This window comes from Dysidea avara, chromosome 3, assembly GCF_963678975.1.
Source record: "Dysidea avara chromosome 3, odDysAvar1.4, whole genome shotgun sequence".
NCBI classification, from domain to species: domain Eukaryota; kingdom Metazoa; phylum Porifera; class Demospongiae; order Dictyoceratida; family Dysideidae; genus Dysidea; species Dysidea avara.
Window position 1 is genome coordinate 32304290 of NC_089274.1, and position 144179 is coordinate 32448468.

At 38.1% G+C, this 144179-nt stretch overlaps 5 protein-coding genes and 1 long non-coding RNA gene across 16 annotated transcripts; 3 read left to right on the plus strand and 3 right to left on the minus strand.

Moving 5' to 3' along the window:
• Positions 1-1088: 1088 nt before the first annotated feature.
• Positions 1089-9462, minus strand: LOC136250728 (uncharacterized). The gene is made up of 3 exons (XM_066042956.1): positions 8721-9462; positions 1862-2338; positions 1089-1525 (listed from the first exon to the last, which is right to left on the minus strand). The coding sequence occupies exons 1-3, from the start codon at positions 9270-9272 to the stop codon at positions 1280-1282; spliced, it is 1275 nt and encodes a 424-aa protein (XP_065899028.1). The 5' UTR covers positions 9273-9462; the 3' UTR covers positions 1089-1279.
• A 28-nt stretch (positions 9463-9490) lies between these two features.
• Positions 9491-69082, plus strand: LOC136250729 (nucleolar pre-ribosomal-associated protein 1-like). 3 transcript variants are annotated; one of them, XM_066042957.1, is made up of 38 exons: positions 9491-9589; positions 9645-9772; positions 20694-20993; positions 22136-22232; positions 22285-22367; positions 22677-22794; positions 22883-22988; positions 23079-23274; positions 23702-23839; positions 26293-26401; positions 26449-26589; positions 35443-35645; positions 35748-35834; positions 36717-36945; positions 37082-37136; positions 37190-37254; positions 37340-37469; positions 46680-46761; positions 46806-47031; positions 51238-51512; positions 51564-51972; positions 58743-59342; positions 60414-60490; positions 60753-60801; positions 60855-60918; positions 60968-61136; positions 61906-61979; positions 62915-63105; positions 65001-65105; positions 65207-65270; positions 65322-65484; positions 65540-65627; positions 65683-65843; positions 66126-66237; positions 66288-66394; positions 66444-66587; positions 68603-68715; positions 68825-69082. In XM_066042957.1, the coding sequence occupies exons 1-38, from the start codon at positions 9511-9513 to the stop codon at positions 69030-69032; spliced, it is 5745 nt and encodes a 1914-aa protein (XP_065899029.1). In that variant the 5' UTR covers positions 9491-9510; the 3' UTR covers positions 69033-69082. The 3 variants fall into 3 exon arrangements, with proteins under 3 accessions (XP_065899029.1, XP_065899030.1, XP_065899031.1); XM_066042958.1 differs by having other exon boundaries at positions 68609-68715; XM_066042959.1 differs by having other exon boundaries at positions 51262-51512.
• Positions 69083-70932: 1850 nt separating this feature from the next.
• On the minus strand, positions 70933-79374 carry LOC136250731 (uncharacterized). Of its 2 annotated transcripts, none has more exons than XR_010698686.1 (3): positions 79256-79374; positions 78527-78788; positions 70933-74425 (listed from the first exon to the last, which is right to left on the minus strand). It is a non-coding gene; the product is annotated as an uncharacterized lncRNA (long non-coding RNA). The 2 variants fall into 2 exon arrangements; XR_010698687.1 differs by having other exon boundaries at positions 78527-78809; positions 79256-79321.
• Positions 79375-79380: 6 nt separating this feature from the next.
• Positions 79381-98145, plus strand: LOC136250730 (tetratricopeptide repeat protein 38-like). The gene is made up of 11 exons (XM_066042960.1): positions 79381-79654; positions 81963-82005; positions 89088-89240; positions 89926-90061; positions 90178-90410; positions 91037-91152; positions 91343-91516; positions 92561-92608; positions 93107-93163; positions 95436-95585; positions 97933-98145. Exons 1-11 carry the CDS (start codon positions 79442-79444, stop codon positions 97999-98001), a joined length of 1392 nt encoding a protein of 463 aa, XP_065899032.1. The 5' UTR covers positions 79381-79441; the 3' UTR covers positions 98002-98145.
• Positions 98146-106115: 7970 nt separating this feature from the next.
• LOC136250732 (protein kinase C beta type-like) lies at positions 106116-115012 on the plus strand. 7 transcript variants are annotated; one of them, XR_010698690.1, is made up of 16 exons: positions 106116-106367; positions 108049-108083; positions 108138-108214; positions 108325-108430; positions 110180-110323; positions 110369-110525; positions 110572-110785; positions 110834-111001; positions 112069-112242; positions 112292-112383; positions 112438-112500; positions 112561-112699; positions 112749-112829; positions 113168-113446; positions 113502-113615; positions 114411-114548. XR_010698690.1 is itself a non-coding variant. In XM_066042961.1 (16 exons), exons 1-16 carry the CDS (start codon positions 106234-106236, stop codon positions 114922-114924), a joined length of 1998 nt encoding a protein of 665 aa, XP_065899033.1. In that variant the 5' UTR covers positions 106116-106233; the 3' UTR covers positions 114925-115012. The 7 variants fall into 7 exon arrangements, 3 of the variants coding, with proteins under 3 accessions (XP_065899033.1, XP_065899034.1, XP_065899035.1); XR_010698692.1 differs by having other exon boundaries at positions 114424-114521; XM_066042961.1 differs by lacking the exons at positions 113168-113446; positions 113502-113615 and adding exons at positions 114575-114718; positions 114766-115012 and having other exon boundaries at positions 114411-114521.
• A 5904-nt stretch (positions 115013-120916) lies between these two features.
• On the minus strand, positions 120917-134419 carry LOC136251906 (tetratricopeptide repeat protein 38-like). Of its 2 annotated transcripts, none has more exons than XM_066044300.1 (11): positions 134184-134419; positions 131437-131479; positions 131233-131385; positions 130202-130337; positions 126448-126680; positions 125843-125958; positions 124814-124987; positions 124013-124069; positions 123709-123765; positions 123375-123524; positions 120917-121104 (listed from the first exon to the last, which is right to left on the minus strand). In XM_066044300.1, exons 1-11 carry the CDS (start codon positions 134394-134396, stop codon positions 121033-121035), a joined length of 1404 nt encoding a protein of 467 aa, XP_065900372.1. In that variant the 5' UTR covers positions 134397-134419; the 3' UTR covers positions 120917-121032. The 2 variants fall into 2 exon arrangements, with proteins under 2 accessions (XP_065900372.1, XP_065900373.1); XM_066044301.1 differs by lacking the exon at positions 120917-121104 and adding an exon at positions 122626-122805.
• Positions 134420-144179: the final 9760 nt, after the last annotated feature.

Below are 144179 nucleotides of genomic sequence, written 5' to 3' on the forward strand. Positions count from 1 at the left end.
TTTGGGTTGCATATGGGCCAACCAAGGTGGGCAATATGCGCACTTTGGCAAGTATATTTTTTGGGATAAAACATTAGGTATCATGGAATCATACATCAGCATTTTCAGCATACACACCAGTGATGGATCTAACACATCAACACACACACATGCCAGAAAGAACTCATCGACACACACACACGTGTTGTAAAGGACGCATCAGCACACACGTGCTGGATGGAGTTTACCTTGTATTTTTATTGTTGACATTTTCTTTGCAAGCTTCAGCACCCATCCTTTCAGGGGTAGGGTGGGGTAAGATAATTGTTTTTGGAGTGTTCTAATCGCTGCATGTTAACTTTAATGTATAATGTATTGTAAATAATACATTTATGACTATAATATAACTGCCTGGTTATTACTATATTGCACTAGTGATAATAGTTCTAGTACATTACAGGACATTATACTTGAGTTTAATAGGGAATGCAAAATGCTAGGTTTTTAATAAGTGCATATGCAATTATACACATTTCATGTCAGGCCATGCATGTACGGCAATGGCGGTCATATAGTCATGCACACACTGTACATCTAATGTGGTATTTAAATCAGAGAAAATCTGCTTTCATATGATACTCAACTTTGCATGCTGTCATGCCAAACTAAGGGGGCCTGGGGCTATATTGTGATGACTGTTCTATTAGGGTAACTCAATCTTTTTACAAATTTAAGTAGCTGAAAGTAGTCTGGCCAATGCTGGACCAGCCGGACTGTGGGCTCCAGCCCTGTTATTAACTAAAGATGTGATTTTCCACTGGATGACTACTAGCTATACTCTGGCAATTAATCACACTTTCAGTGCTTCAGAAGGAAACAGACATAACAGTTATTTACTTACACACAGAAGTCAATCTTGGGCTTGATCATGTTACACTTAGTGAGTGTATAACTGCTTAATTCAGATATATATACCAACAGCAAAAAGGGTGCAGCATTGGTGACAAAAATTGTGAAATCAAAGGCAGTGGCCAAGAAATGGCTGCAATGCTAATTTTTTCAAGCAGGCTTTTGAAGGTCACACCCTTTTTAAAGCTTTGATGTTTTTGTAATAATTTTACTTCTTTATTTTAACATACATATTATAATATAATGTGTGACTGGGAAAAACGTACATAAAACACTGTATGCAAGAAAATATTATTTTGCATATGTGTATAAAGATTTAATATCATACAACAACAATTATTTGTATGCACAATCAGTTACTATACATGCAAACACTATACTATAAGCACTATTAGAAATATCTCTTGATAGCATCAACTACACTATAAATTGCACGTAACTTTTTAATGTTAGTCGGTATGATTTTGTTATTGTCAATAAACTCAATCCAATCAAGCAAAGATTTCCTCACATCCCTGGACATGTAGTTAGTGCCAAAAAAGCTCAGTAACTTGACCAAGCCATCTCGGATACTTATTGGTGTATAAGATTCACCCCAATTCAACATTAGTGGGATTAGGGCATCCTCACAGTAGCCCTAAAGAAAATATAACAACTTAATGACTAATATCTACATAAATATGGTGTATATACATATGTAACTGGATTAATGTAAATGTTTTCTGTGTACAAGAAGAGATTGTGTGATTTGTTTTCAGGGATTAGAGTTCAGATGCTGACACATGTGGTATGCTCATTCACGCCAAGCTATTGAATCTGACCTTTTCAACAAAGCACCTGATGGGTATTTTGACATATATACCTGAGTGACAAATGTAGACTCCAAAAAGGATGGAGCACCACTGTTACAGTGTACATGCATATAGTATTAATACAATAGTGACCCTCTACACATACTTCACCATATACATACCAATTCTTTCCAAGTATCGATAACATCACTGTTGAAACTTTTTACAACCTTGTTTACTTCTCTCTCAATCACCTCAGTACATAAATCACTACTACCGGCAGCACAATTAGCTAACATATGCAGCACTTCACGTTGGTCAGTAATTGCTTGTTTAGTAATGTAATGTTCCCACTCTGTCCACCCCTTCCCTTTTTTCTTTATCTTCTCTTCTTCTTTCTGCTTCATATGGTCTAAAATATCATCATCAGTAAATGTCACTAGTGGTACATTATGGGAGTCAAAGTAAAGCAGTGATATTTTAGCCTTCTCAGTGCTCCCACTTGTAGCATCTTTAGTTATCAGAGCCGATGCCCAATGGTTGGTTACTCCTAGTATAAAGACTAGGTGAGATGGACCAGGAGTAGTTTGAAATGCTTTAATAGCTTTATGTAATTGCTTGACGTGTGTAGCAGAATCTTGTATAAATCCAAAAGCATACTAATAAAGTAAATAAAATATTAGTTATTTTAGAACGCATATACCAACCATACTTATCCATACAGAAACCTGGAAATTTATTATTTACAAGTAATTTGGCCACAGCAGTCCAGGCATTTAAATGAGTCAAGTTGGCCCTGCCATTTATTTCTTACTAGTAAATATATAATACTACATTCATATGTACAGCTGCATCACATTATCTGTGAAGCTTCAAGTAGGATACTAAAATTCTATTAAATGACAATAATTATGTGTTATAGCTAAACTTCATGTGTTTCATTTGCAAGTAAAGCTGTAAGTGCTTTCACCACCACCGTAACCCTCTTGCATGTGGTATGCGCTACATTAAAACATTAAAAATGAAGTAGGGATCCAAGCGATAAAAAGCAGTGAAACAAGAGATGAATGATGGCATTACATCCTATAGTTTTATGGAAAAATCCCTACTTTGGCATTGAACAAAACATCAATGTTGGGATTTTCCTACAGAGATATGTTGCAATACAGTAGACTCTCATTTATCTGTACCCTTGTTTATCTGAAATGGATATGACTTTTCTATTAGAGTATTTTGAATACAAGTGTATGTCCTATTAGAGTATTTCAACAGAGCTCTGTATATAAAAGTATGGGCTTCAGTTATCCGAACAATTCACTTATCTGAACACTTTTATCACTGAGACACTTAGGGTTCAGATAACTGACGGTCCACTGTACCATACTCATCTCTGGTTTCACTACTTTTATTATTATTAATTATCTAGGACCGCGTCATATACAACCAAGTACATACACCAATGTGACAGCCCCCTGGTGACGCTATTAGGTGGTGAAGGCACAATCCCCAAATCATCTCAATATGTCACAGTAGTGACAGATATAACACAATAGTGGCATCATAACTAAAGGCCACCAGTAGCTCAGCGCCAGTACATCATTGGTGTGGTAATGGCATAGTGATGTGTACAAAGTATATGTATACAAAACATACAGGAGAGAACTATACATTAGTGCAGTATTGTATGCAGCAATACATTAGTTATAGGCAACATCACCAGATAAAAATTATTAGCCAATATAGAGCACAGTATATCAACATCAACTAGAGCTACATAGGGTTCATCAGTGGTGTAGCAATGGCACAGTGATGGGTGACACACTATAATTATGCATACACAACTTGCAGGAGATAGCTACACAATACTGTAGGAGTATGCAAGCCATGCAGATGAACCAGATAAAGGAAGACAGCCAAGCCAGCCAGAACCTAGTAGCTATGCCAGGTGAAGGCAAAAAAGATTAAGCACCTATTGAGTATTGAATTGCCTGACACCAACACAAAGGAAGTTCGCCATGCCAGCTGCACAAGACAAAATTGTATACTTGTATTTTATATGTAACTGTATTGTAAAGAGCATGGTATATGTTTTAATGTTTTCTTGTATTGTTTATTTATGTGAATGAATCCACTGGTAGCTAGCATGGAGACTTGAGATGTTACAAACATAAAAACTTACTTGTTATCTTCTTGTTTACATGTATAAAGTGGCCTGTGGCTCTCCTGCACGGGCATCGCTAACAGAGATGCCAACCTGTGAATAATTTTAGGAGTGAGACCTCAAACACTACCAGCAATGTGGACCAGACTCAAGTGCAGCTCTAGGATTTTTGGTAGTGAAGACCAAAAAAATTATACGTTTGTGCCTTTATCCCCGGTTAGTTCATGTCTCTAGACCTCGTAGTTTTCGAGAACATTATTTATTTATTAATTATTATTTATTTATGACGTAATTTTAACCGCATTTTGTATTATCTTTAGTACTTGGTTGTATAATAATAATTAATAATTATACAACCAAGTATTAAAGATAATACAAAATGCAGTCAAAATTACATCATAAATAATGAATGAATTAATGTACATGAAAACTACAAGGCGTACAGACATGCATTAACCGGCGATAGAATCACCATTGAACAAAGGCACAAATGCATACTCATTTTTGTGCTGGTGACTAAAAGGCCATATAATGCACACTACAAAACAGTTCAGTAATTAAGGCAGCCACGCCCAACACAATACAAAGGAAGTTTTCCCAGCCAGCTGCACAAGACAAGACTGAATAGGAAGAAGATTAATAGCAGTATGTTTCTTTGTATTGTTTATTTGTATTTTATATTCTCCCATGCTTACTAGGCTCTGGCTGGCTTGCTTTATCTGGCTCACCTGGCTAATCCATACTCTTAACTACTACAGTATTGTGTATCTCCAAGTTATGTATGCATATAGTATGCACCCATCACTGTGCTATTGCCACACCACTGATGAACTCCATTTAGCTACTAGTGACCTCTAGTTGATACTGTGCTGTATATTGGCTACATAGCTGATCTTCCATCTTTGGTGATATTGACAATAAAGTATTTGCTGCATACAATACTACAATGATGTATGTAACACTTTCACACCTCAGATCAAAGGAATTCCAGATGATACATTTGCCATGTATACCTCAACACAGGAAGACATCTAAATGTACACCAGTGTACATTGAAATGTATCCGGGAATGTGGTTGCACTTCTAAAAGAGCAAGCCACTTTCATCAAAGCAAGTATGGTCTTGATGTGGATGAGGTAGTGGTATCACCCTCTGTTTGTTTTATACAAGCTCAGACCGAAATCGATTGTGGAAATAAATCAATGCTCACGTGATGATTACCACAAATTGAAGCGTTGCCAGAAGCAGCAGTCAAATGAAGGCATTTTGGTATCTTTGCCGTTCTACAAGTTGGAAAATGTTACTTAAAGGTGAGAACTAGTCTTACAGTGCATTCCCAAGTGTTTCGGCACGTATTTAAATGTGGACACGCCCACATTACGGACGACACAAGTTAACCACTACATAACGAAGCTTAACCCTTTAGTATACATTGTGATTAGTCTTTAAACAACGTGAAAGCATTAAAACACTTGTAATTTCCCCGAAATTTTCCCTACTCGACTTTCCGCGATATCCGTAGGACTCATCTGTTTATTATAACAATTGTAGCTACAACGTTACTTGCTGCCTAATCATAATCGAATCTTTCAGGCATGCATATATAACGAATCCAGTGATTCCACTCGTATTGGCATTAAGGCTATCAGCCTTAATGGAAGTGTTACATATTAGCTGTAACATGGGCACTCGTGATTTGCCAGAAATGTATGCCCGCAGTCCTCGGGCAAATCACTCGTGCCCATGTTACAACTATAAAATAGCTCTCTCCTGCATGTTTTGTATGCGGCATATACTGTGTACACATCACTGCCCATTGCCACACCAATAATATACCAGCACTTAGCTACTGGTGGCCTCTAGTTACGATGCCACTATTGTGTTATACGTCACTACTGTGCCACAAGTTGATTTGGGATCATGATTATTTTGATAATGCCTTCACCACCTAGTCACTTGCATAGCCTCACCAGGGGGTTATCATGTTGGTGCATGTACTTGGTTGTATGTTACCCAGTCCTAGTAATAATAATTACTTGGATATTTAAATTAATAATTCATTAATGTACTAGTTTGTTTGTGGTTTTTGTTTTTGTTAGGGCTATGATATCTAGATGTGACTGTTTTTACTAGAATATAGAATACAGGGTTTCATTGAGGGGGGGCACTCACCCTTTTGGCAAATGCTCACCCCCCTTAAATTTAAGCAATAGTGTAGATGAAAGTGTCTCAGGATGAATCAGAAGCAAACTACGAGAAAGGAGTCTCAGGTACCTGAGAATGCACCAGAAGCAATTTACATGAACGAGTCTAAAACACAAAATTTTTCTGAAGCAGCATGTTATTCTCAGGTACCTGAGAATGCACCAAAAGTAATCTACAAGAGTCCAAATTGTAAAATTTTCCTTGAGTGGTTAGAATCCAACCAGAAGCAATCCAAGAGAGTTAAAAATACAAAAATTTCTGGAGTGACATGTCACATATTCAGTACCTGATAATGCACCAAAAGTGATAGTCTAAAATGCAAAAATTTTCTGGAGTGGCATGTTATTCTCAGGGACTGTACCTGATAATGCACCAGAAGCAACCTGACTGTCTAGTGGGCATGGCCCCTAGACGCTGTGCACATAAAAGTATGTTTACACCATTGCTCCCCCCTCTCTCCTCCACTCTGATAAAACTGTATTTCCCCCCTTGAGTCATTTCCTAGATGAAGGACTGACACGGATGTTATATTAGGGTGACTGCTTTATTAGAGTATCTCAAGCCAACTGGACTAAGTCTATTCACAATATTTAAGGGCCATGGTCATGACACTAAAAGTGCATATTTAATGGTCACTATAAGTATCCCGTTACGAGGGTGATATCATTGTTATTACACAAGTCCTCGGCTCCGCCTTGGACTCGTATAATAACAATGATATCGTCCGATTATACAGGATCTGGTTTGAGTTTTGTCACTGTACTCAAGATTTCATCCGAATTGTGTGGAGATTCAACTTCGTAGCTACAAGAGAGACCCTGCATACTGCCTCTATAAACTGCATGTAGCAAAGAGCAATGTTACGAAGCAGCAGTTCCAGGTACGATAGAAAAAAATACCAACAAGTGGATACCATAGTCCAAGATAGAATGATGAAGCTAGAGATTATCGAAAGAAGTTAGTTCTTCACCATAGTGACCGTTGGGACTGATTGCTGGAGCAAAAATCGGCACAGACTGTTATTGACATTTGTTAAACTATTGTATTGATTAACTGTTTTCTTGTAAGATTTAGCAGGTTTAAGTGCTATACTGGTGTGTTTTGTATTAATATTTCCTTATTTGGCTCTTTGTTCCATTGGTAAAAAATACAATTTGCTGTTATTATGATGTCACGAACAAGACTGAGTGGCTCCACAACAGGGTGATAACTAATACATCATACAGTAGCAGTGCCGCTCTGTCTAGCCATATGGTAGTTATAACCCAGTGTGGCACTTCGACACTCCCACGCACTGGGATTTAAGATCACTAAGAGGTGTGTCCCTCAATCATCATTGGTCCAGCTGTACTAGATCATAAAGGGACATGTTGCTCGACTGCTATTGGTCCAGCTAGTTCATAAAAAGTCCTATTGCGCAGGTAGTGTCTACCAACTGTCTACAGGTAGTGAGCACTTTATTTAGTGCATGCCACTGGTGAGTTTATTCTGGCAAGAGTTTATTCTGGGAGTTTGTAAAAGACGGAATAAGGAATAGCGGAATAACGGAATAACTCGCATCACGACGAACGGGCATTTATATGGCTTATGCAATGTTAGGGTGATTGTACTGTTACAGCTGTGAACTCATCCCTCGTAGATATCCTTACAATGTAGGGTGATTGTAATTGATTGCGTGTACTGTTACAGCTGTGAACTACACTGCTTCGTCACTCATAGATGTCCTAGCGAAATGATTACTATACGCTCTTACTACTACTGTATGTAGCTAAGCTAGAATATACAGTAGTTAGCTATTAGTTTCGTTTTCGAGTCTTCATGCTTCCAGTGGAGGGATGAGCGAAACGGCTGTCACACCCCCTTTTGCTCGCGACATTGGTACCGTACTTTACATACAGTAGTAGCTAGTAAGAGCTATAATCAAATGTAATTTTGCACTTTGTAAGCGGGTACTGTATGTTAAGTATGGTACCAACGTCATGAGCAAAGGGGGCGTCGCAGTCGTTTCGTTTCATCCCTCCACTGGAAGGATGAAGACTCGAAAACGAAACTAATAGCTAACTACTGTATATTCTAGCTTAGCTACATACAGTAGTAGTAAGAGCGTATAGTAATCATTTCGCTAGGACATCTATGAGTGACGAAGCAGTGTAGTTCACAGCTGTAACAGTACACGCAATCACCCAACATTGTAAAGATATCTACGAGGGATGAGTTCACAGCTGTAACAGTACAATCACCCTAACCGATTGCATAAGCCATATAAATGCCCGTTCGTTGTGATGCGAGTTATTCCGTTATTCCTTATTCCGTCTTTTACAAACTCCCATTTATTTTGGCAAAAGAATGGTGGTCATACAATGTGTTGATTAACCTCTAGCCTTGTGATGGTGGTCAGTGGCAGACCAAAAATAAGGTTTGGGTGATTTTTCAATATTAGGGCTTATATGTTTTTTGTGTGGGTTTAACGCTATATTCGATATACCAAGACTCTTCCGTAAAAGTACCTTTTGTCCCTTAAGATGTGTCTAGGGTGGTTTTTAGAGGTGGCATTTTGGCAGGACTGAGGAGCTGTTCAATATTAAGGCAATCCCTACTTAAATAGTATGGTATTCATACATTAGGATTAGACTAATACATCAACTCTTTATATTTATAATTCCATCATGCCATACCTGCATTACAAAAATAGGTGGATCAACTTTGCTGGATGGACGATGATGGTTGTCTAATAAATAATGTAAAAATGATCGCTCCATGTCACCAGTTATTATATGATCCTCAGTCCATGGCCACCAAGTATCATAGGTAACACGACCTAAAAGTTGCTTCAGAGAACACCAGTAACGCCACCAGTAAGCTGAACTACTAGACATTATCTGAATAAGTCCGTGTACTTCCTCAGTTTCATCAGCATGGCACATTTGCCTAGCCAGTAGCGCATTATGTAGAGCATAATGACCACAGTATCCAGACTTGTGCTGTTTTGCTACTGTAAACTGGATGACTTCAAACTGAGCCTGGCGATGGGAGAAACCTGTTAGAACTACGTCATGGCTACTGTCCCGAATTACATCTAGCAGTCCAATTTTTTTCCTCTTTGCTACAAAACCACTCGGCACCTTGTGAATAGTAGCACACTTTTCTACATGAGAAAACACATCAGTCAGTAAATCAGTGAGAATGTCAGTAACTACGCTTAAAGCTTCTGTCTTGTCGCTTGCCATCTTCGTGCCAGTCTAGTTAGTGGCCTCAGAACATATATATCACAGAGTAAAATAACTCGCAACTTTTGTACCTTTACCAACTATGCCTGGTCATCTATAAGCTTAGTCATCTTCTCCCCCGCTAACACAACAGCTACTTCATGGTAGCTGACAAAGTGCTGAGTCATATATGCATGTCGTACGAATAAAATAAGGCCCATCGACTTATTTCGGTAACTGTGGATCACGTGGGAGCCACATGGCGACTGAAGGTCTGGAGTTGTGTAAAAAGTTCTTGGAGCTTTCTTCATCCAAAGAACCAAAAAACGTGGTCGCTGGTTTGTAGCCGTGCGCAAACCGTAGTGTCTTTTTATCACTTTCTCCCGTCTACAGGTTTAAATTTGTTTTTGAAAGAAGTAGATTCACCAGATTTTCTAGCACATTATGTGAAACTGTCAAAGGACTGTGGAGAGCTTTGTGCTGCCTTGGAATGGGATAAGCAGCAACGAACCCATAATGTGGTGAGGATCTGTATTGAACTTGTGTTCTTTGCACATACATGCACACAAGAAGTGCTGAGGTGTATGTACAATAGGAATGACCATACCGCTATCTTGAACGATGAGACATCTAGCTCACTTAGCATTGATGAATTGACTTGGTTTTATGCTATGGCTTTGTGTCAATTTTTCTTTGCATTTTTTTGCTGTAAATGGCAGCAGAACGTTTAAACAGTGAACTGGACTGGTGTTTTTTTAATTATAAAAACTTATCCGTCAGGATTTTTTTGTGCAATTCGTACAGCTTTAGTTTAAAGGTTCATGATTTATAGCCTTCTCACACGTCCCTAGTGGGATAGTATTTACAGTCAGACAATGGCATGCAGCGTTTCCTTTGATGTGTGGAGGTCTCTTATTTACGAAGTAACCTGGTATCAAGTGTCTTATTGGTGAGACACCTGACTCAATAGGACAGTTGTTTACAACCACAATGTGGCCCACATGTAATGCAATTAGGCTTTTGTGGTAATTAACACATCAGTATAATGGAAACTATATAGCCAAATAATTATTAATCATACAGTAAAGTAGACCAGCTACAGTCAAGTAAATTTTTAAAGTCATTCAGTGAGGGAGCATTAACTACGTGATGAGGTAGGTTATTCCAATCATTAATAGCTCTCACAGTAAAAAATGAAGATCTCACTCTAGTAGATGATTGTGGCTTAAATAGTTTGTAATTATGACCCCTAGTTATTGATAAACTATTGATGGTTAGTGATTCACGTTAAGATTATTATGTAGAAGTTGATAAATCATTATCATATCACCACGATGCCTCCGGTATTTTAGTAATGGCAAGTTTAATTCAATAAGACAGTCATCATATGCATAATCTTGAAGGTTGTGGATTAACTTCGTTGCTCTTCTCTGCGCTTTCTCTATGTTTGCTGATCAAGGATATACTGGGGTCCCCAGACAATATTACCATACTCCAACACACTTGCTGAAGCTGATGGAAATCATCATTTGTCTTAATAGTTCTGAACATTTTAAGGTCGTCAGTAGAATGAACAATACAGCTGTTAACAATTAATGTACCACTCTGCGTGGGCAGTTCAAAGGCACCGCCAGTGCCATAATTTGTATATTGCACTGCTGCAGACCGCAGCGAGTGCATTATAACTTATAACGCACTGGTTGCGGTTTTGTAGACCACAACGAGTGCATTATAAGTTATAATGCACCGACCGCAGTGCAATATACAGATATTGCACTGGCTGCGGTTTTGTGCAGCATAGCACAAGTGCCGGTGGTGAAGACCACTACGACACCTCACCTAATAGGTGGAAAGACACTTCACAGATCACTCGAATTCTTTTATAGCCTGACATGTAAAGATCGATTGTGGGCCATAACGTCACCAATACGTATAATGTTTACGAGCAGCCAATGGCGATCGAAAAAGCCAACGCGGGTGGCCACAACTCTAGTCTACATATATATATATAAACGTACTTATATAGCTTACTAGTCTGGTGCCATCTTAGCCCAGATTAAACTGTAGTCCACTTCGACAATGACTCAATAAAACAAATATATTCTAAATAATACTAACCTTTAAGTTCGATTGTGGGAACAAGTTTTGTCATGCCACCAGATTCGAGTTTAGCCAGTGTGAATATAGTAAGAATTAGACTAGTATCGTTTAGTAGTTAGGTTTTGTTTACTTAAACCGTCTATTTAGCTGCTTTTTTTCACTCGAGAGAATCACTGGTGATTAGTCTGGTGCTTAGTCTATATGGCACACTGGCATGCTGAGCACTACATGATGAGAGTCAAACAGCGAATGCAGGTTAGTGATATAACCCATAGCGTACTAGCTTTCAATATCTCAGGTGGCTGCAGTACTGCAGGGGGAACGTCATCGCAACGTCTGGCTTGGTTACCCACAATCAATGTTAGAAACCTGGCCTTTATAAGTGCTACAGCTGTCTTGTGAGACTCTCCCCACCTATTAGGTGAGTGGTACATAACAGTTATACAACGTGCACTCGTGCTCTGCCTGTATAAACGCACTTGCCTTCGGGCCGTCTTTATATAATATTACACTTAGTTGATGCAATATTACTTAGTTGATGTAAAATTAATAAAGTAGTGGGCGAATGTTTCTAAAACATGCTGTAATATTGTACTTCTACCGCTATGAAGGGATAGTGAGATACAGCTGCATTTAATAAACGCTACCAAGAGTTCATAATATATATACTAAGGAGAGTATCCTACTCTCATATACCCCTGTAGAAAGGCGTATCGTGAAGTTATGACATAACACTTCTGAGTTCGCCCGTTTTTCTTTGTATAATTAATGATGTCATTAGTTGAACATGGTATCGATTGAACGCGTGCCTACCAACATCGCTAGCAACCAAATTAACTCCAGCTCTAAGCGTTTCTCACCCAACTACAATCGTTCCTTCATGGGTTAAGACCGCTTCGTAGGCGTTTCTTACTAGGCCATTCGCAAATACGGCTATCCTGAGCGTCGCAAGTGTGAAACGGCGCTAACGATTCTTGCATTTTTACGGCTTCCTATACGTCACAAACCACAACATCTTGTCGTTACGTCATAACTTCACGATACGCCTTTCTACAGGGGTATATGAGAGTAGGATACTCTCCTTAGTATATACACCCTGTATATTATGAACTCTTGACGCTACACAACAACTTGAGCTATGTATTACAACCAGGTGGATGGTTGGGGAGTGACCATAGTGGTTTACAAAGCTATGTGTATGTTAGATACCCACTGGAGGTTTTTTAGTAGGGTTGACAACCCGAAGGCGCGGTTTGGTCACCGAGGAATGGCATTAATTAGTGACTGAGGTGCAGCCGAGGTCACTAATTAATGCCCGCCGAGGTGTCAAACCAAGCACGAGGGTTACAACCCTACTAAAAAACGACAGTGGGCATCTAACCTATTTAGAATGCAGCTCGTTACCAGCACTGACAAAAGAAGCACATAGTCACGCTAGGTAAGGTCCTTTACAGCATGTTTGCTTGTGCCGCCAACTTAGTGGCCAGGCTAGTGTTGTTTTAGTAGCTGTTATTTAGGTCCAAGGCTTGTTTACTAGCTAATACAAGCTGGCCACGAGGAGACAAGCTTTATTATAACTGACCACGAAGCGACAAGCTTTGTTACAACTGGCTATGAAGTGACAAGCTTTATAGCAACTGGCCACGAAGCTTTATTACAACGCGACAAGCTAATAACAACTGGCCACAAGCTAATAACAACTGGCCACGAAGTGACGAGCTTTATAACAGCTGGCCACGAAGCTACAGGCTTTATAACTGGCCAAAGAGTGACAAATGTTACAAACAGCTGCAATAGCATAGCTGAAGTGTGTTGATGGTCTAATGGCGACAGTGCTATTATTATTTATTGATAATCAGCAGGACCCTCCAGGGGTATAATGCTGATGTGCAATTACATGTGTACAATTTCAATTAGTTACTTAACTATATAAGTATGTACAATTACGACAAGTTACTTAATTATATACGTATGTACAATTACAATAATAAACTATAAAAATATATACAATTACGATAAGTTACTTAACCATATACATAAAAGGGGCTAATTTTTGCTTAAATTCTTCAACACAGTCAGTCTCAATAATCTCAGCATCTAATCTATTCCATTCTGGTACAGTTCTTGGGAGGAAGGAATATTTATATACACATGCTGACAAGCAGACGAATGCAAATGTGCTTGCTGTAAACTCGCAACTCCAGTAGTTTCACTGATGGCTAGCTAGTTGTGAATGTGAACATTGTTGGGGTAACTGTGATATGTATCGAGCAGCTGGCTCTTTCGGTTGATGGCTAGATTGGTCAAGTGCTGGTATGGCTGATGAAGGTAAAAACCCAAATCTCACTAACCATACAACCACTAATTAAATCAGTGACATAGAAAACTCTTGAATTTACCATAACAGTCTCACATGACAAGAGGTCTCTAAATGAAACTTAGAGCCCTCACCTCAGGTCTCTAAGTGGTATTAATAACTTCATTAACTGTGTCAACATCAAAGAGAATTATTCGTGCTGCTTTCTAAGTAATTATTTATTTCACAGGATGTGAAATAATGCATGGTTGAATGGCTTCGATACCGATGGAGTGTCCCTTTAACTGTGTAGCTCAGTGGGGATTTGGTTAATCAAAAAAAGTCATAATTCAGTTTGTGCATGGCCTTCGCCATATCAAAGCTCACTCTGTAGACCTAGACAGCCGTGCTGGCAATGGCTATTCACATTTGTTGCCATTCACGCATATCTATAATGCCTCAAATATATTATCAACTTAACAAACCTTTATTCACGCTCCATGGCTTTCGCGACCTCACATCTTTTGCTTGCTGAAATACCCTCAGTGTTTACAATGGGAACTCCAGAGCTCAATATAACAAATTTTTTTGATCTGTCAAATTGTCAGGTCAAAATGAGTTTTGACAGGACATTGGTTAAACTGGGATCCCGGTTAAACTTGACGGGCCATAAAACTAATAGTGCAAAGAGTACTATATAGTGTGTGGAGCACACTCTGAAATGCATAGGATAAGCTGCCTTCTAGGGAGTCTGGGATAGAGGAAATTTTTGAAATCTAGGTATCAAAACATGTTATATTTGTACTGTACAGCTAAGTACACTTGCAAAATTACTGCAGAAACTGCACCACTGAGTGAAGTATTATACACTAACAGTATTTTTACACAATAAATTTCAAGCAACACATTTTTGGTGTACGCATAATGCACTTTGCTTTGAGAAACACTTTATGAATAAATGTTTATGTAGTTACTAGTAATGTGCAGACTAATCATTATCATTTACTTCAGATGAAGAGTCATCACTTGAAAATAGCCACTGGTCCCACTCATCAAGGGTAAACGTGTCATTGTCATCCTCATCAGATTCAATATCAACATTTGAGGATGATCCAGCCATCTGCCCTCTTGGCTTATAATGCTTCCTGGCACTCTGTTGAGGCCTCCGTGTGCTTTCGTTCAGTCACATTTTGATTACCGTCAGCAGAAAACTCCTTCAATGTGGACTCTTCAATATGTATTTCCAAAAGGTCATTCATCGTTGACATTTGAAGAATATTTCTTCTGGCACCTTTTAGGTACTTCAAACTCGAAAAAATCTGTTCAACTCGTGAATTGGAGAATGGTAAGCTAAAAATCATTGCAAAACACTTGCCCACCCTGCTGCATCTGGACAAACAAACAGATTATACCAAACCTTACGATTGTCAGTAGTTTCTATTCCTAGATAAGACCTAGCATACACTACAGTATCTTCTATTTCATCTTGCATGGATGGAATGCTGACACCTGTTGCTGTCAAGGGATCTCTGAAATTTGTGCATAACAACTCAATGGCATCTTTAACCTCTTTCAGTGAACCATCCTCTGTATCATCATCAGAATCTACACCAGGCCTTCTCACCCAGCTCTGTGTATCTAAAAAAGCTATCTTAGCCCTCAATTCACTGGTGTCTGACCATTCCAGTCTTTCTTGCATAGTTTTGTACAGCCTGTCAAGGTCACCTATGGCTTGTTTCTTACAATACTCGAACGTAGCATCATTATAGTTCTTTATAGCTGTTCCTTGATAGCTGGCAGAACTACCTTCTGTGACAACCCTATCTTGAACCAGTTTGACAGTGGACCACTCCGATGGATCTTTCCTTCTTAGTGACTTCAATGTGTTGACTGTTTTAAGAAGCTGTTTAAAGCCATATACTATATCACAATCTAATTTCTGCAAGCATAAGCTAAGAATTGCAGGCCCCTTCAAAACCTCAATAAACATTGCACATCCATCTAAAAACTTTGCATGTGACCACTTCAACAAGTATCCCTTTAAACAAGCCCTGTCTTCTGATTTAATGGATGTGTCTTCACATAGTGCAACCAGGTGAGAAAGTTAAGCACCAAATTGATCAATAACCCTTTGTAATGCTTTTCGTTTATGATTTAGCCACTGTGAGCCTTGTGCACGTACAGGTAGACAACCGTGCCCTTTAAATTCAAATACCTTTTGAAGGTCTTCAGTAATACATTTTAATTCTCGTACCTTTTTAGGGGATTTTTCATACAAATAGTATACAGTAGCCTTTAATAACAAATCAATACTTTAAACAATGAGCTCACCAAACCGATGTGCAAAACACCAGCTACAGTAAATCCAAGGTATGTTGCGACATAAATTGGTTCTGATACTTGAATGCTTAACTGATGCCCCATCTGTTCCCCCTCCTTTTAAGTTGGGCATGGTAGCCAAGATACTTGACTGATCATTCTCAATCCCCAAAATGGAAAGTACCTCTCCTAGGCATTTTAACAGGCCATCAGCATCAGCTTTGCTTACAGTACCAACTGACAAAGATCTAGCACACGACTTGATCTCTTTAAGGTGATCATATTTATCACAATACAGTAGTACTACAGCTTCATTTTCAACTTTTGCAGCATCGGTAGTTCCAGCCATAAGAAAGCTAAAAAACTGACCTCTCTCATTAAGAAATCAATAAAAGGATCGCTGTGATTCAGCAATGAAATGGGTGAAGCTTTTGCAGAAAACATTATTATAAACAGTGCCCAGGTCAACTCCATGCCTGCTTTCCAGTTTGTAGGTTGTAAATGGGATTCCTTTTTTGGCCATAGTAAAACACACATCAAATTTTCGTTTAAGAGGCTCACGCGACGAAATCTAACTTCATCAGAGAACGCAGGATGGGTGCAACAGACGTCAGTGGCTCATGACTGTCCTTAGCTTGGTTGATCTTCAAGTAATTCATGGTTGCAGAATGCTGACAACTTATTGTGTGATCGACCGCGTTGCTGGTTCGATGGTTTGTAGACCCATCTGTCCACACACGAGAAAAGTTTCTTTGGCTCGTAATTTTGCTTTCGTATTGGCGACACATTTCACACCAAATCACTGCTACAGTAGATTGATCATTCTTCTCTGTGTTGCAATGAAGCCAGGTAAGCATCTGATGATCCGTGTTGTACTGCCTTAGCCATTTTTCGAATGTTCTGTAAGTTATTTGGTGCTTCTTTTCTTCTCCTTCACTAAATCCAACCCTGTGGTAGCATGTTTTTAAGCGGCCATTATTGACCGGAAGAATTCAATTATGAGCGGTCATGTGATCTATATGTCCGGATATTGACCAGTGACTGGCCGTTATATTGAGCTCTGAACTCTCTACACTAACTCACTGATTCTATGCCATTGTCTAAAACACTTAGACACTCATAATATACGCCTCAGTAATTATTTGCATCACCTCAGGTTTTTAAATCCTCGAAGACACCTATTACGAGTGTCTAACTATTGCGTAGATGGTATTCATGCAAATTCTTAGAAGTGCTTACTATAACATACAGTATTATGGCTGTATAAAAGGAAGAATGGCAGTTTAACACTGCGTTCACACTAGCACGATAGCACGGTTCGGTACAGCATGGTTCGGTACGGTCCAATTGTAGTGCCTGTTCACACTGTAAAATCTCACACACTTCGTGGCCTGGTTGCGATAAGCGCGTAAGTAATATTATTGTAATTATTATCAGTGCGCTTACTGAAAATGGAAGTTGCTATTGTCTTTCAAGTTTATTCACTGTTTTTTCTCTGGAAGTCGATCATCTCTAAAAGAGCAGCAATGGAAAGACAACGTCGCAGATTTCAGAAAGCACAACGACGAATTGTAACTATGAAACAGCATTTGGCAAGGAAACGGCGAATTTTAACTATGGCTATTGCCATTCAAGTGGCCTCCTTTCCAGTAGAATAGTGTTTTTGGGTTTCTTCCTCAAGGTATTTTTCTGACACTTTGTAGTTGTTATCGCCATTTTTATTTATTAATTTGCTACAACACAAATAATACTGACTAGCTACCATCAGTGTATATTAGCTATGTACATAAAATTGCTGGTCACTGTGTAGCATCTTGATATGGTCTTTTACAGGTCCGATGTGTGGTGGAATAATGTTGTTCTGAGAACATTCACCCAGCAAGATTGGCTAGATAACTTTCGGATGTCCAAAGAAACGTTCTTGTATATTTGTAGCAAATTGCCTGTAGCAAATTGCCTCCAGCTTTGGCAAGAACTGATACTCTGATGAGAAAGTGTTTGTCCATAGAACGCAGAGTGGCTGTTACTATTTGGAGTCTGGCAACCCCAATTGAATACCGTACAATCGCCCACCTGTTTCGTATTGCACGGTCAACTGTGTGCAAAATAGTACATGAAACATGTCGCTGCATAGTGGATGTATTGTTAAAGGAGTATATTAAATTCCCCACTAATAATCACCTATCTACTGTTGTTGAAGAGTTCAAAACCAAATGGGGTGTCCCTCCGTGTTTTGGAGCTATTGATGGCTGTCATATACCAATTTCTGCCCCAAATCTCATGCATACTGACTATTATAATAGAAAGGGTTGGTATTCAATGTTAATTCAAGGAGTCGTTGATGCCAATTACCGCTTCCTAGATGTGTGTGTAGGATGGCCAGGAAGCGTCCATGACGCAAGAGTGTTTGCTCAATCTACCCTCTATGACAACATTGAACACCACCATATCTTGCCTAGCAACACAATTACTGTATCAGGAGTTCGTATTCCACTATACTTGATAGGTGACTCAGCCTATCCATTGAAATTATGGTTGATGAAGCCCTTTGCACACAATACAGACTTGACCAGTGATCAGAGAAATTACAATTATCAAATGTGCAGGGCACGGATCACTGTTGAAATAACATTTGGTCGTCTCAAGGGTAGATGGTGCCGTTTGATGAAGAGAAATGACATGAATGTTGATAACATCCCACATGTCATCACTGCTGCCTGCATCCTTCACAATATATGTGAAGTCCATGGCGAACATTTTAATGATACTTGGGTACAGAACGTGGATAGTGATTATGATCAACCAGTAACTGTTGCCAGAGATACAGCCACTGGACCACCACAAAATGTGAGAAATGCTTTAATAGAATACTTTCAACACAACTAGTAAACAATGTATTATGAATGACTGATATACATGCTATCACAGTTTGAGTAAAATATTGTACCTATACATACAGCAACTACAATACATAGGTTTATAATCCTTCTTGTATTGCATCCGGATCATAATCTGGACCAAAGCTGCTAAAAGGTGAGTAATGTGGTGGTGGGGGTCCGTGGTGAGGTACGCTAAAACGTGTAAACATTTGCATCATCTGGAATTGGAATTCCCTTTCTTCTCGGCGCATCTGGGCATCACATTCCATTTGCCTCTCCTCAATTCTCGTTCGTTTCTCTTCAAGGTCTACCATTAGCCTGTCACTCTTTGCCTGCAACTCGATCATTTTATCAAACAATTCATTGGTGGTTTCTCTTTTGCCAAGCTTACGTTTCTTGCCTTTACCACCGGAAGTCTGTGTATCACCATCCATAGCAGCATTATCAGTACCTGATGATGATGAATTACTACTTGATGAGTGACCTGATGCATGACTTGTTGCAGGGCTTGTGGACCCTTCACTATAGTTAGCTGCTCCCTCAGACATGTCCTGGGTATCATCATGCCCTAGGCTGTCCACAGCCTGTGAGTCAGAAAAGCTCTCCACAACGACAGGTGGTTTCTGTTGAATGCTTAGCTGCCATTACTTCATTCATAGTGTCAAAATACTCCCATTCGTGGTACCTTCCTTGTCCAGTAGTATCTCGCTTATCACGAATCTTTTTGTACTCTGCTTTGAGCTTTTTAATCTTGTCCCTGCATTGCTCCAGGGTACGTGTGAAACCGCCCTTGCTTAATCCATCTGCAATTTTGCGAAACACAGTACTATTTCTACGGCAACCTTTTAATTGTTGCTGAATAACATCCTCACTCCGTAAGCTGATAAGCTTGAAAGTCTCTTCGCGACTCCAGTTTACAGCAGCCATTACAGTCGGTGCACGCGACCTATAAAATAAATATATTTATGCGCTTATATTGAATGTTATCGTACCGTACCGTGCTGGCCTTGTAGTTTGAAGTGTGCCAGCTCGGTTCGATTGGGCACAGTTCGGTCACAGTTCACACAGCACTTTTTACCGAACTGTGTTATCGTGCTAGTGTGAACGCAGTGTAAGCCTAGGCCAGCTGCCTTCTCAGCCTATTGTTAAGGCTGGCTCTGGCTGCTAGTGCTTTCCTTACAAGTCATGAAGGTCGCACACGCACTAAATTAAACCTTAAGGCAGTATTAAAGCTATAGTTTTGTAGAGTAGCATGACTATTCCTACACTTACACGGTCCATATTTGTTATAGTGAATGAACACCTGCAGATTGGTATAAACTTTTCCAGATCAGTCTGCGAGTCCTGTCCACAAGTCCATTCTGTGAAATACATTATGCCAGCAATACCTGCTTCATAGTTAAATATTTTATTATGTACATACTAGTAAATATTCTGTTCTATCCCAAAATTCAAGGCAGATATTCTGGATTAACTGCTGGATTTGCACAAAATATACTTTTTTAGGATTTTGGGGCTAGCTGCATGTAAGAAAGTTCTGGTATGCATTATGCACATGTATGGTGATACTAAGGATAAGCACAGTAGTTATGCAACACACGGTACATAGTAATACTGTATAATAGGGTACTTTAGTAGAGATGGCATCAAGTAGGCATTTCTAAGAGATACTGTAGTATCCAGTCCAAATGTATAAATAGACCATTTTCTCAGAAAACTCCTCCATACAATTTTTTTGGGACATGTCACACTCACATTCAAGTATTTGAGGGTTACCAATTAATGTAAAATTTAATGGTTTTTTAACCCCTGCACTTGTATATATGATTTTTGTTGTACTTTTCACAGGTGCTGTTGTGTTTTCAGTGTATAGAACAAGTGTACTTGAAAGCAGCTGCTACAGAATCATCTGATGAATTGAGATCAGCAGGACACAACCTGGCTATTAACATGATCAACAATCACATCAAGATATTTTATACCGTCTTGTCCCCTTCATCAACCAACATGTTGACTGCTGTAGGACTGAGACTATTAGCTGTAATGGTTACCCAGGGGCCATCAGTAGCTAGAGAATTATTACACAACTTTAATTTCTCCTACAAGTCATTTGAGGCTCTACCTTCAAAAGCTGGACATATAAACAAGGTGACTTGTGTGTTTGTTGCAGTGGGGTACGTAGGACATGATGTCACGATAATTGCATGTTGTGTACATACTATACATTTGTCCATAGAAATTAGTTTTAAACCAATGAGTTTATCATCTAGCTACTAGAGCTGAGCGATAATATCGATAGTTTGATACTCGCGATCAAAAAATCGTTATCACAATACGATAATTACAGCTTACTATCGTGATACTGCTGTAAGATTACTAGAAACATTGTTACCAAGTTTATTTAACTGTTTTGTAACTCTTTAGGCTTGTTTATTGGCGAAATGTTTTGGTTACAAAGCTAATAAGCTGTGTAGATTTATTGGCCGCCCATGCAATTAGTCAATTGCTTTGCAAAATGGTCTAGAATTCCACTAAAAAGGCTGCTTGAGAAGCTGGTTTAGCTGTTTTATAACTACTTGGCTTTCTTTATCGTGGAAAAGTTTGGCTGCAAGGCTGTAACAAAACTAATTGTAGAAATATCGGCCACCCACACACAATTAATTACCTAATTATTGCACTTACAAGAAAACAGTGATCTATGATGGTGTTAATTATGCATAGTATGTTTATTTATGCATTGAATGCTTGGAATTTTACTGAAGACCATTCAAAGTGTAATTATCGTGATATTATCGTATCGTGAATAATACTTCAATATCTATCGTGATCGTAAATTTTCTACTATCGCCCAGTACTACTGTACTATACTCTATCATGCCCCAGCAATATCACAGTGAATTTTGCCTTATTTAGAATTAGTACTGAACTACAGTTGTTAGTAGTACAATCGACTTCGATATCTACGGTGATGTGATATGAGTTTGGTACATTAGGTTTGTGTATATTGTAATACATCATTGGTAAAGTAATTATGCAAAATTGTTTGTGGTATGAAAGCTCCTTATAGGCTGTATATTGATATGGTTTCAACAATTACTATGAGGCCATCAATGGAGCAAATTCAATCGATAGGCGTGAATTGTGATGGGTTGCATGCTGGCCTGTATGTAGAAATGTGGAAGTATGGTCAAACTTTTGGATGTATTTCTAAAGAATGCAATTGCTATTTACACACCTATATATATATATATATATATATATATATATACACCCCTGTATTGTTTCTGTAGAAAGTTGGGTCCATCCGACTGTGTTTTATTCATTTTGCTGTTTCATTTTTGATAATTGGAACTAACAACATCATTCAAGAAGTATTGTCATTGAAAGGTGAAGAGGATTGTATTATATATGTACCTTTATGTACTTGTTTCTTTAACAGGATTTCTTAGTAGAATATTTTCATTGCTTACTAATGACACTGCAGAAGTGGTCTATTTGGTACTGAACACTATAACAGAGAAGGTATGTGTACCAGATGCTGTGCATAGCAAATTATTGTAGGGAGGAACATACTGATGTTTTTATGAGCTTCAGTTTACTTGTACTGCAGAGACATGCATTATGTAGGACCTGGCCATTGAATCTTTGTTAACTAAATGAAAGAAGAAGTGATTGTTCTATTAGTAATGAAGCCTAAATGAAAATCTGAATACTTTTGTGATTGAACTGGTATATACACTGGTATTTGTATAATGGGAAAGGGTGACAAATGCTATTGTTTTATTTTACATGTATATAAAATGTAAAGTGACATTTTGTTATGGATTATAGGTAGTACAGAATTTAGCCATTCCTAAACGAACCAAGTCAGCTTTTTTCACGCCTGCTTTGTTGACAAAGCTGACTTTACTGTTATCAAGAAAAGAAGAGATTCAATGTGTTGAAAGAGGTGAGTTATTTATGAAGGGATATTCACAGTTTGCGTTGTACATAGTTGTTACAAAGTTAATCATGTGGAGATGTGTGTTCTTTTTTAGTGATTTTATTGTCTGACTACTGTCGAGATTTTATTGTTAAATTATCCACTGACTTTCAGTGTGGGATTTGTTACAAGAGTAAAGGAATTCCATCAGCCTGGGGAAGGTAATTTGTTACCTGTCATGGTGTAGAATGTATTGCAGCCCATAATATGCTCTATTGTAGTAAGTGTATTGATTGTTCTTTTTTTAATAGATCAAATAATCCAACGTTGCTGCAATTCTTATTTTCCTTGAAAGAAGCTAACCAAGATTCTTGTCAACAACAGATTGTGATAGCAATCCTGAAGACTTGTCCGGACCTGCTAATACCATATCTTAATAACTTGTCATATTCGTTTGAACACAAATCATCTCCCAAGTGGATGTCCAATATGGAGTTTATCTTTAAGGTACATGTGTAAAGCAGGAGTTGTAGAGTGGTGTTAGTGGTATTTGAATGTTCTATTGGTGTTGCCTGTGATGATGTAATGACAAGCATATGTCTGACTTCTTATGATGTCACCATATTATACATCTGAGGCGGTGAAGTGCTATGACATTTACGTTTTCTGGCACTTTAACCAAGGCTTTTAAGTCTATGAACATGCTTTGCTGTGCTACTGATAGTATGTAGAACTGTACTCCTCTAGCTAATGATCTGCTAGTACTTGGTGTGTGTAAACAATTCTCTGATAAATGCATTGAGTTAATAAATGTATTTGGAGATAAAATTTGAAAAAAATTTCCTTATGAAAATAACTCTACTATATAGTACAATGTAGCAGAAATGTTTGGTTGTAACATTGTACTAATAGTTTGTTGGTACATTTCTACTAGGTCTACTCATCAATAGTAGAGATACCACACATACTAGAAGGATTGGACTATCAGCAGTGTCTATCATGTGTTGATACTGCAGTACATTTTACCGTACCTTCATGTGTCAGTAGAATTGTGTTGAGCCAGGGAGTACAGGTAATTCATGGTATAATATAATAATGGGTGCACTGAACTTTCATCATACCTACATACTGAAGTTATTATCTCCCAAAACTTCATGTGTATTTGGTACCCCTGCTGTAGTCCTTTTTTTTTTTTTTTGAATTACAAAATCAGATTCCAGTATTACTCACCTTGTACATGTATTGTTGCCTGTGATGATGTAATGACAAGCATATGTCTGATACCATGTGATGTCATCTTTTATTACACGTCTGAGGCTGTTTGTGGTCCTATAAGATATTTATACTGTTATGGTTCTATCAGTTATAGTTAAAGCACCACCATGCGTGTGTACGGAAAATAAAGCACAGGGGGCATGTCAAGATGCTAGTGCAGAACAAGGCAAAGCTGAGTGCTGTATTTGCTTTGAGGCATCACCCGAATGCTGTATTTTTTGTACACATAACCATAAGCATAGGCAGTGCTTAAGTGCTATCTTGTGTGCCCGAACCATGTCAATTTTTGGTGATCAGACTAGCAGTAAGCTATTTTTAGTCATAGAAAAAAAGGTAGGATAGTCTGGCTAGATTTAGCTGTCATGAGTGGCTGGATTGATTGCAGAGGTGTTTCTTTCTGCTGTTCTTCGTTTGTAGTACTGTGTAATGGGCTGAACATAGCTGAAAGCGAAGCAACCACTTTACTTTCAACTCAATAATTGATAGCTGCGGTGCACGTTCAAATGAATGCATTAACTCTGGCGCCATATTTTGTTTTGATGCAGTATGTGCGGGTTCACCGGTCATAATAATGTTACAAAAAAGTAAACAAACAAGTATAAGGAAATGTTAGGAATTTTAAATTCAGTTAGGGATCATGGAAAGAAGTAGGGAAACAAGGGAGAGTCGCCTACACCTGCAGATATACTAGTGAACAATTAATCCCTAATTCAGTCATGGGTATAGACTGTAGTAGGGATTAAATGTTCACTAGTACAGGTATATCTGCAGGTGTAGGTGACCTCCCTTGTTTCCCTACTTTTTTTTCTATGATCCCTAATTAAACTTAAAATTCCTAATTTTTCTTGTACTTGTTAAATTATATGCAACGATCTATTCAATTACTCTGATCATACAGTACGATAGTGCTGTATAGTGCTATAGTAGTATAGTGTTGCATAGTGCTGTATAAGGACCACAAAGGAGTAGATGTGGCCCATGAAAAACACCCGAAAACCAGCCTCACTTTTCCCAGACCATATTGGTTAGGCAAAACTAAGTCCAAACAAGCCTTCAGATCAACTAAGTTTCTCAAAAAATTATTTAACAGAATTTTCTACTGACTGACTGATACTTTCAGACAAGCATAACTTGACAGGCTATGGGTTTGATTTTTTCACTGTTTGATGTCACTTCGGCCCGAGTGGTTCCTTTTGGCATACTGCAGTATGCACAATGCATTCTTCATGGACTTACCAGTGTCCTCCTTTGTGTCTCATTCATCTTTGCCGACAGCAAAAAGCGTCAATTTGCACAGTAGCACATGATTCCCTTCGTAATGGAAATCGTCCGTATTTTTCATAGTGGCTACTTTGATTGCAGAGGTGCTTTTTGAACAGTTCTTGATTCGTAATACTGTGTAACAAGTTGAACATAGCGACAACAAAGCATAATGGATACTTCACTTTTCACATGATAATTGATATAACTGGGGCACGCAGCACCAATTTACAAAAAAAAAGTTAACAAACAATTACATAAAAATTGGAAGTTTTGGGGACCATATCACATTGATGAAAAGTACTGAAACAAGCTGGAGTAGTGCATGATATTAAACCAATAAGAGGGTTTATTATCGATGTGCTGTGGTCCCTACTCTAGTTGAAAATTCCAAAAAAATTTTGTACTTGTAGAATATACTGTACACTTGTTAACCAAGTAGTCTAATTAAACAGTCTTGTCTTGCATTTCAGTAGTTAGTAATCAAATTAGGGCAATGATCATGGTTTTTTAGTATTCGGGTACTCTCTAGAGTTTATGATTGAGTACTCACAAATACTAACTACTTGTAGTCATACCCATTTGACATGTATTATACTGACTTTAAGCAGTTCACAGCTTTTTCAAGTAACAGCAATGATACACACACTGTATTAAAGTACTGATGTTAGTGTTCCTGACAAGAAATTATGCCAATCAAACCCTATAGCCTTCATTGTGTTACTCCCTGATAGCAAATGCATCGTGTGAGCTGGGCATGTCATCTTAACAGGTACTCGAGTACCAATTTTACTCTCCGAGTACCAAAATCTTTAACGAGTACTCAAGTATTTGTAGTATTTGTTTCAGCCCTAAGTCATTAAATCTAATTTTGAATAATGAAGTAGTGTTAGACAATATTACATGTGTAATCTCCAATACAACAACTGGAGTATATGTGTTTTGAAATGTGCTCATTACTACAGTATGTCCTCTTATATTATACATTAGAATGCTGATATTACAGTGAAGTATACTACATTAAATTTGATGATTGTCATATTGAGGAGATCTGGTGATGTGATAGACTGGTATTCTGATAGTTTCACAGACACTACAGGTACATCCAATGTATACACACCACAGTATTATTGTATAGTTTATTAGGGGAGGACTTCTTATTGAGTTATTGTGATGGTGTCCTGAAATGTCTACCTGATGTTAAGACAATCATTTCCTTGAGGCAACTACTACACAGCAAGGACAATAGTTTGTTAATAAAAGATGACCACGGCAGTGAAAAAATTGGTAAATAATTAAGTGCAATATCACCCTCACCGTACTCACACATTATCACACTGATGCAGCTACAGGTATACAGACATACCTATATACGTGTAGTGCTTTATAGTTAGTCAACTACACTTACAAAGCTCAGTTGTGACAAGTATGAATGATGAACCTAGGCAAGAATTGGGTGCCTTTGTTGTATTTAGTGCCCACTGTTGTCAAGTGAGTTAAAAAGTGAGACAGGGTCTATTGCCTATCTGAAATAAAGTGTCACTAAATAGTGTGTATGTGTGTGGGGGGGGAGGAGGGGGGGAGCATTTGTGTAAAAAATAAAAATAAAAAAAATCAAAGGACAATATGTGTGCAGTTAGCAGTTTGTTTGAGCAGATGGATTTTCACACGTGGACTGGACTGACATTTTTACACATGCCATATACGTATGATTGTATTTACTGAAACTTGCTACTCATCCAGCTAAGGGCCTTCAGGGTATCTGCAACCTGCTACTAAATGTGAGTACAAGCAGTGGAATAAGCAAAATAAAAAATTTCTTTTTAAGGGTTTCGCTACTATTTACAGGTTATTTCCTTTGGCCTCTATTGCTCGCCTCTGGTTACCAGAGCTTCTCGAGGAGGAAGGAGCTCTCAGCATCCTGAGTAGGACAGGGTACCATGCCGGGGCTCTCCATACTGGAGCCACCAGCACAATGTTCATCTGTCGAGTCTCCACCTTGCTCAGTACCCTCCCCACTAGGCACCATGGGAGACTGGCATATCCCCTCAGATGAGTCCAGTCCTGTTGAAAAGCATCCACTGCTGCTGCTTGAGAGTCTGGTCTCCAACTGAAAAAATGTGGTAACTGACAAGTTAGTCGTGATGCGAATAGGTCGACCTCTAGGGAACCCAGAATCACCCAATCTGGTTGATCTTCTGGAATACTTGAGGAGCCGGCTTGCAGTCTGACCTGTCCCTGTCCACTCTGGATTCAAGGTCTGCCACAGAGTTGGATATCTCTGGAATGTGTTGAGTAATCGGGATGTCTCTCCCCAGGGCCCAAAGCCACATCGATGTAGGAAAGATTGTTCTCTCCCCCCCTCCTTCCCCAGGTTGTTTATATAAGCTGCAGTTGTTGAGTTGTCCAGCTGTAGCAGGACTACTTCAGTGCCAAATCTGCTACCATTAGTTCTAAGCATTTGATGTGCAGTGATTGTTCCTGCGGAGTCCATGAGCCTCCAGTACTCACTCCGTTGCACACTACTCCCTAACCTGAAAGGGAAGTGTCTGATTGGATCGCCATTTCAACTGGTCTCCAAAGTGTGGTTATTCCATTCCACTGTGTTACATGGTGTTGCCGTCAACTTAATTCCTCCCAGGCATCCAGATCTAGAGAAAGCATTTGATTGTAATCCTGGTTCCCCCTTGCCAGAGCTCCCTGTAAGCTGCCCTGTAGGGCACGGTAGAAAAGGGGGGCTACCTGAATAGCTTGCGAAGCTGCATTCATTCAACTTCCGTATGTACTAGGAATAGTTGGTGAGCAGATACAGCCTCGCACGTCAGGAGATGGGCTGCCTCCCTGCAAATTTCTCACCAGAGAGTTTTGTGATATCGTAGACCTTGCGGGACCGTTACGGATTACAATTGGAATCACTGTTCATTCAATATAATAGTACAACGGCATGGCATGGCAATGAAACATAAAGTATGCATGCGTGCACGTGATTAGTCCATTACATGGTACAACACTACACTCCTCCCTTACTAAGAAAAGAGTTACATTCACACAAATCAAGAAATTACAATCATAAATTTAGTACAGTTATATCTATAGTCTGTAGTCAAGAGGGTGAAGGGTTAGAGAGTTTAAGGGCCATAACGTTCAGGGGGTCTCCGCTCTCTCTGAGGGTATCTACTATCGGGTAGCGCTGCCTCAGTAGTGGACTCTGTGGTTGCTGAGTCATGAGGATGTACCTGTTCAAGTGAGACCCCTTCCTCTTCCACTTCAGGGTCATAGTCATCTGCCACAGCAGTGGTACCATGACTGTGAGTGGGTGGAGGCACGTCACCAAGGGTTCTAAGCTGATCAATGTGACGTCTCCACGACCGGTTCTCACCCAGGTAAGTCAGCGGTCCTAGCCGTTCAGTGATAATGCCAGGAAGCCAAGTAGGCCCTTGTCTAAAATTATGAGCCATGACTCATTGCCCAATGTAGAGCTCTCTATTTGAACAATGTTGATCATGGGCACCCTTCTGCTGTGCTTGTTGTCTGGGAGCACCTTCACCAATTGCTGGACGTAACAAATCGAGCCTTGTTCTCAGTTTCCGCCCCATCAGTAGTTCAGATGGGGTTTGGTTGGTTTGTAGCATGAGGCGTATTCCTGTATGACAACAGAAACTCTGCTAGCCTATGCGAAATTACTTTGAAATCATTGATATTAGCCTTCATGGCTTTCTTGAAAGTCTGAACAAAGCGTTCCGCAAGTCTGTTCGAAGACGGATGGTAAGGGGCACATTGAATATGCTTAACCTCATTAGACTTCATAAACATCTCAAATTCTGCCGCCACAAACTGGGGACCATTATCGCTAACCAACTGCTCAGGTAGCCCATATGTTGCAAAAACTCCTCAACTCAATTTGCTGTGCTGATGTTGACACCATGGGGACCACTTCAGGCCACTTGGAGTGAGCATCCACAATAATTAGGAATTTATGTCCTTGGAATGGCCCAGCAAAATCCACATGAATGCGCTGCCAGGGTTTGGCAGGCCACACCCATGGATGCAGTGGTGCTACTGCTGGGGCATTCTGTACCGATTGGCAAGCAATACAGTTGCGAGCACACTCCTCCAAAGCCTTGTTGAGGTCAGGCCACCACAAGTAACTACACGCTAACGCCTTCATGTGGGTGATGCCTGGGTGATTACGGTGCAGCTCCTCTAACACTATATCCCTTAGTTTCTGTGGAATAACCACTCGACTTCCCCACATCAAACAATTTCCTTCAATGGTCAGCTCCTGGTAGCGATTACGATACGGTTTGAAGTCATCAACAGTGTTTGTTGGCCATCCCTTCTGCACGTAGTGGATTACTTTAGCAATGGCTGGGTCTTGCCGACTTGCTCTCACCAGTGATTCAGAAGTAACTGGTAAGGCCTGTATCTGTCCAATTGTATACATGTAGGTGAACTCCGGGTTAGCTGGCGGTTGAATAGAGAGTGGAAGCCGGGATAACCCATCTGCATTACTGTGCTCCTGTGTTCTTCTAAATTCAATATTGTACGAGTAAGCAGTCAACAATAAGGCCCACCTCTGCATTCGGGCAGCTGCTAAAGCTGGCACACCTCGCTTAGGATTGAGCAAAGTGGTCAATGGTTTATGGTCTGTTACCAATGTGAACTTACGGCCATATAAAAACTGATGGAATTTAGTGATACCAAAAATCAATGACAGGGTCTCTTTCTCTATCTGGGGATAATTCTTTTCGGCCGCAGACAGGGTTCATGATGCAAATGCCACTGGACGTTCAGAGCCATCGGGGTAAGTATGTGATATAACAGCCCCTATTCCGTAGGCCGAGGCATCCCCTGCTAACCAAATTGGTAGTTGGGGATCATAATGAGCTAACACTGGGGCGGAGCTTGAGGCTTTCTTAGCAGCATCCATCGACTGTTGACACTGACGTGTCCATTCCCAACTCTCCCCATTCTTCAGTAAGTGATTTAGTGGTGTCAATATTGAAGAAAGATTTGGAATAAACTTCCCATAGTAATGTAACAGGCCTAAAAACGATCTTAGCTCAGCTACATTTTGAGGTTCCGGGGCCCCTGTGATTGCTTCTACCTTCTTGTCAGTGGTGTGAAGCCCTTGCGCATCTATTCTATGACCTAGATACACTACCGAATTCTCAAGAAAGGCACACTTGATTCTCTTAGCTCGGATACCATACTTCAGAAGTCGCTGCAAAACCTGCTCTAAATTGTTCAGGTGCTCAACTTCTGTTGGGCCTGTTATTAATATATCATCCAAATAGCAAACTACATTCTCAAGTCCTTGAAGTATGGTATCCATTACCTTTTGAAAAATGGCTGGCGCTGAAGCCACCCCAAAAGGCAATCTATTATAGCAGTATAAGCCCTTATGGGTGTTTATAACTGCCAGATCTCTACATTCCTCTGCTAGATTCATCTGCTGGTATGCATGAGCTAAGTCAATCTTACTGAACTTCTGCCCCCCAGCCAAGGAAGCAAACAGATCATCCGGCTTGGGAAGTGGATATTTGTCTACCTCTAGCACAGGGTTTAAGGTAACCTTGTAATCTCCACAGAGCCGTAAGGTCCCTCCCTCCTTGGGGACAGCCACCACTGGACTGGCCCACTCACTATGGGTCACCTTCTCAATAATGCCCCCTCCTCAATCCTCTCAAGTTCTCTCTCAACAGCTGGCTTCAAAGCAAATGGTACTGTTCTAGCTTTAACAAATTTAGGCTGGCTATTGGGTTTCAGGTGCAACTTGGTATTGAATGTATTCATATGGCCTAACCCAACTGCTAAAACAGCAGAATAACGATCAAGGAGCTCGTTTAATTTGGCATTTTGGTTGCAGCTATGGGAAGAGACCATTCCAATCTGCTTCCAGTATAAGGGGGACATTGGAAACAGTGGAAATTGAGAACTGAAAACTGAAACTGAAAAACTGAAACGGAAAAACTGAAACTGAAAAACTAAAATTGGTCAAAACTTCATATTAACAGCTACCTCTTAACAAAGACCACCTCTGTAATAAGACCACCTGTATAATAAGACTGCCTCTAATAAGACCACCTCATTATAGTAGTCATGTCAAGTAGGTCCAACAAAAAGGCCATTAGGTGTACTCATAATGTAATAAAGTATCAATCAATCAGACAGTACTTTAAAGTTAAAACGACAGCTGCAGGGTTGTACATAAGGATATACTATCTTACCATACCAAAACCTAAAGTCCATGGTCATGTCACAATGAAAAAGGGGTAATTGCATGCACAATTACTCTGCTGATACTGGATTTGATAATGGATTTCTCATGAATTGTGCATGATTTAAGAGTTGCATAGTTAAATTAATGATCTTGGACTTTGTGTCTTGGTAATAGTTAGACAATCGTGATAGGTGTCTTTGAGGATTTAAAAACCTGTCAATAATTACCTACGCCTCGGTAATTACTGATGTCACCTCAGGTTTTTAAATCTTTGAGGATGCTTATTACGTGTGCCTAACAATTATTAAGACACAAAGTCAAGAATCATTAATGTTGATTTTGTAACTATGTAACTCCTAAATCATGCACAATAATATTCATGAGAAATCCATTATCAAATTCAATTATGCATGCAATTGCTCCATTTTCATTTGTGACATGACCATGGACTTTAGGTCTTGGCATGATAAGATAGTATATCCTTTTTGTACAACCCTGCAGCTGTCATTTCAACTTTTAAGTACTGTCTGATTGATTGCTTATTTTAGAGGTGGTCTTATTATAGAGGTGGTCTTTGTTAAGAGGTACCTGTTAATATGAAGTTTTGACCAATCTTAGTTTTTCAGTTTCAGTTTTTCCGTTTCAGTTTTTCCGTTTCAGTTTTTCAGTTTCAGTTTTCAATTTCCACTGTTTCCAATGTCCCAGTATAAGGTGATCTCTCTCAGCCAGTCCCTGCCCAATAAACAAGGCCCTTCCCTCTTGACCACATATAAAAACATTTTTTTGGTCTGGTAATTACAACAAACATTTACAGCTATCTTACTAATGACTGGTATTTCCTCCCCTGTATAGGTGGTCAAGATAGTGCTGGACTTCTCTACAGGAAGTGTTCGTAAGTATTTGGTAAATACTGACTCCGGGACTAGAGATACAGCAGCTCCTGTATCAACTCAAACTTGTAGTGTTGGTACAACACTACAAGTTTGAGTTGAATACTCTGAGAATCACGCCCAGAAATTCTAACTCTTGGACTGGAGTTAGGACAGATTTCTCCTGGTTAATGATGAACCCCAGGGCTTCTAGGAGAAAGTGTCAATACTTCCAGATGTTGGACAGCTTCCTCCTTGCAGTCTGCCAGGATCAACATGTCATTGATGTAGACGATTATTCTGATGCCCCAAGACCTTAACAGGGTCATCAGTGGCTTCATTACGTGAAGGTCTATGGGACGCAGGATAGGCTGAATGGACTGGTAGCATATTCCAATCCTGTTTTACCATGAATCTCTAATACTGCTGATTTTGATAGATCTGAATGGTGATCAAAGTAAGCATCATTCAGGCCCACCTTCGCCATCCAGTCCCCTTGGCAAAGTAAGTCCCAAAGAGTGGGAATTCCCTCCATTTGGGATTGGAGACCCACTGGTTCTACTGTTTCAGGTTGATCACAAGCCTTATCTGACCATTCTTCTTCGGTACAAGGAACAGGGTGGAGGTAAAGCCGACTGTGTTGTTGGATTGTGAAGGAGCTACAGCTGTAGTTCCTTTATCTCCTTCAGCAAGAGAACTTTCTCCTTAGAGAATACTCCTTCCTGGGGTCTTTGAGATTGGGTTGGAATTCTAACAAAGGGTGTTTGATATCCTTTTATAGCATTCAATACTTCCAGGTGTCTATGAAGGAAGCCAGTCTCGCTGCCACCACAAGAGCTCCTTTACCTTTGGTGGAACCACAAACCCCATCCCCTTTGTTTTCAGCAATGTAGGGCTCACAACTGATTTTTGAAAATGACATGCAGTTGTACTCTTGTATGACAAACAGGTACATTTACTGTGCTGTTTGTCAGTAACTGTCATTTCTGTGGTTTCTTCTAGGGGTTGCTCTGTGGTTGTACCGAGGGTAGTAGGATGCCGGATGCTGCTTTTGATGGTATCGGTATCCTAATTTGGCAAGTGGCCTGTAGGAGGAGGCATTCTGAAAACCCAATGAAGAAGGGTTGGTTGCAGCCTTGGCTCTCTGCAACGAAGCAGGTATTCAGTGACTTCCTTGGGAAAGTCCTGCCCAAACAACATTGGAGTGGCCTTGATAAATTTGTCCTCCCTTTTCTGAGCCCATAGAACAAGGTCTCGGTTGTACACTTGCAGCACACGAGTTTGTCTCAACACTGGCATCTGAGAGCAGGCATTAACTAGTAAGGTAATAACAATCCTGTCAGAAGAATTTTGCATTTGGACGTGTGTCCCATCCATTAATTACTGAAAACTCAAATGGCCTTTACACTATGTCCAGCCTATTACACACAGCCCATTACACAGCATTACAAATGAAGAACAGTACAAGAAGCATCTCTGCAATAAACAAGGCCAGAGGAGACGGTCCAGTTGGTCAGGCCTGAGCTGGACCAATAATCTGGAGTTGAACCAACTAGCTGACCAGCTCGAACTACATTACTCTCATGCAATCTTTGGACGATCACATCTACATGTAGCTACGTACATTTTACAGATGTTATTGAAAATGCATGACACGAGTAGTTACCTAGTTTCTCAGCCTAACTAAAGCACAGAACTACACGTATAGTACCTCCAATTACCTTACAGTACAGCATAGCATTTGTATCGTTTTGTACAGAAATGATTGTGGATTCTACATACAGTATCACATGTGCTGACAATTGGTATTTATCACGTGTAAGGCAGGTGCCTTCTTTGATTCTAAACCAGCACACTTATATCACAATTCAATCTTCATAAAATAATCATTAGCATTTCTAGGATTGTCTCTCTTGGCTTCTTTTACTGGGCGAAGGGCTGGCAGTGACAAACCAGATGACTCATTCCACGGCAAGAAGCTGTACACCCATACATTACATGGTGGTCATCTGGATGAGATGTTGAGTAGAAATCACTCCTCTTCAACTACCCACTCGTCCTGTCGAGATACTGAGCAAACTCAGTCTTGCCCACATCATGCCATTTTCGAATACTGATTGGTCTCGTGACTGTCCACCAGTATATTTACGTGATGATCCATTCACTTCATACAAACCAGTATAGTAGTATACTGTATTTTTGTAGCTGTGTAGCTTTTTATTGTAGCTGTGTGAATTCACTGTATAGTAATTATATCCTAGCTAAAGGGGGCCATGCTGCATGGGTTCCCTGTGAAATTTGGGGGGAAAGTTGCAAGTTGCTAGCTAGTTTTACTTTAAAATTTAGCATCAATTTTAAGGCATTTTCAAGCCTTTAAATTGCAAAAATTCTGCAGTTCCTGGGGGTTGCACCCCCAGACCCCCCTTGAACATCTAATTGCTAGCTATAACTAAATGAACCATACAGCAAGTTTCATGCTGTGTCCCCTGTATGTCAAGTCTACAATTATACATAGTATAGAAAGTCTGAAGAACAACAGATATAGGCTTGAGCATATTTATATAGCTAGCTAGCAGTGAAATATCACTAAAATTGCTTATCTAAGTGTCTAATTTTCAAAACTTTCCTGTGGGGGTATGCCCCCAGACCCCCCTAGAATGCTCGTGCTTCGCACTTTGCACACTGTGCAACAGCTCCTCTCTCATTGGCATGTATATAGTAGCAATTTCAACATTATAGTCAATGGCCTGCCTGACCAACTCAATTTTCCCTCTTCCGGCCCTGATAAATCCAGTCACTGTGAAATACACTGTATATGGACACTTTCTGTTATAACCACAATGGTCAGCAGAGGTAAGTGCTACATACAAGCTATACAAATTGACAAAGGTAAGTCCATGATGCATGCGTTGTACAGTATATACTGCAGTATGCCAAGAGGCACGTGGGCATTCTGAGGTAACATCTAACAGTGAAAATCAAGCTCATAGCCTGTATTTTATTTTCTGTCTAATTTGTAAACTCAAATACATCCATTTTGTCTTTTAGAGTCATCCAATGTGTTAAGACAGACTATGGAGGTGTTATGTGGTTACCAGAGGTTATCTCATGATATCCTATCTGCTAGTGGGTTTGATCTGACCAGATTATTAACACCTGTTAAAACATCTGATGATTTACCTGACAATCTTGTAGAGATTTTGACATTACTACTGGGTGCTCCTGCTGGCAGTTTGAAATGGCATCAACCGGTACGTGTGTGAGTCGTATATGAGTGTGTATGGAAAGTTTGTTAAAAATCAACTGCTGTTTTGCAGTATCTATCTCTTACACCTATACATTTTCACTTATAGAAGAACACATTGTTATCATCACTGATCTACATAATGGCTAAAGCAAGTGGAGTAGCTACCAATATTGCATCAAGAATTCTTAAAAGGGTAAGAAGGTCATCATACAGTATGGTAGTCTGTATATTAGGGATCATGAAGGTTTGCACTTTCTTACAAAAAAAATATTGACCAGAAACCAGCCTCATAATACTTTCATGGCACCTTGTAAGTATTGGTTAGGTATACTGAAGTCCAAAAGCGCCTTCAGTTTTCAATAAATCTCTACAAAGTTTTAATATTTTTTTTGTTTAGAGGAAGTTTCTACTGCCTGCCTGATTGACTGACTGACTGACTGATTTACTTACTTACTAGTGCCTTCAGACAAGTATAACTCGATAACAACTAAGGCTACATACAGGCTTGATTTTTTTACTATTGGACTTTGCTTCAGCCCAACAGCAATGTATGCATCATGGACTTACCTTTGTGTCTCATTTCTCTTCTCAAGGTGTCGATTTGCAGTGCATGTTATAGCTTCCCTGCAATGGGAGTCGTCTATATTTTCCATAGTGACTGGAGAGACAGTTATTGTACTGTTCTTCATTTGTAATGCCATGAAGCTTATATATAGCTGAAAACAGAGCATATATTGACCACTTGGCCCTTTACAGTATCTGATACTGTATGTTCAGACAAAAACATCAAATTCTGGCACCATTCTTTCTTTTGATGCAGTATTCTTGGGTTCACCTGTCATAATTATGTTACAAATAAAGTAAACAAAAGTGCAAGAAAAAAATTGGAATTTTAAGAATTATAGAAATAAAAGTAGTGAAACAAGTGAGGTTACCTATACCTGAAGATAATCCACTAGTATATCCTCAGGCTCCCTTGATTCACCACTTTTTGTTTCTATGATCCCTAATGAAATTCCTTGCACTTGTTGTACATACATACATTACGTAATGTTATCTTCGTATTCTACTACAGTTGATCACAGAATTACCAACAAGTCATGGTTATGAAGTTGATATTATAGTGGATAGCTTACTATCACACTTACAGTGTAGACTATATTCTAATCACCAGTTATCATCACTGGTTGATACTTTGGTGGACTGTTTCAAGCTGTTGGCTAGTAATCCTACTAGTGTTATGGATACTGAAGATGTAGTGAAGGGTGATATCATCCAGGATGTTTCGCTAGAATCAATATTAGGTTAGCACCTATTGTGTGTGATTAAATTATAGTAGGGATCTGGTGTTATGTTTAAAGTCAGTGTGTACATGTATGTATTTTCAAGCTATGTCCTCCATGTTTGCAGTTATATTTTGTGGTCCTTTTTATTGTGTAGCTTGTGATATAGAACTACCTGATCTGTTAAATGACACTCCTAGGCCACACACCAAGTATGTTGTTGTTTTTATTATCTTATCAATTACTGTATGTTTTGTTAACACAGCTTATCATCAGGATATGTCACCAGTCCAGTATGGTTAAAGTTAGTAAAGAGGTGTCCCAGTGAAGGTGTGTTGTGTGTGTATGTATGTATGTACATGTATGCTTGCGTATTAGCTGGACATTTTTAGCCATTGTTTACTTGTTCCTACAGTGCTACTGTTACCACTGGTTACTGAAGTGTCCCTTAAACTATTAATAACAAGTGATCATCCTACTGGTATAGCTGACACAATACTGTACTACTTATTTGGAAATGAAACAGTTCAGCAATTCACTACATGGTAAACACTTTATCACATACAGTATACACCATCTACATGTGTAAAACTGGAAGCTGTCTGTCTGTCTGCATTGTGCATCATTACGCCACTAACTCAACAATCAAAGCATATATGAAACTTAAACAAAATTAAGTGTTCATTACCTAAGTTTGTGTTGTAAATTGCTATGCAGTTCTCTGCAATGCTTTGGTGCAGACGAAAACTTGAGCTCACGTATATTCCTGTCAAAGCCTTTGATGATCAGTCCTAGCATTAATGCATAGCACTGTTAACGGTCCAGGTTTCAGTTCTTGCCCGTGACAATTTTTCAGACAGACAATTTTTTCCTCAATGCCACCTTTTCGTGACATACTTTTCACTTGTCAGATATTGACATCACTTACTAACAATTCTGTACATGCATCAACACATTTCATGTTCAAAATGAAATGCTCATCATCTGGCTACCTCTTTTTTGTGTGTGTGTGTGTGTATATCATTTTAGCGTGGGCATTCAAAGCACCACTCATTGCCCGATAGGTTTTCTCATTGCTTTGATATCAATCCCAACAAAAAAAAATTAGATCCCACAATTCCATTTTTTTCGGGCATAATAATGTTCTGAAGGCTATTGTTTACTGATGTATAAAGAAACAGGGTGAGTGCTCTGTAGTTCTTTCACCTATCAGATGAATGTGCCTAGAGTGATATCACTTATACCATGATTGTGTTGGGACTTGGGATTTGCTGATATACCGTACACTGTATATCAATTATATTTGGTGGTGAATTAAATTTGGCGATTTGTCACTAAACTGCCAAATTTAAGTTTTGTCATTATTTCATACCTTGTGTTCAAACTTTTGAAACATACATGAATATTCATGTACAGCCATTGATAAATGGGTGAGGCTCTACGTATGCCCTACCGACAGCAACGATCCTGATAAGTGGGTGTGGCTCACAAAATAAATTGGGCTGCAGCAGGATCTGGTAAAGCGGCTCAGATCCAGACCCAGTTAGCGACTAGGCCAGCCGTAGACTGATGCATGCAGTGATTGAATCCACAACATTTCAGCACAAAAAGGATTGTATGCCACAGCATGCACACTTCGTCCTTGCACCACTCGCGTGCACCACCAATTGTTTCTTGAGAGCATTTCGCCAAATTAAATTTTTACCAACTGCAATATTATAGCAAATCGCCGAATATTAGTTTCGCCAATATTTTGCTATACACTCTTTGCCCTCTGGCTTTGTGCGTATATATCAGCAAAATCCCTCACAGCCATGTTACATATACCTTTTTGGTGCACACTTTTTCAAACTTACTGTAACATTTTTTGCTCATAGTAATATTGGTATTGATTCATAAAATTGCCAAATGGCTCAGATCACAAAGTGATTTCATACTATTTGGGATTATATGAAGAAGGCAAAGTCGAGCATATCAATGGTGTTTGACCTAGTTTCCTATAATTACCAGCTATTAATACATGGGCATGTGTTCCACGTGCTACTGCACACATGCGCATGGACGAGTCTTATAAGTACCCACCACGCTTCACACCTACGACCTTTGGATTAGCGAACTCATTTGGCTGGGCTAGGGTGAGACCATTGATATGCTCGACTTTGCCTTCTTCATATAATCCCAAATAGCACCCAATCACTTCGTGATCTGAGCTATTTGACAATTATATTTCAGAAGGCTCAGTCTCACATATCAATGGTGTTGTAACTTGTAGCTTCAGCAAGGTGAAGTCGAGCCCATCTCATTCCCAAATAAGACAGTTAATGTACTGTACTACAAGGTTAGGTCTCACCGGGAGATGAAGTACAGTAGATAGTACTGCTCTACCAAAAGAAACATCATGAGACGGATGATAATAGTGTCTCCTGAAAACCGATTCAGTGCTCCAGTCTGCAGCTTTCATAATATCGGTAGTAGTAATACCAGCTCCTGTAGCTGCTGATGTAGATGCTCCTCTAGTTGAGTGGCCTGCAAAAATTGATACATCAATACCTGCCAGCTTCAATGTTTGTCGTAGCCAATGAGCAATAGTACATGAAGCGACAGACTTTTGGGGCTTGACAATAGCCACAAGCAACTTGCTAGTATCCTTAGTCCTTAGAGGAGCTGTGGCTTGTTCATAATGACGAAAAGTCTGTACTGGACATAGAGTACTGTTGTGGGGGAAAGACGGAAAAAAGAACTCCCGCCATACTCTGCCTTGCGATGACTGTTTGGCCAATGCCGACGGTAAGAAAACAACTCCTTTGGGTTTATACTGGCATCTGTCCAACTCGAGGGAAGCTAAATCTGCAGAGCGTGATGGTCTGGTTAAAACACAAGTGACCCGTGGAAACTTGACTCATTTCAGCAAGAATATAGAAGTGAATGGCAACATTGTAAGTTGCGGATCTCTTGCAAGTAGAGTATAACATGATAAAATCACTGAAAAGCAGTAAAATTTGACTCAAGCGATGCACAACAGAGACCGGCTTGTTGAATAAAAATGCAATAAGATTTGTAGGCACAATATTATTTAGACTGTTTCACTACCTTTTTTTAATGCTCCATTATTTTATTATGCCATGCTTTACGTGTAATACCTATAGACTTTAGCCACTGTATATATGCATCATTAGATTTTATTATCTTATATTGTCCTAACATATGTTCGTATGACAGACCACGTTCATCCAAACGCTTAGCCATACACTTGGTTGCAGCTTGCTTAAACAACAGTAGTAGTTTAGACACTCTCTTGAATGTTTGGACTTGGATTGTCCAGGTCTTAGCCAGCATTTCCACTCCCCTAATGGTTAGTTCTGATAACACAGTAGCTAAGCTACTAGAGGTAAAAATCTGCTCCTCCAGTGCCCTATGAGCATTGTATGTGCTACCTGGAAAGAGCTTACCATACAAGTTGGTTATGCCTAAACGCTTCCGTTCACGAGGTTTCCAATTTGTAAAATTTGCAAAATTATTTTTTACTAACCTCTTACACTCAAAATACATATCGGCAAAATGCAAGTTTATACTGTGCAGACGATTAAATAAGACATCTCTTCTATGCAGCTCTGCCAACAAAATGGGAAAATCAAAAGTGAACCCATTGTGAGCCACCAACACAGGGTAATGTACTAAATTATAATATGTATTTACTTCTTCTACTACATTACTTATCCACTGCAGAAACATTTCTAATACTGCAGGAAATGAAGGCTGGCCATATAACATTTGTGCAGTAATGCCACATTTGTCTTGGACAGCCTTAATTATCCTGCGTGACGTATTCGACAACGAACTAAAATCACGACATGCAATATTTACTGTATTAGGTACACCTATTACTTTCGCTGCAACTTCAATGATATTATCATCGTAAATGCTACCACCAGTAGCCTCACAATCATAGAAGATGAGCAACAGATGCATATCATCATAAGGAAGCTCTTCATCAGATGGCAAAAATGAATCCTCAGATGGTAAAAGCTCACCTTCACCACACACTACACCACCAACACTTTGATCCCCCTCTTCATCACGTTCTTCTTCAATATCTGATCCATCTTCCTCCTCTACTTGTTCTTCTTCATTGTCATCACCTAAGCCAGTTCCCACATACTCCGCAGTACTATACCCTGCAGCTTTAAGAGTGGTCATATAACTTTTTTCATCTTCATGCCTTTGTACTGCCATCCTCTTAGTTAGACTTCTATAGTGATGATGCAAATCACTATTCCTACGCTTACGTTGACTAGTCCATAAATTTTGCTCACCTGAAATATATTGCACAGCATTCTCTGGCACATCTATACCCATTTCACACATGCATATTATTTTCCAAATGGGACCTACTGTAGGTTTTTATGACATATGGCCATGTTTGTTTTGCAACAATAATGTACAGTATTTAAATCTACCTTCTTATTACGATATTTTAATGCAAGACCATGGAATCCCTCTAATGAATTAGTAGTTAGCTTACTTTTACTCGTCACATACTCCTGTGGCCTGTCTGACATATTTTGCAACAACTCATAAAAAGCTTGGGATTGCTCAGTACATACAAGTTTTATGTTTTGTGCTATACGGGGTGCCGTCATCATTCATTTCAACGTGATATTTACACCACACAGAATCGTGCTTGTCTTTGCAATAATGGTTATAAAAGTTCATAACACCTTCAGAAAAGGCAGCAAGAGGATTGTCACTGTCCAAGACCTCTGAACAGGACATCAGGCACTTTAAAGAATACTTGACCCTATCTACAAATACCTTACTCATACGCTTACATTGCAAGCCATTCTGTTTGCATTTGCACTTTACACTCCTAATTTTACTTAAATCGCTATGAAATGTTTTTGCTGTATGGTTACCACAATAAGTAATATGCGTATCAGGGAACTGGCTACATACAATGGCATTTGCAGAAGTATCATGATCCATGATAATTTGATCTATAGTAAAGCCACTACCTTTTACTTCGCCTAAAATACTTAAAAGCATGTCTCCTTCAGCACCAGATGATGTGCCCTCCCAGTTAGCACCTTTACCTTTCTTGGTGCGATGGGCAAACCATGCAATTGAATCAGTTTGCACATCATGCAAAGTGGCAGAGGCATTGTTTGAATGATGGCCACGTGTAAGATAAAAGCCATCATAACTTGCTTGCCATTGGTGTTGGTCACCACGTGCAATAATTTTAGCCCTTACCTGATCACATGACCACAGTGCAAGTTTCTCAACATGCTTACCTACCCATTCTACCACACCTTCCCAGGCCGTATGGTGCATTACCAGCAAACCCATTGTACCAAAAACATTGTTGTACTCACTATAGTACCCACCATTCAGCATGAATGCTAGTGCAGGATAATTTACATTCCAGCACCTTGGCCTGGTACCCGTGTTGAGAATTCTGGGATTACCAGTGGTCTGCAAAGTTACCTCTGAGCTACATTTTAGATGTAGTTGCTCACTTACAGTGAGTTCCCTCCCCACCTCTTCTAAGGCCTTTGCTATCTTCTCCAGCAAAGACAATCCTGTTGTAGACGTTGTCTCTGTCTCCATTGGTACATCAACTTCTTCTAAAACAGATTAAAAGAATTCATAAACTTTCATGGTACACAGATAATACTTATAAGCTAATTCACAAGATGCAGGAACAATAATTAAGTTTCCCGTATAAAATACGCATTGGCGGGTAATTATGCTTAAAGCTTTTACAAAACGTTAAAAGAATAAATAGACTACCACTTAATATGCGTACATTGTTACGTACAATTGAGCAGACGGGCAAGAATTCACAGTGTACATTTCGTACATACTGTATGCTTACCTTGCAAAGCACTTCCATCGCCTCCGTTACTAGAAACGTTGCTCACTGAGCCGTTCGTAGTTAAAACTACGCGTTTCTTCGTCGCTTTACGAATCGTAGATAGATGCGCTGCACACTTCGACTGTCTAGGCATCTTACTTCTTGTTTCGTCGTATACGAGAATACTATGCGTACAACGGTTCCGTTTTACAAGCTATTACGTAGTAGCCGCATAGAGCACCTCGTGTGTTTGCGATAAATTCTTGCATGGCTTCAAATATCAGCGAGCACCCTTAAAAGCATGGCATACATGTGCATTTACTGTACTGTTTGCATGACATACAGGTACATTCATTGCATTGTTTGTCAGTGATTGTCATTTCGGTGGCTTCTTCTGCTGGTGGCTGCCTTGCTGACGTACTTGAGGGTAGTAGTGTGCCGGTATGCTGATCTGTTGGGTGGCTGGTGGGAGTAAGCCTTCCGAAAACCCGATGATGATGGTGGGTTGGCTGCTGCTGCCTTGGCTTTCTTCAGGGAAGCCACCTGGTTCAGGTACTCTGTGACATCTTTGGGAAAACTCTGCCCAAACAGTACTGGAGCAACCTCAATGAACTTATCCTCCCATCGCTGGGCCCACACCACCAGGCAGTAAAGTAATAGCAGACTCCACTTAGAACTGAGCGATAGTTGCGATCTATTGATTATCGTGATAGTGAGTAACAATGATAGTATGCAATCATACTATCGCAATATATCAAAACATCTCTCACAAACATGAATAACAGCAGCAAACATGATAGTGTTGAAGTTGAGGAAACTGTGAAAGTCCAGTTGAGCATGCACAACAAAGATTACAACTGTAATACATAACAATTTACCAATATAGCGTTAGAAAACCAGATGGTGTGTAATTGGATTATTTGTGTGTCATTTATGTGAAGTTGAGTGTCTTTGATAACTAGTAGTACTATCGTGATACTATCGCTATCGTGATATAAATGTTACTATCAAATCGTGATAGTGATAGTTGCACTATCGCTCAGCTCTAACTCCACTGCCTTGGCAATATGTTCAGAGGAAATTTCCTCTGCCTGGGAGTGGAAGAGTTTCATTATCTCCGTCAAAGGTGCCACCGCATCCAGCATGAGGGCCTGAATGCAGGATAGGTTCCAATCATTTGACTTTGTCGACTTGGAGCATTGGGAGCCCATTACTGAGTCGAGAGAAGGCATTTTCGTAACTGCTACCTTTGGTAGTACGAAGTCGTTCCTGACCTGGAGCCTCTTCGGGTTCTTCATGGACACGAAACTTCGCTTCAGGAGTTCCTCAGTAGCTTGGCTAACTTCGACAACACATGCCCCTTTGGAGCACATCACATCATGTCAGCTTCTGGAGAGTTGTCGTCGTCCAGTGGCTGAATCAGATCCATCTCCTCGGGCCACATTGTGCCCGGTATCCGTAGTGAAGGAAGATAATGTGGAGTTCCAGACTGGTCTTCGCCTTGGGTTGGAGTTGTTTCCGGCGATGAAGACGGTTGAGTTCTTTGATGGATGCGATTTTCTACTCGCATCGCGGTCATCTGTTCTTGGAGTTCCTGTAGAGAGCGTCCAAGCAGGGCAGCGTCGGTCAGCATATTTAAATTCATATTTGCCAGCCCCAAGGGAAGACGTCGAGAAGTGAACAACCAATAGCGGTGAGGTCGACGGTGTGAAGCATGGTGGGTACTTATAAGACTTGTTCATGCGCGTGCGTGGAGTAGCACGTGGAACGCATACCCATGTATTAGTAACTACTAACAGCTGGTAATTATAGGAAAGTAGGTCAAACACCATTGATATGTGAGACTGAGCCTTCTGAAATATAACATGAATAAACTATTGAAGTATAAAGTGTATTTGTATGTTTGATGGAATTTATTGTCAGTGTTTGTTCTGTGTGTACTATTAGAGTAAGCGCCTGCTGTTTTGTAATATGACGATAACGTTATAGGCTGGATACCAGGAAGTGTGCACCTGTGCATTAGTTAAGGTTAAGTTTGCTCAAATCTTTGCTTGCGTTATACAGTAGCTAGCTATTGTGAATAACATTGCCTTAAATACCTTTGTGCAAATTCATTGCTTTTTTGTTAGTCATGTGATATGTGCCTGCATGATAGGGCAAGTACTACTATCACCACATAGTCTGTACATTGATAATTGATTAACATCTGTGCTACGTCAATAGCTCCATCAGCAGACAATGAGCAGGAAGACTTCAACATTGTGAGTAATGTTGAATCACCGGGAAAGCACAGGATTTTACTAAGCGCATTAGAGCAGTGACAAAATGAAGCAGTTGACTTGCTGGCAGCTGGGACTCTCATGGGGGCCATGGCATGCAGACAATGGTGTAACACCTCAGTAGGGCTAAGTAGAATTCTAGGAAAATGGGAATGAGAACGACCAACGGAAAATGCCTAATAAAGGTCGTCATGCCAAGTTGAATTTTGCACTACAATGCTTCTTTGCAGCATTGTTAAATTATTTGTCTAAAACAATCGAAACACTCTAATAGAGCAGTCACCTACAGTTTAAAATACTATGGAGTTGCTAAGTCACCAACACTGAAAACTAGCTGCTCCCCTTAAACCATAGATATTTTAAAAGATTCAACCTTTAGATATGAGAGGTTTACAAAGCAGTCTAATGAACTGACAGTGCTTGCATATGGAAACAGGAAGTTGTACCTGCAATCTCAGAAGGAGACTAAGGACAATATAGCTTGACTGAGTGTTTTAATGCAGACGATTGTTCTCTATCATACAGTACGATAATAGGGACCACAAAGGTGTGGGCATGGCCCATGAAAAAACATCACCCAAAAACCAGCCTCACTTTCCCAGGTGACGAGGCAGTATTGGACTCAGACATGGGGCCAAGTACATTTAAAAGTACTTAAGTAAAGTACTTTTGAATTTTCCAAGTACAAGTACTCCTGCAGCAATCAAGAGAGTATTTAAGTAAAGTACAAGTACATGCTGGAAGTACTTAAGTACAGTACAAGTACATTTTGCTGTAGTAAAATATACACTGTATTCAGTGTATTGTAGTATGTAAGTGTGCCTAGGGGGGGTTGATACTTTCAAGTTTTTGTCAACCATTCTCTCTCTTAAACTCTTTGAATGCACTGACTTGAACAGCAGCATTGTTTTTGTTTGCCAGAATGCTATGACATCATTAATTGTGGCAACGTGATACATAGTAAGGTTGGGGAAGGCAGTAGAAGAATCGCAAGAAGTTGTAAACTGCACCTTCATACAATTTGTTATTCTCATTGTACACCCACCCACTGTGTACAAACTACGTACAGTGTTTGCAGTACTTACAAGTACTTTAAGTACTCAAGTACATACAAGTACTTAGTGAAGTACTTGAGTATAAGTACAAGTACATTGGGGAAATTAAGAAAGTATTTAAGTAAAGTACAAGTACTTTCAAATCTGTACTTAAGTATAAGTACTCATGTACTTGGCCCCATGTCTGGTATTGGTTAGTCAAAACTAAGCCCAAACTGCTTTCAACAAGTTGCTATGGAATTTTCTAGTGACTGTGATTTAGAATTCTACTCCCCCCCCCCCCCCCCCCCCCCCCCTAATTAGTACATTCCAGTTAGGTTGGGCTTGTTTGCTTTCATATGTAAATTTGTGATTTATTTAACTTACATGCCATTCTGCTGTTTAGTTAAACTGTATGTTGGCTTCATTGTACTATTACTTGCATGATAGTGTATGATTCATGTATAGAGATTTAAAAGCAACCTACATACCATGTATGCTAAACTGGATTTGATCTATTCTCAGTGTATTGATTTATGGTCCTGCATGTAGGGCACTTGCATACCAATGCATGTTTGTATTGTACAGCTCACTGAAGTGGCTATATCATGATCTAATAGTCAGTGTGTTACCATGGAGATCTGGAAGTACAGATAATGCTTTTCTCAGTGTAAGAGATTTAATTTCTTTACTATTAGCTACTCTTATTAGCAGTTATTTAATGAAGATGATAAACCAGTGAGGACTATCAAGAGGATCTTACAAAGTGGTGATGATGGTATAGAGGCTCAATTGTTTGAGTACTTGTCATCTATTCCTACTACACAATTATCTATTATGTTTTCGGATGTGTGGAAATTGTGTAGTAAAGAAATGAGTGATGGTCATGGTAGAGTTCTTCTACAGCAGTACTTGAGTATTAGACCAATGTCCGTTGAAGGTATGGTATGGAAATTGTATCCACTACTTCAGTACATGTACTGTATCTGTGTGTGTGTCTGTCTGTCCATCTGTCCTCATGCATATTAGCAAAACTTTAATTGTACTGTATAAGAAAATTGTATGTAACATGGCTAGCTTAAAGTTAAGGATGGACTGAAAACTAGTAAAGATAGGATGTTTGGTTGCTACCGCATGCTATTTGACACTAGCCCAGCTGTTTTTTTTATTTACAGTCATGGTGTGTCAACAGGAGTATGTATGGTGTACTCTATAATTACTATATAGTATATAAATATCCAAAATACAGAGGTAGTTTTACTTATTCCATTTTTCTGCTATTCCTTTTTCCATACTTTACAAACTACCTGAAAACTAGAGGAGAATGGCTTAACAAACAAGTACTGTGATACCTCGAATTACAGCTAGTCTTGTATAAATGCCCAGCCCGTTTAGTCACCAGAGGTATAGAACATCATAATAGAAATAATCACCTGATTTTGAATAAATGCCAGGTCTCGAATGAACACCCAGTGCAATCACAATTTCTAATAACTCCATGCAATGTCTTGAACAATGAAGTGAAGAATTTTCACAAACATCACTTCCTTTAAAGCTTGAATCTTCAAAAAAAAAAAAAAACTGAGGGAAATATCAGGATTCAACACTGAGGCATGAAGAAATATGTGAATGCTAAACCATATAAATGCTGGCCTCCTACAGTTGCCGGTCTATTTAGGGGCTGGGGTGAAAAGCTGTTTACAACATCCAGGCCATAATTTGAGGCAATGTGGTATGTGTTTATAGGAGACAACATAGAAGTTGTCATGTCAATAATGCATCCTGTATAGGTACAGTACCATTCACCAGCTTACTATATATCTATACTACCTGAAAACATTGTAAGATGGTATGGTAATAAATTAAATTGAAACCCACAATCACTTGTTGCATGTATGTCTATATAACAGTTGTGTAAGGATCACTGTTAAACGGTTCAACTTGGACCACGCGTAGGTACATTTTTTTGGAAGGTCCTGGAGAGTTGATACTTTATAGACTCTACCAGGACCAGACTACCATATAGTTAAAGCATTGCCTAAGCTTGTGTGTATGGAAAATATAGCATGAGGGGGCATGTAGAGAGGACAATACAGCACAAGGGGAAGCCAAGTGCTGTATTTGCCTCAAGACACCCCCGAGTGCTGTATTTTTCATACACACAAGCTCAGGCGGTGCTTTAAGTGTTATATTGTACTTCCTGGTCGTCTGGCTCGGAGCGATTTTCAGTGATCAGGATATCAGTAAGTATAGTAGGGGCCATTAAAAAGTTTACACTTTGTTTGGTTTTAACAGTAGTTAAACCATTTGAATGGTTATAAAAGAACAATTAGTTTAATGGAACTATCTTTTTAACAAAGCCACAGATATGCAGTAAATAACACATCACGAATTGTTAAAATTATTATTTTAACAATATGATTTGTTAAAATGATTGGTTTAACAATACAGATTGTTAAAAATATTGTTTTAACTAATTGTTTTAACAATAGGATTTGTTAAAATTATTGTTTTAACAATACAAATTGTTAAAACTATTGTTTTAACAGTTGTAAGAATTAAATAGTTCAAATCATTATTAGCAAATACAGACTGTTATGGTAAATTACGTAAGTGTTTTGTTAAAATCGACAATGTTTCACTATTGTTTTAACTATTGTTAAAATCAAACAGAGTGTAAACTTTTTAGTCGTAGAACGAAATAATAGGATTAGTTAGGCTAGTTTTAGTGATTTACAATATTATGCACATAATCAATCGTGCTGTCTAAGTGAAGTTGCTTCATGATCAGACGATCATTAAGTGTTTATACAATCTATTTCAGCCGTAGAACAAACTGGTAGGATTAGTTTGGCTGGTTTTAGCGATTTACAGTGTGTTGTTTTTGTAACATTCCTTAAATAAATTCTCCACATAACTGTACTCTGTGCTGTATTTTCCCTATTAAGCGCATAGCTGTACTGTATTTGCTCAATTAGCTGCATAACTGTTCTGTATCACTCATACAGTACAGTAATGCAGCTGATAAGTACTGTATTGACAATATGATACGTAGCATCGCTTTGATACTCCCATGCAAAGTACAATATAACGTTAATTTTGAAGGGGAAATTTTCGAAGAGTAGCTGTTTAAACAAATTTTGAAACTATAATTTTCGAATGCTCTATTGTTATGCTTAGCGCCACTAAAATTATTGTTGTAAGTGCACATTAAATTAAGTGAAGACGGTGACCATGCGTAGCAGTACAATCGAAATTGAGACATACATTAGATGTTATTGTATTGGGACTGCTCCACTATAGATAGGAAAAGATCTTTTGTAAATACCGGTTATTTTTGAAGGAGTTTAATTTTCGAATTATTCGAAGAACACAGCCTCTACGAAAATTTAACTCTTCGGATATAAAGCTGCCTTGTGCCAGGTCGACCGAATTCTGTCCACTATTAAACAGAACTCCACATCTTATCATCCTGGGTAGAAGAAATACAGAATGAATACATGATATCTATTTCCGTACCTAGCAAGCCAAAACCTTTGGTTTTATTGATGCTGCAATGGCCACGCCCACAGTAAATCGATGGTGAAAATTACCCGTTTCCCATTGGCAAAACCACAGAAGTTAGCTAACTGGTATTCTTTAATACAAGTTTTGCATCATTATCACGTAAATATTTTGTACCTCATGTAAAGATACTGAGGGGATTTCTTATACCATCAGATTGGCTACATTTATCTACTTGAAAATATTGTCCAATATTAGTTATCAGAATCAGGAGCTCATAAGTGCCACAAGGTGCCCTTGGCGCTTATAAGGTATCTAGTAGTGGTGCAACCTCAAACAATACCATGGTACCAAAGTGTTATTGTTAATTATGGTATTTCTATGGTACAAATTGAGTACGTACGATATATTAGAATGGCTACATTATGTGGTTGTACGTAGTAAAAAGCATCAAATATGAAGCAACTAGATTAAGCCGGACAAGCCATAAACTAGTGATGCCCAATATCGTGTTGTTGTCATTCATCACGATATTTACTTCTTCTGTCGTCTTAAATAGCATTTTTCATTTAATATCGTAATCGTATTTAAGTAACTCTTTTTATTTACTATTTGTGAATTGAGGATAATTCTTGTATGAAATGCTAGGAAAATTACAAGGGTATACTGTACATCCCTAACTGCTCTCTAGTAATACGTTTCTTTTAAAGGTGCTTTATTTTGACTGTACCAACTCTAACTTTAGGAATTACTAATATAAACATCATTATCCACCAGCTGATGGTTGATACCACCATCTGATTCTCAACTCTACTCCGGGATGGCAGTAATACCAAATGATTGCATGATACCTTATTGCCCTTATACCATAATACCAAAGTATTGGGCATTTCAGTATCGGTATCAATATTTTATTATTTTTATCACATGTAAAGTTTAATTATGTGTTACTCAACATTGTACTTATGGTTGACATACAGCTCTCATTACAGTTAGCTATGCACATGCTGAAGTTCTAAGGTTCCTGGCATGAAAATTTATGGCTGGTATTAAACAACAAAAGCTGAAGCTAGCTATTGTAGCGCTTAACAAGTTATCCTACCTATGTTGTACCTACACACACACACACCTTTTCTCGATAAACAATCTCTGTTATTATAAACACTGTAAACATACACAAATCTTCACGGCACCTACTGAGATGATGAGTGGGTATGATACACATTTCTCACTATGCAGCACTCCAAGTCTTAACGGTCCTGGTACTTGAGCTTCCTTTGTGAAAATTGTCATTTGTTTGAGCATTTGTTTCTTTGTACGTGAATGTGATAGAATATGTTTTAATTGCATTGCCTTCCAGAACAAACCAAACTTGCATTTCTGATGATGTCATAGTCCCTTGGTATCCTTGGTACAAATAATAAATGATCCACTGTTACATGTAATCATTGTACACCATCTCTGTCAAATAAGTGGGATACTTTAGCACTGACACTTCGTTTGTGGCCATTTGTGTACATGAAAATTGATGGGAGTGAGTTTTGATAAATTTGTTATGCTCATTTGTTGTGATTTTTGTCAAGCATGTAACACACGCTTAGACTAGCTGCAATGTAATTGTACATTTTATTACTCTCTGTAGGAGATTACTCTTTATCTCTTGCAGCAATGATGTTGCAAACTCTTCCAAAGGTGCAACAAGATGATGAAATGAACTTAGCAGAACCACCAGCTAAGAAGCAGCGGACATCATTACCATCTAGTAGTTATACAAACTCATTCTACATGGCTAAATCAATAGCAAGTCACTTTGATGTTATATCAGAAACTATTATCAAGTCATCTTGTAAAGAATTATTTATGATAGCCAAGTCACTTGTTAGAATTGTGTCATTTCTGAGCTGTGAGGATGTTAAAGTATGTTAACTATTATTGATTGGTCGTGTTATTAAGTCATGTGTGTTATAGGGTAAATCATTTGAGATATTACATGTTCATTTTCAACTGTTTGCTGTTTTAACAAACATCATCAGTCATATTATTAGTAATGAAGGATTGTTGTTTACTAACAAGTCAGTGCTGAAATGTGGCAATGAAGAATGTTGTTGTTTATTGACTATGGAAACTATCTTTTCAAATCCAGTAATGCAAAATAACTTTTTATCTACACCACCTGCATATGTTGAAAGCAAAGTAAGCTTTCCAAAGAAACAAAAGAAGACAGTTTCATTGGACTATAGCACATTGATATGTGGCCTGATTACTACAGTGCTGAAGATGAATCCACAATTAGTTGATATGCCTTGTATAAAATTATATTTTGATAAAACCACAACAGTCTTGACAGCACCAGACATTTCATCATCATCGTTATCAGGTACAATGTCGTATACAGCAGTGATTATATATTAAACCCACAATCATATATGTTAGGTGTGTATATATAAGGAGAATAGTTTCTAAGTCAGTTCACCAGAATGATGAAGTCTTGTATTTTGCCGGACACTGTGTCAGTGGTGGATGATGGCAAAAATAGTCATAGTTACTCTGACTGGTGAATATTTGGAAAACAGATGCTCATCATACAGTGTGGTAGTATTATCCGTTATATTTCAGAAGGCTCAGTCTCACATATCAATGGTGTTTGACCTAGTTTCCTATTATTACCAGCTGTTAGTAGTTACTAATACATGGGCATGCGTGCCACGTGCTACTCTACGCATGCGCATGAAAAACTCTTATAAATACCCACCACACCTCACACCTTCGACCTTTTTCTTAGCTCACCGCTGTTGGTTGAACACGTGTTTCTTCGCGACTTGTTTCTTCTACTGATACCAGCTATGAGTTTGAATTTGCTGAGCGACGCTGCCCTACTTGGACGCACCCTGCAGGATCTCCAGGACCAGATGACCGCGATGCGAGGGGAGATCGCAGCCCTCAGGGGAGCCTCGCAATCGTCCTCTTCGGCAGCAACAGCAATCACCCCAGCTCATGACGGGAGCCAGCCTGGAACATCGGGGTATTTGTCGTCATCGCGAATATCTGGCACCTCCTGGGCGGAAGAAATGGACATCATCCAGCCACTGGACAACGATGATGCTCCTGACGCCGACGTTTCCTGCTCCGAAGGGGCACGTGTCGTTGAGGTTAGCGAAGCTACCCAAAAGCTGCTGAAGCGAAGCTTCGAATCAATGAAAAATTCCCAACGGCTCCAAACAAGAAACGACTTCTCGCTACCAAAGGTAGCAATTACGAAGACGCCTTCGCTGGATCAAATGATGACATCCCAGTGTTCCAAGTCGACGAAGTCGAACGACTGGAGCCTATCCCGCATCCAGGCGCTCATGCTGGACGCGGTGGCGCCTCTAACTGAGGTGATGGAGCTTTTTCACTCAGAGGCAGACGAAGTCTCCTCAGAGCAAATAGCCAAGGCAGTGGAAGCCGCCATTACTTTGCTGGGCAATGCCTCTTGCCAGATGTCAGCCCTGCGGCGGACTCGTGTGCTCCAGGAGTACAACCGGGACCTGGTGGAGTGGGCCCAGAACCGGGAGGAGAAGTTCAATGAAGAGGCTCCAGCATTGTTTGGGCAGAGCTTCCCCAAAGATGTGTCCGAGTATCTGGACCAGGTGGCTTCTCTGAAGAAAGCCAAAGCAACTGCCAACCCTTCCTCCTCATCGGGTTTTCGGAAGGCTTACTCATACCGACCAGCCAACAAACAGGGATACCGGTACGCCCAAAAGCACCGTCCAGCACCATACCCACAAGTCCGCCAGCCAGGGAGTCGCCCAAAGAAGCCACAGAAATGACAGTTACTGGCAATAAATGCACCTGTATGTACAGCAGATGCACATGTATGCCATGTTTTGACAAAGTCATCAACATCTGCAAACCCTACATTACTGAAAGCAATGGGGATGGGGTTAGTGGTTCCACCAAAGGCAAAGAAGCCTTTAATGGTGGCAGGGAGACTGGCTTCCTTCGTAGACACCTGGAAGGTGTTGACAAAGGACACTTGGGTATTGAATACCATAGAAGGGTATCAAATACCCCTTGTGGGGACTCCCACCCAACTTCAAATACCCCAAGAAGGGGTGTTCTCCCAAGAACACAAAGCTCTATTATTAGAGGAGATACAGGAACTCCTCCAAAAAGGAGCAATTATCCCACAATCCGGAAATGCAACCGGTTTTGTCTCCATCCTCTTCCTAGTACCAAAGAAGAACGGTCAGATGAGGCCAGTGATCAACCTGAAACGGTTGAATCACTGGGTGGAGACCCCCCACTTCAAGATGGAGGAAATTCCTACCCTTCGGGATCTCCTCCGCCAAGGAGACTGGATGGTGAAAGTGGATTTGAAGGATGCCTATTTCACCATCCCCATCCACCAGGATCATCAGAAATATCTGAGGTTCATGGTGGACGGGAACTGCTACCAGTTCACCTGCCTGCCATTCGGCCTGTCTTGCGCCCCATGGACTTTCACCAAGGTAATGAAACCATTAATGACTCTGCTGAGGTCATGGGGTATCAGGATAATTATTTATATCGACGACATGTTGATACTGGCCAACTCCAGGGAGGAGGCCACACAACACCTGGAAGTACTTGTACTCCTCCTGGAATCCCTGGGCTTCATCATCAATCAGGAGAAATCACTCCTATCCCCAGCCCAGGAAATAGAATTTCTGGGACTGATTGTGGACTCGCTGGGCACCCAGCTCAAGCTTCCTGGCGAGAAGCTGCGGCAAATTCGCAAGGAAGCAACCCACCTGCTGACCTGCCAAGTTGTATCTGCTCATCAACTCTCCCAGTTCATAGGGAAGTTGAATGCAACCGCACAAGCCATTCAAGTGGCACCTTTGTTCTACCGTGCTCTACAGGCCAACTTACAAGAAGCCCTGGCAGTGGGGAACCAGAACTACAATCAGATGCTGCCTCTTGGGACAGAAGCCCAAGAGGAATTGAGGTGGTGGCAGCATCACCTGACCCAATGGAATGGGAAAACTACCATTCAGAAATCAGTGCAGATAGTGATCCAGTCCGATGCTTCCCTCTCAGGATGGGGAGCAGTGTGCAACGGGGTGAGCACGGGAGGCTCATGGACCCCACAAGAACAACTACTCCACATCAACTGCCTAGAATTGTTGGCAGCAGACTTGGCCTTGAAATCATTTCTAAAGGATCAGCAGCGAGCGGCAGTTCTGCTACAGTTGGACAACTCCACAGCTGTGGCATACATCAACAACCTGGGGGGAACCATTTCCCCAGCACTCACAGCTCTGGCGAGAACACTGTGGTTGTGGGCCCTGGAGAGGGACATCACAATCACAGCCCAACACATCCCAGGTGTGTCCAACACTGTAGCAGACTGCGAGTCCAGGATGGAGAGGGACAGGTCAGATTGGATGTTGGCTCCTCAAGTGTTCCACAAGATCAACGAAGCCCTGGGACCTCTAGAGATCAACTTATTCGCTTCACGGCTGACTTACCAGCTGCCACGGTTTTTCAGCTGGAGGCCAGACCCCCAAGCAGCAGCAGTGGATGCCTTTCAACAGGACTGGAGTCAGTTGAGAGGGTATGCCAACCCCCCATGGTGCTTGGTGGGACGAGTACTGAGCAAGGTGGAATCCCAACAGGCTCAGGTAATTCTGGTAGCCCCAGTGTGGAGAGCCCAGACATGGTATCCTGTCCTACTCAGGATGTTGAGAGATTACCCTCGCCTTCTCTCTCCTCAGGAGGCTCAAATGCAGAGGGGGGAACAACTGAGGCAGTTGGAGGTCACCCCACAACTAGCCGTCTGGCCTGTCTCCGGGCGAAGTTCCGAGACAGCTGCCTTTCTTCAGAGGCTTCAAACCTCATGTTGGCCTCCTGGAGGTCAAAGTCCTCACAAACATATGACTCCTTGTTTAACAAGTGGATACGCTGGTGTGGTGAACGCCATAGAGATCCCGTTTCTGGCCCTATAGCAGATGTGGCTAATTTCCTGGCCCATTTGTTTGAGGAGGGCTACCAATCACGATCACTGAATTCCTTCAGATCGGCCATTTCATCAGTTCATGATCCAGTGGACGGGGTAGAGGTGGGTAAACACCCCACAATCAGCAGACTTTTGAAGGGAGCCTTTCACTCTAGGCCACCTCTCCCTAGGTACACCTCTACATGGAATGTACAGGTGGTATTACAGTACTTAGAGGGTTTGGGCCCTTCGAATACCTTACCCCTTAAGCAGTTGACATTTAAACTTACAATGTTAATGTGTCTTACCAGACCATCACGCTCCGCAGACTTAGCCTCCCTTCAGCTGGACAGACGTCAGTATAAACCTGAAGGAGTTGTTTTCTTACCCTCAGCACTGGCCAAGCAGTCATCACAGGGTAGAGAATTGCGGGAGTTCTTTTTTCCGTCTTTTCCTCACAATAATACTCTGTGTCCAGTGGAGACTCTTCGTTGTTATGAACGAGCCACGGCTTCTCTACGGCCTGAGGATACTAGCAAATTGTTTGTGGCTATTGTTAAGCCTCATAAGCCTGTCGCTTCATGCACTATTGCTCGATGGTTACGGGAAACATTAAAGCTAGCAGGTATTGATGTATCGATTTTTGCAGGCCATTCAACTAGAGGAGCTTCCACATCAGCAGCCGCAGGAGCTGGTGTTACAACTGCTGATATTATGAAAGCTGCAGACTGGAGCACAGAGTCAGTTTTCAGGAGACATTATTATCGTCCATCCCATGATGCTTCCTTTGGTAGAGCAGTGTTATCTACATCATCTCCCGGTGAGACCTAACCTTATAGTATTCATGGTAGCTGTCTTATTTGGGATTGAGATGGGCTCGACTTCACCTTGTTGGAACTACAAACAACACCATTGATATGTGAGACTGAGCCTTCTGAAATATAATTTCCAAATGGCTCAGATCACGAAGTGATTGCATGCTATTTGGGATTATATGAAGAAGGCGAAGTCGAGCATATCAATGGTCCCACCCACCCTTCCCTGACCAAACCAAATTGGTTCGCTAATTCAAAGGTCGAAGGTGTGAGGTGTGGTGGGTATTTATAAGAGTTTTTCATGCGCATGCGTAGAGTAGCACGTGGCACGCATGCCCATGTATTAGTAACTACTAACAGCTGGTAATAATAGGAAACTAGGTCAAACACCATTGATATGCTCGACTTCGCCTTCTTCATATAATCCCAAATAGCATGCAATCACTTCGTGATCTGAGCCATTTGGAAATTAATAATGGAGAAAAGTTACTGTATAGTAGAGATCATTACGTGACACCTTTCCTTCATAGCTACTTGGCTATATGTGACCTGCTGAGCGAAAACCGGCTGTCTTTGTAACATTCTATTTTGTCATAAAACTGTATTGAAATACACTGGGTAAAAACATGTGTGCTACATGAAAAATTTACGCATGCTTTAATCGTGTTTGTACGCACTGAAATTAAATTCAAATCAATAAAACTATGCTCCACTGGACTTGCCTGTTTATGGAGAGTAAGAAAATCTTTGTTTCATGTTCACACAGCAAAGGATACGTGAGTTATGGGCATTTATTTATGATGCAGTAAACACAATGTTCACCGTCATCATTTCTTAGTTGGAATGGCCTTCTTCTTTGTTAACACAGAGGAGTACAGGGAAAGCACTATACCTTGACTGATTTTCCAGTTCGTGGTGCACAGATTGAGCCAAATCCCATCTTTGTAGCTTTCAGTTGTGAGTTATGATAGATTATCTGAGCACCTGTAAATTATTTTGCATATTGTTGCTGTACAAATCAAGTTTATCAATGTTCCAACTGTCAAGCGTTATAACTCCAAGACCATTCATCATAAAAAAGGATGAAACTTTGGCTGTCCACTCTTTTGTTACTATAGATTACACAGATGCAGTAGACTGGAATTCGAGGAATGTGTGAATACAGCCGGTTTTTGCTCAGCCGGTCACATATTAGTTCGGTATAATCAAACTCACCAAACTTATTCCTCAACTGATAAATTACGTCAAAAGGATTTTTTTATTCAACTGAATTTTTTACTAACTAACTCCTTCAATCATTCGGGAATTAGTAAAACGCAGAATACGGAATTGCGGAATAACGAAATAAGCAAAACTTATCTTTTGCAGATTGTACAAATAGTTATATGCTCTATAGTAATTATACTTTATTTACCTTGTAACAGCTCTACATGGCGCACCACGGCAATGGATAGAACAGCAGCTGGCGAGCATTAAATGGGACGAGCACACAACCAATCACCCTAGAACGATCTACCTTTGCTAACTTCACTTACCTACACTCTTGATTCAAACCTGAAGAGTTTTGAAATTCATTTAAAGACACACAACCACTGGACTTCCCTACTGAACTCTAGCGTGACTCTAATAAATTCAGTTGTATGCACATGAAGGGCAGTTAGTTTAACCTAAGAATAGAACTAGGTCTTGGAGTTTTGTAGCTATATCAACTAAGGAGTACAGATAAGTAAGTTTAGCGAAGGTAGATCATTCTAGGGTGATTGGTTGTGTGCTCACTAGTTCCATTTAATGCTCGCCCAGCTGCTGTTTAGCTATCCATTGCTGTGGTGTGCCATGCAGAGCTGTTGCAAGGTATAAATAAAGTATGATTGCTATAGAGCATGTAACTATTTGTACAATCTGCAAAAGATAAGTTTTGCTTATTTCGTTATTCCGCAATTCTGTTATTCCGTATTCTGCGTTTTACTAATCCCTCAATCATTCATATCTTGACTGTCTACAGTATATACATCATGGACTTAACACCTTTGTGTTCCATTCTTTCTCCATTACCACATCAGGTGTTGACTATTGCATCATGGCTTCTTGTTCTGGCTATCACAAGAAGTATCTGTAATTTGTGTAGAATGGATTAGTTGCAGAGGTGTTTGTGTTTCTCATTTGAAGTGCTGTCAGAACATAGCTGAAAACAAAAAGAAAATGGTCACATTGTTTTTTGGTAATTGGGCTCATGTTCACTTGTACATTTAATTTGTGATGTGGTATTATTTGATCAGTTTTCCTAAATTATGTTACAAAATAGTAATAAACCTGTATAAGATGTATTGCTTGATAGGATATCAAATTAAATTTATGTGGGATATTGTCATGTAGCGCTGAAGGACCTTGCACCATACATGAAGCCAGATGCAGTCTCTGCTATCATGGATAATATACTGTCTAGTGTACTAGTAACAGATGAGTGTAGTCCAGTGAAGATGATGGTTGTGGTGGAGCTGCTTCACATATTACAACTGGGAGAGCTCAATACTCAACCTGTATTATCACATGATGGATTTGTGAAATTGTTAAATATTTGTAACAGCTATCATTCCGATGTCATAGATGATCTATTACTAAATGTTTTACAAGCTCATATCAACACAATGACAAGATCAGAGAATAGACAGTGTTTGGCTAGTATTGCTGAAGTGTTGTGTAGTATTGATCCATCATTGACTAAACTATGTAGTGAACAAATACTGGAAGGTCATGATCTATCAATAATAGATACTGGTACTATTGCTAACTGGATATCACATCCTAGTAGTGCTAGGGTCAGGCTAACTGAGTTAGTAATCAGTAATTGTAAAAAACACATGAAATATTTCACTACAATGGGTATAGATCTTTTATCAGAAACTATTTCAGATAATTCAGAGAATATTCTCTTGTTTTTACCACTGATAAAGTCTTATTTACAACTGAAGGAAGGTTAGTTTGTAATGATGGTTGCTATATGTACCTGTGTGGTAATTGGGTAGATTGGTTGTTCAATGGGTCAAAAAGGTATATGTTATGAAATAAATTTATGCTGTATCAGAGACTTTTGTACTACATGAAGTGGGCCCCCCTTCCCTTGATAACCAGTGATTTTTAACAGTGTTAGTGTTCTATGTATTGTCGTCATAACTAGCACTGCAGAAATACCCAAAACTCACACTAAGCTTGGAGAAAGTGACTCTACTGCTAAAACACCTACCTGCAGTGTGTTGTTATACAAGCATGAGCTATATATGATCAGCATTAAAAATTTTGGCCTGTTATTGTAGAAAAAAACCTGCTGAGCAGGTATAGTGGTTGAACACAGAAGTTGCATAAACAATGCTGAGTTTCTATTCTACAAAAGCTTGTACTGAGGGGTTGTTACAATGTATTCTGTACATGTGAAACAACAAGGATTAACAACACTGTCATGACTACTCTAGATTGAGGCACACCCGCATAGCACAGCTGCATATCTGTGTGTTATTATTGTATAGCAACTGGCTTCATAAGTTATAAGGTTTTTAGTAGTGAAGACGCCAGTTGTATTCTCTTGACCACCACTGTGATCTTCATTTATTTTGTAAATGTTGTATATGTACAGTGGGACCTCCATTATCCGAACACCTGTGTGCCAGTTCAATATGTTCTATTAGAGTATTTGAACACAGCTCTGTCCATAAATAAAAGGCTTCATTTATCCAAACTAATTCACTTATCTGAACACTTGTGATTTTGACAAAATACTCTAATAGAACACTCACCTCTACTGTTCAAATAATCAAAGGTTCGGATAATTGAAGTTTAGATAATCATGGTCCTACTGTAATTGCAGTGGCCAGCAGTGTTTGATCTTGTGTATGTTTCAGTTGTTCTAATCCTTATTTCTCTCCCAATTAAATATAAATTTTGCTAGATGCTGAATTACTGGTTATCATTGCTTGACAACTAACATAAATTTTGTTACAACTGGCTAGAACATCACTTGCAATACAGTTACATGTACTTTTTTGCATTTAGTTCAAATGTCCAAGTCATTTCTCAAAGTGTTATGGAAATATTGTAGCCGACAACTCATCTCTTCATCAGCTGATCAGGTAAAATGTTACCAAATAATTGTACAGATTGTAGTAGTTCTAATACCCCTTGTCATATGACCACTACTACACTGCAGAATGATGAAACACATTTAGCGATATAAACTGACCACACTCCACACTCATGGGTGTACCTATTGTGGATGTGTGAACTAGTGATGTGTTAACTGACAAGATCTGACTGCAGTGGAATACCTATATTGTTATGATGATGTACATCACTGTGTTAGTCTATAAAATAGTCTTGATTTTTTTCTTATAGGAACTGTGTAGTGAGGTCTTGATATTTCTTATTGACAGACATATGACAGGTACACACAGTTATAGCAATATTCAACTTGAAATGATAACAATTCTGTTATAGGCAACAAGAAATTGAAGAAGTTATTTACAAATCTCCAAACAGTAGATCACCTGCAATGGAACAAGTAATATATAACTTAATCGTATTGGAATTATACTGTATGTCACACATAGCTACCAGTTACCTGTGGTTAGCAGACTGGTTTCACTACTGAATGATGATGTAGCAGTAACCATGTTCTTAGTACACTGCTTGAAAATGTTAAATACTTTATTTTCTGGTAGTAGTGTGGAGTGTTGTGATGAAGATTTGATATTTACTGTTATACTTGATGTAATTAAGGTATGTTTTAAGTATTGTACTAAAGTATGTGAGCAGATCAAATACCCTGCAGTGTCTTTTTAGTGATAATTTACAGTAGTTGTAGTAGGAATATCAGATCCCATAGAGAGGTTGCATACAAAATGCAAGTGGCAAAATGGTAACACTTGAAAAGGGGAGTAATTATTAAAAGCGAACCTTACAGGACACCTCTGAACTGATTCAATAAGGGATGTATCTTTATCTGTATGTGGTGCCCAAACGACACAACTGTTGCTAGCCAGCCATGCTTGAGGGTAGAGGATGAAGGCTACAATCATTCTCAATGGTTAAACGGAAAATTGGATAAGTTCTCTAGGTAAAACTAGGATAGCCATGGTCAACAGTTTATAAAGCATTGATCACACCAAATTGGCTTCCATTGACCCTGGGACAATACATTAGCATGGGTATTGAACATTGACAATTGGCTAAGTTTCATAACTTCCATAGTGACACAAATGAGCATCTTTGATTTATACACCAAAAAATGCTCCCATTTGGTCTGTATCTGATTTGTGAAACACTACTGACAAACGCTACCGATGCTTCTGTAATGCTGACTGAATTCTCTGTGTAGGTATAGTAACTTGTATTAATTGCTTAATTCACGTTCACCAGGCTTGAGCATGGCTATAAGTGCTCTTTCTCTCATTCTTTGCCATGAATCTTATTGACACATTTAACTATTGATTGGAGCTGTTTCTTGTACATTTTAGTATTTTGTGTTAGTAGTGTTGTTTTATGACAGAAATATCAACCCTGTGGTGGTTTTGATGATATTCTGCTCACACAATGGAATAGTTTTGTCAAGTTAACTTTGAAGTAAGTTGCATTTCCTTCAAATTATTATGTAATAGTATTAGGATCAAAAAGCCACACAAATATTACCTTTTGTGTTATTAGTTACCATGCAAACCAGCCAAGCGTGTAAAGGGTGTGGCCTTCAAAAGCCTGTTTGAAAAAGGTTGTGAAATAAATAAAAGTGAGAGTTAATTTGAAAACCACTTTTTTTCCAGCTTGGCTGTTTTGCATGGCTTTTGTGTTGTAGATACTGTATAGGTGGAAATTTTCAAGGGACAAATGTTTTCGCATATTTCACAACTAGTGACAGTTTCATTAAAACATAATCATAGGTTACATGTGTCACCATTGATGTTTCTGGATAAAAATGTAAAGATTGCCTATTTCTGCAAAAAAAAATCTGCCTATGAAGGGTACCCTATAGCCACAAAAACTCGCTTTGTGCTTTTTAAAGTCTAATTTCTTATCTATAACAAGAAAACAGAAATTATATAGCAGATTTTATTTGACTGATTATTTATAAAGTACAGTAGAATCAAGTGAGCTGATCAGCTGACAACAGCGGTTCAGTAGTGAAGGGTTTTAGGAGTTAGGTTGGTTCAAAACCTGGAAAGCTTTTTCAACATGTTTTGTGCACTTTATAGAATTCTCAGTGACTGTTCTATTAGAGTATTGTGACCCTGTAATTTTATGACAGGTTGGTTTTCTCTTGTGATTTCTTTTATGCCACAACAGGCTTGAGCTATGAAAGGGGTTTTTTAAAGGTGTTTTTTAGCTATGACCACTTTTCCTTTTCCCCCTGTGAGCAATAAATTGATCTTTTAAATGCAAATTATCATCCATAACTCTGAACATACATTTCTTTCAAGAAGGGGTTTTCTTTTTGCCTGTCAATTTATTGTGTTTTGATATCATAAACTTTGTGTAATTGTGGAGATGTTTGATTAATTCTCTAGGTATAGGCTTCACTCACCTGCTGCACTAGATGTTCTCAACCATTTTATCATACAACTTTATCATGATGAGAACAATGTGGAGAAGTTAATTCAAATTGGTGACATTTTTGAAATGATTTGGAATCATTCTCAATTTCTGGAGATCATGTTAGCTACTACTGAAGTTAACCAGTCAAAGGATGACATGAAAGGTGTGCATGCGTGCGTGTTACACCCAAATGCTGAGGGCTGCAGGTGTATGTCAGCAAAATCCCAAGCAGCCGTGGTATAAGTGATATATATCACTTGGGGCGTACACACCTAATAGATGCAAGAACTAACAAGAACTCATCCTGTTTGTTTTATACAGTAGCATCTGAAGATTGATCGTGGTTTTAATAGCGTGGCTAATAGCCATCAAAACGTTGTCCATATGTTAAAACGTCATTAATACGTTACTATGCTTCAACACGCAATGTTAGAAAACTTTCGATTGTGGGATGGAATTTATATTGTTATCATTTTTGTACTAAGTTAAGCCAACTAACTTCGCTATTGGGACAGTAAGTAAGTTATTACATGAAGTTAAGTACTTAGGACTGTAAGTTACTAACCTATTTCAACGTAGTAGTAGCTTTGCTGTTCCATGGTCTGTTCAAAGGCTGATACGCGGTGGGTAGAAATACACATCCACGATCGCCCAAACAATTATTTTGTGCCTTCATTATCCTTTAGTAACACCAACTAGCCTATCTTAGCAAATGTATTAAGCTTAGCAACCACTACAAAAATGAGTCCCACAATACAAAGCTCTATGTCGCTCAATATAACAAGTCAAAGTGCATCGATTCTTTGAACTGGCTGGGTATCAAAGTCATTGGCAAACCGCTTTCCCATGGCAATATCTTGATATTGCCCGGGCAATATGCGAGTTGAACACCAAGCAGCGCCTTTGAATGCCCACGCTAAAGTGGTATATATTATATAGTTATACAACGGCCACGAATGCTCTGCCTGATATAAACGCACGAGCCTGAGGGCCGTCAGGCCCGAAGGCAAGTGCGTTTATACAGGTAGAGCACGAGTGCACGTTGTATAACTGTTATGTACCACTCACCTAATAGGTGGGGAGAGTCTCACAAGACAGCTGTAACACTTATAAAGGCCAGGTTTCTAACATCGATTGTGGGTAACCAAGCCAGACGTTGCGATGACGTTCCCCCTGCAGTACTGCAGCCACCTGAGATATTGAAAGCTAGTACGCTATGGGTTATATCACTAACCTGCATTCGCTGTTCGACTCTCATCATGTAGTGCTCAGCATGCCAGTGTGCCATATAGACTAAGCACCAGATTAATCACCATAGTGATTCTCTAGAGCGAAAAAAAGCAGCTAAATAGACGGTTTAAGTAAACAAAATCTAACTACTAAACGATACTAGTCTATTTCTTACTATTCACACTGGCTAAACTCGAATCTGGTGGCATGACAAAACTGGTTCCCACAATCGAACGTAAAGGTTAGTATTATTTAGAATATATTTGTTTTATTGAGTCATTGTCGAAGTGGACTACAGTTTACTCTGGGCTAAGATGGCACCAGACTAGTAAGGTGTATAAGTACGTTTATATATATGTAGACTAGAGTTGTGGCCACCCGCGTTGGCTTTTTCGATCGCCATTGGCTGCTTGTAAACATTATACGTATTGGTGACGTTATGGCCCACAATCGACCTTTACATGTCGGGCTATAAAAGAATTCGAGTGATCTGTGAAGTGTCTTTCCACCTATTAGGTGAGGTGTCGTAGTGGTCTTCGCCACCGGCACTTGTGCTATGCTGCACAAAACCGCAGCCAGTGCAATATCTGTATATTGCACTGCGGTCGGTGCATTATAACTTATAATGCACTCGTTGTGGTCTACAAAACCGCAACCAGTGCGTTATAAGTTATAATGCACTCGCTGCGGTCTGCAGCAGTGCAATATACAAATTATGGCACTGGCGGTGCCTTTGAACTGCCCACGCAGAGTGGTACATACATATATGTGTGTGCGTTGAAGTATTATTTGGCCTGTATTTTTGAAATAAATTTTTCTCATGCACAGAAAACTTGATGAGACTGTTACTGACCACATTTGATCCTGGTCGTTCTACTAAATATCATTTTGCTGTATTGTTAGCTGCTTATCAGCCAAACTTGGCATTGACCAGTAAGTCAATTAACAACACTGCCATGTACTTTGTACACAATCACTTTATCATCAACATATTCAACTAGGCAATAGTTTAAAAATTGTGTTTCATTATTCAGATCAACACATCCTGTGTTTGATGCAAAAATATGAAATACATGAGACTGATACAGCTGAATTTAGGTGGTCATATATGTAATTTGCATTCAACTTACCAATCATCCTTTTCTACAGCCCATACTTGTGGGGCAAGACAGCAGTAAGCCAGTTTAGAGAGAGACAAAAGAAAGGATGGGTGCTGTGTATGCAGCCAGGGATGTCTGAAGTACTGGATATGTTGGACAAGAACGTGTTGAAGCAGTCAATTCTAGAGTTCCCAATTGATCTGTCATTAGAAGTATGACTTCATGAATTATTGTATGAACACTAATAGCTGCTTCTTTTTTACGTAGCCTTCAAGCAATTGTAATCAAGCACATGATAAAAAAAAATTTGATCCAAGATTCTTGTTACCATTGTTCAGTCATTTGTTAGACACTGGTACGGTGATGATGATAATTATGTTGATAAATTTTATATTATTCCACTGTTGCAGGTAATCTGGTAGATTGCAGGAAGTTTGTTAGTCATGGTTGTGTTGGGTACCTACTAGCAGCGATATCATCACATGATCGTGATGTTAGAGCTGCTGCTTATCACTGTCTGGCAAGGTATTACACACATCTGGAAGGATCTAGATTCAGAGAAAAAGATCAGGTTAATATTTATTGTAACTTGTTAGAAAAGAGACTATGTGCGAGTGATCAATTGTAATTCATCTAGCTGATTTTATCTGTTTGTAATTTGTCACTGTTTTGTGCTGTGGATGTTAACTGTGACACTGCCATATGATGAACATTAACAGTCTGAACATTTTGTGATGTTTAAAATATAACACTCTAATTTTTTACTGATGGCATTGTTTACATGTAAGTATGTTAAATGTGAAGATATGACCATACATATAATATTATTGCAACACCGTTGTGTAATGTATAGATCATTCTCCTATTGGATGTATTACAAAATTCAGTTGAAGTAGATAACACCAGAATATCCTGTGTTCACTCACTCTTCCTGTATAGATGTATGGAAATATTCTTAACTCCAGGTAACACTGTTGTAAAGTATAGCACCTTTTGATGCCTTGTTACGTTATAGAACATGACTTGTACCCAGTACTGGCTAATTTCATCGTGTACAAGCCTGTCTTGGATCTTCAGGAAGTTCCCATGTTTTATCTGTTAGTTCATAGCTCCAGCAATCAGGTTAGGATTGTACAGAGGCTAAACTGTGATGTTTATATTAATCTACTAGCACAAGTTGGAGAGACAGTGGATCATGTCCTTGTTGAAAGAAGGATTACGTAGTGACCAGGATTATCCTGTATATAGAAGGAGAAATGTTATTCCTATTCTAATGACTCATTACAGCTCGGTGTTAACTGATTCTTCAATGAAGGTAATATCGCTATAGAGCTACATACTACATGTATCAAGCGCTCCAGTCCCGGCACTACTGTAAGAGGTATACTAGCTGTACTTTTAAAATTTTTAAATGAAGTAGAGATCTATGCAATAAAAGTAGTGAAACAAGAGATGAATGATGGTATTACAGCATAGCTCAGTGGGATTCCTACTTCATTTTTAATTAAGTCAACAATTTTTAAGTATTATATATGCATGCCTAAAATTTTTGATTAAGTTGCAGTAGTACATTAGTACGTTCTGGTTATGTTTGGTTACAATATACGGATATACCCTAGAGAAATCACAGAGAATTTCAGTTACGCGAGTTTAATGTTTTAGTCATTTATGGAATAATTATGGAGTTTACTATATAAGGCCTAAGCTTGCTTGTAGAGTGATTACTTCATGCAGAGTGGTAAATGATGGGGTGTGGTCCGTATTTAAAAATGTGCAGAAACATTTGGTGAATAAGCTATAGCACTAGTTCTCACCTTAGCCCAAAAATTTTCAACTTGTAGGATAGTGAGGATAACAAAACAATCTCCATCTGAGTGGTTTTCATGGCAAAATCTAAGTCATGCATACTAATCTCATGTGAGGTACTAATCTCATGTGAGGCCACAATTGACATTAAGGCCACATGGCCTTAATGTCTATATAATCACTGCCCAGATGTAGCCCGGTCTACATTTTGTGTGTAGCCTGGGCGGCTCCTATTTCTGTTGATGTACTTTTTGTAACACAATTGTGACTCCTGCCCATACTGTATCAAGGCATAAAATGGTACCTGGCTAACATATCATATTTACATCTGAATACATGCTCTGACTGCGAAGTGGCCATTCTGCTTTATTTTCTGCTTGTTCTGCCCTGCACACAACACCACAGATGAAGGAAATCCCTTTGCTGCAATCAATCCAGTCACTATGAAAATTACGGGCATTTTTCGTTATAAACGTGATAGTCAGTACAAGGAAACTGCCACAAATCAACATCTAGATATATGTGGTAGTGGATATACGTGGTAGTGGAGAAGGAGATGGGACTCGAAGGAGGACACAGGTAAGTCCATGATGCATCTCTTATAGCTGCTGGAGTTGGCAAAAGGGCATATCTTTGGCTTAAGTGATGGCAAACAATGAAGAAATCAAACTATTATAACAGGTGGTAGGATAGGTGAAATGCTTACAGAAAATGAATGGATGGAAGTTATAGTAGCTGGCCAAGTAATGATCCTTATCCGTTTATAGCACTTGTGATAATTTCAGAAAACATATATTGCTAAGGTTGTACTAGTTAAGGGTGTTAGGGTAGTAGAGTGGTACAAGACCCAGCAACTATTTTCTTAGATTGCATTTTCAAATGTGGTTTTGAAATTGATTGTAAAATGGGACTAAAAGTCTTTGAAATGTACCTACCATTTGACATATTCACAATTCCACACTAACTACATTTTCACCTATCAATTAAAAGCCAAAGGGTACAGGCCACATGTTTGTTACCCTTCTTTATGATAATCTTGCTACTAACCAATTTTATGTTGCTAAAGGTGAATACATCAGGCAAGTCAGGATTATCTCTTACGCTGTGGTGGGGTGTACATTATTGTTTTAGGTATGCTATCCCATAAAGTAGGAACCTGTTAACAGCTAGTTTGGAAGAAAGACTGTGACACATTGGCATGATTGTGTTCTAGAGACAGCTAATGGCTTATACCAACCATTCATATCCTTTCTGAAATGTTGTCAATACCACATAAGTATAATCCTGTAGTCATCCTGTTATGAAGTGTTGAAATGTTCCATTTGTTATTTAGTCATTTAAGCTTTATTTTGATGTAATACCTAGTGAAATAGTAAATATATAAGAACTGAACTTGTACTGGCATGGCAAATTTGTAATGGCTGGCCCAGTTTGGTCCGGTTCAAGTTGATGGGTGTACACTGTAGTGATAACTGAGAGATGTTATTGAGCCACAGTGTAGTTGTTACAGTTTGTTTTCTCTAGTTACAGATATTGCTGCTCATAAAGCAGGCAAGTCATTTAGTTGCTGTCACAACTGATCTGATATGGAACAGAGGACTACTTGCTTGGTTACAATCTATTGTTGACTCTACCAGGTCAGTAGTGATTATGTGTTGGAAAATGGCTCAGCAGCAGTCTTAATTATTGTAATTTAGGTAATATTTTTCAAGTAGCAAATGTCATTTCTGTATTTTTGTATAATAGTGACTCTAACAAGATATCCATGGTCTGCAACATAGTGAAGAACCTGTGGAGTACTGTTGGGAGTGCTGCATCATCTTTTTCTAGTTTTGCAGAGAATGAAACTGCCGACACCATTGATGACCCATCAACTTCTAGACCATGTGTTCATATTCCTCACATTGAACGAGAAATGTCATTATTATTGTCACGCTTGTTACTAAAAATGTAGTTAATTGAGATGTGTCACTGAACTGTAATCCTCTATGATATAATAATGAACTATGTTTGTGGGAAGGCCGAGGGTGAAAGGCATTGGCATTGAGTCCTCAATACTTGTATGATTATTAGGAGGGATGACATACCAATGTGTCGACACTGATTACACAATTATAGGATGTTTTAATTCATTGTTCTGAATTCAACCATTTGTTCAGGACACATATTGAAGAGGTTAATGGCATACTGAATGAGTAAATTGTTTTCACACTTCACCTGGTATTACAAGGCCATGTCACAGGGTGGCATTCTGTGCTGATATCACTCCAATGCTGTTATAACGCTGTATTTTTGTGTAGGACTTTGCCTGATATGACTGTCCAAGGGTCGCAGGACAGAGGGAATACATATCAGGCAAAGCCTGAATGCCCCGTGTTACAGCTAATATGCAAACTTATAGGCTGATAGCCTGTACAGGGCGATCAAGCCAATACGAGTGGATTATATAAAATTTTTGATTATGGGTTAGCAGCTGGTTACGATGAATGGACACATTAATCATGCGAGTATTAATCGATCCCCACAATTGATTTTGGCCATAACGCCTGTATACTGTTGTTTGAATCCTGGGGTTGGGAGGATTTTTTTCCTCTGCAGTTCGAATCCTGGTGTTGGGGGGGATTTTTTTCCTTACTTTGGCCCCTTTTCTGTTACACCTTATCAGTCAGTAAGTCAAGTCATTAGGTCTAAGTCCCTGAAATTAGGTTAGGTAATCCTAAGGCTGCAGCACATGTTGCTGTCAGACCTTCACTGTAAAGTGCTAGTAATAATAATAATCACTGCCCAGATGTAGCCCAGACAGCTCCTTTGATCTGAGGTGTGAAAGTATTACATAATATTATATGCCTGGCACTTAAATAGTTCATGATCAAGTGGGAAGACCTACTAGTGACGTTTGTAACAAAACAAGGACAAATTGACCATGGCCCTCACCATCCAATAATCAACAAGTAAGCCCAACTGCTGCAGCACATTGGTGTGTACAAAGAGAGGAAGTTGATTAGGCTGGTACCATCAGCAAAAAATCTAACTTGACTTATTAGCAACAATGTCATTACTTCAAAAAGTAACTGGCCCATAACCAAGCCTTGGGATACTCATGATTTACATGAATGACTGTTCTATCAGAGTATCTCAATCTTTCACAAAAAAAAAAAATGTGTTAAGAATTTCATATAATTTTTGCCAGTGAAAGAAAAACTAATTACGGTAGTCTATTACTGTAGATACAATAGTTCTTGCTGAATCACTCTCAAATCCCAACTAAGGAGAGTTTAACTTTCTTGGCTTGTAGATTGGCATGCTTCACATGCTAGCTACTGCATATCTTATGTACATAGTTTAGTTACAATGCTCCTAGCATCACTGGACTGGAAAACAGTCTTCAAAATTCAACATTTTTTTTTTTTTTTACTGTAACAAATACAGTGCACATAACATAATTATGATGGCTGAGTACAAAAAAAAAATAATTAAATGTCTTTGAAATTGGTGTCGAAGCACTGCATGATGATATTGTGAGGCTAGTTTCTGGTCAATGTGTGTTTTTGTGTGCAAACCTTCATGATCCGGCCGTATATACAGTACTACTGCATGATACAGTTCAAGTTAAGTATAGCTTTACCTTCATGCAGTGGAATTAAATAAATTCAAACCCAAAATCCCTGTAGTTGTACCTGCAACTCACTCAACACATTGTTAGCAAAGCACTGTGGTTTGCTAAAATCAGATTCTACAAGTAGATATAACCCTTTAAAGGTCATGTACTGTTCCAATTTTTAATATGCAATACTCAACTACATTATAATAATACACTGTATGCAGGTTGACCCACATTCCCGGAAGTAGTGCTGTTCACTTTTCACTGAATAACCAATTAATTGATCAAAGATTTTCAAAACTTCAATAACTGTTGATAAATATTAAATAATTGATAATTAGCTCCCAATTATTTCACTCAAATACACACACATTTGAGTGCTGAACATATACCATTCACTGTAATTCGGTGACTGGGTCTTGGTATAAAGCATTTTGTTATGTATGAATAGTCACCCACTAAGTCAGTAAGAATATATAATGTCAATCACACAAGCACATGTACTCCATAAAGAGATATTTACTGTTATCTAAACAGTGGAATATAATTATACCAATTAATCGATTGTCATCAATTATTGGTGACCAACGTACTGGTGTTAAAATTTTGTAGGTGCACATGCACAGCTCTAGTGAGGTGCCCCATATTGTAGGAATACAGCTGCCAATTTCTATGAAAACTGTCTGGATCAAAATGGTATTACTTATACATGTACTTTGGTTTTGGATGAGGTATTACAGTAAGTAAAAAGGTTGAGCATAACTCTCACAATAAACAAATCTGGAACACTAATTTTCTATGTGAAAATCTACGAAACTTGTCTCCCATACATTTTCTAGGAAAGAACTTACATTGGAGCTTAAGCATATGCCTATCTGCTGTGGTCACAAAAAAAAACTCACCAAAAGAGCACCACCTTTGTCAGGTCAACACTATGCACAGTATAATTCATACACAAATACTGACTGTATTTATTCCGTCTATGTTATGGTGTTGGAACTAATAGTCCAAATATTCTACCTAGGCTCAAACAAAAATAGACCACAGCCCCAAATAGTGAACATTAGAGTCATTTATAGATTTGAGGTTCGTTTTGTCTCGTTATAGGGAGTGTTTAAAAATAGTTGTTCCAATACTGAATAAAGACGGAGTTAGAATATGTAGTATTGGAACACTATTTTTGCTGTGATGGAACTAATGAATCTACCACTAGAACCATCTACAGAATGTACAGCTCATTGTGCCACATTTTATAAGCAATTTACGTCCATAATTTTTGTGGGATTTTAACCTCACAGAATTGGGGTGCAGGGGTGGGAGGAAAGTACAGTACAGAATAATTTTACACCTAAACTGAGGGTCGGGACTGAGGGATTTTGGGATTAAAATGTACAAATTATAGCATAAATGAGGTACGATATTTCTTACAAGGTAGAAAACTAAAGGATTACTGATAGGCAATTTGGAAATGTACAGCATAGCATACAATTTAGAGCTAAGGACCACTAGTGACAGTCTATAATTATTATTCGGTTTTGTATGACATCCTCTGCTTTCCCTATTCTTCAAAATTTCACTTGTAGAAATTTAAATCTCTCTTTATCAGCTTCAAGGTAATCAGGAAGTCGAAGCAGTTTTAATGTATTGTGGTAAAGAGCTTGAATGATATATTATTGTGTAGCTTCTGCACTTATCTTGTTGTCCCACAGCAACAGCTTGACCAAAGATGTGGTCTCCTTCAGTGCAAATGCTATGATATCACAAGCTCCATCAGTAATATCATTGCAGCTAATACCAAGTTCCTGCAGTTTGTTACCTTTTATTAGTTCGTTGAATAGTGCAATGGCTGCAGTAGTTGACAAATTGGTCTCCCACATATAAAGTTGCAACAGTCTAGAAGAAGAATGAGACAGAATATTGTAGAGAGCATGGTCCTCTCCAATCTGAACATTACCACCAATCCCTAACTTTTCTACTCTGCAGTGCATGGTAAGGTTACTGATCAACAAGGATGATGATCACGTAAGGCCATTGAACTGCAAATCTAGCCTTTTGGAAGTGATGTTATTACGTAGTAGGCCATTGGCCAATACACGAAGGCCATGATCTTGGATATGGCAAGCCAACATGTCAAGTTTCTTCCATTCCTTGTGAGGTGAACAGGTAAGAAAGAGCACAACACACTACATCATAAGGAGATAGTCTAGTATTAGCAAGATTGATTACTCTATCATTGAATACTTTAACTTGTTGTATAGATGAGCATAATACTTCATCATCAGCATCATGAAAACAATGAAACATAATTATGAAGACATTTTAATTGATCCTCTATGAATACTTCTGTAATAGCAACTACGACTATACATCATCTCCACCACATAGAAATTATTTAAATGCAGGTCGCTGTCCCTTGGTAATTGAGGTATACATTGCAATCATGTTAGAATGAAGACAACTCCAAAACTTCGATTTAAGAATTTGCAACTCTTCATGTGGTGGAAGCTGAGTAATATGGTATGCAGCTAAAAACTCCTGAATGGAAAAATGAATGAAGTTAAATGTCATTGTTTTACCAGTCAGGCCAGAATGCTGCACAGCTTGTAAAATCCCAAAACCATTAAATGCTCCTGGAATAACTGCTATATCAGGACAAAATGCCTTAACCTCCTCCAAAGTAAAGATTAATTAATTTTCATTAAGACCATTGAGTGATAATTTCAACAGCTGCTGAACTATAGTAGTATAACAAGGTTTTGGCAGGTTAGTTAGATCAGTGGTAGTGTTGTCAAGAGGGCAACTAGACTTGGCAAGGTGTCTAAAAATTGTAAGATAGACAAAATAATTGTAGAGATTCGTAAAATTGCTGGGAAGGGGTATTCCTTGTTTGTAGAGATATATTAGGACTACCATGTTAAAGGGGACAAAACATAGGCCATTGATATTCAAGTTACCTTCAAGGTATTCTGTGAGTTGTTTGACTGAATTTTGGTGTCCCTTCAATGACTTTTCAATGTAAAGTTTTCGTTCATCTTCAGCAAATCCTAAAATGTCAACCTGTATGGTTGCTTGCTCTCAGAGTTTTACTGATGCATATGGACGAGATGACACTATTACACCACAGTGAGGTAGCACCCGATGTTTTATAATATCTGCTATTTTTCTGTAAGTTTTCTGGAAATTCATCAAAACCATCAAACAGAAAAACAATATTTTTACCATAGTTCTTAAGATAATATTTGCTACATGCACTGGAAATTTGTATGGAATCCTTGTCTCGATTGCAGAAAAATTGGAAAAGATCACATCTGCCATACAATGGGATCCCGTAACTGCAATAGAAAAACTAATTTGAACTTATTCAAGAATTTTCCTGTTCCCCAGCTGTAGGCAATTTCTTGCAATAACAATTTTCCAATGCCAGGTAATCCCTCAACTAGTATGAATTGTGCAGTATCATAGTCTTCCAACAGAGATAAGATGTCCTTTAGTTGTCTTGCTATTGCACAGCGTTTCTCCTACCCACTCATCACTGCATAGTGGCCAATTCTTTGGATGGACTCCACCTGATTTTACCATAGCCAATTGCAGTGTAGTTGCTTGTTTAAAGGTAAGTTGGCTTTCATGGTGAATTAAAAGAAGTGGCAGAAACTCTGCAGGTTGATTTGGTGGCCAAGTATCTTCCTCAACAACAAATCGTGCTCGTATGGGTTACCTTTCAGATAATGTGCACACTGCATTAGCTTCTGCAAAAAAAAACACATCAATTTAACATAACAATGTGTCCAGTCATCCATGGTGTCATTTTCACATTTCACATTATACATAACTTGACTTTCATCAGGTTTGGAAGTAGTAAAGAATGTATATGCAATAATCAAATAAATGGCTAAGGGCCCCCCTTGGCACCTAAAACCTATGTAGGATTGTACAAAGAAAGACTTATATATATTATATATATATATACAGAACTCTGTTGAAATAGACCACTGTAGTCAAAATGCTCTAATTGAGCAGTCATTTCCAATTAAGGATACAAGGGTCAGATAACTGAAGGCAGTGCTCCACACATTGGGTATATTGACAGGAATAAATAACCAATTTGTTAATAGCTCCATGATCTCTAACTAAATGAAACAAACTTTACAGTGGAGTTGCCCACCATGAAGGGGAGTCCACAGCTGTTGCGGCTGACCATGTCAGTATTACTACAAACATGAATTGTACTGCTTGCATTACTGCCAAAGTTACCATTACTACTAGAGTGTCCATGAAGGAATAGGTTACCAAAGTTCCAGCCTACTACGGTGAGTAGTTTTGGAATTATAGCTCTATAGATATGTACAGTAGGAAGGGAAAAGAAATCAATTTGTTCAGCAACTGTACTGAAAATAAACTCCAGGTATAGTCTAGCAGCGTAGCCCCCAAAATTGGCAATATTGTGCACTTTTTCATAAAACCATGAGACTTTTTACATAAATAGTACTCCTCATGACATGTAATTTTAGATATAGTGCCATCGTTGAGTTGACCTTTGGTGACCTTTACGGCCATTTTTGTACACAAAATTGATCATTTTTGTCTTTAACTCCCTGAAGCAGTAATTAACTTGTTAAAAACATGGTACCAAACAAAAGATCTTGCTGATAGAAACAGAGTTGGGGTAGTTACTTCAGAAAAGTAGCTAGTTACTAGTTACACGTTACTTTTATCCCATGTAACTTAGTTACAATTACAGTTACTTTTCAAAAGGTAACTAAGTACTCTAGTTACTAGTTACTTTCGTAGTATAAATTATGACTTGTTTTTTGCTTTTGTAACATGAAGTTTGCTCAGATATGCATCAGTAAGGGATGCAATACATATGTGCACTTGAAATAACAATTCTGTGGCTATTTCAGGTCAGTTTTAATTATTGCTACGTCTTTACTCATAGAGAACAGTACACAGAATCTGTCTACTTAATGTGGCTGTAGCATATATGGCACAAAATTTGAAGTGCTCTTGCTTTTAAAGCATAATTAGTTATAGTTGCAATGTAACTATTGTAATTAGTTACTATTGTAACTTAGTTACTTTTCAGACAATTACTCCTAGTTACAAGTTACTAGTTACAAAGGTAAGTAACTAGTTATATTACTAGTTACTTTAAAAGTAATCCGTTACGTAACTTAGTTACAAAAGTAACTAGTTACCTCCAACTCTGGATAGAAATTTATTTGAAGTCAATAGGTAATGTCATTATAAAGTTATGATCATTTTTACTAGCTGCAAAATTTGATAAATTTACCTGCCCTCGAGGTGTGAATTACCTGTGGGCAGATAACTATGCATAAATTTATCAAATTTTGCAGCTAATAAAAATACTCGTAACTTAAGAATAAAATCACCTATTGACTTCAAATAAAAACCAAGTTGTTCCTATCAACAAGATCTTTTGCTTGGTACCATGTTTTGTATATGTTAAAGCATAGCCGCGAGTGCTTCGCATCGTGCTTTATTAGCATCTCGGCTGCGCACCTCGTACTTTATTTTTCATATAGCACGAGCAAGGCTATGCTTTAATTGATTTATGGAACTTTCTAGTCGTGTAGCTACACCATACACTAGGACTCATAATTAACATGCGTTGCACAAATTATTAGCAGCCTGAACACACACAAACTAGTTTAACAAAGTAACTCACATGTATTTCACCATAGTTTGGCATGGTAGACATTCATCGCGTATTTTGGCAGGTTTTGCTCGTAACCCACAATCGATTTTATTGTGAGTCACATGGTGAAATATTTCTGCTCCAGGACTTGTCTATTTATATTAACAATCGTAACAGCAACGTTACCTTCTTCCACCCATCATCGAAGCAGATAGGTATGTCTACAAAAGCAATCCAATGGTGAAACTCGTATTGGCTGGGGTGATTAATCATTCAGCGCGGCGAGGCTATCAGCCTTCACCGGCTTGGGTGACTAGTCGTACTGGTGTGAGCCCCGCAGGCTATTAGCCTGCACTAGAGCACGTGGGCAACTGTGCTTTATTGCCCACAAAGAGTGCTTTATTAACGAATAAAGCACTCTTTGCGGTACAATAAAGTACTCTTTGTGGTCGATGAAGCTGTTGGCCGGCTAAGAGTGTACTTTATGAAATTTAAAGTACACTTTTCCCTTTGATCTCGCCCACGCAAAGTTCTATAAAACAAGTTAATTACTGCCTCAGGGAGTTCAAGACAAAAATGATCAATTTTCTGTACAAAAATGGCAGTAAAGGTCACCAAAGGTCAAATCAGCGATGGCACTATATCTAAAAATACATGTATTGAGGACTACTATTTATGTGGAAAGTTTCATGGCTTTATGAAAAAGTGCACAATTTTTGGGTTGTGCCGCTATACTAGTAGGAATACCTGTAATACTGAGACAGTAAAAAAGAAATTTTTGGTAGCTAGGTGGGTTTTTGCTGAGATGGTCACATATAAACATAGGTGCAGTAAGATATAGCCCCCCTCCTCCAATAATTTGGCTAGCTATTTCAAGTCATCTCTTAAGTATCCAACTGTTCAGATTACTCTATAATTCACCTTTCTATTCAATTAGCAATCCATAAAGAATTTATGAAACTATTAGTTTGCACAGTGACTCCTCAGCAATACTTCAGATCGACGATTGTGACAAGCACCTCTAAATTTAATTTTTGTATTAAGCAATGTTGTTTATATGGACTGATATAGAAGTAAATTACACAAGACTGGAATGATTCAAGCATGTTTTTACTGCTAAAAATACTCAAAATTCAATTTCAGAGGGTTTTCCCTTTCCAGACCCCCAAAAGTGTAGCATGCTCTGTACATTCAGCTTTTATTTTAACCTTACCCTTGTCTGCTACACCTATGATGCTCTAGGCCCATTAAACTACAAAGACCACACACTATAACCACTAACAATTAGCATACATGAACTAATTTTAGAAAACCGTCAATATACGCACATTTATCAAAATTCGTTTTATTGGTTCTTTGGTGTCTACAGGGACAGAGGAATGGATTGGCTAAGTTTCAGCTTCATAAGATAAGCAGTGTGGAAAATACAGCAGTAGACACAAGGACGAGCGAATAAATCAATATGTACAGAAGACATCGAGAAAATAATCTACAGGTGCTTACATAAACCATCATAACTTACTGTATAGCCAAAATATTTTGAGGGACAAACATTTCGAGGTTGAGCAATGTTACTAAAAATAATATTTTCGTGGATTTGCAAACACTCCCAAAATGTATTAGACTATATGGAGGTCTAAATATTTCAAGGCTAAAATTTTCGTTGATAACCCCCAAAACCGTGAAATCAGTGAAAATTTCTCCCCTCGAAATATTTAGGCTATACCCCCATTACGGTACTGATACAACGGCGTATGGAGTTGAATCTTTGCTCATTGTATTCACCATGAATTTGTGCATCCACCAAGGTATAGTTTTTGCCAAAGATACTCTTCTGTGATCCGGCAGGAAGGCAAATTCATTGAAGAAAAATCGTCATAAATTCTTTCATCACCGCAACGTAAACAAACGTCCGTAACTCAGAAACCCACCTGTGTATGAAGATGAAACAAGGGTTTTTGAACTCCCTACGAATAGGGGAACATGATGATGCCCAGGATTTATCCACTAGAGTGTCAGTTCACCAACCAGCAAAGTGATAAAAACTTGCATAAATTTTTTTTCTGAAGTTTACGTTTTTACCAATTGTTTTTGAATGCGTTTTATTACAAAAATACTATTGTGCGTATATCGACAGTTTTCTAAAATTAGGTCACAGTACTAGATATATATGTATATATCTAAAACTCACCTATATCAGGAGATAATGTAAAGGATATCATAGGTGACTCAATGATATTGATTTTCTCCCAACTAGCTGAGGGATCTATTTCAAGCCAATTTTCCAACACTGCATCACAACAAGACTCAGATTTATCGTGGCTGTCATATTGTATGCATACTGTCAAGTTTTCCACCAGGTAGGCCAAGCTGTGCTCCTATTTTTCTCCAGCAAGCAGCATAATGTGGACTGATGTGATTTTGAAGATCTCTCAATAATGGAGTAGTAGCTACTGTAAAAGTATCGACATGGGCTTTAAATAGAATTACATAAGCCATTGTCAGACTTTAGAATTGAATTGAATTTGAATTTGGTTTTAAACTCCTATATTCGGCATAGCCGTTCTTCCATATAGGAGGAGTATACACAGTACATACATACATATACATAATATACATACGCAGCACTTACGTACATACATACATACATACATACATACATACATACATACATACATACATACATACATACATACATACATACATACATACATACATACATACATACATACATACATACATACATACATACATACATACATACATACACACACACATACATACATGTATAGTATAATATGTTACATAATAATTACTACAAAAAAAAGTATTAGTAAATTATTTAGTATTAGATTAGATTAGTATTAAATTATTTAGTATTTATTATTTAGTATTAGTAAATTTTAATATACACACTTACCCTTCTCGGGCGTTTCAACTGTTTTAGTCATACTCTTACTCTTGCTCGTACGTTGCTTGCTGTCAGCACAGATACTATACTTACAAGTATCTGTGCTGTCAGTGCACGGATTTGGTTAGCGCATCTAGAACTTTTTATATGTTTTGCTAGCGCATCATTATCTTGTATAGTGAAATCGAAAGTGAAATGGATGCTTCTACAGCTTATTCAGTACAAGAGGGTCCAAGCGGTGTGCTACAAGATTGTTGTGGTATTTTAGTGCACTGTAAGAGTCAAGATGCTCTGGATTTGTACAATCAAGGACTACTTGAATACGTTAGATATTACGGGAATTACATGAATAGTTTTGAAAAAGCATTAGAGTTAGATAACGAGTTTTTCTTGATAAACTGCATGCTGGTAAGTTTATACATAATCTGTAATAGGCTGGTTCTGTAGTTTTGTACGGGTTTAATTTCTCTAGAGGCGCCTAGCTATTAACTAAGCGCCTTTGAAAACTGAGTTGAAGTGCAAGGGAATATAATAATAGCTGGCTGATGGGTATATGAAATAGGAACTTTTGCAAGAAAAGGACAAAAATCCTCACTTTCAGATTTACTGAGTTGGAGCTAAATGTCACAGTCATAGAATCATGATTTTTGCTTCTGATTGCACCCCCAAACATGTGCAACAGTATATATTTGCTAAAAGAAACATTCATACTGATTTGTTAAATTCATATTCGTCAAAGTAGCTACAGACATCATTTTTGCATTCAGTTTGACTCAGGTGTAATTGGGTATACTGCAGTACCATCTATATGTATAGCCTAAATATTTCAAGGTGGAAATTTTCACTGAAAATTTTAGCCTTGAACCTCCATATAGTCCAATACATTTTGGGAGTGTTTGCAAATCCACGAAAATTTTATTTTTAACAACATTGCTTAACCTTGAAATATTTGCCCTTTGAAATATTTAGGTTATACGGTATAATAGGGGTATAGGCTAAGGAAGTTACCAGCCACAACCACAGATTATTATACATTATCGTACTTTGGAAGGAGATAATCTGTTTATTATGTTCTGGTCTGCAACTAGTACATGAACCATTTATACTATTCATATGAAGAAGTTTGCTATATGACACGGACATAATCACGGAACACTGTAATTTTCACAAACTAACCTGTAGAACTAATTCACAGTGCTTTTGTTTCATTGTAACACTAATGTAGTGAAGGTTAATGACTGTCAAGACATCAAAATAGCTCAGAGCATTCCTTTCCAAATATCCACCATTCAATTCGCCATAGAAAAAGTGTTTTTCAACCTTAAAATGACGACCTTAAATTTCCTCTGATTTCCTTCTGCTATAGCTCATCTTAATCGCTATTCACTGCTATTTCCAAATCTGGTTCGAATCTGAGGTATCTATCATGTGTCGTGGGTTATTATGCCTTTTATTGCATGCCCCCGAAACACCCAATACAAAATGTATGGGGAAATTTGCTACACCCAGTCAGTTTAGGCCATTTTGGTGAGCCTAAATTTCCATGAATTGGATGTCTTTTGGCTTCATTGTACTTGCAGAGAGTTTCTATACGTGTATCAAATTCGGAAAGTTACTAAACAGACTCGAAGTAGGCAGTACATGATAATTAATTTAATTTTTAATGGTTTTTCAATCGAAATGTATTGGACATGCCTGTTCCAGCTGGCATTTTTGCCATGAACAAAGAATAGCGAATGTCCGCAAACTTCTTCATGTGTAATGCATGGGGAATTCTTAGCTACGATGCAAGGTCTCCACTCAATTAAAACAAATTAGGGGTTATTGGGCTACTAGTCTTATAGTAGGTAGTTATACCTGCCCAGTTAACAATCCTATGTGTATCTTTGAATTAATGGCTGATCCAGACTTTTGAAGGGATAGTTCACTTTGATGCTACCACTATATAGTATGTTTTGATTCCTGAGAAAAACAGCTTATAGAGAAAAGTGAATTTATTAAAATATTTTGGCCAATTAAATGATCCATCTACAAGTTATTAAATATTTTTTGAGAAATCAGCTCACCATGAAGTTGTTTTGAATGCACTGTTGATAGAAATAAAAAAGTTTTTTTGTTGATTGTACAATAATTAACTCTTGGTGTTATAAACTGAGTTTAAATTCTTAAGAACTTGGTTCCATGGAACCCTTGACTTCTTTCACCACTGAAAAATATTAGGAAATCAGGTTCATCTGTCATTTCTAGAACAAGAATGGATTGGAACTGCTAGTGATTCTATAGTATATCCAAACACCATTGTTTCTAGAGTACTAGTGGAATTGTTGGGAGTAAATAAAACTCTTTTATAAATACAAAGCTGTACATAGCTACATCAACTTCAATATAACGCACACTGGCAGGTGGAATACTCTACATAAACAGTTATGTTTGCATTCAGATAATCAAGGTGTTATGATAACAGAAGTCTGAAGATCCACTGTATTAATACATATTTTGTTATGCATGGGTTTGACAGTCATGTGATCTTTACTTATAAATTGTGTAAAAAAATTTAAATTTGAAAAGCCTTTTCTGAAAAACTATCTCATAAAAAATGGTGCATTTTAATAGGAGCTAAGACTTGTACATTATGTATTTACTTTACTGTATACATAATGTCAATTTCATGCACTATACGTGTTATAAGTTATTAAATCTTTTTGTATTTTTGAAGGGCTGCTTAAGGTTGTTATCCAAGTCACCCAATGATCCATTAGGTTAGTATGATAAATATTGAGTAGATATGTTGTATGGAGTTATATTTTTGCTTTTTTTAATGAATTGTTTTGAGAAATTGTCTGTCTACAGACAATTCCCCAAAACAATTACATTTGAAAAATAGCCCCACCGACCAAAAATAAAATTTCATTGTTTTGAAATCCAACTTTAAACATTTGAATATTACCATGCTATTTCTTCAGTTAGATGCTGCACCTTTTATAGTAGGCGCACTTGAGTGGAGTCACAATTGATTTAAAAATAAGGGCTTAAACAACATCATTCATTTTTGAGTGCCAAGTAGTGGTCAAGTTTGAATAGCCACCACATCAATTTTTTGAACTAACACAGCGTTTAACACAGTATTTAAAATATTTTCAATCTTAATATATGTAGCAAAACCAGTCCTATAGCCTTGCCAGATATCCAAGTTTGATACCTCATAGGCTTCCTATCTCTTTAATGAATCTGCTTAAATCTTAGCCACATTTTATACTATGCATGAGTCAAGTCGTATTAATTGGAAAAGCTGTTTGTCAGACCGGGTCACATATTCATTCAAGCACCTAGCTGTTAATATTAGTAGGTTAATTGAGTTTTATACAATGAAACCTATATAAGGCCTTTAGGTCTAAATTTCTTGGCCTTAATAGCCAGGTGGCCACTTTAGGCAGGTGGGTTAGTGTGTAACATTCTCACTTTGAGATTTGAAACTGTGGGGGACTGTTGATTAGTATAGCTCGGCTCGTTCACTGTTCGCCACGATCGTCATGGACACATACGCAACACAACACTGTCACTATTATTGATTACATGTGCTACAAAATTCAAAGTACAAACTGACGTCATATTCCTAGCCTATTACATGTGATCATAAACTACAACTACATAATGTTAATGTATAATGTTACAACTAATCATCGACAACCTCCGGGGGGCCACGCAAGACAATGATCCATTCAGCTACTCTTGCACGGGCCTTCATAGCTGCTTGTCTTGTGGGACAGATGTCCTGTGGCTGTGATGTATTCCGCTGATTGCTCTCAGAATCTAACTTGTCCTGGCTGTCTGTAGCATCTGAGTTGACAGGTTCTGCATTGGTCTTACTTGTTATTTCGAGTGGGTAAAGTCTGTTTATAGGTCTGTTCGTCCTGCCACTGCTTGTGCGAATGTTAACAGCTTTGATGAGTCCATCATGTCCAGTAATGACATCCTCAAATACTGTGAGTTTCCAACTGGCTCTGGGTGTGTCATCATGGACTAAAACAATTTAATCCTTCTTGACCGTCTGGGAGTTATTTCCTGTTGTACAATGAAATTCCTTGAGGGATGTGAGGTACTCTGTCCTCCATCTTCTCCAGAAGTTGTTCAACAACACTTTTATGGTTCTTGCTCTCCCTTTCACTTCTGAGCCAGAACTGTAATCAGGGTCACTAATCTCATCTCCTTTGGTTATGGATGTGGGAGAGAAACGATCCTCCTACCATACAGCAAGTGTGCTGGAGTGAGTGGTTCTGGGTCCTTAAAGTTAGGGGAGACATATGTTAAAGGATGGTCATTGAGAATTTCTACAATTATTGTTTGTAGATCAAGTAGACTCACATACGATCTTCCAAGTACCTTCTTAAGGGAAGCCTTAGTTAACCCGATAAGTCGCTCCCAAAACCCCCCATACCAGGGGGCACGCTTCGGGATGAATTTCCATGTAACTCCCTTCTGACTTAAAACATCTAGTAAGATCTTGCAACTGAACAGCTGGTTGAGTTCATCGGCGGCTGCTAAGTAAGTGGACGCATTGTCAGATAGCATAACCCTAGGCAAAGACTTGTGACTGCTAAATCTCCTGATGGCTTGTAGGAAGTTCTCGGTGGTGAGGTCAGTTACTATCTCAAGATGTACGGCTTTGGTCACTGCGCAAGTAAAGAGGCACACATACACTTTACTCTCTTTACCTATGTCTCTCACATATAAGGCGCCAATGAAATCCACACCAGTCACTTCAAAGGGCTGCGTCTCTTGAACTCTACACTTGACAAGGGAAAGTGGGTCCGGTGTTTGATATGGCTTTCCCTCAGTCTTCCTGCAGATCACACAATGTCTAAGAAGTTTCTGTATCAACTGTCTTGCACCGGGAATCCAGTAGCTCTGTCTGATGGCTGTCAATGTCGAAGTCACTCCAGCATGTAGATGTTTCTCATGGACTGCATAGACAATGATTCTGGTGAACGGGTGTTTGGCTGGTAGCAAGTAAGGAAATTTCATCAGTTCAGAGACTGGGGCATTATGAATCCTCCCTCCACAACGAATGAATCCACCTTTGTCTATGAATAAACGGAGTTGACGAACTAAGGAACTGATGTTCTGGATTTCGGCAGGGAATGATTGCTGTTGTATGGTTCAGATCCATTTCAAGTTAGCTTGTGTACGCTCTGCAGGAGAGATAGGACCTGAGTACTTGATGGATGGCTTTCTTATGTTTCTCACAAATCTTAAAATATATGCAGTAACATTGAGGAGTCTTGATAGGCTGTGGTATGCTGAAGCATCAAAAATACAGTGAAGGCCAGTGTCTTCCACAGAGGTAGCACTTTGTGTCTCTGGTTGAGCAGTCTCTTCGGCTTCCACTAATGAAACTTGTAGCTGAAGGTCTTCTGTAGGCTTCCATTCTGGCCAAAGGTTATCAGACAGTAACCACGGTGGATCCTTAAGCCACATCAAGGAAGACTGTAGCTGGTCATAAGTATTACGTTTTGTCAGAAGGTCTGCTGGGTTGTCATTTGCTGAGCAAAATCTCCAGGAAGCTGATGGCAGTACATTGTGAATCTCACTTACTCGGGAAGAAACAAATTGTGGAAGGGTCTTCTTGCTATGGATCCAGTATAACACAATCTGGCTGTCAGTCCACATAAAAACAGAGGTGTTGTGCAGTTGTAAGAAATCAATAATAAATTTGGCCAGATGTGTAGCTGTCAATGCAGCCATGAGCTCCAAGCGAGGTAAGGTTGGATGCTTGAGTGGAGCAACACAGGTTTTCGCCATAACAAATGAAGACTCTTGTTGTAGCTTGAGAAATGCTACAGCGCCATAGGCCTTGGTGCTGGCATCAGCAAATACATGAAGTTGTACATTGCTTTTCTCATGAGTGATGGTAAAGTAACGTCTATTGATGTTAAACTGTGTCTTGATGTCTGTGACTATAGATTGCCATTGCTCACAGAGCTCAGGTTCAAGTGGTTCATCCCATTCCAGATGTTTTTGCCAGAGGGTTTGCATTAGAAGCTTGGAACGGATGGTAACTGGAGCTGCTAGTCCAAGTGGGTCAAACACCTTTGATGAATCTTGAAGGACTTCACGCTTAGTAATTAGGTTTGTGGTAGCCAAAGTGGTGTTCTTGGGTATGAGTGATAGTTTATCTGTGTCAGTATGCCAGTGGACGCCGAGGACATTGGCAGGTATAGTGGAGTCAGCAGTGTTTTCCTGACGTCTTATCAAACTAAGTTGTGAACTATTCGATACCCATGATCTCAAGTTAAATTTGGCCTCTGACATAATGACTCTAGCCTGTTTGTAATACTGGGTTGCAGCCAATTCTGTCTCACATCCTGACACAATGTTATCAACATCTAAATTGGCTTTGATGTCATGTGAGAGTGGTGTGTTATAGTGTTGTAAATGATGGTACAGTACAGCATACAACATAAATGGTGAACTTACAGCTCCAAAGAGTACTATCTTGAAGCAGTACATGATGAGCTCACTGTTGGGATCTGTAGCATCACTGAGCCAAAAGGAGCGGGTGTAATCTCTATCACTCTCATTAAGGTGGATATGGAGAAAGGCTTTCTCAACATCAGTGGAGATAGCATAGTTGTGTGTACGAAAACGAAGGATAATTGAGCATAGATCATTTAGAAAGTGAGGACCGGTGAACAAACAATCATTCAAGGAGGGATGGTCCTTTGATTGACAGCAGCTGCAATCGTATATTATGTGGATCGGTGTTGTGACTGAGTTCTTTTTGACGCAGTGGTGAGGAATAAAATGGGTCAGGCCAGGTATTTCAGGTGTGTACACTTTTTCAATAAAACCCCTATTGAGTTGATCACAGATAATGTTGTTGTATGTTGTAGGAGACCTGGTGTTTGTGAAAGACGGTGAGCCAATGAATGGGTTCTCTTCCTGCATACATTGGAATTAGTTGGAGGCTCTCTTTCCACGGGAATCTGGTGCAGTATGAACCATCAGGAAGACGAATAATACATGTCCGCGAGTACTCTTGTAAAAACTGTTTGTCTGAGTTGTTCTCTACTGCTATTCCAGTTATCTCAAGGTCATAAAACTTCTGGATGTTGTGATCTTCATTGTGCCGGGTAGATATGTGAAGGGCACTTGTTACTACATTGAGAGAGTGTGTATGTGAAACTGGTCCTGAAAGCAGGTAGCCAATCTTGGAACTAATAGCAGTTGGACCCCCTCTAATGATGTGGTCTTCCACTATGTCCCAGTAGTGGTCAGCCCTGATGAGGAGGGAGATATTGAAGTCTCCATCTGTGTTGACAGGGTGGGCTAACTGTAATTCATGCAGATATGGTAGTGCTGTGACTCTGGAGGTAGCACTTATTTTAGTGGGACAGCGATGGTAGGGACGATAAGGGTATGTGTTCCTTGGATTGTGTTTTGACATACACGGTTGCAACTGCCATGCTCTTGTGGTGTGATTGACTCGCACCAAATGCAGCAATAAAAATATTTTCCTTCTTGTAAGGCTTCAGTGACAAAAAATCTGCCAATTCTTGGGTCAGGAAGGAATGTTGAGACCCTTCGTCAAATAGTATGTTGGCCTTAGTTTCTGCATGTGAGGAGGAAGTAATTGTTGCTACTGCAGTTTTCAACAGACAAGTGTTGTCTTTGACAAACATGTTGTGTGATGAAGGAGGGGTAAGGGTGGTATGTGAATCTGTCAGGTTTTCAGTGTTCCCTGTGGTCTGTGTTTCAGAAGTTGCTGGTTGAGAAGATGGCTGTAGTTAGGTTCCATTTCTAGTTGTTTCACTAAAGATACTTGTGTGGTGCTTACGGCCACATTTACGATACCTATACTTGGAGTTGCAACTAGACACTCTGTGATGGCCCAAGCAATTGAAGCATGGTTTCTCTCATTCAATTCTGTCCAAACGTTTCTGGTGGTCCTTGATGGCTTCACAGGTACCAGGAGCATGAGGTCCTTTGCAGTACACACATGTTAGTTTCTTCTGAGTTTGGAAATCACTTGCCGTAAGTGAAGTTTTGCAACCAGAGCTTGCTTGAAATGAAGCTGTAAACTGGGGTGAATTAGATTGGGAGTGGTGAGAACCCATTTCTAAACTTCTGATCTCTGCAAGTAAAGCACTTTGTAGTTCATCAATGGTCCACTCATCACTACCGTGCTGTGCTGTCTTGCCAAGTCATCTGCTGGAAGCTTGTTCAGTATGATAGGGACTAACAGTGAACCATATGTCTCACGGGACTTGCCAAGTGAAGAGAGGCTTCGTGCTTGACTTTCAACTGAATCATAGAATAGTTGTAGAGCTGATGATGAGTTTGTTGGATTGTGCATCTCAAGTAGGGCATTCATGTGATCATTGACCAGCTTATATGGTTGGCCATATCTTTGTTGCAGTAAAGTGACTGAATGCTCATAATTGACTCCTGTTAGTGGGAAACCAGCCACAACTCTTGCAGCATCATGTTGTAGTTGTGCACGTAGATAACTTAACTTCTGAACATCACTTAGAGATGAGTTATTATGCACAGCTGCCTCAAAACAGTCCCAGAAAGACTGCCATTGCAACGGGTCACCTGAGAAAACTGGTATAGTGAGCTTAGGTAGACGAGTAGTAGCTCCACTGTTGCTTGGTAAGTGGCTTGCTGGGGGTGGGGCTACATGGCTTGCTGAGGATGTAACAGCATGAGTTGTGGAGATTACTGGGTGTGTGGCTGTGACTAGAAGCTCTGAGTTCACTGATGTATTGAGTGTGTCATTTGTGGCAGATATACTTACTGTTTCAGATGAGGTAGTGGAATCTTCAGTGTTTACGCCTGGGGTTGGGACCTGTGGTGGAGTGACTCCTGTTACAACAGTGCTGGGGTCTGGATGAGTGCGGCGATACAGTCTTAAAACTCTATCAACTTGAGCTGCTTGTTGGGAGATTGTCTCTTTGATCTCTTCAGTTTCAACAACCTCGGATTCCAGTTCCCCTTCTTCTTCAATAAGACCAATTATCTTAGCATCAACATCAGTGAGGATCTCCTTCTTTCGATCAAGTTGCTTCTGCCAGTCCGCTAATGAAATGTAATCTGATTCTGTGAGCTCACTGGGGTCTCTTTCAATAATATCTTTAGTTGCAGCAATTATTCTGGTAAGGTGACTTCTATATCCGCGACGTGATGAGCAATGACGCTTGAGTGCCTCCATGCCGTGACGAACTTGTCTTCAAATTAATGCCAACCATTGGAAAACCTGTAACGAAGGAATAGCAACAACAGTTCACTGAGTATGGGGTGCTCGCTTTTCTGGGTACCGTTCTCTTATTCTGCCACGGTACCACAACGTTTTAGTGACTGGTTAATACTTGGACTAGAGAGGCAAGCACAACTATCTCGGTAGGGTTGGCTTTGTTCTTGAGACGGACTTCTGCTGGTCACAGCACCAAAAATGTGGGGGACTGTTGATTAGTATAGTTTGGCTTGTTCACTGTTTGCCACAATCGCCACGGATACATACGCAACGCAACACTGTCACTATTATTGATTACATGTGCTACAAAATTCAAAGTACAAACTGACGTCATATTCCTAGCGTATTACATGTGATCATAAACTACAACAACGTAATGTTAATGTATAATGTTACAACTAATCATTGACAGAAACTTGACCTTTCTAGAGAGGTCGCAGACTGTAGTATGCTGAAGCTATCAGTTACATGTTTTCTGAAGTCATGGCTATAGTTAAGCTCATTATACTCCATGCACAAAATAATGTATTTAAATGAGTGACCTATCAGGTATGCAGATGTATTATGTTATTTACATTATTTCAACAGTTATTCAACACCTTACTGTGGTCAATCAGTTAACTCCTGAGCAGATGCTACCTCGTGAAAAGTTCCATGTGGATGCTTTCAAATCATATGCAGCTGGTGATCTACCAGGAGCTTGTGTTCACTGGGAGACTTGTTTAATGGAATATCCAAAAGGTAGTTAAATATTAGTATAAACAATATGTTAAACATTCTGTAGAAATTGTGGTCATAGGTACATATATATATACATACCATTATGTACTAATTTAGTATGTAACTTACAGTGTAACATGTTCCAGGTTAATGCCATCTCACTGTATACACTACTTGTACTGTACATTATATGTACATGACTATGCATGCATGAGATACATCAGCTGTAGAATCACTTGCTAGCTTCCATTGTTTTGCCTTCTGCATTGTTTGATTTATTGATATTTACATGTGTATTAGGAAAATGTGACTGCCAGTTTGCATGTTTTTATTTTCACTAGATGGTATAGCCGAATTGTAACTAAACCATGTGTATGTACATAAAGACTGAAGGGTATTTCTGCTACACCATAACAGGTGTGGGTATTTAGGTAACATGGCAACATGGGTGCTCCAGTACACCCAACTTTTACAGTGTGTAAACTATAATATTACAGCACTGCATAATTTTTGTGTTATAATTTTTGTGTTATAAACTGAAGTTTTATATGCATGAAAGTTGTACTGGAATACAATGGTCTGCTTTACACATGCACCAATATGCTTATAAAATACATACATAGAGGCAGACAGACAGACACATCATAAACATATGCACACATAACTAATGCAGTATGCACTATACATAATTAAGCTACTGTTACAGATGTTCATGCCCTGTGGAACCTCTATAAGGGTCGTGTGATGCTAGGCCAGTGTCAACAGTTGAGGGATTCAATGTCTAGTGTTATGCCACATTGGAACAAGACTAGTGATCACTTGTACCCATTTGTACTTGCCTTGTAAGTTAACCAGTACATAGGTGGCTGGCTTATCATAGATGGTTAGTCATCCTAGCTGCATAAAACTGGTACCTGGTTGGATACCTCATTTGACCACTGCTCTTCATATATCACAGGTATGCTTTTGCACTGGAGGAGACTGGGAGATTTCAAGATGCTCAAGTAGCTGCTACTGAAAGTTTAGAGATGGTATCCCATTCTCCATTTGCTATACATGCGCTTGCTCATGTGTTTGAGGAAGACAAAGACACAAATGAAGGAATTAAGTATCTGACATCTAATAAAAGCAATTGGGAAGATGCTGTGAACTCTAATCATATTAGTTGGCATCTTTGTCTCTATTACCTTGGTTAGTGTAGCTATATGTAACTAATCGTACATCAGTACACTGTAAAAAACGGTGTTTCTTGGGGTTTTTGTGCATACTAAATTGTGACATTTCTTTGAATTTCCATAAATTCAGGAATGTGCAAAATTCCTGGGGTTTAAAGGAAATATATATATGCAATTGTGATTGTCACAATTAATTTACATTTTGGTAATTTTTATAAAAGGAATGCATCAATTTAAACCAGTGTTTGGTATTTGTAGCTTCTTCCTGCCAAATAAGATACAAATTTGACGACTAGTAGTATATCACAAGTTCCCATCATGGATAGAATGGACAGGGGCCACTATTGAAGTCATTGGCTGATTGCAGCAGAATCAACTCAAAAACATTTGGCCAATAGTATTAGACTATCCACCAGTGCACCACTGATTCTCATCAAACGAGGTCCAGAAATCACCATTTGAACTTGTGACACCACCCAGAAAAGGCAGTTCTTAATATCGGCCTTGTGTAGTTTGAGTTAATGACTATAGGCTTAAAACCAATAATATAGTAGTGTAGCTACATACCTACTGGTGGTGTTTGTCTGATGTGTGATTTGGATTGTTTTTGTAAAATCTGTTGTTATTTGTTTTATTTCATAGATGTAGACCATTTTGATGTTTTACTGAAGGAGTATGACTCTAATATTGCTCGTAAGGTCACACCTGACAACCTACTAGCTATCCTTGATGCTACATCATTACTATGGAGATTGCATGTGAGTGAAGAGACAGCCACTGATGTGGACACAGTCAATTATCCAGATATTTAAATTTTACATGTGTGTACATGTGTGTGTGTATATTAAGGCTCTACTTGTCATGTTTGTCTTACAGTGCCAGTTGGTTAACTTAATTAAACGTATATCTATCTAATTTAACACAAAAGGCTTGTCAACTTTTGTCTAGTGTATCGGTGTTGATGTTGGAGACAGATGGGATAAAGTCCAGGAGTGTTGTAAGGCTCTTATTGGTACACATGTTCTACCATGGTATGATGTTCACCTGATGATGTCACTGACACATACACCAGCCGGTAGTGAGGCAACTGCCAAGTTCCTACTTGCTGAACAGTTAATAAAAGTGAGTTGTAATTGAGTTTAGTATTAGCAGAAGTAACTGTGATTTACTCCTCCTATTAGCATGCTTAAATTCAAATATAAAGTATTAACTAGGAAGCCATTATGACAGTAGAAGGTGCACACCCACAATTGTCACAGGCTAGCTGCAGAGAAGGTTGGAAGCATTATAAGCACTACGAAATATTTTTTTGTGCTAATTGCATTTTTGAGATTGTAAGGTGAGGTATAACATTGAAGGAGGACAGCAACATTGAATGGTGGTCAGTTGTTGCTATCATTCATCTGAAGGCTTTCTTCATCTTTCTAGTTTTGTGTAATCCCCAACTAGGGCACACTCCACTACAATCTTAGTGAAGTATGCTGCACAGGATGATTTCTTGGGTGTTTATTCATGCTATTTTCTTGAGTGGAACTCCTCTCTCTGTCTTTCTAGTTCATCGACAAAGACATTTAGACCTGGCGCAAGATCTCGCATGATTTATATACGTAGTTCAAGTTTTAAAAACTGGCTAACCTATTCAGTGAGGTTTAACGTATCAATGCCATGTATACTTGTCATATTTCATCAATCGGGAGGCATTTCAGCACCCAATGAGGTCCAATACGCTTTTCAATTCAAAACTATTGCATGCTTCCAACCTCCTCTGGGCTAGCTGTGGGTGTGCAGCAGATTTCCTGAAAATTGTATGTCTACATATAGTCTGCCTGTGAGCCAATCATTTTAAGCTAAAGAAGGGTTCACACCATGAATGGAAGTTATTTAGGGAAGGTAAGCTTTCTTATAAAACATCCTCATACAGATTGTGCTTACTAAAGGGGGTGTGATGTATCTTGTATGGAGTTCCTACATAGTGTTTCAAGAACATTTTCTCTTTGTAATTGGCCTTGTATGTTAGCAGTTGATTTGACTTGAATGATGGATGTAACTATCATTGTATACTGAAGTGTAGCCACGAGTGCTAGCTAACAAATTTATGTACAATCAATAGTACAGGTGGCAGGTTTGTGTTGTACTTACTGTACTTTTTGTATTTACATGCTGCAGTCTTTGCAGCAATATGGAGAAAGCAACCAATGCAAAGTAGCAAATATGGTGAGTGTAACCATCATTCATACATATATCATGTTTATTAGAGGTAAACTACAGTCACTGCATGTCCTTTAGCAGTGATCTTCCTTATGAACAGGTCAGTAATCATAGCATTACTATTGGACATGCTGTTCGCCGATCCTTTTACTACTGCCATAGTGATACTGAGTTGTGTTAATGCCCTGAAATTTGCATCTGTCCATGAAATAGAATGTGCAGTGTATATATTCTTTTTTTTTTCTGTCCATGAAGTAATTTGGATGGCATTGTGAAGTAATAAGTGTCAACCATAGCCGTCCTTTAGTATTTAAATTCATTGTCTGATGAAGTTTTGAACCAAAGGGTCTATTTTTTCACAGTTAGAGCTAACTCAAATTGGTTCTCATATCAAAACATATTAATTAAATTGTTAATTTTGTCAGCAAACACTTTTGATACTCAAGTATAAGTATGTATGTACATATGTAAGGTGTATAATCTACTACTCATTTTCATGTGTAGGTGGGTATTCCAGTCTGTCAAGCACTGGTGGCTTATGGAAAGCAACAATTTGAAGAGGTAGTGCTACCACTGTTGCATGTGTATAAAATTAATATGTTTAAATAAAATGTTGAAGAAGCTAGGGAAAATGCACTTACTGATACTGTATTTGTTTCATCTGGGAGCACAACCGCTTTGGTAGGATGTACGATTTATAAATACCATATAGCCGGAAATATTTGAGGGACGAAACTTTTGTGAATTTTGTGAGTAATCATAGCTTTGTGAAAATATAATCGTGGTTTAAACACATAGCTATTACCTTTCCAAGTCTGTTTTTTAGACTTTCATGAAGTAAAAAAAAATTGAAAATCGGATTTTACACAGTTCCACAAAAGTTTCATCCCTCGAAAATTTCCCACTATACGGTATGTGACCAGGTCTGAAAGTATTGCCCATGACAACAGGTTTGGTTTGATTTTCATCACAGACATATGTATGCATAGCACACCTTAAATTTTAAAGTCAGTCAAAGTTAAGTCATCAGCTTTTGCTGGGCTGCTTTTTCCAAGCTAGCTATGTGGTGAGCTATATAAATAATATGAGGTCTTCATGGAGATGATTGTATCTGGTTAAATGGCATGCACTGTTTATTTGGATATACTGTAGGTAGCTCTAATGGTATAGAATTCCTCTTTGTTTAGCTGGTTTAGAGCTCCTATCTACTATATCCCATAGCTTGACCTGTTCTAGCCCAATACCATCCTACTCCATTTTCGAAAGCAACTCCTTGTCTGTCTAGCCACTCACCACCCTAATTGGAACTTGCCTGATATGTTTAATACCATGAAAAACTTTGGCTGTCAGCTCCTGATACACCTGTACACATTTTAGATGTTATCCCTACACTAGTCAGATACAATTTGCTTCTGAATAGTATACCATGACTGAAGTAGGGATTAGTTGTCCAGTTTTATAGCTGTAGGTGTACTGGTATAGGTGACCTCATTGCTCAAACTCTCAATTTCATTGTAAATGTTTGTTTACTTTTTGTAGCATAATTTATTACTGGTGAACCAAGCGTATCACATCACAGGAAGGAATGATGTCAGACATATCATATAATTAATTGTGCAACTAATTATATGTCCTGATTTTCCATTACTGAAAAGTGACGTGACCATTTTTCAGTTATGTTCCTCCCTTACATACATGTTGCTTACACCTGATCTGCTGTCTCAGGTCAGGTGTAAGCAACATCAAACAGTGAAGAAATCAAGCCCATAGTGTTAGCCATGGTTGAGCAAAAGCATCAGTTCTTTAGTCAGTAGAAATTAAAAGTTAGAAACTCATTTCAGGTTTCACTGAGGGCACATTTGGGAAAGTTGTCATGAACGACAAAGTGAGCCTGATTTTCAAGTGATATTTTTTTGATGAGATTTTGTGATTCTTTCTACAGTACTACCATGCTGCTAAACCAATAGTGGCAGAGACTATTGTTGTAGCACATAATTTTATTGTTTAAGTGTTTGTCATTAGAACATTAGACTTTGGGTAAGCATTCTTATGTGCGTAGCCACCTACGTAGCCTCATTTGCCTGCCCACGCAATAATAAATAGTAAGTCTATAGGTGCATTCACGATAGCTAAATTTGTTGGTAATATATAGCCATGTACTACCCCACAAAACTGAAGCTCTACTGCTGGCACATGTTTTTCAGAAATATTGGTGCATGCATGGCCTTTGTCATCTGTACATTACAAGAGTTGTAGTTGGATGATGGTGTGCCCAACATTACAAGTGCCTAGTTCATTCCTGTTTCAACGTGAGTACTGTAAATGACAAAAGTTGGACATTACTAATTTTTGGTGAAGTAGGCGAATTAAAGGAAATTTGCCAAGCTATTTGCCCATCGGCTAGTGTATATTGTTCAATATTGACTGATGGTAAACTTGCCAAGCTTTCATCCACCAAACTGTTTACGTGCCAATTCACCAAACTTAAGTCATGCCAAACCTTCATCATTTATGGTATAGTCCATAAGTCCAATCCATGAATACACTTTGTGAGTCATGCAGTCTGTAAGAGACCCTGACTTGACATCAGTACTGTATGCATACAACAATAGAGTATATGTAGAGCACTTGTCTGCAAATTACCTCTAGGAGAGCATGCAAAGGAACACAGTGTTATGAGCATATGTGTACAGGCATTTACATTCTGACTGTCTGTAAATGTATATTGTATGGAAATCATTGACCTAGCAAATAATGGTGATATGTGCAAAAAAAAAGAGTTATGATAACAAAGAATTTTATAACAAGCACCACTGTAATTTATTGTATATAGGTTGTGTCCATCCTATACCCATTGCGTTATAACATAGTACATTTGGGAGGCAGCAGAGCACAGAGATATGTGATTGTAGTCACACTGATCCATGCAGCCATTAACTCTCGCCAGTTCAAGCTAGCTCTAAGTCTGATTACAGAACTAAAGGTTAGTAATGAATTTAACAGCATATGTCATAATTAAATTTTTAGTTGTTAATTCAAAGGTTTTAGCAATAAAAAGTAGTGAAACAAGAGATACAAATGATGGCAGCTATGTGGGAAAATCTACACTGGAATGTGGGAAAATCCCTACATTGGCATGTTCAATGCCAATATACTGTAGGGATTTTTCCACATAGCTGCCATCATCATTCACATAATCTTGATTACTTTTTACCCTACTTTGTTACTAGTTTATTAACTTTTATGTTACTAGTTTATTAACTTTTATGTTACAGCATAGCTATGATATACGTATATGTGGCTGTGACTGCTTTATTAAGAGTATCTTGATTTCACTGTTGAGCTACGCAATAGATTAAGGGGTGTGGTTCAATGCCATGTCTTGTTTTCAGTCTACAACAAATCTATAGCTGATTGCAGCTAGATCATTAGGGGCATGGTCATCCAGCTCTGATCATTAAGGGTGTGGTCATGCCATATAATTATTTTATACACATTTCTACTCCCTCTTACATTTGTAGCATGTAAATAATCTCCTCTAAGAAAAGTGTTGATACAAAAAAATTAATGCTTTAATATGGTTTCCTTGCATGAAGAAGATAATAATGTAATTGAAGATTAAAGGAAAGGCAAAGTGTAGAAGGCACATGAACCAGAAAAAGCACATGTAATCTGTGAGTGTGTCATTGTGGCATGAAGTGGTGGCCATGTGCTGTTTTGTTTGGCCTCTAGCCTTGCGATTGTGGTCAGGCTAGCAGGCCAGCAGGTAGACCAAAAATCAGATTTTAGCAATTTAAATAAAAATCAATATCTGATTGTCTGTAAGTCTTTTCTTGTTTTTATGCTTGATGTGTTGTTAGACTAACCACACAAAAAAGCCAAGCTGTGAAAAACACTTTTTCTTGGCTGCTACCTTTGATTTCACAACTTTTTCACCCAGGCTTTTTAAGGCCGCACCATTTTTGCATTATAGCTGTCCGCCAGGTAGGGTACGCCACACAGCAAATAACAGCCATTTGTGAGATATGGGAGTTCGAAGTGTTGTTTTAATTTTTTTGTTTTTTCTTCTAATGCCATATAGGGGCTATGGGGCCTTCAATTTATTTTCGCACACTTTGCAAAAATTGATATAAAATGCAAATGTGTAACTCGATTGCCTCAATCTTTGGCACAAATGAAGAGCGTGTAATGGTGGATTCACGTACTGAGTTTGCTGTGAATCTGAGGAACATCCAAGGAGGTATGTGCATTTATTCACGTAAAAAAAGATCAAACTTCTGTCATGGCTATAGAGTAAACTGAGTATAGGATTAACTTGGAAATTGGTGTGTAGATAGGCTGATCATAGTAGCAGTGCCTTTTGATAGTTTGAATAGCAGTAGAGTTACAGTGACAAAGTTATAAAGCAAAAACCAAACAAGTGTAAAATTGTGGGATTGAGGTACTCTAATAGAGCAGTCACCATGGGATAAAAAGGTGTACAAAAATGTCTGAAAAATACCTTACCAGAGTTCAAACCAGGGACCTCCATACCTAACACCTGCATCCTTACCACTGAACCACTGCTACCTTTGCTGATCGCCTCACTTAATTTCTGCTTTACAAACAAAATCTCTAGTTTAAATCTGCTTATAATCAAACGTTTGTAATTTCATAGATCTACCAATAGAAGTTCTAGAACATTCTATGTATGTTGTATTAGTAGACGTCCTCAAAAAAAATGTGCACTTCGGAGAAGGGGCCATGAAGCTATGCACGCGTGAAAAAGTTATTTTCTTTCTTCCTGTCAATATACTCACTGTCTTGATCCATAAAAGTGATTTTCATCACTTGTGATATTTCTATGATAGTTTTTAATGGCAGCAGGTGCCGTTCATTTTAGAGGAGAACCCTACTGAATAGTACTATCATAATGTTTAATATTGATAATATTATCATCACAGCAGATATTTCTTGGTCACTACATTTGATACATTACCTTTCATACCAGTGACTTTTAAAGGCAAATTTTTTTTTGTCATAGCTCAACTATTGTATCATTCATTATTTAATGTATAGCAAGCCCCAAAACCAGGGTTACAACTAACTTTAAGGCTTTCCTTAATTCAGCGGTGGATTTTTTTTTTGTATCCTAATACGATCAATACTCAACTTATGTACCTACTATAGAACAATCATTTTGTAGCTACACTCATAATGAATACAAATGTGGTGAGAAAATCACATTTTCTGGATGCATACTTGTCTGCCGAGTATATAGCAGCTAGACTTCTTTGCCACACAACACACTAACTATTATAATGTGTTAATGATGTCCTTATGTTCTGCAGGCCACAAAACCAAGAAACCATGGAGTGGCAGCTTTATTTGAAAAAGTTAAACAGATGATTGATAGTTAAGAGCAACCCTAGTTATTGAACAACACTAACCTGTGCCTCATAAATGCTACAGTATATTATATTTTTATTAAATCAACATGCATTTTGTTTGTCATCCATATTGTTCTATATCATTTACATAGCACAGTACTGCTAAATATTAGGGATTATGAAGGTGTGCATTTTCCCATAAAAATATTGTCTCGTATCCAGTATTCTCCCTGCCTAGGTAATATTGGTTAGCAGCTAGCCAAACGTGGCTATTAAGCAACACTAACTGATTGAATGATTGCTGGCTAAACTTAGTAACTAGTGATGGTTAATGCTATAGGCATGATTTTTTTTCACCACATAGGCATTGCTTTGGCTTCCTTTAGGCATATTGCAGAAGGTACATTGTAACCTGGTTCACAACGAGGTATCTAGTGAAGATGTTTCTTCTGTCTTGTTTTCTGAATAACTGAATTTGTTCAACATTTATACACAGTGCTTCTATATAATACACACCCATAACATCATTATAAATTTACATTAATAATAGTTCATACAATGACAAAGTACACCTGCTAATATCCTTTTATCAAGAAAAGATAACTTGCTTGTCACTAGTTCCTTGTCAGTCAACACTAGAAGACAATATCTGTGCTGGGTCTATATTTATTAATATTTTTTTCTTTAAGAAGGCTAGAATGCACATTTTAGACAACTTTGTATGACAAAATTGTTAAAAACATAATATTAATGTAGATATTATATTATACCAACTGAGCTCATTAGGTGCATTTAATGGGCTGCAAAATAAATCTGTACATTGGACACTGCATCTGAAAGTTTCACATAATCAGTATGTAATGGTATGATGAAAAGTGTTATGCATCCACCATAGCAATGCTTATTTAAAAATTGGGTCATTTTTTCCCACTTGATCATGAGATACCTAGCTGCAATATGTTAACCACATAGTCTGATGTAGTTTCATAATCAAACTTGTAAACTATGTACAGATACATGGTGTAATTTCTCAAAGTCCTTGCCTATAATATGGTAAAAAAGTCTCTAATAACCAGTGTCTAAATCAACCAACTATTATTTACCTGGATTGCTAAGTGGATCATCAATGAACTCTTAATTGTCTTCCTTCATCATTAATCACAGGTGTATAGTTGGGCATGGCATCACTAAAGATTCCTAACTGACTAAATGATTCTACCAATTTCCTTCACTAACAGGTACTGTACCCTTTAAAATATTATCTCTGATTGTTTTATCTCCTGGGTGTGGAATATAAACAGGATATGAAATATTAATAATAGTGCAATCTACCCTCCCTCGTAACAGTGAATATGTATTCTTATGATTTAAAAACAGAAAGTGTGTATGAGCAACATCTTATTGTGTGGCAATGATAGTATTGTAATGTACTATATGTGTTCAATAATATCACATTGGTAATCAATCTATTCCAACTAGTGGTTCTTGATATTCGTGATAATTATAAGTCACTTCAGGAATATTACAAAGCATCACTCTCTCAGGTGCAATACTTGGCTTTTTGTACAACCTAATTAGCCACCTTGCCATTGTACTGGTATAGTAGTAAAACTTTTTCCTGACCACTCCACTACACATGTAAGTAATGATGTTAGTTATGACAATGAGGATAAAGTGAAGTGCAGCTATAGCAATCATTACATTGACTGTTGTAGCTAAGCCAGACAGTGTAAAGATATACAATACTTGGAGGTTTATAATGAACACAATCTCGTGATAGTTTTTGATGTTGTTCTTAAATGGTTTAACAATTCCATGTAGTCCTATTGTCACACTAAGGAGAACACTACCAATGACAAGGTTTATGTTCTTGTCTAGAGCTGCTACACCAAACAATACAGCTCTAATTAAAAGCTGTAAACCAGTCCAGTAGTACAGATTCAATTTATGTGGCCCTTGATAAGCATCCAACAATGGCTTGAATTTGCTAACCAGCTGAAATTTTGACAAAGGTTTTGTAAACAAAAAGATGACATTAAATGGTAGTAGTATTAGGAAGAGGATGAGACACCCAATGAATAGTATAGTAAATCTAACTCCAAACAGAGGTACATTAGCATCTACTGACCACACTAGTGTAGTGTGTTTACTAGCTATAGGTAGGTGAATGATTGTGGAGTAGAAGAACAAGACACTGGACACAGTACGTAATATCTTAGTATAAGACAATAAGAAGAGTGTAGCAAGAACTGGTAGTGCTCTACGTGCAGTGAGCCTCTGTATTGTAGTAGAGTATCGACTTGTTATGATGAGTGACGTAGCTATGAAGATGAGGTAGATGGGAAATATTAATTGTAGCCACATCTTAGCATAGTCATCCATACTATTGTAGAAACATGTTTTAATACCCAAGTCAAGGTTTGCAAGTGATATAAACGTATAAGCTGCAGGTGTAGCAACATGATCAGTGTCAGTAAAAAACACATCACTATTGATACTAATGATATTAGCATACATAATAAACACATTGATAGTTCCATCAGTAACTGTGAGGTTAAGAAGGAAGAGTAGTATCACTAGTAAAATGCCCACAATTGTGATGGGTAGGATGAGTAGGAGGTATATATTGGAGCAGTGTTGACAATGAGAGGAACCAAATACAGTACTGAGACCTTGTTGACATTGTCCACAGAGGAGGTTGGACCTGTTGAACTGGCATTGCAAGTTAGGAGTGAAGAAGTTAAGTGGTGATGAGTGAGGTAGGCAGTAGTGGAATGGACATTTATGGGATATGTAATAAGAGTGAGAATTATTATGAGATTCAGCCGATATCCAACTGCTAGCAGGACGTAGTACAGTCTGATCATTAATGTTACACTGTATCGTCATCATCTTTAACAATGGGTCACATTCACACTTTTCTATAATAAATGCAAATCCCATTGGACAGATATTTAATTTGATGTACAATATTGTGATGTAATCATGATCTTTAGCATTGAGAAACAGTTCACACTGTTTCTCGTTTAACGACAATATAGTGAAATTTAGTTGTGTGCATGTATTTCCTAGAAAACCAACTGTCTCACTCACAGAAGCTACTTTACAGTGTGATGGTGGCAAGTAGTTTTGGTACATCTCAACACTAAATGGATGCAGTTTAATAAATCTACTTTTTCTGTTATACCCTAAGCCAACTGTTAAAGTTTGTCCAGGATATATAGAGCCTAGGGTATTAATCTGACAATCATGTTTCCCTGTGATGTCACAGTAGCACAGAAGTCCCGTATCAAATACTTGAAATTCTCCACTTTCATTGCTGAAGTGAATATGCTGTCGATATACTTGTAGTGGGTTGTGTTTATAGAATACAGAACCAGGAAGCATTTCACAATTGATGTTACCTGTGATTTGATTAAACAACCCATTTGTATTATTAGTCATTGTAATATCATACTAGAATCATCATTATTCTTATAAAATTGGAAATAACATGACGGGATGATACCAATTGTTATTTTATGATAAAATATTTCCTTTCTAATTATGTTGCTTATAATGTCCATCTTGACAGGTTGTACAAGATAAACAGATGAATTGCCTGATGTAAACACAACAGAATTTATTTTATTGTGCCAAATTTTAATGTGACCTTGTAGATTAATGTGAGCTCCATTTGCCTGAAGTAGAATATCATATGTATTATTTATGAACATGATAGTTCCTATTAAGTAAATCTCTCCTAACTTAGAGTGCACAATTGATACCCTTTTATTAAATTGTGGGTACTGGTAACTTTGTGCGTTGGAAGAGAAAATAGTATCAATGATGTAAATAGAATTTTGTTGTACTAGTGAATATTCTGGAGCTTTAAATAAATAAAGAATATCAGCAGCTTTGTTTCTATTGAAATTTGAATAAGCAATTATTAAACTGGCATTTACTCTAGCTGAGAAGTTGTGGCTATACTCCACTGCACTAAGCCATCCACAGTTTATCAAAGGTGTACTAGAAGATTTCTCGACTTTATTGTTATAAAATAAGCTATATTCAATTATGACAGTGGTAGATCCTGGTAGTGTAATTCCACTATACTTGTTTGTACAATAATACAAATGAATATCAATCAGTGGATTGAAAATGTTAATATCTCTGTTGTTCTTGAACATGCAGTTGTTAATGGATATAATATTTTTGCGGTTTCCACAACTTTTGCTTTCAATAAACAACAACATGTTGTGCTGAAAAGTGGTGTAAGTGATGTTAACTATGACATCATAATGATTTTGTAGCAATACAATTATTAGTGACCTAGCTGCATCACCCTTTCTTGTGTTTATAAAATCACTGTAATTGTAAACATTTAGTTTTGCTGATTTTGCAGTTGCTGTATTCAAATAAGTGATACTTAATCCATTGCTAATAAGGCTAGAAATGGTAGAATCACCAAACACATTTGATACATGTACCACTGGTCTATACATGTACTTGACTGATAGTCTGTATATACATACATTATAACAATTTAATATTGCCAATGCTGATGGTATTATGAAGGGACCATGATGGAAGATATCGGAGTATTCACATGCTAATGTTATCATTTCAATAATCACATTAGTACTGTTAGCTATTTCTATGCCATGCTTTTCTGAGTAGCATCTAATGACTGTCTGCAATGATGAATTATTCCTTCCATTAGCTGTAGGCCCAATCAGTGAAATGTTGTGAACATTTTGTATGATGAGATCAGTGTGAAGGTGATGTAGTCCTGGTAGGAAGAGTAGCTGAGTGTTAGAAGTGAAGTACTTAGTGGTATTGAGCAGGTAGTGTTGTAGGTTATGACAACGATGACATGTGTTAGGATTATCATAGGGTATCACAGTGTAGACAGTACAAGTTGTAATGTGTAATAATGATGATAGGAGAAGGAGTAGTAGCATGACTGGCTGGTGATCTGTAAGTAATTGTTTATACTTATTGTGTTACTGCATAATCTTGTCTTAGATACCGGTCTACCAGTGTTTAAAAATTTAATTTTTGGTCCTGTATATAATCATGTACATTAAATATCAACAGTAACCACTGTTACACGTGTGCATGCATGCATATATGTACATAACTAGGTTACATATACGTACCTTATAGTTAGCTGCCAATGAACAGTCAGGTATTTATGTATTGCACATAATCTTATAGGCTTAATGTGATATCACCCTGCTTAATTCTGCTGTCAACAGTTTAATACATGTGTTATACAACACCGGCTATTTAATAGTGTATAGCTACTTTCCATATATACATTTCCAAGTAATGCTAGTAATATTTAATTGTTAATAACATATTCATCTGTACATTGAAACAAACTTGTTAAGCATGTTTCAGTCTTGCTTTCATACACATAGTAGCACCACACACAACTATATTTATGGTGGGGTTGTTTGTAAAGGAAGTAACAGCAGGTATTTGTGTCAGTATCTACACTTACAAGTATTAGATAAGCAAATTAAACCATGGAGCCTATGGGCAAACACCACATGCTCATGTAGCAGATATTATAAAGGAGCTTATCAAGTCACAAGGGAGGGCCGGGTATGATATACTATCATTTCACTCTGCACTAAAACAGTTTGATTGTGAAGATTCTGACTCACTGCATGCATTTGCTAGTTCTAGCCTTTATTCTTGTGGGCCCCATTAAATATCGAGATCAACCTTATAGGTATACTAGTGGGCATTTGATCCCTAATTCAGTCTAGACCCATAGGGACATGACTGAATTAGGGGTTAAATGTTCACTAGCATAGCTGCAGATGTAGGCAACCTCCCTTGTTTCACTACTTTTTATGTCTATGATCCCTGTATAATTCCTACTACTTCTTCATTTACTTTTTTTGTAACATAATATGTAACTGGTGGACCAGCCGGCATACATATGTTTTCGTCTGAACATGCATCCCATCTATCAATTACTGAAATGTGAAGTGGCCATTATGCTTTGTTTTCAGTTATGTTCAGCCTGTTACACATGCAGCATTACAAACGAAACAAGAAGTTCAATCCTGACATTATGGAAAATACAGGCGATTTCCGTTTCAAACGTAGGGAAGCCATCACATGCTACTGCGAATCGACACCTATGTATTTTATGTGCCACAAGACTGGTTTTTGTGCACCTTGTGAGACTCACGCTCTTCCTTATCCATGTGACTTGACAAACTCTTGTCTCTTGAGTTTTTGTTTACATGCATTAAAAGGTCCCTAGCTAACAATTATTACACTGCTGTTGTGTTTATTTGTGCTAATTATGTCACTACACATAGAAATGTGAATCATACATCAATAACCAGCATATTGACATAATGGCCAGCCTACATAGACATAAAATTAAACCAACAAACATGTCACCTGACCCACTATAGATAATTATTAGGAACAATAAATACAACACATGTGCCAGCAGACTGAAGGCCATAGCTATATGGGCAGGCATTTGGTTTAAAAAGTAACCAAACTAAATTAGTGCCTTGTCTGGTCCAGTTCCTCTACACCAATTGTATACTGAAACCACATGCAGATTGTGTGGCGCTCGACTAGACTTTGGGTGGCCTGCAGTTCGAATCCTGGGGTAGGAGGGATTTCTTTTCCTTTCTTTGGCCTTTTTCTGTTTCACCTTATTGTTAGCTAGGTTAAATTATCGTTTAAAAAGTCTCCAGTTCCTGTTAGGTTAGGTAATCCAAAGGCTGCAGCACATGTTGCTGTCAGACCTTCAGTGCTGGCCACTGTAAAGTACTAATAAGAATAAGAATATGGTTGCTCTCATCATAGTCATCAATAAGACATGGTACATGTACATTAGTGGAAGGACCTCAATTTGTAGCCTAATAATGTGCTTAAAATAAAACAAAAAATACTGCATGCAAATGTGTGCATGGGTGAATGTGTCTGTGTGTAATGGCAGTAATTACAATCAAGTCACAAAATTATTATTGTTTTATAAATGCAGCACAAATAATGTTGTTGGTATATAAGATCCACTGTTACTGGTAGCCTATTACACTTGAGCTCCTGCACTCTCCTCACAATGTAGAGTAGTTCTCTATACATTCATGCAGTTGTGCAGAGTATATTGTCACTTAGCAATGCAATAAAAGCATTATATCTGAGTGGACAAGTTGATGGCAAGTTGCTTTTGTAGACAGGAACATGCTGCATATGTACAGGTAGCCCTTATAGTCTATCAGACGAGATTCATGATCAATTTTCAATACAGTTATATGCAATAATCATAGTCATTTTTTCAAGGGCGGGCACTTCTACATAGTAAGTTATTTATTTATTAAGGCTTTACAGCACAAGTGCTGAAGGTCTGTAGGACACCTGGTCCTAAAGCCTGTTTAAAGTTGTTACAGAAAGTGTGTTTGAAAAGGTAGAGAAAGGAGAAAAAATCCATGACTGGACCTGGGCAGCCTTGAACCTGCAGCCATCCGATTAACACTCGAAGTCTCATGATTATGATAGCTGTATTGAAATTAATCATAGCAAAAAAAAACTATATAACAGTAGCATGCATGTACAATTGCATTTAAATTACATCCATTATACTGTGACATATTAAACCCTTTGCTGTTCATCTCCAACATGCATTAAGTACTCTAGTAAGCAATCAATTAACTATTTTAATTGAGCAATCACAGCTGCAGCTGAATTTTAACTTTTGCCCTTTAATTAAAATCCAATGTCAGAGCTTCTAAAATCTCTGGAGACGTGTCCTCAGACACCTTAGGGTAAGTGCTGATAGTATTGTAATAATATTCTCATCATTAACCCTCCTTTGTGCAGCATCCAGAAAGACCTCAATGCTCTTGTATTTCCATATGTGGCATATCATGATATAGGACAAGGTGTAGAAGAACGTTTTGTACAACTGGGTAAATACAGGTAAGCCTGGGTACAACTTGGGCAGATGGAACTTAATGTAATCTGCTCAATGTGTGGAATCTTCTCTAGTAGTCACTTAACAACCTTGCCCTACTTGGTGTATCAGAGATCAGAGTTTATCCTTATACAATAGTCTATGGCTTGGGCAACGTGATCTCATGTAATGCAATAATGACGTCATCGGAAATTCACAAACGCGTCAGTGCATTATAGTAACGGGGAATCATGTGTGGTATTAATATGGCACGACGGTAGTGTACAGTTATTAAACCGGCAGCTCGCGACCGGCAGTCAAGTGTTCGTATAGGGTCAGTCGTAGTTATGGCGGAGACAAGTCGTCCTCGTAGGAGAAACGCCATCCGCCAAAGGCAGACAGTGGAGATCAAAGGACACAAATTTGTACTCACTTACTTTAAACAATTCACTTTCTGCGGTCACTGCAGCAAGTTTCTCTGGTAAGAATTGAGTAGTTTCAAGTAGTCTCGCGTGGCCAGACTACTGTTTTTTTTCTCTTTGTCATTGGGTAGGGAGCGAGGTAGGGAGAAACAAGGGTAGTCACTACCAATACTCCGGGATCAAAATCAAATCAAGCGATCAAGGATTAAATCTGCACTGAATCAAGAGATGAATAAACAAAAGGGACATTACAAGAACAAGCTTTGCTAACTATATATAGCTACTAGTAAAAGCAAACTGGCTACGATTGAGGCTACAACACTAGCTACTATATAATTACTACTTAACCAAACTCCAAGTCGTCCTCAGAGTAAAGAGAATTTATCTTGGCATTATACTGCCACAAAGTTACTGAAAGTTGTTGCAGTAATTGCTGCCACAAGAAGTCCTTAAAAGCGTTGATCAAGCTAGCCCATGTTTTTTTCCCAGGCTAGATAGAACGCCCTTGCCACCATGCACCCCCAGCACTGGCTGTCAAATGCTGGACAGCTGGATAACACCAACGACTATTAGGAACAAACTATTAGAGAGCATCAGCATTAATTAAGCCTGCCCTCAGAATGATCAATACTGGCAGATGTAGGACGACACCCTATTGTCAAGCAATCAAGACCCTTTTTAAAGGAATCAAAGTGCATTTTTTGTCGATCTATCCCAGTCTACTATTTGTAGTGAAAGGTTTCTCTACCCAAGGACAAAAAAGCAGTCTGGCCACATGAGACTAGACGCCAAAGCTGTATTTCTCATGACAGCACCATTGTATAATGATGTTAGACTCTAGTAGCTAATCTGCAATTTTGCATGTCCTGTATAAGTGCACATCTTAGCATCATGCTGTATGGTAGTACTGTATATTAGGGATCATGGAAGCATTGTCACAAAAGATATTAATCAAAAATCACAATATCTCCACAGTGCCTTGGTAATATTGGTGAGGTATAGTCAAGCCCGAAAGTGCCTGTGTGACCCAAAATGCTTCTAATAAGTTGCTACATAATTAAAATTTTCCACTGACGACTAACTAATGCCTATAGACAAGCATAATTCGATAATGGCCAAGGCTACAGGCTTGGTTTTTTCAATGCTAGACACTGGTTCAGACTACAGGAGCCTTTTGGCATACTGCAGTATGCCAATAGGCTCAGACAACCTTCCTTGTTTCACTGCTCTTTATTTCTATGATACTTAAACTTCCTAATTCTTTCTTGTACATATTTGTTTACCTTTTGTAACATAATTATTACTGGTGAACCCACTCATACTGAAAGAATGGTGCTAGACATGCCATAAAATCAAGTTTGCATCTGAATGCATGCCCCATAAATCAATTATCGAGAAGTGAAGGGGCCATTATGCTTCCTTTCCAGCTATAAAGAGCAGCTAGAGAATTGTCTCTGTATTCAATCCAGTCACTATGGAAAATATGGATGATAACCATGATAGCTAGTCCATAATGCGCTACCATGAATTGACACCCTGTGTTGTTGGTGAAAAGCAATGGGGCGGATAAAGGTAAGTCCATGATGCATGCATTGTACATACTACCTAATTCTGTCAATGAAGTAGTTATGAAATCTCTGCCAGTGTATTTGCAGGTGTAGCATACTCATTATTTTTATTTCTGTGATCCATAATCAAAAACTATGGTGAAATTACCAACTTTGTTTTGTTTTAAAACAGGGGAGTGGTTGGCCCACAAGGTTACCAGTGTTTAGGTAAGCAAAATAGTCGCCATATAATCATGTCAGCAGTCTGATAAACTTGTACAGATTGCTCATTTTCTACTCACAAGCGATGTCACGAGCTTGTGTTGTTCAGTTGCCCTGGGATGGTGAACCTGGAAGTGGTGAGCTAACAGTAATGGCAAGAGTTAATAATGGTGGGGAGGCTTTCCCCACTATTATTAACTCTCGGTAATGGTGACTGGTTTGTTTGTTATCAGCTGAATTATTATAGGAGAAGAAGCATGCTTTCAAGACAACCAATTACTTTCATCCAACCTTTTGTGATCACTGTGGTGGAATGCTGTTTGGTTTGTTTCGACAAGGCATGCATTGTGAAGGTTTGTATAGTGTGTTGTTCTGTGTTTTGTTTGTAATGTATGAGTACAGTGTTGTGTAATAGCATAACATGTTATGTACTAGTTATTACTTTCTGGGCTTCTAAGTAATGTAACATGTTACTATTCATAGTGTGGTAATGTAATTTTTGAAGAAGCCATAATCTGTTACTAGTAATGAATTATTATGTGATGAAATAATCATATTACCTAACATACAGTAATGTTATTACATAATGCTATATAAGTTAGTAACCAGATTACAGTACTGTTAATAACTACGTATAGTGGTTTTTCTGAGCTGGTCACATTTATTTAGTAACCTACCCAACACCGATTATATGGCTACTAACAAGAGCTAGTAACAGAGGAGAGGTGCATGATACAGAGCCTCTACAAACTTGATTCTGTGTAAGTCAAAAGGAGGATTACATCAAATGTGTTAACATGTACACACTGGCAGAACAAGGAAATGTGATGGTTAATCTTCAACTATAGAGTATACTACAAATTACAGAGTTTTGCAAACAGAATCTCTTTGGCTTGCACAGAATTATTATAGAGGCCTTGTACTGTGTTAGGCACTTTCCTTTCTTCTGTTTATTAACTCTTGCTACTGTGTATCTGAAAATGGTGACTAATGGCTTCTGTAGCAGTTAGCCTGTAAGGTTTGGGATTCTTGAGTGATTACAGTTTCAATAATGATTTTCAGGATAGCAAATGGCTTAACAATAATCAATAGGTAGATCACGCTTTATATATACATATATTAATAGAACATCAATATTGTGTCCTGTATTAAAACTTCAATAGCAGCTTGTGGTATATTTTTGATATACTACAGCAAACTAGCCAATAGAATTAGTATATCACATGTAAATTTGATATATGCATCTGATTGGCTAAATTTTTGATGGTGTTTAGTTGTTTTGTCAGTTAGGCATGTCCGACTTGACAACTACTGCTACCATAGTAACCAAGACCCGTTACTTGGCAACAACTTTGTTACCTAGCATCTGTTGCTAGTCAACCACTACTAACTCTAAAATGATTTTGACACCATAGTAATGGTTGCTAAGCAACTACAAAAAAGCTTGTAATTAGGACAGGTTTAAGTTTTCTTGTGCCTAGCAACAGTTGCTATGGATTGTTGGAACTATTTTCAAGAAGATTGCAAGCTGCAACACATGTGCATATTCCTTAACCATGGTAATAACAAGGGATTAGTATAAAAACATTAGAAATTGTTCTTACTGCTTCCAGGTGGGAAACAAGATGTTGTATTAACACATTTTCACCTCGCACTATAAGATCTTTTCTAAGTTTGTATATCTTTTGGTATATGTTTCGAATACCATGATATCTGTAATTTAACATATACATATGTGACCGGATTTGACAAAACCAGGCTTCCACACACATCCAGTTCTTTGACTTTAACCGCTTGTAACTTGACGAGTCAGTATGCTATTGACCTAAAATTTCACACATTTCTCTCATTGCTTTATGCAATAACAGGTCAAAATTTGAAAGTGATAGCATGCTTCTACATTGATCATGAGTTATGAACTTGTGGTCCTAAATTTGGATGTGCATGGAAGCCTGGTTTTGTCAAATCTGGTCACATATATATATATGTGTGTGTGTGTGTGTGTGTGTATGCAATACATACACTATAAACACCCCACATATACATGCATTCCCACACACAACACACACACATACTCCCTTTGTTTATGTGGTTATTTATAGCTTGCAAGATGAATGTTCATCATCGATGCCATAGTTTAGTCCCTCATACTTGTGGACAGGATAACACAGAACCATATGGTAGGATTCAAATGTTAATCAGGTGTATTCCTTTGAAGGAGGATAGCCAACGGATTAACATTCAAGGTAACAGTTGATGACAACAAGGTGGTTGTTGTATTATTGCTATAGTTAAATCATGTAGGAATCTCCCTCCAATGGATAGTAATGGGAAGGCCAACCCTTTTGTGAAGTTACAGTTGTTACCAGATCCCAATAATATGTATGACCACCAAACAGAGATACAAAACAAGACAAGAGACCCAGTGTTTAATGAGCAATTCTTCTAGTGAGGTATTGTGTGTTTGAATAGGTATAACTCATTGACACTACAGCAATATTGCTCCTAACAAGATGAACAATACATTATATATTGAAGTAAAAGATCAAGGATGGTTTGGACACGGTAGTTTCATCGGATGCATGACTATTCCCATCAAGAAGATTGTTGAGGAGAAAACACTACCCTTATCCTGGTATAAACTACTTGGTCACACTGTAGGCAAGGAGCAATACAGTCGTATACCAAATGATGATGAAGTGTTGGAGGTGAAGTTGCTGGCTGTCATGATGATGTATTGTGTGTTGTTAACATAGCTCAAGGATAAAGCACGTAAAGAAGATTCCGAGTCAATATTAGTGAAGCGATCAAGTGCAACTGCTCTAGAGGCATCTGAAATTACTCTCACAGAGTCTCATTTGCCACATACTAAACTAGAAGACTACAAACTTTTACTGTTATTAGGCAAGGGCAGTTTTGCAAAGGTGTGTGTGTGCGCGTGTGTGTGTGCGCGTGTGTGTGTGCGCGTGTGCGTGCGTGCGTACATATGTGTGTGTGCATGCGTACGTGTGTGCATGCGTACATGTGTGTGTGTGTGTGCATGCATTAGTGATGTCCCTCCTAACAAGCCAACAGCACATCATACTTTACTGCAGGAGAATGTGTTCATGTCTGAATCAGGTCATTGATCTAGGTTCTTGGACCTGTTCATCTCCCTGGGGATCCTCTTGTCTGGCATAAATATAATAGCTAAGAGTTGGTACAAGCAGTAGACCTGGGGACCTGGAGACCTGCTTTTTATGAAATTTTATATACAGACCTCTCCAAGTTACAGCATGTAGTCTTGCATGGCCAATCCACATTTTCTTCATCACAGTGCCTCACATCATAAGTACCTCCCAAAAAACAGACTGAATTACACCACTCATACTGCACAATGAGCACACTTGTCTGTTATTTCACCTAGCTACTAAAGTTCAAAAGCTTTGAGCATGTAAATATTCCAGAAAACTAGCTTCAGTGACTACCATTTGCTGAAGGTGTGAAGAATGCATGGCCTATACTAAGCAGTCCTGACCCTTCTCAGAGTAGGCGCTTATAATTTCTTATCCGGCATTGTGTGAAGCATCAAGAAAGAGATAGAGTGGTCTGACTAGCCTCTGTGACTTACAACGGTATCTAGTACAAGTATAGAATGTATAAACATTGTAAAATTCCTCAAAAAGTTGGGTCCCTGGCCTCCAGTCCCCAATTCTGCTGCTTTTACCTATCCAGAGACTAGAGAGGTTGCATGCACGTGTGTGGGGGGACTGGGCTATTGATTTTCATAAATGTGGTCTAGTGATCATTAGGTTTCTTGACTTTCATCTGTAATAATGATATTGCAACGTGCCATGAATTACTGGTCCTGCCCAAGAAGTATTTTCCTACACCATATCATAGAACTACGTAAGTAGGGAAAATGTTCTCTAAGAATCATGTGAGGCTTTGCTGTGCATATTTAATGTGTTTGTAGTACACATGGATATATTTGTAGTGTGCATTGTGATAGGTATTTCTTGCTGAACACAATCGATCTAAAGAAGTATTTGCTATTAAGTGTATCAGGAAGGATTTGGTAATACAACATGATGACATAGAAGGCATTATGACTGAACGGCAGGTCCTTGCTCTTCCCAAGAAGTCACCATTCTTTGCTGAAATGCACTCTTGTTTCCAGACTAAGGTATAAGGGTATGATCAAAATAGTATTGTGTGGTGACTTCACTTCACAGGAGCATCTGTTCTTAGTTATGGAGTTTATTAATGGAGGAGACCTCCTGTTCCACGTAACTGAATTAAGAACTTTTTCTGAAAAGCAAACTAAGTACATACGTTTGTTGTGTAATATGTAACATGTCTTCAAATGAATCCTGGACAGGTTTTATGCTGCAGAAATTGTGTTAGGATTGGACTACCTACATTCTAAAGGAATTATATACAGGTAAATATATAAAAGATAATTCACCAAAGTTTCAATGTGTTGATTACGTGCATATTGCAGGGATTTGAAGCTGGATAATGTATTGTTAGATAGTGAGGGTCACATCAGGATGACTGATTTTTTCCTCTCCAAAAGTGGTATTACTGGCAGTGCCACAACACGAACATTTTGTGGTACTCCTGATTATATTGCTCCTGAGGTGGGTCATTGTTTATGGTGTTAATTTGATCACATGATACCAACTGTAGATCTTATCATATCAACCTTACAACAGATCAGTTGACTGGTGGGCCCTCGGTGTGTTGATGTTTGAGATGTTAGTGGGAAGAGTAAGTTTACTGTGTGTTCTGATTTGTGTACTGTATGCATATAATTATACTAGTGATGCTCCGATTAAATGGTAAATAATCGAAAATTGGTTTATAAAGTTTTTTTAAATGATGGTTTTTTACAAAATACATGTGAAATTTTGGTAAACATAAACATCAGATCAGTAAATCGGTATCGGCCATTTATGTGAATTTCTATATTGGCTAATCAGATAATCAACAAAATCCCTTATCGGTACATCACTAAAGTATACTGTGAGTGTTCTTTTTGTAGTAAATGTCTTGTGCTCTGTTTGTTGCATAGTGTGTGTAGTGATGTAGAATGTATTTCACCTAAGGGTTGCCCTATCACCAAGGATGAATGCATCAAACTCAGCTGCATAGCAGCTCAATGTAGGGGGGTCTGTTTTATTTAGAGATAATATGAGAGACAATTGTTTATATGGCAGCTGAAAGAGATTATGTGCACATTCAATCATGAAACAGACATACATTCTAAAGGCACTTGTGCTGCACATTTGTTAAGCCTGAAGCCTATGGTTGAAGTCAGGTTGAGACAGATGAAATCATTGGCAAGTAAAATGGAGGGTTAATACTGCCTTAGTCAGTGAAATCAGGTTAGAAACATTTATGGGCGTCCTTAGTCTCCACTGTAACAAAATACACCCACAGACTCAACTACTACACAACTCAACACACTAAGGGCAGGAAGCATGGGTGCCATGGGTGCTTGTAAATCATCAAATGACAGCAGTAACTGTTCAGTTAGATTATTTCAATAAAAAAGTGTGTGTTCTAATAGAATAACTATTTGTTTAGATCTTCCTTTATTTTATCAAGTCATAATTATGTTCCCCAGGACTCTTAATTTGCACTGGCTTGTACAACAATAACAGTGTTTGATTTTATGTCATGTACTTTTCAGTTATATGAACACCCTTCTCAGATAATTGACTCTGCACATGTAATATGTTGAATGGACCTTATCCGCATTGACGTCACATCATAATAATGGTGGCGATAGTGTGGTGGGGACTTTGTACAGGGTTGTATTGGGAGAGATGGTGTTTTGCTGCGAAAACGTTTATATATAGTAGCAAGGGGCAAGTTAAGCATACATACAGTGAAACCTCTATAATCCAACGCTCATTGGAGATAAGAAAATTTTGTCAGATTAGCAAGGATGAGGTAGTATTACAAAGAAAAAGTCCTTTTGGTATACAAAATGATGTCAGATTATAGAGGTATTCTGGATTACAAAAGTGTCAGATTAGAGAGGTTTCAGTGTACTTACTTGAAGGCAAATGTGTGCAGTTTTGTATCTGTATCAAAACTTAGGTCTGGATTCGCTTGGTGTGATTATTTTGCATCGCCACATCACACTAACTAGCCTCTTACCTTCATTATCCAATAGTCCCACATTGTGAAAGCTGCAAGCAAAGTTCATTTGGTTACTATGAATGAAAACGTGATGAAGTCCCCACACTAACATGGCCATTTTGTCAATTATGACATCAATGCGGATAAGGCTCATTGTGCAGTGTAGTGTGTAGTAATGATGAACTGACACCTCATGTATAGCCACCATTTGAAGGACATGATGATGATGATGAACTCTTCAACAACATTATGGGAAAACATGTCATATTTCCCAAGCATCTATCCAGGGAAGCAGAGTCTATAATGACTGGTGTATGTGTTCCATCTTTGTGATTGTTGTAGCCCATCATTGCTGACTTTTTTAGTTCCTTACTAAGGCTCCAACCAAGAGGCTTGGCTATCATCCTGTTACTGGTATCCGTGACATTAAGGCACATGTCTTCTTTGTGTCTACTGATTGGGACAAGCTGGAGCGTAAAGGAATATCACCCCCTTATGTCCCCAAAATTGTGAGTAATGTAGTATGGTGTAGTTGCAATGAGAAATGATATTGTAGCAATCGTCAAGATCAGCTAACAACTTTGATCCAGAATTCACCATGGAGACACCTAAGTTATCACCAGTTGATGATAGGATAGTCAGTGAAATTGACCCTGAGGTGTTTGCTGGCTTCTCCTATACCAATCCAAATATGCAACACATTGGCAAGAAATGATGGTGAACTTGATAATTACTCTGTTTAATATAAGTTTTGAGACTGGAAATGATAATATTTAGACATCATTCATTATTTTCAGCATTTATGCAGGTGTACAAATTACGAGTATGCTAGGATGGATGGACGGGGTTAAATCACAAGATTTATTTAAGATTAATCACGTTTTTGATTTAAAGAGCTGCTTTATAACAGTTGGTTAGTAATCCAAACATCTTCCTGCGAACCAGCAATATATTGAAAGAATGCATGCATGGGCATGGGAGTTTTTTTTTTTTTAATGTGTGCATTTACAAATTTCCTCATTGATACCAAGGGTATATTATAAAAACCAAGAGTGTCGAACAGTGTATTAGCCCATGATTAATAATTACGTAAAATAACATGGATATTCAGCAATTTGTTCATTTAATATAAGGTTTGTTTTTTGTAAGGTGTTTGTTCATTTAATATAAGGTGTTTGTTTTTAATTTGGTTTTTTTTTGTTGTATAATAATTTTCGTATGCAAAACTTGTACGAAATTTCTTACACAAAATTTTACATAAGATCAAACTACTAGTCTAATAGAGCAGTCATTCACATAAATCATACAAAAATATTTTTACACAAAATTTTTTTTGCACAAATACAACGAATTGCGGTACTGTTCATTTCATGGTTACTATTATATACTCTTGATGATACTATACACATCTGTTAGTTATGTGTTTAATTTTCAAGTCATTGTAAAAGTATCTGTCTGCATATGTGCATCATCAACATTGGGTTAGAAAAAGGAGTACTCTTTGTATGCTTGCATAAAGGTTGAAAATTATGGATGCCCTCTTATAAAGAAACAAATGACCTCTCTTGCCGAGAATGTCACCTTTATTAGCTATAACACAAAATCTCTATTGAATTTTTTCTCTAGTGAGTATAAAATATTTAAAATACTGAGTCCAGATGGGATATGTGGAAACTTTGTGTTCTGAAGTTGTCCTTTGCATGTTTATTAATACTATCGATCCCTCTTCCTGTTTATTACTTGTTTGATACTTTTTATTAACACCTGCATATAATCATTATGCATTATATTAGCCTTATAATAATTATGTGCCTGTAGCATTAAACATAATAGGATGGCACGCATGCTATAAATACTTGCTTGTGAAAATGTGCATGTCTCACAGTAAAACTCTAATAGAGCAGTCAGGTATCCATTTAACTTGACTGTAACGAGACACTTCACGAAGCAACCATCATAAAACCTTCCACAACCGACAACACTTACTTTTTAACAATTGCTGAAACCCAAAGTTATTATTACCAATTCAGAAAATCCAGTCAAACATTGGGAACTGAAGGGACAATTATGTGTATAAATTTGAACCAAGCCTCTGATGGGTGAAACACAAATATGAAGCATAAATTTCAGCTGGATTTGTGAGCATATGCACAAGTGTTTACAATTATGATCAGGAGTCCATAGTGCCACAAGGCTCCTGCTATGTATGATGCATTAAATCAATATGTCACTACTGAAGCTGTTAGCCCCGTGATAACCTGTTAAAGGACAGAGGTGTAGCCAGGATTTGCAACTTGAGCACTAAGTTATAATCAGCAGGGGTTGTACCCCCAGCTACTGAGAGGCCTTCAAAACTGAACAGATTGCATGCAATATTTCATGGACTATTATTATTCAGTAGTTTGCAGTATTTGCATAGCAAAAATAGTGTACCTACACTAACCCTGTCCCTGTCTTTAGTCAGTATTGAAACAACTATTTAAAAAAAATTAAACTCCCTATAACAAGACAAAATGGACCTCAAATCTATAAATGACTCCAATGTTATTCACTATTGAGGCCTATTTGTTTGAGCTAAGGTTAAATTTTTGGAATATAATTATATTAATTCCAACTACAAAACATCGACAGAGTAAATACAGTCAGCATTTGTATATAAATTATGCTTTGTTAGTTGTGGTAATATAAAATATATATCTTCTGTACATGTGTTTATATCATGCACTAATTGGGTGTACAAGACACATCCTTAAGCTCGATATACTTAATTGCTCTTTGTGGTTATATGTTATTCCATTTTTGTTAGTGGCCATGGGTTCATGTCAATGCACAGCCCCAAATACCTGTTCCCATGCAGGGTAGTGTAATTATGTGAATACAAGCAGTATAAGATCACACTCAGTTTTGCATCGCCTACCTTATAATATGACAGTGTCTGGTGTAGAAACATTCCATCCCACTGAAAGTCAATGCTCTCCATCATTTCCAACAATAAATTAAGTTCCTTCTCATATAGTTTATAAATCTGTTGTTAATACATATGAATGCTCTATTAGAGTATATTTGATTACTGTGACTGCTCTATTAGAGTATATCATTTTTTAAAACCAAAAGAGCTCATGAAACCCAATTTAGTTCCCTAAGTTTTCAGTAGGAACATTACACCTACAAATTTGGCAGCACAGAAGTGAGGGAAGAAGGAAGGTCAGGAAACTTCCACACCTGCTGAGTTACTTGAAAAAGTGCAATGAGCAGTCAAAAACTTGTATTATCAGAACAAAATTACTTCATTACTTTATTATGTACACTCCTGAGATTACAATCTTTACAGACATCTTATATTCTTTGTCATGCAAATCCAGCAAAATTTAATATCCATGTGATAAGTTTGTCACAAACAACTTCACAATCAGTACATCAAGATTTAGTAGCACAAAGCCATACCCCAAGAAACCCTTCCTTATTAATAATCAATTTGCTTTAATTAATCATAGGAGTAATTTACATTTTTAGACAATGCCCCCTGCAATTTTCATTATTGGCTATATAAATTTTTTTAGTGTAGTATCTTGATTGAGGTGGTAAGAGAATAAACATATGATTGTTAACTAGGTGCAGATTTACAGGCATGCAGGTGACTGTACTTACAGTATAGTGCAGGAAGTCATAAACCCCCATATGAACTTTCATCCATAACTTTTTAACGCTAGTGTGTATCAGAAAAGTGAAGTCAGAATTGGATTCTGCGCATTCTAATGCATAGTATGGTGTGTATTAAAATGTCATATCGCGATAACTACAAAATACGTAATCGTCACCATAACAACGGTCGATTTTATCCATTCTAGTTACTTTGTAAGGTACTAATTTCTGTTTGTAATGGTTTCATTACATTGGATTTGTATTAGAGACTTAGTAAGGGTGTTGAACAGCATTGTTTCTTTGTATTGGAGTGTCATGTGCAATTCTATTGTTTTAGTGCTTGGCATAACTTTACTGAAACTAGTGACGTCAAATCTGAGATCTGTGGGCCAAACCTGGAGTAAGAAGAGGAAATTAAATGAAAAGGCTGCCATAGCAAGGGATTGTAAGCAAAGAAAATCACGAATACTAACAACAGATACCATTAATGATACTGCCAGCAGTAGCTCGACTTGTCTTGATGATTCTTAGTTTTGCCAGCAATCGTTAATGATCCTGACTCTAGTGATGAAACAGAAGATGTACCATTTTCCAGTGCTGATGCTAATGAAGCTTACAAGGAGTGGGTCAGTTGCCAATGCAAAGACAATGTCAAAATGATGGCTGTTATTTTGATGAACACTTTTATAGAGCGATTTGGTCTGACCAATGTTGCTGCTGCAACTGAAGCTGGCTTTGTAGTTGGATATAATGAGCAGACAATTTGTATATGGCATGCAGACTTTTATGCATGCAAGGGTGAATTTTCTGCTTCTGCTCAGGGTAAGCATACTCGTCCTTATGTCTTAGATGATGAAACCTGTCGTAAAAAAAGCATTGTCTTGGTTACGGGAATCTGCTTACCAGAAAGGACAGCCAAATATGACTGCTGCTACATTTGCAACATGGGTAAATGCAAATTTTTTGCCAACTTCTCATTTGCCACCAGGATTCCCTCGTTCAATCTCTCCACGTACTGCTAGTAAGTGGTTACACGATCTTTGGTTTTCACCAATGCAATACAGAAAAGGACTTTATTTTGATGGGCACGAACGAGAAGATGTTACTGAATATCGCTGCATTTACATCAGAAAACTTGAATGTTTACAAGCTTCACATTTACCTCCTCCTAGTTGTCCTGGTGGTGACACTGAAGAAAATATTAGGTCAGACACTGCAGATAAGAGATTGGTGCTGATTTATTATGATGAGTCTAGTTTTCATGCCAACGAAGGCCAATCTTGGCAATGGGCTGAGGAAAACATGTTGGCATTACGCCCTAAATCACAAGGGAGAGGATTAATGGTCAGTGATTTCATTGATGAACACTCTGGTTTTTTACGTTTGTCCTCTGAAGAGCAACAAGTAGCAAAATTATCCCACCCTACCCTGCCTGATGCTGCCCGAGTCATTCTCAAGTTTGGCGCTCAAGGAGATGGGTATTGGAATTCTGAGCATTTTATTGCCCAAGTTGATAAAGCAGTAAAGCTAGCAGAATTTAAATACCCATCAACAGATAATACACTGGTATTCCTGTTTGATCAAAGTTCTGGGCATTGTGCTTATGCTGATGACACTCTCATAGCCCACAAAATGAATGTATCGGATGGAGGAAAACAACCTTTTTTAAGAGATACTTTTTGGGAAGGAAAAGATGGCAAAAGAAGGGTACAAAAAATGATAACTGATGAAGGTCTACAGAAAGGCTTAAAAAGAGTGTTACAAGAACGACGGGTGAATGTGGCCAAAATGCAGAAAGCTGACATGATAAAAGTGTTGGAAGAATGCGAGACTTTAAATTTCAGAAAACCAAGGTAGAAGAACTAATATTAAACAAAGGTCATGTTTATTCCAAAGTTTCATTGTGAAATCAACCCCATTGAACGTGTGTGGTGCTCTGCCAAGCAGTATACTAGAGCTCACTGCGACTATACATTTCAAGGCCTTAAAGCCATCATCAATGAAGCTCTAGACTCTGTGAATGTTGACATGATGAGAAAATATTTAGGAAAGTCAGGGAATACCACAGAGCATACAGAGACAACATAAAAATAGGAAAAGACATGGAGAAAACACTAAAGTTATATAAGAGCCATCGCCATGTACCAGCCACTGAATATAGGTCTATAGTTCGATGGATTAGTACATGGGCCTTTCTTGTATACTGGTGTTACATATGCCCTCTTCCAGTCTGAAGGGAGTTCAGCCTGATATATAATGCAGTCAAGTGTATAACAACAATCCTTGTACTGAATTTGACAGCTATTAAAGGCACCAGTAATGTAAATTGTAGCTCATATTAGGAGACTCTCAGTCTGCATGCACATTGCAATTTGATCAGTTTCATGTGTGTACTGAAATGCTGACGGTGTTACTATGTAAAATGCAAAATTACACTATTCACAACAGTTTTCTTCATAATCCATCACTGGATTAATAAAAAGTACACAAACTAGATGAATAAAAAATTGGAAATTTTAAAATGGGAATAGGGATCACTGAAAAAAACCACAAAACAAGAAGGATAATTACTTCATTTTTAACAGTACAACAAAACTGTCTTACACAATTAGTGTATTCTACCTATTCTTCTTTTGTACCAATTTGTAAAGTTATTGCAATATCCAGTGATCAAAAATTTTATTTTTAAATACAAAATTTTTCCAAAAAGGTGAATAAATCCTATGGACAAGCACAAATCGCAATTCTTTCTTGGGGGGATCAGTAGCATTGATCAGTAAAATATCTAGAAAAATTTCAATGCATCCTAGTTGAAAATTTTAAAATTTGTGAAAACGTGGGCACAATTTTTGTGAAGTGGTAAAAACTTTTGGATGCTTTAAAAATCAAAGTTCTTCCTGTATAAAATTCATCAATTCACAGAGATTATGCATTTCAAAATGAAAGAGTCTACCTTGTAGCATTAAAAAGTTATAAAGGAATGAAATCGAGATATGTTTGTGGGGGTTTATGACTTCCTGCACCGTATGCATAAAGTTCCCTGTTAAATAAAGGGTGTTCATGTACTCCATAATCAACATTGAATTATGTGTAAAAAATAATATATAAATATATGCTTACATTATTACAATTGCAACACATGAACACTTATGCCCATCTTGTATGGATAAAAGAGAAACCTCTACTGACTGTTCACCATTTCTTTAACACTTTCAAACATAAGAGCTACTTGTTGACTTCTGGGTCTTGTTGCCTATGAAATATTACAAGATATGCTCATGTGCCAAAAATTATTACACCGAAATTATGAAAATTAATAATTATTACAGTTTACAGATGAATGTGTATACACATGCATTACTTTTTAATGTATAAACAGATACAGTAATTGGGTTAATTGCACCTTGTATAGTGTACTGACTTACTACTTGCTGCGATAGCTGTTAATTTTGAATTTAAAAATTGAATTTTTAATTGATTGATTTGATTTATTTTTTAAAACTCTGGAATTCGGCCAAGGTCATTCTTCCATTCCAGAGTATACACATACACACAAGTACTAAAACAAAGCAAGCACAACATAACTACACAAGCAAAACATATCAAGACAGGTGGTAGTGTGTTGTGCCTGGTGTGCCACACTGTGGGTATATTTACAGGAAGAAACAACACATGATTTTCATGCATACGTAGTTCCATGCTCCCTTCTCAAATTGGAATTATTTTTATACTGCAAATGCCCTCTACCTTCAGCATCCCACATAGCAAAGTTGAGCAAGATTGCCTACTGCAATCGTGAAATATAAACCTTCAAAATCCGGCTTTATTTCTTCCTTTTTTTATTTGTTTAGGGGGCTTAGATTATTCTTTTCGCAAAAACCATTATAAAATGCAAATGCATAATTCAATTATCTTGAGCTTTGATACACTTTAAGAACGTATTGCGGCACAATCACATACCAAGTTTAGTGCAAATCTGATTAATAGTCATAGAGCTAGGGACAATTATTTGTGTCAAAATAGGCCAACTTGTTGTCATGCCTACAGGGTAAACCACTTAAGGGAATAATTTTAAAATCGGTATGCATATAGGTTAACCATCATAGCTCAAACCTTTTGTGATTTAAAAGAAATTGCATTGACAGCTACAGAGTTACAAAGCAAAAACCAAACAAGAGTAAATCGTGTGGTTGAAATACTCTAATAGAACAGTTACTGCGGAGTAAAAAAGGTGAATAAAAAATGTTGAAAAAACTTACAAGCATTCAAACGATGGACTGAACACCAAAATCCTAAACCACTGAGCCGCTATTATCACGGCTGATCACTTCATTTAATTTGTACTGAAAATTCTAAAATCTACACAAAAGTTCATAATTTCATAGTGGAAAATCTAGATTGGTCTATATAGAACATTCTATGTGTGTTCTATTAGAAATCCTCAAAAAAGTGTTCTATTAGAAGTAATCAAATAAATTCTGTAACACAATACTATTACAACTTCTCTAGTATCCCATTGAATCAAAGCTGATATTATAGCCATTTTGGTACAGACCAGCAGGATAGTACACTACTATTAAGACCTACTCGTGCCAATCATCATCATCATAATAAGTGTTATACTAATAAAACTTGTGACAACAGGCTGGAAATTGTATTCTAGCATACAAGGTGCAGGATTTGCTTTGTAAAAATTGAGCAACTGCAACTTATCATGTTTTGCATGAAAAATCAAGATACCCTAATAGAACAGTCACTGCAAAATCTTAATAGACAAATAGTATATCTAACTTGGGATGAATTTATTATGTTATAAAACACTATTGCAAATAAATACAGGCAATACATATATGTAGCTATGAACAAGCAAGCACAAAATTATATCAGTATAAATTCGCTTTAGTATCAGATCAGTAGGTAGCTATTTTTCTGTGTCATATCATCTTCATTGCATCTGTAGATAAGAAGAACAATGCTTTGTGCAAAAACAAACCTCAAAGCTGGTTTATGGTTGGCTTTGGGTATATATTTAAACTATGAAATCTACGCAAAAACAGTCAAGCTGTATAAAAAAAAGGGTGCAGCCTTCAAAAAGCCTAGGTGAAAAAAGTTGTGAAATCAAAGGCGATGGCCATGAAATGGTTGCAATGATATAAATTTTATTAATGCACAATCAATTCTTATTGAAATTACCACACAATTGTTACCAAAACTTATAGCTGACTGCTCTATTAGAGTTACTGCATTGGGTGCTTGCTGGCATTGATTGCTTTATTAGAGTATCTTCATCTTCCCTAAAACTGAAGTAGCTTAAAAGTGGTAGACCAGCTGGACTGGTTCCTATGCCCCTGGATGTACCTTATCGCTAGGCAATGTACAGTTTACAAACTAGCCTATCAAAAAGTGCACATGCTTTTTTGCAAATTGATATACAAAATAAAATAGTCCTGGTTTAAGTTGTTATGTACATAAAATTATACCAGGAGATAGGTTGGGCAGTGAATGCACTAAATTCTCTCTAACCTTCAGTTCTGCGATCAGACTAAGAGCTAGCTTGAACTGACGAGAATTGATGGCTGCATGTATCAGTGTGTGAGAAAACACACTTCTCTGTGCTCTGCTGCCACCAATATGTACTATGTTGTAGCGTATTGGGTATAGGAGTGACACAACCTACACAGGAAAAAAAGTATATTCATGCACATAATAATATACAATTTGTGATCTTGAAAATACACATATTAAAATGGGTAAATGAACTAAAGCCTCTTATAATTGATAGAACATAAATTATAACAAAGCATCGCATCAGCAGAGTATGCATATATGCATATATGCTATATCTAGTGGAATTTACCTCTTCAAACTGCTGTTTTCCATAAGCCATCAGTGCTTGGCAGATTGGAATCCCCACCTTCACACATGTACATACGTATACACATAAAGTTTTGCATATACGAGCATGTATGAATGCAAACAATACTGTGGTGTTTTGTATGTATAAGAAAATGGTAGTTTCTAAAAGCTCACAATTAAATAAAGCTGAGCTTGTAAAGCTACTCCATGACACACTGTAATTTCACCATTGGGATATCAAATAATTATTATAATGAAAATGTCAAAATGCACAACATAAATACAAACATATCAATGCCACTGACCATTTTAACTATTTTGCAGTCAAATCTCACATCTGATTGAGAATACTCTTGTAAAGACTGGAAACAAAAATGCAAATACTATTATGAACATTACATACATCCTATGACAATGCATAATAGTACATGACTAACACAGTACTGGGAGCTATATAGACAGCAAGCAGAAAACTTTAGTCATTTCATTCCATTCCAGATTCCGGTTACTGTAGACTCCATTTATTAGGTGCACACAGCACATACTGTATTATCTGTTAAGCACACATGGCATACTTGTGCCAGACTTTTGTTTATTAACTGCATAGAGTTGAAATTGCTGCTGAAAAGCTCATGTTATGTTGTTATGTAGAATGGCAGCAAAAGGCCACAGTACACCCAATGCCTTCCCAGGCATGATGCTAGCAGTTGTAATAATAATAATAACTCAAGTGATAGCTCATCCGACTTCTCAGAATTGTCATTTCCTTGACTGAATGAGCACAAATAATGCAGCAATCATTTCTAAGCACTTGCAACAAGCGTAGTAAATTTAATGAGTAATTTCTCCGAAAATTACAAGCGCATGTGCCTATTAACCAGAGTCTCCAGTATCAACTGCCCCATGCTCATGTGTGCCTTGTGGTACTTTTGGGCTCCAGGTATAACCATAACTTAATACAGATAGGTTAGGCTCAATGATCACACAACAACAAAGGTGCATATTTAAGGATGGTACATGTAAGTCTGATCAGAATGCTCAGATACAGTAGAGTTGACAGTTGATCACAGTTACTCAGAAAACCAAACACCATAAATCAAATTCACCTTTATTAGCTGTTCAGCGAGCAGGAACTTGGCAGCAGCTTCATTACCAGCTGGTGTATGTGCCAGTGACATCATCAGGTGGGCATCATACCATGGTAGAATGTGTCTGTCCAAAAGACCCTCACATAACTTCTGTACTTTGTCCCATCTGTCTCCAACATCTACACCAAGACACTACAGAAATAACCACAACAGTATTATTAATCATACACATACGTACATATGTAGTGAAATTAGTGCTGCAATTGAAATTATATACAGTAGGTCAGCCATTGGTATATAAGTATGTCCCTACTGCTCCTCTATTTTGGGGAGGGAACTACTTAGAAAAATGCTAAATTGACACACCCAGAGCTCATGATAATGTCCGGACATCAACCAAAATCTGGACAAATTGCATAGACATCTGACCATTATGCTGGACACAGTGTCCTTTCAAAGTACAAGGAGGAAGCCTAAGAGCTGAACTGGCATAACTGTTTATTCTAAATAATAATAATAATGTCGCTAGGTTACTATACAAAAGATAGATTCTTACAACCCAAAGTGACCACACATGTATCTGCTGTACTATAACCACATTACAGCAACAGACAGACATGTGACACAATACCAGTATACACTATACTGCTATACTATAGTGGACACAATGGACATCAATCTTTCACATGTCCGGTCAATTTAGGCAACTGTCTGGTTTGCTAGGAAATCAAGAAAAATTCTTATCATAAGTTCTGCACACTGTAAGTACAAATACTAGTGCTTGGCGATATACTGGTAATACTGTTTATCGTGATAAATTAACATAACCGGTTATAATACCGTGACAGTCTTTGATAACCAGTATGTTGAAATACCGTTATAGGATTGTTTTAAACCCAGTCTTTGGTGTTTAATTACTCAATTTGTTGATAGTTTAGCAAGTCACACCTTACAGTATAAACACATACATGTATGCCTAAGAGTGTGACATTCAGTTATTAACAGAAATGTAAATGTTAAACTATAGATATCACAATCCTCACTAACATGTAGTCTCCACAGTAAAGATGTAGCATCTACAAGACTCAGCATATTGTCTGGTGTAAACTGATGTACCAAATTTGTGTCATATTCCTTTAGAACAGTTTCAACATTGCTAATATCTGTAATTCGATAAATACACAATTCAATAATTCAGTCTTGTACAAAAACACATAAAAGAAATGGAGACATACTAGCGCTAAAGTAGGTGAACTAAAAACCTTTACCAGTGATTTCAACTATCACATAGTTCCCACTAGCATTCACAGATACTCATATCCTACACTTGGTCACAACTACAGTGTATTTGTTGTTGTACATGTATTCGGCAGTACAGCTATTGTTAGTAGTCATCCAAACAAACACCCCTCTCTTCTTGCACTTAAAGCTGACAATTTGTTAGAATTTCATTATGGTCTGACAAAAATGTTATTTGCCTGACAATGATTTGATGACAAGGAAAATTTGTCTCTGGGCTAATAGTAGGTATTGTGTAGACTCACATGTAACCTGGGACAACTGTAAATGGGTCATATGTGTAGTCAAAGTTGTATGTGTTAGTAACACACATGTACACTAAAAACAATAATTTCATACATTGAATTACTTACCGATATAGTAAAGACATAAGTGCCAATTAATATGACAAGATATTGCTGATTTCTCCCAGTCATTTCTAGTTGATGTCATAAATTCAATCCCTTCTTTTGCATCCTTATCCTCCTGAAACACATGACTAAGAGCATGGGTAGCCCATGCTGACTGAGGACTCATTTCCAAACTTTGATAAGCAGCCGCTTCAGCATCTTGAAATCTTCCAGTCTCTTGCAGTGTAAAAGAATACCTGTATATGTTGTCCAAAACACAGGTCATATGTATAAAGGCCTTTTCACACTTAATGCACATTGAATGCAGATCGTTGGGGGGGGGGGGGGTTTGGACTCCCCCGTCCCTTCACTTGATTAATATGCTGAGGATTATAATGAAAGTTTGTCTTAGCATAATTATATGATCACTAATAATACAAATACTCACAAACCCACTTTATAAACATATTTCCAAGGAATTATCAGTGGATTTATGCTAATGATTATGCAACAAGGACCCGGATTAGCATTGGAGGTGTACAAGATCGAAATACTCTAATAGAACAGTCACCTAACTACTCTAATAGAACATTCAGTGTAAGCATAAAATTCGATTCTGTTATGGAATTTTTCCAAACTGCCTGCGCCTATACATACAATGAAGTGCATTGGTCTGTTTAAAAGGCTTAATTCATCTGCTTGTGTAGTTATTACCAGTACCGGTATACTTAAATTCAGGTACACAATTTCCATTGAAAATGCTCTCAGATTCAATCTCGTGTCATTCAAATTCAAAATTTTACAGTTTCAACATTATTATTCTATTATGCACACAATTATGAGAGGATGCATCATGTGCTTGGTTGTCTGAACCTACCCAAATGTTTCCATTAGAAAATGCTGTAGAGAGCCATACCTATAATCTAAAGGCAGTATATAAAATATCTACAGGCAGAAATATGTATTTTATGTGGAAATGTCTCCAAATTGCAGTATTTTAGCATCTATTTTTCAAAATTTTCTTGGGGGGGTATTCCCCCAGACCCCCACCCCCTAGTTCCAGCATGCTTTGCACACCTCAGATTAGTACCCCCCCTTTACAAATCCTAGATCCGCCCCTGTATCTAGCAGTGTTCAGACTGAAAAGTGGATAAAATGTGCATCAATCCATTTCACACTACGTGTGTAGTAACTGAATCCAATTCGCTTTCATAGCATGTTAATTAATTACCCAATTAGGCCACATAAACTTAATTATTAGTTTTTCATCCTCCTGTACTCAAAATAGCAGTGCAAGAGGATTTTTGTTTTATTTTTTTACTGACTAGATAGTTGATTAGCTAGCTAAAACGACTCAGAATGCAGTTTTCTTAGATTGTTCTAGCAAAGTGCCAACTTTAGAAGGTGCTGGATAGCTGCACTCAGCCACCAGTGGTGTAAAAAATCTTTAGAAAAACAGCCATGCGGGCGGGAATGAGAAACTAATAATTAAGTTTATGTGGCCTTACGTAATGAAAATTTAAATGGCGTCGGCATTGATACACCATTCCTTCAACACTCACTCATGGTCACTGTATTGTTTTCACAAACCAAGTATAACACTAGTTACATATGCTGTCACTTCAATCTTGGCACAATAGCCATGCTTTTTCTGGAGACCGTATGGTGTCCCCTTGCTAATTTAGCTAATGCAAATTAAGTCCAGCCAATTCACCTCTCAAGGTGGATTGACAAGAAGCCAAATTGAATGTGCATTGTGCAGCTCAGGTGTGAAATCATTTGATCCGGCTTCAATGCACATTCGACTGTAGTGTAAAATAGCCTTAAAACACATGTACAAAAACTATGCCATGATACCACAGTGTATGTGCAGGTATAAGGGTATAAATATACCAGTGTGGCTGCTACTTATGTATGGGGCTTTAGCAGTATGAATGTATAATTAAAATTTCTTGGATGATTTAGGATTACAATTATGCATATTGATGTGTTAATTTTTCGTATCAACACTTTCTTTCAGTTCGCGATTGGGATACCGTTCGCAATAGGTTTGCGACCACACCCATCAATTAAAGATCTAGGTGGACTAGTAGCGATAGAGTACGGAGACCATACCTCCTGCTGTTTACTTAACAGTAAACAAGATGACCTCACCCCCTATTGGTCTAGCTAGCTGTACACCTCTTGGCTGACTTGAGATATACTCTAATACAACAATCACTCTAATACAACAGTCACAAGTTACATTGTAGCTAGCTGTGCTACAGCAACAAAAAAAAAACAACTAAACAAACCAGTATTTTAAAAAAAATGTTAATTTAAAAGTAGGGATCTATGCAACAAAAACTAGTGAAACAAGAGATGAATGATGGTATTACAGCATAGCTCAGTGGGAAATTCTTAAGCATTGAGCTATTAGCCAAAGCCTGGTTTTGGTCTGCCTGTCTCACTGCCTGTCTGACCACAGTAGCAAAGCTAGAGGCTAAATGACACATTGTATGTATGACCACCACTTTTCATCACAATAGCAAAATCACCAATGGCATATGCTTTTTGGATTCTGATGAGTGCTTGCTCTCTGCACCCTTTATCTTCAATCGAGTTGGCTGTCTTCTTCTTTTATGCTATGAAATCGTATCAAGGCATTAATTTTCCATATTGACACTTTCCAGTTGTGGCTCACAATCACAGCAGTTGATACAAGAGCTTATACTAGGCTGTGTTTGGTGAAACTATTGGTTGAAGTGTCCTACCTTGTCCTACCATGTCTGCACATGGGAAGACATTACGGTAGGTCTATATAGTATATATTAAGCATTATTAATTTAAAATAGGGATCCAAGCGATAAAAAGTAGTGAAACAAGAGATGAATGATGGTATTACAGCATAGTTTGGTGGGAAAATCCCTACATTGGCATGTTATAGCAATCATTTTGTTCAATGCCAAAGTAGGGATTTTCCCACTGAGCTATACTATAATACAATCATTCATTTATTGTTTCACTTGCTTGGATCCCAGGCCAATAAAAACGGGTCGTGATAGATTGTTAAGAGGTGTGGTCTCGATGCTAGATTGTTATTAATCAACCAAGATCGCATTAATAGACGTGGCATTGAACCTATCATGAAGTAACAGGTATCTACCAAGCGTAAGCACTCAAATAAGTTTGTGGCATCTAAATACTCAAGGAAAGTGTTGATAGGGAAAATTAACGCCTTGATATAGTTTCATTGCAATAAGTTGAAGACGACCAGCCTGATTGAAGATTAAAGGAAAGACAAGGTGCAGAGGGCCCACACTCATCGGAACCCCAATAGGCACATTCTACTGGTGAGTTTGTTATTGTGGCGCAAAATGGTGGCTGTACGCTGCTTCATTTGGACTCTAGCCTTGCGACTGTGATCAGGCAAGCAGAGGCAGGCAGGCGAAAATTTGAGCTTCAGTGATTTAAAAAAATATTTATTCTATATCTGGCTGCCTGTAAGTGTTTTCTTGTTTTTAATGCTGTGTTTGATGTTAGATGGACTATAATTGTTATTCCATAAAGGTGAATTTCATTGCGTCAGATGTTTCTAAACAGTACGGTAGTACTGTTTAAGTAGGGATCCCCCCAAAAATGATGCATGCTGCCTAAAATGCTGCCTTTAAAAATCATCCTATGTGTGGCCAGAAGTTTCTGCGTTTATTACTAGAATGGGGCTATTCAATAGTTGGAGTACCTGTACTATTTTAGCTACTATACAAAATTTCCACAATTTATCAATTACACAACTCACAAGCCGAGCATGTATGGATACAAGACATCATCATCCTTGCTCCAATGTGGTATGACACTGGCCAAATCATCTCTTAACTGCTGAAATTCTCCGAGTATCTTACGTCCCTTGAATAATAGTATGATTGCAAGAGCATCTGAAATAACACACAACACAAAACTATAATATGAATGTAAAGCACACAATCAAGATAATTCCTATATCTATGCATACCACATGGGGTACACAACGTGTTTGTTGGCTCAACAGTTAATGGAAAGATGTGTCGTTACACATTAAGCTTAATTCAGTATGGCAATGTTAAATAGTAGATTATGAGATTGTGATTTCCAACCAAAAAAAAACTTATTATTATTTATTAAGGCTGTAACCTTGGGTACAATTAACCCCAGAAATGCCAGTTCTGATGTTTTGTGTTTCTCCTCACTATACCCCCCTGTACAAACTTTACCTAGGCTCACACTGTACCTTCACAGTACTTTGGGTACAATCAGCACACATGCCTTCATAAGCACCTATAATACTCCTGAGTAATTTCTAGAAAACCTAAAAAGTTCTACTGACTGCAAACTGATTCAACAACCAACTATTAAATGATGCCAAAAGTAATACACTCTGGCCACGCAAGACTACTACACAACTATGGAAGGAATTAACTGTGTACTATTGTATGTACACATCGAGGCGACACTAAAAAGTATTTTCATTTTAAATGTCTGACACATTATTTACTGTATGACTATTCAAAGTTTTCACTTCACATTTCTATGAAGAAGCCATAAAAGCATACAGTCTGTTATGAACAATTTCCCAAACTTGTAATGGAGCCAAACTGCACATGGATGCTCTTGATACCTTCACTGTCACCACTATTCATCACCATTTCTCTGGAGAAAAAAATCCACTTTTCTTCTTGTTTAGCAGTTATCTCAGGGCTCAGCTCAACATGTACATACTATAGTCTAATTGTATGTGTTTACTGAGAGCACTACAACATAATTGACAGTATACTAAAGCACAGACATACTGACCTCTTGGATACTCCACTATGGAGGCCTCCCAGTGAACACAAGCTCCTGGTAGATCACCAGATGCATATGCCTTGAAAGCATCTACATGGAACTTTTCACGAGGTAGTATCTGCTCAGAAGTTAACTGATTGACCACAGTAAGGTGTTGAATAACTGTCAATGCATTGCTGATGTTGGTTGTAGGAATTATAATACTATACTAACCTAATGGATCATTGGGTGGTTTTGAAAATAGCAATATGCAACCCTTTAAGGTAAATAACACAACAGTGTAACAGCTATGTACTATATGATGTATGCATATAAATTATATATGTATAATTTTTGTTTGCTGCATACAACCAGTGAGATCATAAGATAAATGTATTTAATTGATATTAATTGAAACAAGTTGATATTGTGCTATTCCCAGGCATCTACGTAGATAGTCATAATTTTGTTGCAATTTTCAAATAATTAAGGGATCATCCATAATTTTCAGCATTTTCACAAGAGTGCATGTTTAATTGCCCTCTCCCTCCTATCCAAAAGCATACCATAAAAATGTTGACACTATGAATAATGTTGTCTTTCTGCACTACATTTGCCTACTTCATCACCTGATTTGTCATAATGTAGGCGCTGACAAAATATTGATTATTTGGAGCCTTGTGTATACTGGTCATGTAACAAGTTCCATCATTCAGACTTCAGCTGCAACTCAGCTTCTATCACCTTTAACATTCTAAACAAACATTAGTGCTAAACTATCATGGATTATTTATATGGTGCTACGGAGATGAGCATTTTAAAAAGCATACAGGTGATTTTACCCTCTCCCCCTAGCATAGCATACTCTCTGTATTCTTGTGAAAATGCTGAAAATATCCAAGTATGTAATTAGTAATGACGAATTAATTACAGTTCACAATGAGCAACAAAGTCAAAAAGAAATATCAATTTCAGCTGTCTTGTCTTACACACACATGTGCGCGCGCATGCACGCACGTACACACTTTTGCCAACACTCATCTTTACTGTGACTACCACACACACCACTGCTGAAATCTTTCACTATTTCTGTTGGTGTACAAACCCAATGCCAATGTTCCTGCTATTGTTGTGTTGGTTGAAACAATCCATTGGAAGGAAACCCCATACAGCACTATGTACAAGTGACTTGTCACAACAACAGAAGTGACTTGTGGCTTTTCATCATCCCCTTCAACAGGAACAATAGAAATAGCAATTTACTTTCCTGAGCAAACATAGCCTACGTATACAGCTGGCTGTGGGCATGTAGCAAGTTGATGTTGTGTCAGGTGTCCTGTTATTACTATCCCTTAATTTATAGTAATTCCATGTATTTCATAATTTGTTAATTATTTTTGTAATTAAATTGCAAAGCACTGCAAACTCAAACTAAAAAACTACATAAACTGCTTGGAACTGCCTTGTTCCCAGCTACATTTTTTTTTTTTTTAGTTGGTAAATATTTACCCACAGAATTCATTAGAAAGATGTCTATACAGAATTGCTAAACCAGTATTTCAGCCGAACAAGAAAAAAACTTACTATATGTATCCTTTTTAGGCTTTACTCACATACTAGCTACTTTTACCAGTAAATGGTTTTATTCGTGTGGGTGTGTACAGACAAAATAAATACATAGATGTGTACACTTTTTTACTAAAACAATTTCAGAAAATCAGGCATGTAGCTATTTCAAATTATGTCCATACAGTAGCATATACCAGCATTGAAACCAGTTTACTAATAACTATAGCAAATCCAGATGACCTACTGACAAATTAGGTAGCTATGTATATGATAACAAAACAGGTAGTGTGGTTCCATGTAAGCAGTCTACAGACAGCAAAATACATTTCCTGTAGCCTCTACAAACTGTACACTTCACTGCTAGCATGGTTCCATACAGACGGTATCACACATTCCCGATATGTAGGCATGGCTCATGAAACAAACTGGTCTAGACCATGACAATAAGGTGGGCACAGCTCCACATATGCCAGCAAATAGTGGAGTCTAGGCATACCAGTAGTCACGTAGCTATATGCTGCAACACTTCCACTTATAATTCAGAAGTATACAACCCTGATAAGTGGGCAACCAGCGTGGTTCATGAAAGAAGTTGGGCTGCTGCAAGACTAGACATACACTTCAACTTTGTCAAACCAATTAACACATGATCCAATCTCAGACCTGTAAAGTAGGTCCTGAGGGGTAGCCCACAAGCTTTAAAAATCCAAAATTGTGTACGAGAGTCCCAGTATTTAAGTGTTTCAAAATATTTAACAAGTATTTCAATAAGTATTTATAAATACAATTAAAAATTTTTAATCTACTTTATAAAAAGTTTCACTCACGTTCCCACTACTACTTGTGTAGGAAACAGGGACAGTAGACAAGAGGGGACCAAAGAAGCCTCGACAGGAGCACAATTGTACTTTGTAATGGTTGATTCATAAAACATTCAGCACCAAAATAGTCATTGTAGCTACCTAGTCATTAGCCTCATCTTCGTTGATTTTAGCTGGTTGCTACCCTCAAAGAGTTCATGAAATTAATGTGTAAACTGACGAAAACAAAATAACCGTAAAGTGATTATAGATTTCAGGATTTCTAAATATTTTATGGATTTATAATTGGATTTCTCAGATGGCGTACGAGAGTCCTAGCTTGTGAGCCCCCCCCCCCCCCCCCCGGTTCCAATATTGTGGGATAATGACTACAATAGTGATTAACAAAATGTCAGTGATGAGTTGGCCCAGCCTGTAGCAGCATACAATCTCTCAATGACACAAGTTATATTTCACTGATTCATGACGAGTTTTACTGAGTCAGTTTACTCACATGCCACACCTACGTAGTACTGTACAGCGTAGTCTCACACAGCCAAGTGGTCTGGCCGTGCGAGACTAAATACACCAAATATATATTGTACGACTCACCAGAGTACAATTAACCAGGAAGAACTGACTATCGAGCTCCAATGTTTTTTCAAATTTCCTACGATAATCCCCGTAGCCTTTAATGAACTCCAGAAGACCTTGATTGTACAGCTCTAAAGCCTGTTGGTTGTTGCAGTACACTGGAATTCCACAGCAATCTCTAAGTGAACAATCGTCCTCGGCTATTTTTACCCTATCCGAAGCTGAGTCCATGCTTATAATCAAAATTAAATGTTTACGCGCTAGCTGGAGACGGGGTTAATTTTTTTCACCATCTGAGAAATCCAATTAGAAATCCATTAAATACTAGACTATATAGAAATCCTGAAATCTGATATCACATACAAAATCGGTTATTTTCGTTTTCGTCCGTTCATTAGACAGTTTTTTTTTTTTTTTTTTTTTTCATTAGACAGTACAAACAAAGGTACTGCATGTACTGCCCTTGGTAGTCCCGTACTGCCCTTGGTAGTCCAACTCAAACTACATGAACTCAATAAAGGAATCATACCATGCGGACTACTCGACTAAAAAGATGCCTAGTTAAGTAGATGATGCAAGACTTTGAGCGAAGCTTAGGGGCCTGATGGACGCAAAAATTCTGGTGCCGCCCGCCCCTTCACAAAAGTTAGGACTGATAGACTGCTGGATGTTTTAATTTGTGCATAGTAGCCCGTGTAGTCGCTCCTGTGATCCTTTGCCAGCTACTGCACCTCGTACTGCACAAGCAGAAGTGAAAAAAAATTGAGGTAAATATTTTATTGAAATACTTTTAAATATTGGAACTCTCGTATATAAGCACACAAAATATTGGGGGGGGGGGGGTTGCGGGGGCGTCGGCGACCCCTGGCAGAGTGATTACCCAATTGCTGGACACAGGGGCGTAGCCAGAACCCAGGGCCCCAGGCCCGGACATCAATAATCACTGTTATTTACCATTACTGTGAAACTTCGCTCAGCAAAGGTTATACACAGATGTACAATAGCTACAACAAGGTCATACATTTATTGTGCTATTAAAATAATTATCTAAACTATGCTAATGAGTTGCAGTCAATCACGGTGCTGAGTAATTTGTTCTGCGTGGGAATTGTGTTTGGGACGAAGGAACATTTGAAAGGGTTTTTTCTACAGGACAGTTGAATCAGTTTGCAGCAGTGATGGCATCTTGTTGATGTTAGTGGTAAAGTTTATCAATGGTATATATGTAAATTCTGTTAAACATTTCATAAAACATATGTAACCAAGCTTTCATTCGACGGACTTCTAGGGGCTCTCAGGAGAGAAAGAAAATAACAGAGACAATCCTTATCTAAGGAACTCCAACAGATTTAACATTCAGTGACACCGTCAGTAATAGGGTCACCCTTATGGCCAAACCATGTCCTCAATAGCTTCACTAAGATCGAGATACTCTAGTAGAGCAGTCAAGATCAAGATACTCTCATAGAGCAGTCAATCACTTTAATTAAAGCAGTCACAGTATTCAGAGAAGTAGTGTAGCATATGATACATACGTAGGGCAGCTATTGTCGTACCTTTTTTGTTTTGGTCTTGCTACACAGCTAGGCCCTGGAATCATGAAAAGTCTGGCTATGCCCCTGGCTTGACATACCAGTCACTGGACAGATGCAGTATAGTAAATGCATGCTGTTACAATTTTCGCAATCATGGCTAGCTACTTATGATTTTCATAATGATCAGTGGAATTTCATTGTAGCTGTGTGGCTAACACCTGCTAGTAAGCTAATCATGTATTTTTATTTTCCAGTAGTGCATGCAGTAGCTGTATGTATACTTCAAACCATCTAAATTACAGTCAACACACTGAATAAAGCCAGTTTGACAAGTAAACAACTTTAGAGTTAGTAGCTATGAGGTCACATACAACCAAGTACATGCAACCTACCAATAGGTATTGGCATGTTAAAACAGTGCCATAGCCAGCACCAGCAGTGTGTGTGACATAAAACAAAAATAAACAATGTGCACATGCAGGCAAGGGGATTTGAATTGTAATGCTATAAAACAACCTTAAGTTAAAGTTTGATGTACACTAAATGACAAGTGAACCAGTGGTATTAGTACCACATGTATGACAAGGTGGTGAAGGCCAGCACACCAACATAATTTTGATCCCAAATCAAGCCAACATGTGACTGTATCTGTGAAAGTATAGCCTTTCTAATTGCATGTACATGGCAACTTGTGTGAATAAGGTAGCAACTTGTGTGAATAAGGTAGCGGCTTGAAATTTGGTCATTTCACACCCCTATTATAGGGTTTCCAACTCAAATTAGGAAGGTGCTTCCTTTTGTTGTTTCTGGTGATTTTCGCACAGACTGACCTTTAAGATAAAGTAAACAAGTGCTAATTTATATTGTTGGATTGCTTGTAGCATTGGGTATCAGCATAAGTTTAACTCACAAAAACATACAAAAGTGGTCACATGACCAAAAATCATAATAGTTAAATTGGTAAGCTTAATCAAAAACCATCGCATCTTAGGGTGATCTAAGTCACAACTAGTGTATTTTCTTGCCTTATAATGAAGACTTCTACATCTTGTAGTGCTATAACACATCTTTTATAGCTGTAATGTGATTGTTGGCCATGTGACCACTTTTTGGGTGTTTACAGTTAAAAAATCTATTTTACTGTAATGATATTGAAAGTAATAGACAGTTTAGCACTTGTTTGTTATCTTAAGGGAAGATCATCAGAAACAATGAAAAGGGCTGAGGCATCATCTTGTTTTGCAGTGAAAATCCAATACAAAGGAATTTTTGGTCACGTGACCACTTATTGGGTATCTACATATGTTAAAATTGTGCTGATAGTGACTGCTGCAAACAATCCAATATCAAATTAGCACTTGTTTGCTTTATCTTAAAGGTATATAAGTCTGTGTGAAAATCTCCAGAAACAACTAAAGGAAGCACCTTCCTATTTTGAATGGAAACCCTACCTATCATATTGCTTGATGTATTTCATGTGGTGATGGGTTGTAACATCGACTGCAAAGCATTGATTTAAAAACATCGATGTGACAGATTTTATTGATTTCAAAATATCAATATTGAATAAAACCTTTGCCTAAATTTTGCTGAATTTGGTGCTCCATAGAGGTATTCGGTTCCAGAGGAAAGAAGTGTTTACAAGTAATGAATACCTATACATTATATATTTGTGTGTGTGTGTGTAACCCAGTCTAGGAAAACCGGCCTTATCGCCTATTTAAAGTATCAAGAAATACCGTAGAGCATTGTGGTAGCTATGTGTACCAAATTTTCACACGTTATACACAAATTCTTTACCTTCCAGAGCATCCACTGTACAAGTATGCTTCACGCCATTTTAGATAGTTTTTAAACTGAGGTTGACTCTATCAGGAAAGTTTCAAAAGGGGTGGGAGGCAGGGCAAGAGGCTGTTTAAAGCTATTAAAGAGGAAGGCAAGTTCCAGGTCCCAAACTGGCTAAAATGAAAGGAAACTTATAGCACAGGTCTTTATCCAACACCACAGAGCTGTACAGCTACACATAGCCATCCCCAGACTGACCAGAGCTCCATTATGGCTCCAGACTACACATACGGATTGCTACTGTGCTTGGGAAAAGCAGCCAACAAAAGCAGACCACTCAAGTCTAACTGATTTTGATAGTGCAATTTGATAGTATATTCATATGTCTTTGTATTCTTGGAGAAAAATCAAATCTGCTGTCATGGGCAATAAGACCGGTTTTCCCAGATCCAGTTACATATGCATTGAATCCTGGTTAACGTTATCAGTGTTAGAGGATGTGATAATTAATGGGAAGTGACACTAATATAATTTTGTCAATGCCAGCCAGTATTTGCATGATTGCAGAAGCTTCAAAATGTAAAACTTTCAGTTCTATAGTGTATACAATGAAAAATAAATGATACAGCTTCCTGGAGATTTTCTACATCCTCACTTCTTTTCCCTTATCTCTTGCATGTACATTTATGATAGTAATTGTTTATATGGAGTGGTAGTAATATCAGGGCCACTGATGGGGAGGGGGGCAACTGGGGCATTCCCTGGGTCCCATTTTGTAAGAGGCCCCAAGGAGCTCCAGGAGTCTCATAGCTACACAATAGCTATATTCACATGGATATACAATAAAACCGAAAGAACATTAGCAGTATAGATCTCTCCCCATAGACTCAAAGACACAGAAAGCCTCAGTAAGAGATACCATCCAGCAAGTTCAATAAAATCCATGGCAATGGGAACGTTTCCAGGGGAAGCAAACAATTACTTGTAATATATCTTATGGTGCTTATATAGAGTACCATGACAGTGTGACTTTTTCATCAAGATTGAGATACTCTAATACAATTAACAGTCACCCTAATACAGCAGTCAGGAAATGTTTAGTATATAGCAAGGTGAAATGATTATTGAAAGTAGAAGAAAGTCAATTTTTAGCTATGGAATCTTGTAGAGCTCAAACAATTCTACAATTTGATATACAGGTTTGCCACAATTGCTTTTGTAATAGTTACATAAACAAATGGACGCTTCTCCAGAAATCTCTATTGGTAGCCTTGGCACAAAATAAAAACAAGTGACACATGTGTAATTATGTCACTTTGTATTGTCAATTGCGTAGTTAAGTTGAATCTCACAATGACCTAAGACTATTCTATCCATAATCCGGTGGCGAACTATGAAAGTTGTCTCCCATACATTTTCTCTGGGAAGAACTTACATTGGAGCTGAAGCATACACCTTTTTGCTGTGATCATGAAAAACTCACCAAAAGAGCACCACCTTTACCATGCAGGTCAACATAGAATCTAACACCTAAGCTGTCTATAGAACTCACAGCCATTGTGCCACTTTTATATACACATCAGTATTCCAGGAAAAACAAATTCCATAATTTTTGTACATTTTGACCTTGCTATATTATACAGTTGCAGTAGATAGTCTAACAAACTGTAAAATCAGTCTGATATGATGCACCTGCATGTTTTCATGCATGAATTAGATTCATTTATTGGGTGCATTGGTTAAAGGGTGCATCATGGGTGGGTGGTTGGGTGCATTTATTGGGTGCATTGGTTAAAGGGTGCATTGGTTGTGATGTATGGCTTTATACACTTTACATGAACGTAGCTATTTGCAAAGCATCAATAAGGTACAAAAAAATAAGTACAATATTCTGCATGAAAAATTATTGGATACAGGAAATGTCCCCTCCAATTGCACAAAGAAAGGCCATGCAATGTAGCTCTTTAGCTAACATTATTTTCATGAAAGGAGAATGCTCTGCTTCCCAAAACTTTTGGCCTAATTTTTGCTTACATCCACAGTTAATATAATGGTACTTTCAACTGCTTTATTAGAGTAATCGATGCTTGATATTTGGTCATTTATTATCTAGTTGAGTATACTGTGCCAGAAAACAGTTTGTAAATGACGATTTTACATATTACTGACATACTACCATAGTTACCATGACTGCAACTTGTGCATTAAAAGACTTTACAATATAATAACCTTGATGAAGGTGTTCACTAGCTATATGCCGGACTATATGTGCACTGAGAAAACTCACTGCATGAGGTTTGGGTGGTAGCAGGCTATATTTCACTATTATAGTTATACTATCTAGCTAGTAAAGTCTTATCTTCCCGAAGCATTTTGAAAATAGCAATGCTGGTTTACTTTAAGAGTTCCAACACAGTTTCCAACATAATAAGGTCATGTGAAACACTTGCAGTTATCATCACTGATTTATTAATGACTTGGCTAAATGTTAGAATGGCTAGCAGACCAATGTTAATAATTATTTTGACATAGTACTAACAGTCCGTGCATGGGCAAGCTGCTCACAGCATGGGTACTCGTACAGTAATTACAACTACTACACATACAATTACAACTATCTACTTATAACTTAACTAATACTAAAGTTTCTATTTTATGCTTTCAAAATTGTGGGGAGTGTATTCATTGGGATTGACATCTTGAACATGGGCATAGAAAATTTAGACTTCATGAATCATCAAAATTATAGGGTTTTGAAGAAAGCAGAATTGGGCATTGCGATACAGTAGTCAGTAATTTTTGAAACAATTTTGCTATACATATTATATGTTTTATAAGACCTTAGATGCCGTAATTTTATTTGTTTGCTTTTGTGGTGTATCTTATGTAATTAGCTAGTTATATTTGCATATTATAAGCAGTGTGTTATGTGTATGTTTGTATGTATGTGCAGGGCTCCACTGAAAATCAGTTTTAAATATTGCTATAGACTGTTGTGGCGTTGTCATTTGACAGAGTTCTTGAGTGACATTAATCTTGAGTTTCAGAGTTCCTTGTGGTATAGCTATAGTATGTGTTGTAGCTATAGACTGGCTGTATCACCCACTAAATTACAGGCCATTAAGTGTGATATGTCTGCATACATTGTAAGTATCAAACAAATCCATGGAATTAGTATGTTTTCACATGTGCTTCAAAAGTTATCCATCAAATCTTTAAAAGCATGAGATAGCTATTTCATTTCTGTGCGTATGACTACAATATTGTCGAAGATATTGTAACCCAAGAACAGATCCCCAAATTAGAATGAAATCCTTTAATTTAATGAAATAGCATGAAGTATCACCACCTACAGCCAAAAAGGCACAGAAATAATGTGCCGGTTCGAGAATAAGGTGGTTGCATACAAGGGTGGATCTGGGGGGCTATGCTAGGGGCATCAGGCCAGGAGCTATAGAAAAGTGGAAACAGGTTATTAGAGTTAGTAGCTAGTTAGTACAGTGTGTGAAGCATACTCAGTGTGTGAAGCACACTCAGGAAAACTGCTAAACTCATTATAATGTACAAGATGATCAATGGAAATTTACATATCTCCTCCCCCAATCAGCATGATTCAAGATTCAAGAAATGGATATTTACACAACTAGCTACAGACTAGAATAGACTTTTATCAGTTCTCCTTTTTCTCTCCACTTGCTCCACTGTTAAAATGTGGAACTCCCTCAGCTCTTCCGTAATTAACTCCCCCACCCCTTAGTCAGCAATATGATTAATACCTGTGCGTTATAATTTCTTGATTTCTGCGCAATAAAAGAAAAAAAGGGGGGGCCATTATATAGGATGTTTAAAATACAATTAATTTACAATACCTCAGATACATGAGACCATATACATCTTATTTTAGAATACTGCTCCACTGTGTGGACCCTCACATATCTCACATATCTCAGGGCAATTACAAACTCGAATCAGTTCAACACCGTATGACTAGATTTGACTTAAAAGACTTTTCGTATGTATCCTGTGTCACTTGTATGCTTGAGTCCACTGGGCCACACTGGCACAACACTGTATTCAAGCTAAGCTAATAACTTTTATACAAAATTGTAGCTTAATGATATTCTTCAAAGCCACAATATTTTAATCCAATCCATACCATGCACCTTTTCCAATACACAGCCACCATAGCTATTCATTACTTCAAAGTTTCATCAGCCAGCTACAGATTACGAACATACAAACTGTCTTTTTCCTATGGAATACTGCACCAATCACATTGTTTTAGTCACCTGACATTACTTACGTTGAGTTTGTATATTATACGTGCAAAATGCCTGTGCCAGACAATACAAACATATAATATGTGACCGGATCTGGGAAAAGGGATCTTATAGCCTTTCCAAATTTCCAAGTTTGATGAGTCATATAACTCATCATGTGTTTAATCTATTGTCTTAAAATTACATCCAGGAATAGTGCTAATAGCCATGTTGGGAGTGTAAAGTGACCAAATTTCAGGCTGGTACCATACACACAAGTCAAGTTATGCATTACCTAGTTAGTAGCTATAGGTAATTATAACTTGTTTGTATAGCTGAACTCTATACTGGGTGGTTTTTTTGATTGGTTGCTGAACTCTCCAGCTACATGGTAACTTGTTTGTACTACAGAGTGACTTGTTTGTAGCTGAACTCTCTATAGAGTGACTTACTTGTAGCTGAACATTGTATAAAGTAAATTGTTTGTAGCTGATCTAGATGAACTCTCTACTGGGTAGCTTTTTTGTAGCTCTACACAGTGGCTTGTTTGTAGCTGAATTCTCTACAGAGTGACTTTTGTTGTAGCTGAACTCTCTACAGGGTGACTTGTTTATAGCTGAACTCTCTTCAGTATGACTTATAATTTTCTGAATCTCTACAGCAACATATTTGTAGCTGAACTCTCTACAGGGTGACTTGCTTGTAGCTGAATTGTCTATAAGATTAACTGTTTGTAGCTGAACTCCCTACAGAATAGCAATGTAATATAATTCTATAATGGAGTAAGTTATGAACGTAGCAGAATGCTCTATTAGGGTGACAGTTCTATTAGAGTATCTCGATTCGCACCAGGATGGTATTGTGAAGCTGGTGTTTGGTTAATACTTTTGGCCAGAAAAGCCCAAACCTCCATGATCCCTAATATACATGATCCCTAATATACAGTACGATACATACCGTATAAGTGGTATAAGTGGATCAAAATATTAAAGATTTAAAATATGGTATATACTTGAATGTATCTTGCTTACATTATGTGTACGTATGCTTCTCTCTTTGTAGGCTTTGTCCATCCTTGAGATGATTGTGTTTGGAGTATTGGCAGCTATCACACTTGTAGCAATTGTGGTCAATAAAAAGAAGTCAAGATTGGGGTTGATAGCTGAAGTTAAGAACTTGAGCAGTGAAACTGGTGACATGTGTGTATATATATATACGTATATTATATGTTTTCTAGGCTAGGACTTTATATATATATATATATATCAGATTTAAGGTTTTTTGACAATATACTATGATATGTAAAAATTAGTCTATATGACATAGTAAATCACAATGCACATCTACAGCAGGTTTATTTCCATCACAAGTGCTGTGTACTAATTGTGATAACATATACAACCCTCAGCATGCTGGGTCTATGTATGTATACATAGGTATGCTTTATACACATGTACATTTTTTCCGAACTAAACAACAATTTGAAATAATTATAATCCATGGCACTAATATACCAAATTGCTCAAATCATAGCTCAGGGATTTATTCCTTTCAAACAGCTTTTCACCAAGGCCACTAAACAAGACCGGTGTTTATATGCAGGTTCAGCATTCACATAATTTCTTAGAATCAACTTCAGTGTTGATGTTTTCCACAATATATTTCAAGTAAGTCTATTAAATGTTCTTTACTTCTATCTTCAAGACAATGCATGGAATTGTTAGAAATAATAGGCATTCATTTGATAACAATAGATGTTCATTTGATACCCAGCATTTATTTTTTGTTGTGATGCTTTATATCCTCAGCAACTAAAATAAGACCAGGCATTGATACAAGATTGGCCATAATTTGAGGGAATGCAGTACAGTGAAGCCTCATTGATAGGGCCCTATAGGTATGAGACCCATGATATAACTCATATATTAGTGAGGTGGTCCTAACCTCATTAATGTGGCCATCAAACAAAGTGTCCCTATTGTCAAGGCTTCTCACAAATTATTACCTGGCTAGTTGCTGTAGCAGCAATTTACAATTAGTATAAATGTTGTACATAGAAAAGTTTTATCACAGTGAAAAGTAGAGCTTTTCTGGAGAAGTAATAGCTAGTGGGGTATATTGCCAGAATAATGGGTATGACTTGCAGCTAAATTAGCCACTTAGGAGCAGAAACTTTTGCAGTGATACCTTGATTGCTTGCTCAGTTGGCCCATCTATCAAGAAACTATTACATGTATTGTGTTAGTTTTACCAGTTTGGTTGATTGGTTGATTAGTTTGGTTGATTTCTATTGGATTGTGCATGTACCTTTGACACTGAAATATTGGCTCCATTAGAAGTGTTTAAAAACAGGATGATTGTATGGTAGTAATAAATTAACTTGCTTATATAACTAGGACCTAAAAAAAACTGAGCTAAAGACCCACCTCACATTA

Coding starts and splice junctions, on each gene's coding strand:
- LOC136250728 (XM_066042956.1), bottom strand. CDS start 9,272: ATGGCAAGCGACAAGACAGAAGCTTTAAGCGTAGTTACTGACATTCTC. Junction 2,339..8,720: donor CACCTATTTTTGTAATGCAG/GTATGGCATGAT, acceptor TTACTTTATTAG/TATGCTTTTGGATTTATACA. Junction 1,526..1,861: donor TCGATACTTGGAAAGAATTG/GTATGTATATGG, acceptor TATTTTCTTTAG/GGCTACTGTGAGGATGCCCT.
- LOC136250729 (XM_066042957.1), top strand. CDS start 9,511: ATGGCGACTGAAGGTCTGGAGTTGTGTAAAAAGTTCTTGGAGCTTTCT. Junction 22,233..22,284: donor AGAAGTATTGTCATTGAAAG/GTGAAGAGGATT, acceptor TTTCTTTAACAG/GATTTCTTAGTAGAATATTT. Junction 51,513..51,563: donor TGAGCTGTGAGGATGTTAAA/GTATGTTAACTA, acceptor TGTGTGTTATAG/GGTAAATCATTTGAGATATT.
- LOC136250730 (XM_066042960.1), top strand. CDS start 79,442: ATGGATGCTTCTACAGCTTATTCAGTACAAGAGGGTCCAAGCGGTGTG. Junction 82,006..89,087: donor GTCACCCAATGATCCATTAG/GTTAGTATGATA, acceptor TTATTTCAACAG/TTATTCAACACCTTACTGTG. Junction 91,153..91,342: donor CATTACTATGGAGATTGCAT/GTGAGTGAAGAG, acceptor ACTTTTGTCTAG/TGTATCGGTGTTGATGTTGG.
- LOC136250732 (XM_066042961.1), top strand. CDS start 106,234: ATGGCGGAGACAAGTCGTCCTCGTAGGAGAAACGCCATCCGCCAAAGG. Junction 108,084..108,137: donor ACAAGGTTACCAGTGTTTAG/GTAAGCAAAATA, acceptor AAACTTGTACAG/ATTGCTCATTTTCTACTCAC. Junction 110,786..110,833: donor ATGATGATGAAGTGTTGGAG/GTGAAGTTGCTG, acceptor TTGTTAACATAG/CTCAAGGATAAAGCACGTAA.
- LOC136251906 (XM_066044300.1), bottom strand. CDS start 134,396: ATGGACTCAGCTTCGGATAGGGTAAAAATAGCCGAGGACGATTGTTCA. Junction 131,386..131,436: donor ACCACCCAATGATCCATTAG/GTTAGTATAGTA, acceptor ATGCATTGACAG/TTATTCAACACCTTACTGTG. Junction 124,070..124,813: donor TCGCTGAACAGCTAATAAAG/GTGAATTTGATT, acceptor TTTTGTTTCCAG/TCTTTACAAGAGTATTCTCA.